The 124227-nt window shown below is 37.3% G+C and overlaps 2 protein-coding genes and 2 long non-coding RNA genes across 15 annotated transcripts; 2 read left to right on the top strand and 2 right to left on the bottom strand.

Moving 5' to 3' along the window:
- Positions 1–27382: 27382 nt before the first annotated feature.
- On the top strand, positions 27383–74004 carry LOC113098301 (contactin-4-like). The gene is made up of 22 exons (XM_026263323.1): positions 27383–27519; positions 36583–36715; positions 39866–40041; positions 44953–45048; positions 48277–48480; positions 48580–48682; positions 48833–49017; positions 50490–50629; positions 58154–58283; positions 59994–60144; positions 64684–64811; positions 67256–67431; positions 67542–67659; positions 67760–67918; positions 68927–69076; positions 69736–69806; positions 70027–70261; positions 70772–70887; positions 71042–71228; positions 71699–71811; positions 72006–72174; positions 72970–74004. The coding sequence occupies exons 1-22, from the start codon at positions 27465–27467 to the stop codon at positions 73059–73061; spliced, it is 3087 nt and encodes a 1028-aa protein (XP_026119108.1). The 5' UTR covers positions 27383–27464; the 3' UTR covers positions 73062–74004.
- Positions 28158–38444, bottom strand: LOC113098302 (uncharacterized). 2 transcript variants are annotated; one of them, XR_003288984.1, is made up of 3 exons: positions 38367–38444; positions 36577–36709; positions 28158–28366 (listed from the first exon to the last, which is right to left on the bottom strand). It is a non-coding gene; the product is annotated as an uncharacterized LOC113098302 (long non-coding RNA). The 2 variants fall into 2 exon arrangements; XR_003288983.1 differs by lacking the exon at positions 38367–38444 and adding an exon at positions 37932–37980.
- Positions 74005–75211: 1207 nt separating the features above from the next.
- On the bottom strand, positions 75212–122447 carry LOC113098306 (band 4.1-like protein 1). Of its 11 annotated transcripts, none has more exons than XM_026263325.1 (24): positions 122126–122443; positions 103276–103343; positions 102953–103117; positions 97983–98087; positions 96166–96208; positions 96004–96079; positions 93892–94110; positions 93270–93357; positions 91953–92117; positions 90842–90939; positions 90244–90419; positions 88429–88625; positions 87906–87944; positions 86301–86336; positions 85526–85678; positions 83612–84895; positions 82359–82409; positions 80830–81219; positions 80184–80429; positions 79931–79990; positions 79645–79731; positions 79478–79558; positions 77648–77764; positions 75212–77304 (listed from the first exon to the last, which is right to left on the bottom strand). In XM_026263325.1, exons 2-24 carry the CDS (start codon positions 103324–103326, stop codon positions 77299–77301), a joined length of 3933 nt encoding a protein of 1310 aa, XP_026119110.1. In that variant the 5' UTR covers positions 103327–103343; positions 122126–122443; the 3' UTR covers positions 75212–77298. The 11 variants fall into 11 exon arrangements, with proteins under 11 accessions (XP_026119110.1, XP_026119111.1, XP_026119112.1 ...); XM_026263326.1 differs by having other exon boundaries at positions 85526–85675; XM_026263327.1 differs by having other exon boundaries at positions 91965–92117.
- On the top strand, positions 99815–102945 carry LOC113098308 (uncharacterized). The gene is made up of 3 exons (XR_003288988.1): positions 99815–99942; positions 101810–101891; positions 102151–102945. It is a non-coding gene; the product is annotated as an uncharacterized LOC113098308 (long non-coding RNA).
- Positions 122448–124227: the final 1780 nt, after the last annotated feature.

Raw genomic sequence — 124227 nt, 5'->3', positions numbered from 1 at the left:
CCTAGGGGAGGGGTACTGTCACGGTTCATGAATTCGCTGTTTCTCTCTTGGCTTGTTTAGTGTGCAGGTGTGTGTCTGTGGGCGTGGTCCTTGATCATGTCTGATTACAGCACCACCTGCGTCCCATTGTGTGTTTCTAAGTTCAGTAACTGGTGTCTCATGTTTTCAGATCATTGTGGTTCTTCCCTGTGTTCCGTTCTGTCCCCTGGCTTTGTTGGATCGTGGATTCCCCCTGTTGTTCTTCGTCATGTCTTCTTGTTCCCTGAAGTTTGATCTTGTCTCCTGATAGAAATCATATTTTCAACAATTCCAGTGTGGGAATGCACATTTTGTTTTACCTAATACAGTAAAGGGCAAGTTATGTATCACATGTAAAACAACTCACTTTTGTAAAGGGAAATTATTGGCATTACAATTATCCCTCATTGATTAATTTTCTATTTTTTTCCATGAATAAGTGTGTTGTTGCTTTTCTCTCCTCATGAGCCACTAAAGAAACGTTGTTTTTAATATTTTGCACTTTTGTCACTTTTTCAATTTTGTTTATGGATAATAAAAACTACATTTTTGAAAGAAATTTTCTGGTCTGATTTGATTTAAATTTTGTATTTTTTTTCAGTGTGCACCTGAGAACTCATTTTCTTTGTGAGCACACACAATTGTTTGATCAAATTGGTCCTCCATTCATAGAATTGCTTTCTCTAGTGAAAAAGTTGTCCGAATCAGGAGAGAAATATACTCAGATCAAGCACCGTTTACAAGCAAATTCTAAGCAGTTCTAAGCAAACATGTTGTTTGAATTTGATATATGAGAGGACAACAGGGGATGCATTTTTTACAGTAGAGGAAATGATTATTGATTTAAATTTTGGCCAGAAGCAACAGTTTACTTTAAATGCCATAATGATGTGCAGCCCCACACTGCTGATGGTTTTGAATGTGAAAATGCCAGAGTCAGAATTATCCATCTTATTTAAAAAGAAATGATCCACTCGTTTGGAAAAACGCTGAAATATTTAAAAGTTCTGAAAATGCACCCGAGTAGTTTGCTTTATTACTAACTTTTAAAGAAAGATGTGAGATTTGAGATCCCACTTGACCCTGTAATGTGCCTATATGACATCAGCAGGGATGTAATCACTTATATAAAGGCACTGTAGAGAGATGTCATATTCAAGATTAATGTCAATCAAACATTATTTTAGCTCATGAAACAGGTTTACCACCCATTTGGTGTCTGGTTATGTAACATACTATTTCAATAGGAGTTGAAATGTGCAATTTTGAAGCTTCTGTACATTTGCTTAAGTGAAGGTAAACTTGCATGGGCGTCTGAGAAAATTGATTTGAAAAGATGCTGAAAATATTTCAGCACCTTTTCATGTCACATACAAAGATTGATCTGTTAACCCTTACAAAAGGAAAATATATTTATCAATATATTGTAATATATAATTTTCCATTTTTATTTTCTAATATTTTATATTTTTGAATACATTTAATAATATATTGATGATACATATATTATATAATACATTGCAAAATATACAAATGATTGACGCTTTCAATATATTGCACTATATTGGAAAAAACAAATATATATAAGAATATATGCCTAATATATTACATGATATTTTCCAATATACTGCAATATATTTTTGTTTTGTATGGGAAATATCATTTAACATGGATTCACAAAGCGACTTTCAAAGCTGCTCCCACAATTTATCTGTTTTCTTCATTCCTTTTTTTCTTATAGTGATTTTTTATTTCCATCTCTATATGTTGAAGTGACTTGCAATAGAGAACAAAAACCTTATAAATGTGCAAAGCACAGGAGCAGAATGAGTTTTCTAACGCTAAAAAGAGAAAGCACACAATACACCTATATAAACCTAAATTGATAGTCCTGGTTGATTTGAATGCTGTACCAAGACAAAATGTGTTTTTTACCCAATAACATACTGTACATTGCCTCACAAATAAATGGAAAAGCTATTATTCAAATCATCCAATTACTGGTATACAATATTCTGATCCACTAAATGGCTCTTTGCTGTAAGAAATGTCTGGCCTTCAGACGTCAAAGAATTTGGCCAATAATAAAGTTTTTCAACCACTTCTTCAAATGTACTGTTAAGCTTTATTTAGCATTGCACTATAGTGTAAGAAGATGTGAGTGTTGCAAATTCATGATAAGAATTACAAATGTTTAATGAAAATGAATCACAAGGGTAATGTAAAACCTGGGGTGAAATGGGAGCGGAGAACACTTATGGAACGTTATAGAACACTTTGAAACTGCAGTCAATTCACTCACAGACTCTGCTGGATGTGTGAGTCCATCTTTACTGGCAATAGTGATTACCTGTTCTTAAGTGAAAGATAATGAAAACCTCTGAGCCAAAAACTCTGAAGACACTGAAACAGCCCCAAAAATTTAAATGAGCCATTACTTTATTGATATTATTCACCCATGTGCACAAAACAGGTAACACTCTTATGCCAGTACACTTCTTTCTAATGATTCATCATTAGCAGAATCTAGAAACAAATTAGCACATTATTATTTATCACAAGCTCCAGATGGAGTGCCCATGAACTCCATCAAAGGGCACTCTATCCCTGACTCTTGCCACTCTCACAGACTACATTTCTTATAATCATTTGTCAGACTCAGCATCTCTGACTGCATTCACCTGTGTCTTGTTATCTCATCAGTTTCACCCTATGTTTAGCCTGGTTACCTATTCATTCACTGCTCAGTATTGTCTAGTCTGTTCCAGTGTTTTTCCTTGTTCCTTGTTACTATGCTGTGCCTTGCCTAGTTTTTGACCATGGACTTTTATTTGGTTTTGTGATTGTTTGCTGACTTCCCTGACCATTGCTTGTTTATTGGAATCCTCTTTTGGATTCCAATTGGATTGTACCTGTATGCTGCTGTTTGACCCGCCTGTTTTGTCCCATCTTCAACAAAAAAAAAGACAAAAAAAAAGCTTGCACTTGAATCCTCAACTATGTTTTTCACGTCTCCCCAATGTTACATTATTTCTGTCATTGATAAAAATATAAGAAAGGTTACTGAAGTTTATGTCTCACAATTATATCTCACAGTTTTTCATCTTGGAATTATGACTTCATATATATATATGTTTCCAGATCATCCTACATTCATTTTTCTCCAATTCTTTTTGTTGTTTTTTCCTTTGTTATCTTGTCCTACTCTTGGCTTTGCTTCAGGACATTTTGCTTTTTGTGTATTTTTATTTCTGTTACAGAACCTCTGCCTCATTGAGCGTCACAAGCATTTTCATACATTTGCTGGGCTGGGACTGACAGAGCTCTGTTCATTTGAAGCGTTTTCCTTTAGCGCCCATGGCCTCAGGCTAAGCCCTTCCTCAGGAGATTCTTTGCACAGCTATGACCTATAAAGACATTTACTTGACCCACATCTCCTTTGAACTCTTTAAAGAGCTCTTTTTTGACAAAGTGACCCTGTCAAACCTCATTTGATACGGGTTTGATGCACATGCATAATAGCTAAGTTTATTCGGTTTTTTTTTTCTCTCAGGACTTTGACCTTGTCCAGGGGTGTCCAAACTCGGTCCTGGAGGGTCACTGTCCTGCAGAGTTCAGCACCAACCCAAATTAAACACACCTATACCAGCTTTTTAAGGTCTTTTTAGGCATACTGCAAACTTCCAGGCAAGTTGAGGCTGAACTCTGCAGGACACTGACACTCCAGGACTAACCTAAAGGATGACACCACATAGAACACTGTTTGTTTAATTACATTAATAAGTTCATACAGTATATTTATATCCAACTGAGTTCTTCATTTATTGTAATTCCTTTAATATACTGTATAGGTTAGAATGTGAATGTGGACATTTCTACATTGGTCAAACCAAAATTAACATTAATATAAAGTACTATTCATACAAAAAAAAAAAAAAAAAAAAAAAAAAACACCTGTTGTATCCTATGGCGAGGCATTATAATGAAGTTATAAAGTGATATTAAAGGGGGTGAAATAAACATAAATGGCTTTTACAATGAGAAACTTTCTGGAGTTATTTATAGACTTTTTACCTTGATGATGATTTGATGATCAATTAACATTTCTTATTTACTGTATACTAATGTTGAAATCAATTACGCTGCTTAATATATTTCTTAAACATTTTTTTATTATTATTTAAAGAACAATATTTATTTGTAACAATGTAAAAGTCTTTACTGGCATTAATTTAATGCATCTTTACTGAAAACAAGTATTAATTTATTTCCTTTTCATCTGTCACCCTACCATAGAACACAATTTAAATATTTAATTGTTTAGGGGAAGTTGTGGCCTAATGGTTAGAGAGTTGGACTCCCAATCGAAGGGTTGTGGGTTCTAGTCTCGGGCCGGACGGAATTGTGGGTGGGGATAGTGCATGAATAGCTCTCTCTCCACCTTCAATACCACGACTTAGGTGCCCTTGAGCAAGGCATCGAACCCCCAACTGCTCCCCGGGCGCCGCAGCATAAATGGCTGCCCACTGCTCCGGGTGTGTGTTCAGTGTGTGTTCATTCATCCCACTGTTATTAGAACATGTGGTTCAGTGTGTGTGTTCACTGCTCTGTGTGTGTGCATTTTGGATGGGTTAAATGCAGAGCACAAATTCTGAGTATGGGTCACCATACTTGGCTGAATGTCACTTCACTTAATTAAATGTATTTATTTATTCTATTAAATGTATGTATTCATTTGCATTTTTTTTCTTCTTGTTCTGGAAGTGTTTAGTCTCATTATTTTAATATTTTATTTCATTATAATATTATTTTGCATTATCTGGTATTTTGTAAAGATTTGTAGGTCTGGAATTATCCTAAACAATTAAAATGATTTACAATGGAAACAATATCTAAGACATTGGAGACATGATATATGCACTCAGCTCTGCATCTTTAAGTCTTCTTCTCCAGTCTGAAGTACTTCAGTCTGTCACATTCATAAATTATTCATCCCACTGTTATTAGAACGTGTGGTCAGTTTGTCTACAAGACCCCAGCTATTAATATAATAAAAGGGAGTTATTAGGGGACAGCAGATCACGAAGTTCCCAATTGACTATGGGATGATAATATTCTGAGGATGGAGATAATGTCATAAAATCCATGTGATGTTATCTTCCAACTCACTAAACTCACACTGAAATTTTCATTAACATAAAATTGTTGTCTAGCCTTCATTGTTACGCATTTCCAAAAACCTGCATGTCAGTTATTTCAGTATGCCATTTGCTCCTCTCGATTAAATGGTTTAGAAATCCCACACAACGTTCCACGAGACATGTTTCCTCACATATTGCAGTCCTGACCTTTTCTTCCTTTAGTCTGACAGCATGCCTCTGCCAGGACTTACTGTGATCCAAGCTGCCAACATCCCCTTTCAGCCATACAAAGCCAACAGTCTATTCAATCCATCTGGAAATCAACAAAGTTAGAATTTGCGGGGGTTAAGAAACACAATTTTACCAAAAATAGCTGACATAATTTAATCGGTCCACCAAAAATTTGGATTTAGCTCAAACTAACCCACTCACTCAACCTAACACACACACAATATGCAACTTATCATATAAGATTTTTCAACATTTTTTTGTTTCTATTGTTTCTATCGGTTTCCCTGGTTATGCAGCTCCCGAAGATCATTGACATTTCATTGTTTGGCTGTTGCATGTCCACATTGCATTTGAATAATTTGCTGAGATCTTGAACATTTTAATAGCAGGTCATGCGTTTATCCGTTGGTTATAACAACATAAAGGCAATCGCTCAAAGGACACTGAATTCAGAAACTCATTGCACCGGAAGCAGTGTATCGCTGAGCCATGCTTAAGATGTGGTAGCTGCCAGTGGAGTATCCTGCAGTGTAGCCTCCATTAGCTTACAGAGAGCCTATTACCCTGACTCTGTTATCACACAGGGGACACATCAGGAGACAGCAGAATGAGAGAAAAGCATTAGAAAAGGAATTATTCTGTCTTCTGTAGTAAGCATGTTGACATACCAGTCATAGCTCTGGTGAATATTTTCCCACTCCCTCACTGAAGTTTTTTTTTTTTTTTGCATGCAGACCTTGGCCATTATACACATATTATACATTCTGCAGCTAAGAGGGAGCCGAATATTTGCAGTCACTGTATAATATTTTCCTCTTTGGAACTATTTTGCTCTGTCACTGCACATTTGAATGTGGTTTTGACGCTTTGATGACAGTGAAAGTAAATATATTGTATTGTGAAGTCTACACAATCTTGCTTTGATTAAATATTGATTTTTCTTCTTCGTTCGAGAGCCGAGATGAAAAATGCTGTCATATTACTGTCGTTAGGCTGGGTGTCCTTCTCTGACTCGCAGAGAGAAAAACATAAAAGACGCAAACACTATGATGGGTAGAGATGCACAAGTCGAGTATCTCATTAGGAAGAGAAGCAAAATGAGTCAAACATTTCAAGCATGCCTCTACCTACAGTAACTACTTTATATTATTTTATGTTAATTAAATTCAGGCTTACTATACATACAATTCACTGATTAAATAAGCAGTAAAACGCCAACCAATTATATACATTTTCACACAAATTAAAGTGTGAACCGGTAGATAAAGGGTAGTAAAATGTTTGGTAGCTCACCTGGTACAGTTCAGCATTGTGCTTGCAATGTTGAATAAAATCAATATTAATATCAATGCAACAGGTCTGCTTGTAGAATGTCTTGAATATCTTGAATAAGCAGAATTGTACATGAGGGCCCCTCAGTGCCACCAATATATAAATAATGTTAAGCTGTTATCAGCCTCAAGTTTATGAAACAGAAGCTTGTTTTTATTATATACCCTTGAAAGTACTTTTTCACACAAAAGAGAAAACCTTTAATCACAAACTAGCTAAATAAAATATTATAATGTATTAAGATGTAAAGGCTATTTACAGATGAACTTCCCTAATTGACTAATCAGTCAGGCCCAGGCCCAGCACTTGTTATAGATAAACAAACATGGTCATTAAAGGTAAACTCTTAAATTTAAGATAGTGGTGATGAAAACCAGGAGGCTTGTGACTGTCCCTTTCACTGCCAAGTAAGTTACACTGTCAAAGTCCAGAAAAGTAGGAAAGATGTCGTCAATATCCAGTCTACTACCAGCAAAAAGATTGATGGTGACAGCAAACAGCCCCATCTCACTCCTGTCCGCACTTCAAAAGGTAAGTTTTCCTTGGAAACATGACCTGGGATGTAGAGTAGCTGTACAACTGCTAATGGAGACAAACTTTGGTGGAATCCCATAGTATGCCATTAGCTTCCAGACAGCTTCCATGCCCAAACTGTCGAAGGCATTTTCAAAGTAAACAAAGACTGTGTAGAGTGGACACTACCATTCCAAGACCTGTTTGATGATAATGCGCAGGGTGGCAATGTGGTCTGTGCAAGACTTATCTTGTCTGAACCCTGCCTGTTTATCTCTCAATAGTTTATCTCTGCGTGTCAGGATCTTGCTGGGGATGGATAAAAGCATGATGAAGCTTTCTTAAGGAGTTTTACTAGACGTCATTGCCTCCATTCTATGGCTAGCAGAGGAAAAAGCATGTTGTTAAAACTTCTGCTTTTAAGGCCTCTGGTGGTATGCCGCCTGGACTTATGTCCATCGAAATAATATATAAAAATAATATATTTCACAAAATAATATATTTCATGTAATCTTGGGCTCACTAAGGAGCCGGTTAGTTCACTTATGCCTTGGGCCGGTGTCCTGACATTTTATCCTACCCGTCAGATTTTCCTACCAGGGTTTACTATCAATATTGCATACTTTTTCTCATGCTGAACAACAATATTTAATGTATCTGCATTACTGTAAAGGTAGCTTTAGTGTTGTGGTAGTAATTAATAAAACACAATCTAAAAGGGAGAAAGAAAATATTTATTGTTGGTTTCCTATAGCTGTATCCCATCTAGCTACAACCGCGAATATAACACATAACTAATGTATTTGCATTACTGTAAGGGTAGGTTTAATAATTTTACAGTAGCATTTTTCGTTGTTGAATTTTTAGTAGCTTTATTCAGCTGCGAATAGGGAAAAGGGATTCTCTTTAATTCAATCTGAAATTGCCAAATAAGTGGCAGATGGTGGCTTCAGTTAGAGAGAAGGTCGAAAATTAAATTTCTGTTCCATCTATAATCCCTTTCCCTTCAGTTGCCTCTGCAGCCCTCCACTCTAACCCCTTCCAACTCCATTAAGTTGTGAAGCCACCTAATTCAGCCACACAGAACACAACATAAAAAATCAAGGGCAAAGCCTTGGTGCGTCTTATACTGTCAACCCCTTACATAAGCCACCGACTTTTTATGTAATGGCATAATGCTAGGATGATACTAGATTTCTTTTCTTGAATCAAAATAGCTTTGGGCATTACAGTGAATTATCTGATTTAAGATTGAACATTTCCTTGAAACATTTCCTTGAAGACTACAAGGTGAGCAATGCATTTTCAAAAGAAGTTATACAAGCTGTAGTACAGTAGCTTAGTTTCCACTTCCACCAGACCCATTATATCCTAATAGACTTATTTTAGTCCCAATATAATCATGCAGCTCATGCATAAGTCAGTATTGCATTTTTTATGACCAACAAGGGGAACATTTGCAAAATGTATTCTTCTTATTTTCAAGCATTTAGTGAAATCAACCTTTTTTTTTGTGAAAGAAAGGTGAAAGTATTTTGATACGCGTTTTTCTGCTTGTTTTTGAAGTGCTGACTCATGACGATTGATAGTCATACTGTATACCTATAGGGAACCTTATTGTTGTTGAGTGCAGGTGGTTTTAAAATTTCATCTTTTTGCAACCCACATGCTCTTATTAAAATAGATGTTCCATGTAATGTTTCCCCAGGGGTAATTGATGTTCTTCACTCTAATGAATAAGTGTTTACACAGGTGCGTAATGTAAGATGTAATAATCTTTCTGTGAGCCTCACCGGCAGAGGTTATTAATAGTGCATCAGAGAATATCAATCGAGATGAATAGGTTTTAGAAGTATATTGTTGTTATAATCATGTTCCATGACAGCGACGGCAAGTTTTGAATATTTTATTTTGTTTTACAAGAATAGAATGATTGACAACATTGTGTTTGATTTGACTTTCTTTGTTTTGATTCCTGATGACTAATGACTAACTAGTAAATGATTTTCTGTTTGTTATTTTCCAACAATACTTTTACGATATGGCTTAGTGTTATGTGTGTGTGCACACGCACAATACATGAGTATAAATACATTATACACATGCAAATTAATTTAATATTTTTACTGTCATTCATACAGGTACATATACAGTTTGGAAGTTTATTTATAAATGCTTCTCAGATGCCTAACCCTCGGAGACCAAGCACTGATATTGAGGATGTATTTTCTTTATTTCCCCTTAGATGTTTTTAGAAACTGGTTATAAAAAAAACATGTTTATGCACATTTTTGAGGGAAAACATTGCACCAATGCAATCTCAAGGTTGTAATGAAGTACAGGCATCAGCTTTTAATTTCTTGTGAGTCTCTGTGCAAGCCAGGAGCCTGAAATATTAATATATTCATGTCAGAAGAGTCATCTGACACTCTCTGAAGTTTCACGATCCTGTTCTTTTCCTAAACATCACTGAGCCCCTGCAGAGTATTTGAAATGTATATTTATATTGGCCTACACTACAGGTGCTTTGACCATTATAAAACCCTGCACTAAAATTCCTCTGAGACTCTTTAAAATTTCATTAGACTTTATTGAATATAATTTGGAATATTTATGTGTGATTTACTGAATGCTATGAATGGCATGACAATTGATGGCAAAGCTCCACCACTGCATTTTTGCAACATTCAGTGTGTATTTATGAGCTTTATATATATATATATATATATATATATATATAATTTTTATTTATTTATTTATTTATCTATCACTTTATGTCAGTGTTAGAAGCTTAGTGGTGTCACTAAGCAGTAACTGCTTAGTGGTGTCACTAAGCAGTAACATTTTTTTTTTTACTTCGGCATGCAGGCAGATTCAATTTGTAAATGAGTTCCTGCCAAACCTTCTTTTGGCGTTCAGAAACTTCAGTTTTCTAATTTATAAATTTTATATAAATATATATATATATTTTTTTTATGTGTATATCTCTGCAGCACCAGAAAGATAGACGAGGGAGGAAATCAACACTGTTGAACAAGGGTTTTATCAGCAGGAGTTGAGGGTCTCTCTGAGTGAATTATTCAAAGGCAGCTACAGACGTGCACTCTGAAGGAGGGGTCAGCGCTGTGAAATGCCTGCCTTATCACCCAGCTTCTCAAACACCACTCCAGCCCTCTGATACCTGGATTTAGACCTGGTGGAAAAAGAGGCCAAGGTACATATCATGACAGCCTCAAAGACTGAAACAGAGATGTAGAACACACATCGGTGGGAGATAAACTACTGTGAGAGGAAGAGAGGGGCAAAGCATAGGCAGCAACAGTAAAACCTCTCATTCTTTTGCAAAGGTGCAATGTGATGCAATGTTAAGTGTGTGTGTTTTTGATATGGATCACCAGAAATATTTCTTATGATACTTAATTCAATTCATGACAAATTCATTAAGATCATTATTTTAAATTGAACTGAACTCATTGTCTTCCAGTGCACTCCTCACTGCTATCTATTCATCATTACCTTTAGGAATCTCATAATCTCATAAAAGCCCATTTTGTTATTATTGCACAATAATGGATGATATTGATGATAGTCAGTGATTCATTTGTGTGAATGAATTGCTACTGGGCTTGTTCCAAAAATACAGTTAAACCTGAGACAAAACATAAGAAATGACAAAATTAACCAAAAATTGCTTTCAAATCTGGTTCATAACAAAGAGGCTAAATCAGACTTATGCCAGAGCTGCACATTGCCTCTTCATATTGAACTTCTTCAATACAGCTTGGTGTGGTTACATAATAAACACAGTGGTTGAGAACCACTGTATTCGCTTGCAAGTACTTGTCAGTCCATTCTATTCAGAGCTGATGGTTTTCACAGTCTGTTTGCGTTTTGGACCTTTTTCTGTTTTGGAGAATGAAAAGCTAATGTAAAAAAGCACCACAGTGATTTTTAAACTGAATAATAGACATTTGAAACGCTCCACAGTAGGCTTAGTGTTTGAGTTGTCAGCAATGCATATATAATACTGACTATTTGGAATATTCTCTCACTGTAAACACTTGTTTTAGCACGATGCTTCCCTCACACTGCTGCCAGTATATTCCCACATTCATAAAATACTGATTTCAACAAGTGTCAGATAATTTCAGGGTTCCTCACAGCCTTATGGAACCTCCCCAACACATGATCTTTAGTACAATACAACAAATTACAACTATATAGATCTAAATGTTGATACTAATAGTTAAATAAACTGAAAGAAAGAAAGAAAGAACTTCTTCCTAGTCTTTTGAAAGCTACCATCTCTGACAAAATGAAAAAGAAATTGCAATCACACTGTGAGAACATTTTGTTGCAGTGACATAAAAATGATGTATTCTCCCTGTCAAAAAGAACAAATAAAATCCTTATTCAATGTAATGAATGCATTAAAGTGGTGCGAGATTATGTCATGTTGTAAAGTGCTTTAACCTTGTGCTGTGTGCTGACATGACATATAAAATTGTTGTGTCATCCTCAGGGAAGTTCTCTTATTTACTTTTGAAAAAAGATATTGCGATACACTTTGATCTTTAACTACTGTTTCAACTGACTGATAAACATTGAGAAACATTGCAGAAGCTGCTGTTTATAGAAATTCAAGCTTTCAGACTTTTCGAATGCATAATGCAAAATCTATAACAGTTTATACAAACGTAAATATTTCTAGTGATGCTACATGATTTAAAAACCATGAGCTATATTTCCCCTTTTCAAAGACACAGCTCCGATGTTCATTAGCAGGCCCATGTGGAATCTGTACAAACAGAAATCTATAGAAGATTCCTCAGATTTCCAAAGATTCAGTATAGTTCAAAATGTTCTAAACATTTCTTGCCCTTATTTTGCCATAACTACTATACTAATAAATGTATAGTAGTCAGTTTAACACATTTTAACTTTTGAATTCAATTAATAATTCAAATTATCACAGAAAATACTTTAAAAAAAACTTTTATTCGTAATTGACAAACAGTGTTTGTGGTGTGGTTTTTGACTTTAATGTCTGAAGTAAATAATATAATAAAGACCTCCAGCACTTGTTCATCTCAACAGAGCCATCTTGGAATGTTTTTGAAACTTTTGCCAAAATGTGACATTCCATTTCTCTGTAATGAAACATGACGCGCTGATTAAGCAGGTCTAAATGAGAATGGGAAGGCGTAAAGTCCAGGAACAGCTGCTAAAAGGCTGAGGCAGCCACTGATTTTGATCTCTGATGGCTTGCTGAATATCAGTTTATTCCTGAAATTGAAGTGAGGATGCATTAAGGAAGCAGAACTGTATTTTGAAAGTAGATTTAAAATGGAATGAAATTAAAAGCATAGTTTACCCCCACATAACACACTGCTGAGTGACTTTCATAATACAGCACAGCCTTGAGGGCTTATTGCTTATATAAAATTATTATTATCATATAATACAATAATTAAGGATTGAATAAGGCTCAATAAGTAGCTAAGTTACAGAGTCAGTGGTTTATGAATAGAAGTGTGAATGGAAACAGATTTCTATTCAGTGTTTATAGCTAAATAAACAGCTGTGAAAATTGTTTTAAAGGACAGAGCTTAGTTAATCAGCATATCAGGAAATAAATAGGCATAAAATAGATATAGATATAATTATTTAAGCCATATTGCACAACCTTCCAAAAATCCTCAATTCAATTCACATGTAGCTACACTCATGGATTGAAAAGGAGCCAATTCTTCAGTTGTGGATTTTGCCTAACGCTGAGGGATATTTTATTTTCTCATTAATTCATGAGATGCTTTAAAAAGAATAGGTTTTCTAAATGTTTCTTATTATTTTTATTTTAAAGGAGAATAATACTGCTCTTAGTAGGCACTTTCCCGAGTTTTACCGAATAAGGAATGCGCATATTAGCACAGGTCTCAAGTGCTGAGGACATTTTAAACCTGATATCATGTTTTTAATCCATTATTGATAGAGCTTCTAACACTTTTTACTGCTCAAAAAGTCTTTTTATATCCCTCCCACTCTCTTTCCACGTGTCTTCTTTCATCTGTGCCGATGAACTGATCAAGTGATGTGAAGTTTGTGTTGCGTCACAGCGGGGATGTGAGCGCGAGCGGCTCCACACACGTTGACGCGTGGCGCAGTGTGGAGTGGATCCGTGAGGCTGAACTGAGGATACTCCATGCGTGACGCGTTTGCTTTACTTCTCATTTGCCGCACAGTAATCCAGCGGGGTATCACCAGCGCGTTTCACCGTCTCTCAAGGAGTATCTTGGATTTCCGGAGGCAGAAAAAAAAGCAGAAACAATTCCTCTGTGGCAGCTGCACCTGTGAAGAGCGCTCGATCGTCTTTGGCATTTTGGAATGGATAGAGAGATGCTGCTGTTACACTGGCAGACGCGAAGAGGCTGAAAACTGTGGGAAGTCAAGAAAGGTAAACGAGTTTGAGAAGGAAACAACATTAATAGTTTAGGGCTATTTAAAAGAAGAAGAAGAGATACATGACGCTTTATATTTAAGTGAGATATTATTCTGCAGCTTGGTGTTTTAAGGGCTGTGAGAAATGTTTTGGCATTTTTATACTTACAAGAGCTATATTTTGGTACACCGTTCAAATAAGCAGATTATAAAACAGATAAATGTTATTAGAATTTGTGGTTATAGTGAAAGGTTTTTTTATTTTTTTTATTTTTTCATGTTAGTGAACATTTTTCTGGATGACTCTAGTCTTAAAAATAAAGGTTGCAATTAGAACCAGAAAGGTTTTTACAGTCTAATGCCATATGCACTCATAAAAGGATTCCAAGCTCCATAAAGTAGTTTTATATTCTATATTCTTTAGAAAACCATCTATATATAGAGCCTATGACCAAAATTGCTCTGAAGAGCTGTTTGGTTATGTGGGTTTTTTTTTGTCTTCAAAAAACCACATAACCAACACAAGAACCTTTGAGAAACCTTTATTTTTGCTGTTGCAAACTCATCATTCAAGATTAATAATTACTTCTACATTCCTTGTTTAATTTCATCAATATTGCACAATTCAGTGGTTGTCACTTCCAGTCATTCCACCGCTCTGCACATTATGTCTCTCTTATCATTTCAAATGCTAGTTCTATTTGACCGAATAAGTGGACCTCACAGGATATTGCATCATTATTCCAGTTCGAAGGGAGTGTATATGTTCCATTCAAATGGCATTTAAGTGTGCGAGACATGAATTTAAATTGTATTTTTTTACAGTGGTAATTCAAAATTCCCATTTCTCTAGTAAGTTTCATTGGTGTGTGAAGATGCTGCAGGCCATGGCGTATTGAAAATCCATGAATGGATGTTCCAAATTAAAGAAAACTTCAATGGATTTCCCGTACTCAGAGAGTAGGGAGCAAAGAACACTGTGTAGGGACCATGTCAAGCGGAGCACAGTTCATGCATGGAGCTCTCTTCTAATGAGCTGGAAATCTGAATCAGGTGTGTTAAATAGAGAGTCATGCAAAATATGCACGAGGACTGGACCACTGGCATAATATGTCCAAATTCTTAGCTTTCTATTCTCCCTTTTTTACAACCATTTTCGGTCAGTGAACACTGCTGCAGCTTCTGGACCTCTCTCTGTTATCCATCTGTGAATGAATGATAAAATATAGTACTTGGAATAACTGGTTGGAATCAGTTCCAGTCTATCTAACCACTAAAACACTGAAATATATTTATGGAATATTATTAAAAATGTATCCTGTCTGCCAAATTACTATTCCACTTGTGTTTATGATGCCACCAGAGATTTGGGTTGAGAGGAATCATTCTTTTAATGATGTGAGTAATTGCAATAAAATAACTTCACAACCCTCTTTGAAGCAATACGGATTGGATGGATTACTTATTGTTTGATTCTTTGTTTCTTTGTTTGAATAGTCTACAAAAGGACTTCCTTCATGCACAAACATGCTGCATTTTGATTCAATGTTTTTGAAACAGATTGATTTATTTCACAAGATGATTCTCTTCTATCAAATTCATATTTTTCTTGACAATGGGCTTGATTTAAGTCTTTTGCTATGCCTCTTCCAGCCTATGCACCTCTGTCCCATATTAATTCTGAACATTAGGGAAGCAGTGACATAAGACATCTTATTTATTTAAAAAATAATAATTATTATAAATAAATCAATCATTTGACATGCTGTGCTTTAAGTCTTAAATCTGCATTTTGATCTTTATGCAATTAGAATCTCTAATAAAAGTATTTATGTTTTAATGTTTGGTTTTATTTTCTTGAGTATGTTTAAGTCAGTCATTGTTTTAAAGAAATAATAAAATTCCAGACTAAAATTAAGTACTCATTCATACATAGCAATAATTTGCACTAGAGGTAAAGTTTTTGCTGCACTCTGCTGGCTTGTCAGAGAATAATAATAATAATAATAATAATAATAATAATAATAATAATAGAAACACTGGATGATTTCTCAAGGCATCATTAGGGAAGCCAGATTGTTTGCACACACCTCTGTGTTGATGCAAGTCAAAGTGGAAGAGACAAGGAGAAAGGCTTGTCTTCTGTGACATATTACATTTCCCTTTTCTCCCAGCATTGCTGGTTGAGTCATAGAGAGCTGATGTTTATATGCAGCAGGTCGAGGCTGATTTGTGAGATGTGCTGTACCTGCTGGATGCATGCTTCAAATCTCTGCACCACCAATTTTTACAGCCAAGTAATATTTGTCAGAAACTTCATGAATCGTTTCAGTCTGTGCACGCACCTCTGTCATTACAGAGAGAGAATAAACAAATATTCAGGGTCCCGTGCCACAGATGCTGCCGAATACTACAGAAAAATACTTTCAGTTCATCCCTACTTTGATAACAACAAGCAAAAAAATCTGCTGATGCAAATAAACTAACAAGGGAAGTCTATGGGGCAAGTTTACTTGCATATAAAAGTTTATAACTATGAGTGACAGTGGTATAATATGAATAGAAGTGTGAATGCAAACCAGTAGATTCTCTGAAGTGCTTCATTCAAAATTCAGTCATATCCAGCTAGATAAATCTGGTAGCTGTGGTTTCTTGGCTCTTTTGGATACTGAACATGAATTTTTCATTCACACCCTCCAGATTAAAGTTCAGTCAGAGTGCACAATACCAGCTGGAAAATTTTACACACCGCTCGACCGTGTTGTCAACCGCTTCTCTCAAATGTTCATGTCAGTTGAGGTTTTAACAACACCACAGTTCATTTTGCACTCTTAAGGGGCCAGTCGCCTATAGGTGAAATCATGCTTGGGTTTGCAGAGAAACTCTTCTCAAAGATGGTGTTTGTGGATCAAGTGAAGTCCAGGGAACCAGATAAAAGATTTAGAGTGTTACTTTCTAACCGAGATCTTGCCAGATCTGGGAAGAGTGGGTGTCTGTCTCATTTTTGTTTAAAAAGTAGAGAGCATGCATATTGTACATTTTGTGTGACTCTCACCGTCTGCAGTTTCTATAATGTCAGCCATTGCATGCTTTCCGGAGTCTTGCTCTTAGGTGTGTTTTTGTGGTGTACAAACGTGAGTTCTGTGCCTTATTCTTGCTCTCGTTTGTCATATTGCAGTGCAAATGTGAATGTCTGCAAATATTCCAGACAGATCCCCTTTTAAAGCATAAAACATGCCACATTTTGCCTTTTATTATGGCATCAAGCAGAGTTATGGCATCAAGCAGAATTTAAAGGAAAGATACATTTTCTGTGGGCTCATTTTCAGCTCAGATTGTTGGCTGTGAGCACTCGGTCTGCAGCGAGACATAAATTGTATGTCATGTTCACAGCTTTGAAATGCATCCACAAGCCGTAATGGATGAACTGCCAATCACACAAACAAAGCAAACATTTAAAAGGCCAATAGCATGCATAGATCCTGGTAGTAAAGACATGTTTTTACAAAGGCGTGTGATAGTTATGCTGTCATTTTCTAGGTTTATGTTAGAGCCATTTATTGATTTCATGTGAACACACAATAGATGGTTAATGATGCTTTTCTTGTTTTTTGTGTGAACAGATTTGTAATGTGTCAAAGTGTTATTTAATTTCTACAGCAGCTCAGAATTTGGTCTGATCAATTTCCCCCTGCTGTTAGGAAATGGCATTTGGCAACCTTATGTGTGTCCACAGCTACTGAAAATAGGCAAGTATTTTAGCAAAATAAGATTTTGGCAACATATGATTTGCAACAGTCTGAGATCAATAGCGATGCTAATGGCTAACTCTCTCGAGGAATTGAATGCTTGTTTGGATGTGATCGATGAAGGATGTTTTATTTATGTCCTCCCAAAAGACTTCTTTGGGTTGGGTAATGTTGTGTGGATATCATGACACTTGTTGGCTGAAAACTAGTTTTAATATATCCTTCATTTCAGTCTCTGCTAATAAGTTTGCACTTGGTGAGCATTCAAGTATTTGATATTTGTATGGGTGATAAATTCACTTTTGTTGTGCTGCATAAAGCACCTGCTTATTGGATGACCATTGTGAGGTGAAGCCCCATTAACCACAGTCATTTTCAAGAAAATCCTTTTAGAAATTATATCATGGATACAACAACCTATTAAAATATCACATAAAATTAGAGACAGTTTCCAAAACAGTGTTCAGTTGGTTAATAAAGTTAACAGGTTTGCAGTGATGAATCGGACAAAGGCTTGTTGGAGATGTAGTGCCTGCAGTGGGGACTCTATGGCGAAGTGAGACCAGTAGTGGACACCCAAGGATACACAGACCAGACACTGTGACACATGTGCATTATTTTGGGAGATTTTCAGAGAGTCTCTCGGCAGGTTACGTTGTTGCACCAGCAGATGGTGATGATAAGTGACTTTGTCAAGTGTCTTTATGAGCGAGTCATTGAATTGTTCACTTAAACAATTCGTTCAAAACACCTATACCCTCATTCCCTATTGCCTACATTACTTCACTGGTATAGTCGACTGAATGAGTGAACATAAACTTGCACCAGTTTAGACACTGAGTGTGCTAAAAGTGCTGTGGATGCCATACTCTAGCAAGACTTCATAAATCATTCAGCGTGACACACAGTACATGAATTCTCCAGTGACTGAGTGTAAATTGGTTATACACTCGTTATCGCAGTGCAGTGTAGGAGTAAAGCCTAAAAAAGGAGTTATTAACTTATACATTAACTTCTTGTTTATTGAACTAATACAAGCAACATCTCTATTGGAATGGATCACTGAAACTCTCCATGAGTCTGTATTCTATTTTTTCCTGCTTTTGGAACTATTTCACAAAATGAAAGAAAACAGATAGTAATATTATCATAGGTACTTGATGTAGAGTACTGCAGGGATTGTGTATTTTTTTTGGCAAGAAACTGATATGGTTAGCATTTTAACGCTTTCGGTTCCATCATCCTAAAGTCAATGTCTTTTTTGAACAGGCTTTTGGTTAAATGCCTGAAATTAGATTTATGGTTAACTCTTACTCAATATATGTTATGTTTTATTTGTACATTTTTATTTGTCTTGAAAACAGCTATTGCTAAAAAAAAAGGTTAAATGGGACTACATAGGTTGCCAGGTTGAACAGGTAAAGGCATCTAGGTTGTGTTAATTTGTGAAGATTGTCATGATAAACAAAATGTTTAAAAAATGTTTTAAAATCACAGAGCTTATCGTCTGCAGGTTTTCCTCAAGGGAACCAGTGTGATGCCAACTTTCCGTATAAAAATACTGTACATCATCACTGGAGCACTCTTCTGGTTTGCAGAGCTGTTTAATATCACACTTGCAATTTTGCTGTTGTACTTACAAAATCTGATTTTAATTTCACCTTCAAAGAATATAGCCTACTGTACAAAAAAAAAAAAAAAAAAAAAAAAAAAAAAAGGAAATACTTGTGAATTCACTGAGTGTGTGTTCTGGAGCGCTTGAGTAATCTTGTGTTAGAGCAGATGTGTGAGAGCTAGTTGCCTGAAGTGTCCCCTCTAGATGATTAGAGCTGTGGAGGCCAGATAATGGCATAAGGGGATCTGTACCTTGGGCCAAGTTCTTAACTCTCCTAAAAGCCTTGTGTGATGTTGGCAGAGAGGGTTGATTTAAGTAAAGGCTCTAATTATAGCCATGAGTAATAAAATTGTAGATATGCCATATTCTCTGTCAGCTTTAATTTTTTATAATCAAAGATTAACAAGATTATTCACAGTACTGGCGATAAAGTATGTCTAAGACATTGCTTAGACTTTTCAAGGTCCGTTTGAAAGGTATTGATCTAAACACTAAAACATTTTATTTATTTATTTTATTTATGTTACTTTAAAGTAATAGTTCAACCAAAAATGATAATTTGTGGGAAATTTTGTGGGTTATCCAAGGTGGAGTCTGTTTCTTCATCAGAACGGGACATTCCAACTCTTAACGTGAAAAATGCTTAACGTGACTTAATGTAATAAGACAGGGATATTAACAGACCAAACTCACTAAACATCATACTAATAAAGTATACTATCTACAAAAAATCAGATGAGCCATGAATATGAATGCGTTTTCTTATAATGGTTTTCTATGAGAGGTAAAGGCTTAACGTGTTATTAAACGCATTGCTTTCATATTCAGGGCTCATCTGATTTTTTTTTATAGATATTATACTTTATTAGTATGATGTTTAGTGAGTTTGGTTTTATAAAATCACTGTCTAAGTACATTAAGCCACGTTAAGCGATTTCTTCTAATGGTTTTCTATGGGAGGAAAAGGCTTAACGTGTTATTAAATGCATTGCTTTCATATTCAGGGCTCATCTGATTTTTTGTAGATAGCATACTTTATTAGTATGATGTTTAGTGAATTTGGTCTTTTAATGTCACTGTCTTAGTACATTAAACCATGTTTATGTTAGAGCCATTTATTATGCGTTTTTCACGTTAAGCGTTTTAAAATGTCCCATCAGAACAGATTTGGAGAAATAGCATTCCATCACTTGTTCACCAATGGTTCCTCTGCAGTGAATGGGTGCCATCAGACTGAGAGTCCAAACAACTGATAAAAACATCACAATAATCCACAAGTAATCCACTCCATCAGTTAATGTCTTCTGAAGGCAAAAGTCGCATGTTTATTAGAAATAAATGAATTATTTTTAAGATGTTCTTAACTTCAAACTCTTGCTTCCTCCATTAGAGTTGTAACGGTTCACTCAACTCATGATTCAATTTGATTCATCATACTGATTTCACAATATGATTTTCTCACGATTCTTTTTCAACAAAATTACATTTAAGACAAATTATAAATGAAAAGGTGTCCTTTTATTATTTCTTGGACAAATTGATGCACATTTCTTTGTGAAACAGAAATATGTCAAATAATCAAATCAAATAAGACAAAAAAAAATCTCTACATATAAACAAAGGCCACCTATGCTTTTTCCCTTCAAAATAAGAGACAGCCACTGCATTTGAATCACAACCCAAACAAAGATGCTGAATACATGCAGCATGAGCAGTTTTTAAAATCTAACTGAAATTGTATAATTGGACATTTTTAAACAAAAACAGAATTCTCTGACCTTAGTTTTGTGAAACTATACTAGATAAAACATTTGCACGAAACAAAGAGCTCTGAACGAGACGCAGACTCACTCGCTGACAGCAGGAGATGCTTATGGAACAAAAGCGATACAATGTTTCCTTGGTTATTGCGGTAAACAAAGAAGCGCAGAGCATCTGAACGTTGCTTTAATATCAAAGTCCCTTTATGGCAAGTCATTTCACTTGGCGGCCATCTTTGAAATGCCTCTCCGGTAATGCAAGTATAACTCTTATGTTTCTAAATAGGGAAACATCAAATTCTCCAAAACTGTTCATCCAGCTTACGATTTAATTTCAAATTTGAAATCACCAATTAATTCTGACAACAGTTGTGTAATAAATGTTGTTTCTTATGCCACAATATAATTTTCCTTTTTTCTTTTTTTTTTAAAGTGTATTATACGGGTAGACCAGCCAGCGTGCATTAACAATCTCAGAACACTGACTCCCTTACGAAAATTAACCATGGTTTTACTACAAATAAAACAAAAACCATGGTTACTATAGTTAAACCATGGTAACCACAAGTTAACCATGGTTCCTTTTTGGGAACTCGAGCTGCGTCGACAACGCTTTGGGGAACGTCCCTGACGAGACAGACTCTGAATATCGTGTGCAATCTGTCCAATGGATGGGCGTGACGTCACGGAGCGGGGTGACGTAGTGACCACGAAGCTATATAAGCACGTGCCGTGCAGCTGGCTTCAGCTTCGCTCTGTCAGCAAGCGCTCTGTGTGTGCATGTCAAAAGTCTGTCCCGTTGGTCCTATTTATTGTTGTCTGTCCCTAGCCATTAAAAGATCGCTAAACAGCTCAATATGCCAAAAGCTAAGCAAAAGACCAAACATATGAAGGGCGATTCCAAGCCACGTTACAGATTGTGTGTTCCTCCCTGCCCTCGCTACATTACGAGCGGGGATACACACAGTCTGTGCGTGTCTTGCCTGGGATCGAAGCACGCTGAGTCGGCTCTCGAGGGGGCCGACTGTCCGCATTGCGAGCGATTGCCAATGCGGACGCTTCGATCCCGGAGGGCTCTCTTCGAGGAGGGAGCCTTCACCAGCGTTCCTTGCGGTGCTGGCCCCGCTTCTGCCGAGGCAGAGCGGCTGCTGCACTCGTGGGGTTCGCAGGTGGATCTGTCAGAGGGAATGGAGACGGGCCAGTCCTTATCTCCTTCCTCATCTGCCAGATCAGGCGCCCAAACCCTGGGTTCGGAAGCACGCTCGTCGGTTTCTTCCCCCCAGGCTGAGGGATCAGCTCTTCGCCTCTCTTCCTCCGAGGAGGTTGATGTGGAGACTGTTGCTGGGGATTCGCCACACCTGTCGCCCCAGTATGAGGAGCTTTTGGAGGTGGTTACACGCGCAGTAGATAAATAAAAAATCAAATGGCCTGCAGAAAAACATACTGAGCCACAGAAAAGCAAGCTAGATGAACGCTTTCTGCGGCCGAGGCAACCACCTCCACGCCGGAGTCTACCATTTTTTCCCGATCTCCATGATGAGTCATCGAGATCATGGAAGCACCCGTATTCGACCCGCCTCTTTGGCCCCGATTCACTATATTACGGCAACGTGATGGGGCTGGGAGAGCGGGGTTATAGAACGATGCCACGGGTTGAACAGACGCTTGCGGGCTATCTGTCACCCGGCTCGGCATTGTCCCTAAAGGCTCCGGCGTTGCCCACTAAGCCGCTGCGAGTTACATCATCGCTTGTGGGCAAGGGTTATGTGGCAGCAGGTCAGGCTGGGGCTTGCCTTCATACTATGGCAGTCCTTCAAGCTTATCAGGCCGACCTGCTGGGAGATATCGATGAGGGAGAGGGGATTAAGTCTGAAGATATCGAAGAACTTAGAAAGACCGCTGATCTCTCCCTCCGCGCCACTAAAGAGACCGCTCGCGCGATTGGGCGGTCTATGGCAGCCTTAGTGGCCGCAGAGAGGCATTTGTGGCTGACCCGGTCGGAGATAAAAGAAAGAGACAGGGTCTGCCTTCTGGACGCCCCACTTCAAGCCTCGGGCCTGTTTGGCGACACAGTCAACACTGTCGTCGACAAGTTCCAGGAGGCACGCAAACAGGCGGCGGCGTTCCAGAATTTCCTCCCTCGTCGCTCTCGTGGTGCATCTGGGCGGGAGATCACCACGCCACATACCGGCTCCTCATACCGGGAAGCGCAAAAACAGAGTGTCGCCGCTCGTGTTCCCCCACGTCGGGACCGAGGGCCTCAGCGACGCCCTGAGTCGGGGACTTCCAAAGTTAAAAGGCCAGATTTAAGAACAGTTATCGAGGCCCGGAAGTCCTCGACAAAAAGACCCTGACGCCAGGGTCCAGAGGGTAGCCCCTACTGGGGTAGAGCGCGGTCCACCTCAGTATACGGTGCCCGCCTCACCTCAGTGCCCTCAGGAGGTCGGTCTGCCAACCCTGCCAGAGCTTCAGGGCGCAGCGGCCTCCAGCGAGCGCTGCTCCCAGTTATTTCCGCCCGTGAGCGCAGCGGAGCTGGGATGCTCGCCGCCCCTTCGGGGGCCTCTTACACCAGAGGTCAGTCTCGAGAGACTGATTCCCTTAGTAGATTATTTAGCAGCGTGGAAGCTACTGCCAAATGTATCTCATTGGGTCCTGCGTACAATAGAAAAAGGCTATTGCATTCAGTTCGGTCATCCACCACCGAAGTTCAACGGGGTTACACCGACTGTGGTCGGCCCCCGGCAGGCTCTGGTTATGGAACAAGAAGTGAATACCCTATTAAGGAAGGAGGCCATCGAGGTGGTCCCTCCTCTAGACAGGGAATCCGGATTTTACAGCCAGTATTTCATAGTTCCAAAGAAGGATGGGGGGTTGCGTCCGATCATAGACTTACGTCACCTGAACCGCTCAGTTATGTCACTGAAGTTCAAAATGCTCACTGTCAAGCAGGTTGTAGCTCAAATCAGATCCGAGGACTGGTTTGTCACCATAGATCTCAAAGACGCATACTTCCACATATCCATCCTTCCACAACACAGGAAGTTTCTGAGGTTCGCTTTCGGGGGCAAAGCTTATCAATATCGAGTACTTCCCTTCGGCCTTGCACTCTCACCCCGCACGTTCACGAAATGTGTAGATGCGGCTCTGGTATGCCTCCGTATGCAGGGCATCCGCATTCTAAATTATATCAACGATTGGTTGATCCTAGCTCAATCAGAGCAGATGGCGGTTCGACATCGAGATGTCGTTCTCGCACACATGGGGGAGCTGGGTTTGAGACTAAATGCCAAGAAGAGTGTACTTTCTCCAGTTCAGAGAACCACCTATCTAGGCGTAGTGTGGGATTCGACCACGATGCAGGCACGTATGTCTCCTGCTCGGATCGAGTCGATCCTCACATCAGTCGAGAGAGTCAAAGAAGGCCAGTCACTCACTGTCAAACAATTCCAGAGATTGTTAGGGCTGATGGCAGCTGCGTCCAACGTGATACCTTTTGGCCTGCTGCACATGAGACCCCTACAGTGGTGGCTCAAGTCCAAGGGCTTTTCCCCGAGGGGAAATCCACTTCGAGTTATCAAGGTCACGCGGCGATGCCTTCGTGCCTTAGACATATGGAAGAAACATTGGTTCTTGAATCAGGGCCCGGTGCTGGGAGCTCTTCGTCGCCGTGTAACGCTAGCGACAGATGCGTCCCTCACCGGTTGGGGTGCGGTCATGAGTGGCCACCCTGCCCGCGGTCTGTGGAGTGGTCGCCATCTGACATGGCACATCAATTGCCTAGAGATGTTAGCAGTCTATCGAGCATTAAAATATTTCCTCCTAGACCTGAGAGGTCACCATGTGTTGGTGCGCACCGACAACACATCAGTGGTCTCTTATATCAATCACCAGGGGGGTCTGCGCTCACGCCCCTTGTACAAGCTGGCATACCAGATCCTTCTCTGGTCCCAGGGCAAACTCCTCTCGATCAGAGCAGTGTATATTCCTGGGAGATTGAATGTGGGAGCAGACATACTGTCGAGGCAGGGGCCGAGGCCCGGGGAATGGATGCTTCACCCCGAGGTGGTGAAGCAGATATGGAGAGTGTTTGGCAAAGCTCAGGTGGACCTCTTTGCGACTCAAGAGACATCGCAATGTCCCCTCCGGTTCTCTCTAGTTCATCCAGCTCCTCTGGGACTGGACGCTATGGTACAGACCTGGCCGAGGCTTCGTCTGTACGCATTTCCCCCTATCGCTCTGCTCCCGGGAGTTCTGGCGAGAGTACGCCGGGACGGGGTCCGTCTTCTATTAGTAGCCCCATTCTGGCCGGGCCAAGTATGGTTCTCAGATCTAGTCTCGCTCCTCGACGGCTCTCCGTGGGAGATACCGATCAGGACAGACCTACTCTCACAGGCGCAGGGCACGATAATTCACCCTCGCCCGGAGTCGTTCAAGCTGTGGGTGTGGCCCCTGAGGGGGCACAACTGTTAGCAGCTGGTCTCTCAACTGAGGTTGTTGAGACCCTACTCCAATCCAGAGCTCCCTCTACGAGGAAACTGTATGCCCTGAAGTGGTCATTCTTTACTTCATGGTGCAGAGATCACCACCTTGACCCTGTTAACTGCCCAGTTGGTACAGTTCTGGAGTTCTTACAAGCTAGGCTCTCTGCGGGGTTATCCCACTCCACCTTAAAGGTGTACGTGGCGGCCATAGCTGCTTTCCATGTCCCTTTCAATGATAAGTCAGTGGGTAGGCACCCCCTAGTTACACGTTTCCTCCGAGGTGCACTGAGGCTGAGACCTCCAGTACGGTCCCGTATTCCCCTCTGGGATTTGGTTGTGGTTCTAGAGGCTCTTTGTAAAGCTCCATTCGAGCCAATACAAGATATCTCAGATAGACATCTGACACTTAAAACAGCCCTGCTACTGGCAATCACCTCACTAAAAAGAGTTGGAGATCTCCAGGCCCTTTCGGTGGCCCCTACTTATCTAGACTTTGCCCCTGGTATGGCCAAAGCATTCTTATACCCTCGAGCGGGTTATGTTCCAAAGGTTCCCTCTGTTACACCACAACCTATTGTACTGCAGGCCTTTTGTCCTCCTCCCTTTCGGGAGCCAGACCAAGAGAAGCTAAACTGTATGTGTCCAGTGCGAGCACTGAACGCATACGTCCACAGAGCTGCCCTGTGGAGAAAGTCCGACCAATTGCTTGTTTGCTACGGTCCTACTAACAAGGGTTCTCCTGCCACCAAGCAGATCCTTAGTCGTTGGATAGTCAAGGCTATCAACATCTCCTATGAGTCCTCTGGTCTTCCCCCTCCTTTGGGGGCCAAGGCTCAGTCTACTCGGGGTATGGCGGCCTCCAAGGCCTTCTCAGCAGGTGTGTCCCTCTTGGACATCTGCAACGCTGCGGGGTGGTCCACGCCCTCTACATTTGTCAGATTCTACGATCTTGATATGCGAGCCACTCCGGGCTCTTCTGTTCTCTCGTCCTAAGCTGTGCTCTTCGGATACAAACTAGGCAGGGCCTTGGTAGTCTGGCAGCGTTGGCATATCATTCCCCAAAGCGTTGTCGACGCAGCTCGAGTTCCCGAAAAGGAACGCCTCAAGGTTACGCATGTAACCCTAGTTCCTTGAGGGAACGAGACGCTGCGTCGCAGAGCCATACTCCCGGCACACCTGCCGGCGCTTGCTTCCCTACTCGAAGCTGAAGCCAGCTGCACGGCACGTGCTTATATAGCTTCCTGGTCGCTACGTCACCCCGCTCCGTGACGTCACGCCCGTCCATTGGACAGATTGCACACGATATTCAGAGTCGGTCTCGTCAGGGACGTTCCCCAAAGCGTTGACGACGCAGCGTCTCATTCCCTCAAGGAACTAGGGTTACATGCGTAACATTGAGGCGTTTTGCTATATTAACCATAGTTTAACTGGGATACATTTATATAAACTCCTGCCCCCAAACGTATCTCCATTCGTTTAACATCTCAACTGATTTGAATCATCACGTATTTGTATTGATTTTCAACCGGCTCGTGGTGCATCGTTACATCCCTACTATCAATGTTATTGCTTTCTCCAGTGAAAAAGTTATCTCGTCTGAATCAGGAGAGAAATATGCAGAGATCAAGCACTCTTTACAAGCGATAACAGTCTAAAACAGTTCTTAAGAATAAGTCAGTGAATTTTAAAATGAGAACAGAGGATGGACTTTTTCAAAGGAGGAAGTGTTATTATGGATTATGGACTCCTGTTTTGGCAATTAATACACCTTACAGTTACACAATACAGTTAAAACGTCTTAATAAAGGATTTGTTTCTTACAAACATGCAGATTTTGGCTTCAAAAGATGTTAATTGATGTACAGGAGTGGTGTGAATTACTTGTGGATTGTGATGTTTTTATCCACTGTTTGGTCTCTCATTCTGATGGCACCCATTTAACTGGTAAGCAAGTGACGTAATGCAAAATTTTCTCCAAATCTGGTTTCATGAAGAAACAAACTAATTTACCTGACACACAGCTAGGAAATGTTGCTGAACATGGCTGCTTTAGTCTGGCTAACTCTTTCTAACTCTTCTCATCTTGTCTTTTGATTTCAGGGCACAGAGGATCAAGTCTGGACAAAGACGGCATTCTGTTTATCCTCAATTGAATGTGAGCTCTCGCTGACCTCCAAATATTTAAAATGGGGTTGTCATGGAAACTGCTGGTGCTGCAATTATTCATAGGATGCCTTTCAGGTAGGCATCCTAATAACCTCCTCAATAGACTTTCCTGTCTGTTTCTTTGGCATACATTTGTCCTTGTCATTTACTATTATGGGCAGACCTCTCATTCAGGGATGTCTCTTATCTTCTGGAACCAATTAAAGGTTTCAATTTGTTTGTGAAAGCTAAAGCCATCCAACTCTTACGGATGGGCGCAGTGGTGAGATGAGCAAAAACACAATATGTGTGACAGTCATGCCATGGGGTGGCGGTTTTATATTAAGTAATATATATTGCATCATATAAAGAATAGGTGCTTTTGCATTTATGGCAGCGGTAAGAAGGTGTCATTATGTTCTCCGTGGCAACACTTTACTCCTTTCTGGAATTATGGGATTCGATGCTTAGGCTTTATACTCATCCATCTTGGGTAGAATATACATTAGACATATTTCCATCGTCACTGGACTATACCTCTTATACTCAGAGCATTATACCATGGCAGCAGACTTCTTGATTTAAAGGCCACGCTGCTTTGTGTCAAAGTTGGAGAAAATAGGTGATAATTTAACCAGACCTTTGAAATACACGAAAAGGTTAATGTGCAAATGAATCTACCAGCCATTATTTTATTGGAGAGCACAATTTATGTTCTCATTTAGCCTAGTGGAAGCACAAAAGCCCCTTTATTGATCTCTTTTTGATGAAGCAGTTACATTGTCTTTCAGTCACTGGGAGGGTAAGACTTAATCCTCTCACTTTTAAGTCTTTGATTTAAAAAGGCTGTTTGCTCTTTTGCATGATCTTCACTCCTGCTGCGAGGGATTTTTGAAAGCACTCTTTTCTCCGCCACCAGGTTGTGTCATGTTGTGGAATTATTCTGAAAAAGAGGTTCAGTTCATTATAACATAGTAGCCAGGTGTGTTCACCCAATAGCGGGGCATGTTGTCACACTATTATGTTTAGGTTAAGACATCAGAATGCATTTTATAGTTGACTCTTGTTTGAATGTATGCAAACTAGGTTTGAAAAACATACATCTCACTGCTAGAGAAAACACATGTTTGACATTTGATTGAAAACCTTTTAGTTACTGAGCTATAGCCCTTGTGACAACTAGCCCCACTCCTCTTTATTTAAACAATGCTAAGTAGTACATACTGTAGAGAAAGGAATCGCTCTATGAATACTGAAATATGTTTCATTAAATATCAGTTTTATATTTTTCAGTCTGTTCAAAGACACTTCTGCCAGTGGTGTTCATGATTTCAAAATAACAGTTAATTGTCAATAATTGATACTGCTAAAAGAAGATCTCGCAGGATTATGAAATGGTAATGTTATTCATCCACTCCAAACTAATACTAATTACATTAACAGCAAACCCACTAGAAATGATTATGTGTGATTTAATTGCCAGCACTCGATACACTCTTGAAAGTAAAAAAAATAATAATAATAATACAAATGTATTCTATAGATGTACATGTTTAAATAACTGCATTCATTTGCTTTGTCTTTTTGAAAGTTGACTAAAAACCAGTGAACAGTTACACCAGTTAAACAGTTTGTTTAATTTCTGTCTTTTGAGCACATGGCGGCAAGTAATTGCAACTGCAGTAGAATATAATAGGCGCAGGATATAATTGTGCTTGATTAAATGTGCTTTGATTGGGGAGTAGAGACACAAAACACAAACCACACAATCAAGGGAAAGCACTAACACATCCAAATGTTGGTTAATTCAGCTTCAATTCAAAACAGGCACAAGTTTTGTTTCTCAAAAGCTGCAAACTGAATTAGATGGTTTATGATTTTTACTAAATTTTGGGAAGCTAATTGCCTTTTAATTTTTATCTGGGATCAGATATAATAAAGAGTGTCAGGAAGATAATGATGCAAGTGAAGGGAAATCTCGACTCTGCAGCTCTACATTACATAAAAACAAAGCTCTTACAAATTAAAATCATAGTGAAACCATATAACAAAATATTAGACAACAGAGGATCCGAAGAAGTACATTCCAGGATTCATTTGAAAAGTGTACTTAATAAAAATAAATAAAAAATGGCTTTGAAAAAATACAGAAAAAATTAAGTGCTTTCACTTAAGTACATTGTAAATAGGCTACAGTATATTATCTTTACATGTATTTTTGAATATCACTATTATTAATTAAATCAAGTACTTTACATGTGTTTTAGTATTTTAGTCAACAACAACGATTAAAATTTTTCTTTACTGTTTAACTTAATTTGAGATTATAAAAAAAAAAAAACATTTTTAAAAGTGTACTTAAGTGTGTTAAGAAAGTCATGAAAGTGAACTCTCTTTAAGTACACCTAAGAGGCATTTTATTTAATTAATATCTCATCTGCAAGTACATTTTTTAAAGGGTACTTGATATGATAGTTAGGTATGATCCACGATGGTACAGTACAATGTTGCCTAAGAGCAACAGCTGGATATGAAATGTTACTTTTTATTAAATAGGAGATGTGTAATACATTATAAACTAGATATATTTTTAGATGTAAAAACATCACACATTTTTTTTTTCCTCATTGATATCATATTCCGTATCATCAAGGGTTAAGATTTGATGTACACTACAACTGCACATTGAATAAAGTTTAGTTCACTTCTTTTTGACAAGGGTATGCAATTAAACAATCATTAAATTGTATATTTGACTGTTTTTGACACATAATTGATACATTATTTTTCTTTCAGGGACAGCATTGAAGAAAAACGTTTTGAATTTGAAAAAGACCAAATTCATAAATACACTTTTAAATACATATAAATAGGAAGAAGGTCAGCCATACGAAAGTGAGTGAAAGTGACGTGACATTCAGCCAAGTATGGTGACCCATACTCAGATTTTGTGCTCTGCATTTAACCCATCCGAAGTGCACACACACAGAGCAGTGAACACACACACAGAGCAGTGAACACACATACACACACACACAGTTGGGGGTTCGATGCCTTGCTCAATGGCACCTAAGTCGTGGTATTGAAGGTGGAGAGAGAACTGTACATGCACTCCCCCCACCCACAATTAGTCCGACTCTTTAACCATTAGGCCACGACTTCCCTGGAAATATGCAGCATAATTGATCCATTGTGGTATATTTCATTAACTTCCTTCAAGTCTGTTACAGTTAGCAGCAAAGTTAACCAAATTAGCTGTATCTAATTCCTTAAATTCATGGTTCCCTACACTTCACGGCTCGTGGCTTGTGCACGTATGAGTGTGTGTGTATTTGTTTGCATGGGTGAGTGCAGGTGTGTATTTTAACTTACCAAGATTGGCTTTTTCATTTGATGAATAAAACCCTTGATTCAGAATCAAACGAATTGGAGGGCACACGGACATCTAAACCCTTTCCCTCCCTCCCTCCCTGTGCGCCCTGTCTGTTCCTGGATATTCATGCTGAGGTAAGCTGGTCGAATTCATCGGCTTGTCAGATGGTATTGAATTTGAGATTAGTTTTTATTTGGGCCTCCAAATTGCTCTTTGGCTTTTCCCTCCAGCTCTGGTGCTGCTGCAGGGGGCAACACCGCCATATAAATTTCCCCCCTCAGGTAGGAAGATAGAGAGAGAGAGAGACCTGCTTTCTCCAACTTCCTTCATAATGACCTCCCTTTTCACAAAGGTGGGCTTTTGTGTTGTAGTGTTCTGCGCTGAAAAAGGGATAGATAATTTCTCAGCGACTGTGTGTCTCTCTGGACAGCTGTGGTCTGTTGACAGAAATCACAGCACCAGTAAAGCCCTAAAGCAAAGTCTTCGCAACGTAATATCAAACCGTAGGCGACAGCATGGTTTCAGATTACTCCCCATCAATATTTTAATAACATATTGTAATATTTGCAGCATCACCAAAGCTTGTAATTACATGGTGTTTCTGAAATAGACAGTTCCGTCCTCGTGTCCTCTGGCAAATATGAACTGTGATTGCAGCATTAATTCCTCGCATGATAGAAATTCACTCTCGGCTGCATTTCTCAGGTTTGCATCAGCTCCAAGCTTAACCTGACATTTTGAAATCTTTCTCACCCCTGTCTTTATTTACATACGCCTTATGTCTTTTGGTTCCAGATTTTTGGTATGGATATCTCATTTAGCTGTTGTGTGGAAAATTGCTCATGTTGATTTTGAACAGCTTGATCGGATACAGACAGATGCTTTAGTGCAGTGTTAATACTGACGCCCACACTTGACGTGTTCCAGAGCCTTGATTATGAGAGCGCTCTTTGTTTAGCGTGAGTGAGTCACTTGATAATTAATGCGTTTTAGCCTTTGATAGCATCTCAGCGGGCTGACTTTCATGTCCATGTGCATCAGAAGATTGCATAAGAAGTTTTTGGCAGGTACATGTGGAACACACTATATCTACTAATCCCATGGGCGTCACTTTAGTTTAAAAAGTAGTGGGGTGGTGGGAGGTTATGAAGTCATGAATTTTTTAATTACAAATTAAAGGTAAATTCTAAGAAGTTCACAAATATTTTCTTAAGAAAATCTTGGGGGTTAAAACTTCCCGCTGTTGACTCTCTCACTGATCAATGAAAAAGGGTGTTTTTGTGCTACTTGCAGATTAAAGGGATAGTTCACCCATAAATGAAAATTACCCCATGATTTACTTACTCTTAAGACATCCTAGGTGTATAAGACTTGCTTCTTTCAGACGAATACAATCAGAGTTGTATTAAAATAATGTCCTGCACCTTCCAAGCTTTATAATGGCAGTGAGTCCAGATTTTGAAGCCCATAAAAGTGCATCCGTCCATCATAAAAATGTACTTCGCACACCTCTAGGGGCTTAATAAAGGCCTCCTGAAGCAAATCAATGAATTTGTCTAAGAAAATATCCATCTTAACAAATGAGATAAGGACATTATTAAGGTTTTTTTTTTTCAGTAGTATTTCCTCATCTTCAAGTCAAAAACCATTGAAACTATTGGGTGACCACCTGGTTATTGCTCTGTTGCAGAACAGCAAATATGATTATGTGGGAGAATGTGGGACACGTGTGAGAGAGATAAAATTACTACTAGACTATGTCGAGTCTAGTCAAGTCACCTTTATCAATATATCAATTTATACAATACTGATTGTGTCAAAGCAGCTTTACAGTGTCAAACAGGAAAATAATTTGTCAATAATGCAAGAAGACAACAACAAAGTCATTTTTCCAGCTAAAGTCAGTTCACTGATGATTCAGTGAAGTCATCATCCAGTTCAGCACTCTTCCAGTAGTGTCTGTGCAGCCAGTCAAGCGTAAAAAAACTAAGCAAGCCAAAGGGAATATTGGCAAGGAACCAAAACTCTATCGTTGACAGAATGGGAGAAAAAACCTTGGGAGAAACCAGGCTCACTCGGGGGTGGGGGGCGGTGGGGGTAAGGGCAGTTCTCCTCTGACCAGATGAAAGAGACTTAGGTCTCTGCAGAACAAAATAGAGCGTTTATCACCATGAGGGTGTTTTCAAACTGCTGGGTGTTTCTAAATCATGCAATCTAAATGATCCCCCTTACCCAACCCCACCCCTAAACCTAACGTCACTATTACGTCAACCAATCAGGTATCATGGTGTAAAAACACCCTGATCTGGTAACTCCCATTACTTTCCTGCAGGGACCTATACTTGAGATGAAACAAGCACAACGTATTTGGAAAGCAACAACAATAAATTCTAGTTTAAGTGATACAGTACAATGAACTGATTAACAGTAGGTGACTAGTAGGTGAAATAAAATTTTTAATCCTTTGTTAGACTATATATAACCCCTCACCCCCACGGCCCTATCAGCTCAGAGTGTGACTCGAACCCAGATCGCCAGCATGTGGGTGCACTTACAAGGAGGATAAAGACCGCAGCCCTTTGCATAATTCGTTAGTGTGCCTTTTGAGATCAGGGGAGTGAGGTTTGCCTGCACAGAATCTGCCAGCTGGTCTCCGTTACAGATACTGTACAAACATATTTACCAGATTCACCGCATATTAATCTTTTGTTGCATCTAACAACTTTTAGCATGATGTCCTTATCCAGTCTGTGTGTATAATAATCCTGGCTGCTGTAGCTGTACAGCCTTCACCTGGAGTTCACTTTTTTAGGTCTACACTGATTCCTTTGCACTGTGGTCATTGGCTGGAAGAACCTCAATACAGATTCAATGGTTGACAGCTGTGCAAACTGATTTCTTCATGTCCATTACAGTATATACTGTATATATGTGTATTTTTTTTTCTTTTTTTTTTGTGGTTTTGTAATTTAAGGGTAGAAAAAAATATACAGACATAATTGAAATGCAGGGCACAGTTTTTGTTCTGCAGTATGCAGGAGTTTAATTAACTTAAGTTAACTTTGAAAGCCCTAAAAATACATTTTGTAAAATAAATAAATAAATAAAACATTCCCGTGGACCCCTGGGGGTTCTTGTACCCTTGTTTTAACAGCACAATTTGCTATTTTATTTATTTATTTATTTAGTCAACATTTTACGCTAACTATATTGATCTGAAGGCAACAATCAGAACTTGGGCATATCATTAGAAAACCTCCTTCCCTATCTTTTTTTGGTCCTTTTGAACTTTTAAATGTACTTAACTGATAACATGTAACATGTTTGCTGCTTATTATCACAGAACTGGATATGTCTCCTCTGTATTAGCTTCGGAAAAACATGTGAATTACACCTTTACTGAATTCTAGTAATGGGGATGAGTGTATAATTTAGTTTTTAAGTAAAAAATATCACTGCATGCATATCAGTAATTTTAGAAAGTGCTACAGATGTTTTGTTCAGCTGCACTCTTTTTTCTTTTTTGTAATAGCATCAGCATAGTCTGCACATTTTAATCTAAAAATAAAATCATACCAGAACTGACAATGGCAGGAGGCCGGGCTTTTGGAAATACGGATCAGCTAAACAGTGGAAAGCACTGTGGTAGCAAATGGGAAATCTGAGTCAATATTATGGTTGTGAAGTATCAATTTATCATTTGCTCTCACTCACGTCTTTTCATCTTCTCATGTTTCCTGTTGCATTTAAGAGTTAAAGCCCTTGTTGACAGTGAGATTGAAATTAGCCCTGGTGCAGTGTATTCCCCATTCAATAGATTTCAGACACCTCCGCTGAGAGCTCTTCTGTGCTCTATTATCACCCAGAATCACAATGAACCCCACCTCTCCTGCATTAGTGAGATGCTAATTGAACACTAGGTAGACCAATTTAGTGTTTCTGGCATGGAAAAAAAAACCTGTTAGTTCCGAATTTTCAGATGCATTAATTCAGTTTGCACCCCTCTGGAACTTGATATCTGCACAAAGTAAATAAACAACCAGCAGTATGTGCTTAACATGAACTAATTTCTCAAGAGGATGCTTTCCTCTAAAAAGTTAAAAAAAGTACTTGGGGAGCCGTGACTGCTGCCTTAGATTCTATTGAAGAAAGAGATTTTTGTAGTACGTCTGAATGCATTGGTGTCAGAAATGAACTTTTCGATATTAGGAATAGAACAGATTTGAAGAAATGTAGCATTACATCACTTGGTCACCAATGGATCATCTGCAGTGAATGGGTGTCCAAACAGCTGATAGCTGATAGAAACAGTATCTCAGATATATGTATTTCAAATACATATTTGAAATACACAACATTCCAGTCCAAAAAGTCACTTTTGGACAAAACACAAGTACATAGCCAATAAAGGCAATGACCTCCAGTGAAAAAGTCCATCAAAATCCATTTGTTTAAACCCTTTTGGACTAGTTTTGCTTCTAAACGGTGCTTGTTCTGTGCATGTTTCTCTCCTGATTCAGATGAACTGACTTTTTCACTGTATGTTAGAAGTAACAGTTTGAAGTTAAAAATTCCTCAGTGGATTTTTTTTATTATTATTTATTTTTTATTTTTGTATTGTTATTACAAACACAGCTTTTTTGCTTCACAAGGTGTTAATTGATGTACTGGAGATGTCTAAGGGTGGGTAAATGTTCATTTTTGGGTGGACTATTGGTATTCCCCATTGGTATTGATTTAAATATTTACTTTTTTTTTGTTATATGTGTTGTCTTTTATGCAAAATTCTTAAATTTAACCAATTACTTTAATCAGTCAGATTATTTTATTAACATCCACAAAAGCCATCTTCACACTACAGATGTGGAACAAAACATTTGACAAAAATCATTATTGTTAATTATGGATCTTGATAAAATTATTAATGTTGATTAATAAAATATATTTAAAAAATTGTTTGGGGAAATTGCATGTCATATTTAGGTTACACAGACAAAGATTAAGAACTGTATATAAATTAGTTTACTCGCTAGAAAATCAAGATGTGACACTGGTTACTTTAGTAGAATGAAAAAACAAAACATGGAGATGTTTTTTTGTTTTTTTGACACACTGCGTAACATTAGGCTCTATGTTGTGTAAATCTGCACACAATGAGTTTTAGATTATGCAAATTGTCTTCACCCTTGCATTAAAAACTCTCTATCCTGCTCATTGTTGGGTGGATGTCTCATCTTGCTGAAGGCCATTTGTGCTTAATAAAACAGGACAAGTGGTTTGCACTAACCATCAACATGTAATTACGAAGAATAATAAACCATAAAATTTCTAGGCTTTTAAGTGTTTACACGATACACACAATTAAGCTACTTTACAGCAAGTTAGTGTCTTTGGTATGACGAAATCACATTAGCGAGTGGGTCACCATGTGTTTCTTGGAAACTGAATAAGCTCTTATTTCCTCTAACTTGATTAGTAAAGATAAGTACTAGATGGTACTAGATAAGCAGTACACAGTAAGCTATTTAAAGAAATGTACTGTCTCAAATCAATATTTAAGCTCAAAAGTTTTGTATTTTAACTTATGTGTTGCTCTTTTGGTGTGTAAGATTACTTTGATCACGCCAAATTTACTCTACCCACTTGACAGCTACTGAATGACAGCTAGGCTTTCATCCAATGAACAGATGGATACCTTTCACAACAGCTTTGCTCTAAAAGGCAAGCGATGCTAATTTTAGCATTGACTAACAGCGTATTTCTGTTCTTTTCCTCCTCACCTTTAGAAGGCAGTGGTCCTCTGAGGCCAGTATTCACCAAACAGCCAGGAAGTATTGTATTCCCTCTCCATCTTAATGAGCCCAGCAGGGAGGTCACCTTCAGCTGTGAAGCCCAGGGACATCCACCCCCGTCCTACAGGTGAGATCCCAGTGTAACAGTGGCAAGCTTTGTTTGAACATATTTTGTCCGTGGCAAAGACAAATAGACAATCCAAAATACCTGATTAACCTGTTCAGTCTAGGCTCGAGTTTGAGTGTAAGAATCTCGGAAGTTTTCCTGAGCTCTCAGCACATGTTGGGTATTTCTAACATGAAGGGAACTCTTTTTCAAGCCGCCAAGGACACATTAATTTATCACAGAGGGAAGCTCTCCATTGCTGCCATTACAGCAAGCCCTTTATATTGTTGCTACAGTCCTTGATTTGACTCATCTTGAGTCAAAACCAATCTGAATAGTATCAGCTGGTTTGGCCTTTCTGTTTTATTTTTTATTTTTTATTTTTATTTTTTTTATTTTTTTTATGGGAGTCCCATTCTGAGTCTAATTGGATTTAATTTATCTTTGAAAAACTGTTCTCTTCAGCCACTTATTTTCTGTGGCTGAGCTCTTTTTTTTGACTCCCTCCTGTTTTTGTTTGATCTCTGTGAGTTTAATTGAATTTAATATTATTTTAACTGCAGTATATGTATCAAACAAAATATTGGATGTTAAACAAGGTGCCAAAGTAATTTTAAGGCTTATATTGTATTTTTTCACAATGACCATAAAAGTAACCTATATAAATATATATATAAACAGGCGGACAGAGTACACAGCTTCATTATTTGAGTAAAAGTACAGATACCCTTTGCTAAATTTTATTCAAGTACAAGTAAAAGTTCTACAGTCAGATGTCTACTTAAGTAAAAGTACTTGAGTACAAGCGTACATACTGCCACAGTGCTTACATTTATGTACAGAAACGTCCTACACGGAGTTATTAAAAATGTTAATACCTTAAATGTAATGAGAATGTAAAAGGAATTGAAAGTAAAATCAAGTAATTTTCATCTTTTTACTATGTTGCTTTATTTAACTTTTCTCACTTGCTCACAAGGCAATAGTACAATGGCAACGCTCTGACACATCTTTGAAACTGACCGTGTTATACACGCAGCATAGAAAAGAAAATAATAATGATAGAAAGCAGTTCTTTTAAATGTTAGTAATTACACAATATTATTGTTTTTTGCTGTATTGTCAATGAAATAAATGAAAATTAAATTGCAATGCGTGTCACATATTGCATGTAAACATTACATGTACGTTCTTGCCTTTGACCACAATGAATTTGAAGTAGTGCTTATATCTTCACCTTGAAAATGCCAACTTTTCATCTGATTGCTCCTGACTCGCCATCTCGCCATCTCTGCTGCGAATCTCTGTGTAGCTGTTGCGTGTGTGTGTGTGTGTGTTTGGCGCTGCTGGCGCAACCGCGTGTGCCGGCATGTGTGTAAAAACACTGGCTCTGATTGGCGACCATGAAACACATGACTCTGCCTTAGCCAATCACAACCGCTTATCTCATTAAACCGCCTGCTCACTCGCTGTGTGAGCCAGGGGTCTGTTCGGATTGCATAGTTTATTAAATCAATGCATAGGAACGCACCGCATTTAACGTTTATTAACGTTAACGGCGTTGTAACGACGGGAAAGGTAATTAGTTAGATTACCGCGTTACTGAAAAAATAACGTCGTTACCTAACGCCTTTCTTTTAAAACTAACATTTTTTTCAGAACATTGTCTTACCTACAAACGACGCGCGATCATCATCCCGCTGTCTCTTCTTTTTTCTTTTTTCCGCCCCCGACTCTTGGTGCCTTTTCGAGGCCATGTCTGTGGTCGGTGTCTGCCAAATTTGACATTGAATGAAGCATAATCGGACAGACCACTGGGAGGTGGGGGAGGGGGGGGGGGCACCAGAAGGAGACTGGCACAGAGATTCACCTTTTTCTCGACTAATTTGGTCTAGGCCTATATTACTTTTGAATTGCTTTTGTATATTTACATGCTTTTAGAAATATTTTATTTGTTATTTATACTAGTAGACTATTGTGATGATTTTTTCACGACCCAGATTTTTTTTCTGCAATGGAAGTTGCCACCTTGAAGGGAACAGGGGCGAACTCTTGGACAGTTTCAAACGTAGTTTACAGGACTGGAGTGAACTCTGGGGCAAACTCTGCAACTAAAGTCATCTTTGTACTGTTCTCAGGGGCTAAAGGCCTCAATAGACTAAGGTCAAAATTGTGTCATTCTGTTCAGATGATAGTTTTGTAAAACTGAAATTCTTTCAGCATTTGAATGTGAAAAGAGTGGAAGGTTCTAACTGCATTGTTGCTTTTCTCTGGAGATGGAAAAAATACTCAGTGTATTCAGATTTAACACTGTATGTCTACAACATATAGTCCCTGGAAGAATTTTGATCTAGTAAGACAGTTTATTTATTTATTTATTTATTATAAGTGCATCGTTGAGTTTGTGTGACAGGCAGAGCTAACAGTGGACTATGCATGCAAATATAGTATCTCTCCCAAGTACCATGCATTAACTTATGCAGCAAGATACAGATTTCTATCAATATGGAATATGGTCATAGACGTGGCCTTTAGTGTATTGCGGGGAAACGTGGCATCATAGTATCTTCGTTTTTTGTGTGCATTATATTGATTTCCATTGTGCATATAATCAGACAGGTAATTGATGTGGATCATGTCTTTGTCCACATTAAAACCAGATGGCCACTATTGTGCCCTTCTCTGTTTTCTCCAGTCCGTCAATTAAAATGGTCCTTATTTGCTGAGGGATTCAAACAGCAGACTCATTTGTTCTCATTTGTATGCCACATTGACAGAGAGGTCTGTTTTTTTCAGTGATTACGATTTAATAATGAGATAAGACAGTGATTACGTTTCCTGACTGTATTGATTAATTGTGTGATGACGTAAAGACGAGACTTTTCTATGTGCGTCTCTGGGGTTCTGTGGTTTCTGATATCATGGGGTGACTGTTATGGGCCATTGATCTGTTGTTAAAGTCCTGTCTTTCTACTTAATGGCTTTCTACTTTGTTGTTACTGGTGTTTTTGTCATGTGGCACTGTATGTCCATGCTCAGAACTATAGTATTATTTTTGCAAATAACAAACAAATGTATTTCACTATGTTTCACTTTGAATGAAGATAAAAATATCTTCTAGTACTCCAGACTCTCCTTTCACTCTCTGCTAACTATGCATGTATTTTATAGGTGGAAAATGAATGACAGCTTCATTCCCCCTCAACCTGGCTCTCGATACAGCATCTCAGGAGGAACCCTTCGAATCAGCCAGCTCAATAAGGAAGAGGATGCTGGTATCTACCAGTGTCTGGCCTCCAACTCTTTCGGGACTATTCTCAGCAGAGAAGCAAGTCTTCACATTGCTTGTGAGTCTCTGTTAAGTCATTTCTCAACTGAAAAACTGAGATCAGTGATGCTTGGTTAGTCTTTTCCACATCATTTGAGGTGGTTTTAGTTGTTTTTCATGACACCTTTGTGAACTTGTACTTCAAAGTGGATACATATGCAGTGCATTGGCTCAGAATGTATTCTGAGTTAATATTGCGGACTGCACTGCATACAGCAGATGATCCATATTGCATAAAAATGACTCATTAATGATGACTCAAATTAACCAATAAACTAAAGGGTTTGTATTTCTTGAATTAAAAAGCATTTGCTCTGTATCTTATGGTAAAAAGCTTAAATCATGATGAATCACATTTGTCTTTATCTTCTTAGTTAAAATAACCATTTATGGAAGTTAAACATATTTTTCTGAACTTCTACCACTTTCTAAACAGTTTCAAAACATTTTGTGATCAGATAAATCAAACCCCATTTAGAAGTAGTCAAAATGCCTGTAACCACACTGGAGTATAATAATATAATATAATATAATATAATATAATATAATATAATATAATATAATATAATATAATATAATATAATATAATATAATATAATATAATAATAAACCACACTGGATATGTCTATCTTACATTTCAGATAGATAGATAGATAGATGTGCAGATTTTGGCTTCCTTTTGCTGGATTACTTTGCACATGCTCCAAATGCAGTATTTGTGCTAACCTAGATTGTTCTAATAGCCATTATTATTATCTTAATTAGATATTTTAAGCGCTCTTAGACACTTGGTGCAGTGTAGCCATTCTTATTTCGCCTAATCGTGTTGATCTTTTGTGTTTTCTGCTTCATTTGATTTGACATCTGTATCTACTGTATGGTTGCTAGCAAGCTTCACAAGCTGATGATTCCCTGGTGAATCTGCTTAATAATTTGAGACACAAATGTGTGCATCTGCATATCTTATCATGGTACACTAGTACTCTTATAATTCATTTTGTCATGATCATTCGTGCACAACCTGAGAATGGATTACGGAAAAACTCAAGGCAAGAGAGGGAGGTTTTATGGTACAGTAGAAAATGGTTTTATGGACCATTTTTAAATCATTATAAGTTTATGGTGGAAATGCAAGGCTATGGCGTTTGAGCCACAGCGATCCATGCTTTGTACATTACAACTACTCTCTGATAAATCTAAATCTAAAGTGTTAAGTCATTTAAGATGCATTGCATTTCCACAGCTACTACTCTAGAGACAATATTCTTTATGGGCCACCAAAGCTCATTGATTCAATATATATATATATTGGTGTCTGGGAACAGCAGAGGACAATCTGTGAAGGGCTAAAGCTTCTTCAGGGTGCAGATATAAATTCTGGTGGTTTCAAACTATTGTTTGCAAGCCTAATCTTCAATTTAATTTGGAAATGGTGTCAACTTGAGTGACATACATTGAAACATATTTAGTGTAAGATTTAATTCATATTATATTACTTAATAGTTTACTTAATATTTATTTTCAATTTACTAACTTTGACGAGTGGGCGGGGCCGGGATGCTGGAGGCGGTGGGCTGGAGTAGGTGTCGCTCATTTCCAATCATTCCACTCCACCGCCCGCCCCACTCGTCACACTTACATTTCACAAAATTTACAAAGTAACACTGTGAAATACTGAATAGTATTTTCTGTATTTATTTATTTACTTATTCACACTGGAAGAAAAAAAAAAACGGAAACTGGTAATAAACTTATTAATTACAAATAATTGCAAATAAACTGCCAGTAGCACACTGAAATTTTGAAGTACAAAGACTGAAATAGTATATTCTCTTGTAAAACATACATTGATAATCTTTGTTTTAATTACTTATTATTTATTTATTTTTCATAATGTTCAAGTAATGTGGTGATCCATAAGATAAGTGATTTAAGATTATTGGCTTACTGTTATTGGCCAGAATTTTTATATCAGTACATCTTCAGTTACCTCAGATGTTTCATATGTCAGTGCACTGGAACCTTAGAGACAACTTTGAAACATTTCCAATGAATGTTTTAGAGTTCCTGTGAAATCACATTCTCTACTTTGAAACCGATTTAGTCATAGTCTATTTATAGTAAAGATTTGGATTTTTTTTTTTTTTAGAGTAGTGCATTGAATGAGAGGCCTGAATAATAATCAAAAGAGATACTTCTCCTGCTGCATATTTTTCAATCTGAAGATTATGGCTCTTATAAATGACTATGAATGTTTAAACCAAAAAATGGCTTCCAGTGGCCAAGAACTATGTTCCCAAATTTGCTTATTTTATTGCGGTATAAGTAGATTTTTTTTTTTTTTTTTATGCATTAGAACGCTTTTAGATCATTTTGTAAGGTTTTAAAATAGATATAACCTCAAAGTTAACTAATCTTACTTGTAACTGCTCACATGCACATTTATTAGAAGATTTCTTTATACTATCCAAAAATAATTTCTTATCCTGATAACTGTAACAGAAACATCCCATCAGCAGCACTGGCCTTTGTCTGTGTACTGTTGATTTAATGCATTTCCAGAAGCATGCAAAGATAATCTTAAAGGGTAAGTTCACCTAAGAATGAAAATTCATCAATCTTCTACTGACCCTCAAAGCATCCCAGGTGTATGTGACTTTCTTCTTTCAGAATAATCCAATCAAAGTTACATAAAAAAATTGGCCTTGCTCTTCCAAGTCTTTCAATGCGGGTAAACGGGTGTTTGGTGTCAACAGTTCAGAAGACGTGAAATAAAGTGCACGCATCTGTAATAAAACATCCCTCACATGACTCCGGGGGGTTAATAAAGGCCCCCTGTAATGAATCCATGTGTTTTTGTAAGATAAATATCCAGATTTCAAACGTAATAAACACTTTTTTTTCACTTCTGTTGACTGTTTGGAACCGGAAGATGTGCAGGCGGAACATGGAAGACGTATGCATCACTCGCGCGCCTCTGGGAAATGTAGGAGAAAAAGGAAACAAAGTCTCCTCTTGGCTTATTTCGAAATTCTATGACTTTTTTTCTTTACAAATTCTTGTTTTGTGCTTCTAATTCGTGACCGGCATTTTATTTTGTTCTCTCTCCGCGCTAGTCACCCACGAAGAGCTAACGAACTATGACATCTGCCTGCATGTCTTCCGGTTCTTAACAGTCAGCAGAAGTGAGAAAAAAGTGTTTATTACATTTGAAATTTGGATTTTTATATTACAAAATCGCATGGATTTGCTACAGAGGGCCTTTGTTCACACCCCAGAGTCGTGTGAGGGATGTTTTATTACAAATGCACGCACTTTATTTCACGTCTTCTGAACTGTTGACACCAAACACCCGCTTAACCCCATTGAAAGACTTGGAAGAGCAAGGCCAATTTTTTACGTAACTTCGCTTCGATTATTCTGAAAGAAAAAAGTCACATACACCTGGGATGCTTCGAGGATGAGTAGAACGGATTTTCATTCTCGGGTGAACTAACCCTTTAAGATTTAACTTTACTTAAATATGTTTTTAATTTGTGCTGAATTGTTTTCTATTAAACCTATTTGAAATGTTGAAGGAATATTGTGGCACCTCTACCTCTTGGCTTTCTCAAATTCATTGTTAACATATAACCATGGGGATGCTAGAAAAAGCATTTCCCTTCAACCTATCTTTTACAGGTCACAAATTCATTACTTTCAATACAATACGGTATTCAATCTCAGCAGCTTCACAAGGGCTTACGGTGTTTACTTTGCTGAGAGCATTGAACAAAACACAACGTACAGTTGATAACCGAGAAGCCAATTAGAGGCAGTGGAGTGTGTCTTTCTCTTGATGAATGCTTTATATGTACAGTATCGAAGAGCAGATGATTGTTTTGCATATGTGTAGCAGAGAGTTGTCAGTTTATTTATTTTGGCCTCATAGAAATGTCTTGTAAGGACTCTGTAATGAGATATTATGTGAACTGAAAAATGTGTCTACGGAACATTCTGGAAGAAAACTTTTCCTGATGTGGGTAGTTCTGAGGAACTTACGTGCAGAGCACAAAAAGTACCCCTCTCACAGACACATGCTTTAAAGCCTGATCAAACCCCTGCTTTGTGGATGGTGTCGAAATAGTTTGTATCACGGAGGCGTGTGGGGATTGTCGTGTTTTGAGTGAGTGTGTTGTTCATGCATATTCTGTTTGAATTTGCCATTCTCTAGACACAACGCTCTCACTGAATTCAGTGCAGGTGAGGTAAACGCAACCTCCATCAATTTCAATTCTCTGTTTGTTCCTGTCACAGAATAAGGTTAATGATTCACAAATGAAAGTATGCAATTTATTTTATTTGTTGGTTTATTTCTCGTTATTTTATATCCTCATGGTTTTTAAAAACGGAGTTTAGCTTTTTATTCTGAATTTAATAGTTTACGCAAAATTAAAAATTGAAAAGTGAAAGTGAAATGAAGGTGACCATGGGACTGCCAAAACACACACACACACACACACAATGACAAAACAGCATCAGAAAAGTATTTCATCTGGGTCTTCCAAGTCTTCCAAAAACCATATTTCTTCAGTTGAATGGGCCAATTATATAGTGCTTTTTGGGCATTTATGAAACTCCTGAGCAACATGTAACTTTATTGGAATGTATGGAAAAGGGCAGCATGAACATTCTGCTAAACATTTCCTTTAGTTTTCCGCAGAAGAAAGAAAGTCTGAAACATCATGAAGACAAGCAAACAATGAAATCTTTTTTGTGTGAACTATTTTTGTCGGGTCTAGACTCCATGATATATTATTCTCTTTTTGTTTAAAACAGTACACAATGTCATTCAATGTAACTGTTATTAAAGAGTACTCAAGATTAAATTATGTATTACCAAGATTGCTAATTTCTGTCTTTCTTTCTGATATTTGACATTTTTCAACAGATCTGGAGGAGTTTAGAACCCAGAGGAGAAGTCCAGTGAGTGTCAGAGAGGGGCAAGGTGTGGTTCTTCTCTGTGGCCCTCCAGCGCATATGGGAGGTGAGGCATTTTATTGTCTATTTTCTGGCTGACTAATGAGTTTTTCAGGGGTCAATGGCAATCCTGAGAGAGAAACTAAAAGTTGGACATGGCAAATGAACTGACAAAATATATTACATGGCTCTTCGGAATACCTGATTCTTATTTGTAAGGTGTGAGATATTTCAGCCTAAACCAGGGGCGATTCTAGGATTTCCATTTTAGGGGGGCTCAGCCTCCAATAAGGGTATGATTAAAAAAATATGATTTGACCATTAGGGTAGGGTTGTATACTACTAACCTTATTGCAATCCACTATTCCATTGTATTACCTGTATTTCATGGGAGTAGGAGTACTGAGCCATATACATTTTTTTTTTTTTTTTAAATGTAGATGTGACCACTGACCAGTCACTACAAAATAGGGAATGTAGATTTTATTTAATTTTTTTATAATGAATACTTCCTGATTCATTATTAGGGCATTCATGTTTATCCTTTGACAAAACCACTTTTTCTTATATGTGGACATTGGCAGACAATTAAATCAACATAAGGGTTAAATGAATGCAATGAATCTTGGGAACACAGTGGTATTGTATATATCTGTTCTATATTTATTTATATTTATTAAAAATAACAACATGAATTATCAGTTTGTCACTTCTATAAATCAACTACTTAAAAAAAAAAAAAAAATCACAAATCCTTTTACTCTTACTCTAGCATATGTATCATGATACACTAATGATTCATTATCACTTAATACAAACAAAATAACTCCACATGATGTTTCTCTGTCTGTGCCATTTAGTGCTTTCAGACAATGTGTGTCTTTATTCATTTCCGTGCATGGCTGCATAATGTAATGCCGAAATACACAATAATATGTTTTAAATCTTAAAAAGTAAATTAAAATAAATCATGATCGTTTTCTAAAGTATGTCTTCATGGGTATTAATTGCTTCATTTTTGTTGGATGAAAAAACTGCTATCACACTGTGATAAGGGCTGAAGGTGAACGCAGCGAAGATGTACAGTGTTGATATTGGATGAGAAACCGAACCGTATATTGGTCCAGTAACATTATGCAAACTGCAATTACAAGAACTGCACCGATGCAGATGTAATATCATAGCAATCTATCAATAAATGCACACACAGACCCTGTGCTCTCTGATGTTCACAGAAGATGAAGCTCCCCTAAAAAAGGCCTAGTGACGCCCCTAGTCTAAACTTCATTCTTTCTTGAATGACCGCTAAACTTCAACAGGCAACCTGTTTTCATCGTCTGTGTGCTACTGTTATACAGTTGTCATTCGGTTGTCTAATTATTTTCACACAATAAATAATTTCAAAACAAATAAATATGTCCATTCATTTATTTATTTAGCAAGTAGCCATGTAATAGCAGGATAATGAACATCCAGCCAGTAATTATTGCTAAATCTTATATACCGTAACCTTTCATGGTTATATAAGGTCTGGTGATAATAACTGCCTGACTGTACATTACCCTTCATGTCTATGATATGATGGATGAATTGCATTCCATAGTCTTTATTAGAGTGGCAAAGTAAAAATTAAGATCAATTACAATTCAGTATGTTTATTAATAATCTTATTCCTAAACTTAATGTTGCGCCTTATGAGAGTCTCATTCAACGTTATCATATGTGCAGATGTTACCTGTTCAGAGAGATTTTGCTCTAGGCAGTTTCTGCTGTTTGTTCCTATTAACCGCCTCTCAACCAGCAATTATGGTTCACTGTAATTAGCTTAAAGCATAAAGGCTTTTCAACCTCACTGCCCATATAACAGCATAAATACATATTACCTCCTTTTTGCACTGTTGTTAGTTCCCTTAAGTGGATTACTACAGAGCACAAGTTAAATGTTATGTGAACCAAACTTTTTGTATTTGCTCTTTGCTGTAATTCAATGAGTGGCCACACTTAAGAAACCCTGAATAGACTGATTACTAGACCTTTTTTTGTCATCACTTAGATTGTTGACACTTTCAGAACAGAAAATGTTGAACTTGGAAAAAAACAGGGCATTTTTAAAAAGGGCCACAGGAAAGGTTATTACATTGATGTGCATTGTGATTTTTTCCCCCATACTAAGTCAATGGGGACCAGCAGTTCCTTTAAGTATAAAAGTGGTTTATTCTCAGCTGCTCTGTCATTTCTCATCAGTAAGCGTTGCCTGAGATGAGTAGTATAGCACAGCTGTGCTACATTAGTGTTGTTCTCGTCTGTCCCCTGCAGTCTTGATTACTGTTTTTAGTGTTGGGCTGACAAACACATCAGACCTTATTGCTTTAATGGAGCCAAACCTTTTAAAACTTACCGAAGGCTAAAATCACTTGTTTTTTTCTGAATCAATCAGAAAAAAAAGAAGAAAAAAAAAACAGGACTTATACCTGGATTCTATAAAGATCAGTTACTTTTTTACTTAAGCACTCAAGTTTTATTTTTCCTGTCTCTTTATTGGTTTAAAGATGCTCACACCTCATAACATAGACAGCCAGTGTTTTCCTGAGTTTCTTGTGTAAATGAATTACAAAGGTAGATTTGAGTTAAAAGACCATGCCATAACATGTATTATAATATATTAACACAGTTCTGATAAAAGTTAACTTTTGATTAACTGGATGGATGAGTGGATGGATTGACGGACTGATTGACAGATGATGGATGAAAAATGGAAGGATAGATCTGAGTTAAAAGACCATGCAAGAACATGAAAAACTGTAATATATTATTACAGTTATGATAAAAGGTTCACTTTTGATTAACTGGATGGATGGATGGATGGATGGAAAATTAGGGTGGCTATGCGTTCCATTTTTACTGGACACATCCTGGCCAGGATCCATATATGTAAGATGGATGAAAGATCCAATGGATGGGTAGATGTAAATTGGAAGGTTAGATTGATGGATGGATGGATGGATGGATAGGGGGATGGACAGATACAACTTTTTGTTTTAATAATGTACTTCTAAGTATTGAACTTAACATTAACTACTGAGATTAATTAATCATTTAAAAGTTAATGTTAACTAAAGTAGTTAACAAGTATTAATAAATTGTAAAGAGTTACCAATTTTTCACGTACAATGAAAGCCATGCTTAAGATTGTGTGATTGTTTATTCAAATCTGAAATGGAATAGTATTATTTTCACTTCAAAGTGCACTTCAAAGTGCAGTAGAGGCAAGTCTCATCTCTCGACTTTCCTGCAGAGTTGACCTTTTCCTGGATCTTCAATGAATACCCCTCATTCGTGAAGCAAGACACGCGGCGCTTCGTGTCACAGAAAACAGGCAACCTGTACATCGCTAAAGTAGAGCCGTCAGACGTGGGAAACTACACCTGTGTCGTGACTAACACTGTGACCCAAAGCAGGGTTCAGGGACCTCCCACGCCACTTGTACTCCGCAGTGATGGTGATGGTCTTACCATATGTATTCAGCTCATAAAAATGACTCCTATGTTGTTTTTAAACATGTTTTAATAGGAAATAATCACCCTTTTTTGTGTTAAAGGCATTATGGGAGAATATGAGCCAAAAATTGAGATCCAGTTTCCAGAAGTTTTGGCTGTTGCCAAAGGGTTGACAGTCAAACTGGAGTGCTTTGCTTTGGGAAAGTAAATATTAAAGTTAATATTTTCTGTAATAGTCTGCTTACACAATATACTAAAAGCAGCTCACTGATATAGAAACTGGGTTTCTTTTGCAGTTATTATTTAAAGAGAAATATAGCTCATTAAACAATCAACTTTACCTTTTGCTTACAGTCCAGTACCTGCTATCACTTGGAGAAGACCAGATGGAGTTCCTTTTCCCAGAAAAGTGGATGTAAACAAATCCAGTGGTGTGTTGGAGATCCCTTATTTCCAACAGGAAGACGCAGGGCCATTCGAATGCATGGCTGAGAACTCCAGAGGCAAAAACACAGTGAAGGGGCGACTCTCCTTCTATGGTAGGGCAGAAAAGAGAAATAAATGTACTTTTCTTTTGAAGGAACAGTTTAGCCAGTTTGAAAATCTTCAAAACCTGAATGTTTTAAATTAGTTTTATTTTGTGTGCTTTGTATGAAAGCTTATTTCTGCCACAGATAAAAAAAACAACACTTAACAACAAAAAAAACTTTTTTTCCCTCACATTTTAGCTTTTTCAGAATCAGAATTGTGATTTTTTTAAATTGCAAAACAAAAATTTGAAGTGCAAGACTCAGAATTGCAAGATGAGAATTTATTTTTTGCAATTCTGAGAAGGAAAGTTAATGTAATGTTTTTATATATATTTTATTACGTGGCGGACAAAAAGTGAACTCAGAATTGTTTGGGGGGGAAGAAAGTCAGAATTGTGAGACAAAAATGACATTTTTTATCCCATGTTTTTGTAAGTTTTACAAACTTAAAAAAATATTACAAATAAGAAAATAAATAAAAACATGAATACATAAAAATGCCACAAACACAAAATAATTACTATATATATATATATATATATATATATATATATATATACACACACATACACACACACACACACAATGTATATTCAATGATATAGAATGGTGAACGCTTTTAGATTCTACGCACTTTCCATAATCAGACACATACACAATCAATATGCTTTTAGGGATGCTTATATATTTGAGTTTATCACTGATCAATGCTGTATGTTTAATTTATATCCCCATCATGTTTTATAACCGGTGTGTCAGATTTTCATGAGTATCCCTGTATGTTGTAATTATTTGTCATTACAATTATTTGGCAGGTAAAGATCTATAACCTCCCATGGACTGTACTGTCCATCTATCACTGCTGCTGGAGCTATAGAATAATCAATGTGGGTCACTCTTGTTTATAACATAATGGCCGAAGTCAAAACTTGGAGCTCCAGCAGTGTGACTGATACATATAAAGCATGCTATTTTGTCCACGTTTGCACTATATGATGTGATTTATTCTCCTTTCTCTCTCATTTTAAAAGACAAGTTAAGCCTTGGCAAGTCACACTGAATAAGTCACATTGAGTAATTTGTGCATGTTTGGGAAGGGTGTGTGATGTTCCTCAAAGCAGTATTCAAATGAAAGCAATATACCAAATACAGGATAAAGATCCATCAAATCTGACCCTCATTTAACAAAAGCCATGTGCTCAGTGTGACTGCGGTTTACTAAATGTCTTTGTAAATAATTCATACAGTATTGTGCGTCTTCTCATTCTAATGCCATGTTGATTGATGAATAACTGGATTTGTTCCTTAATTGGCTCATAAACTACTTGGTTGGTTTACTGATTCCTACCAGTGGCTAATCAATAACCAACTCTAAGTGTGTCTGGGATTGTGGGAGCTGTTGAAAACTCATTTTTATCAGCAGCTCTTTGTGAGGTTATGATATCTCACTGTGTGTGATTGTGTTTATTGATGGATCTCAGCGCCCCCTCATCTGGTGGAGAAGCCTCAGGACGTGCAGAAAGCCATTGATGAAGCTCTACTGTGGGAGTGTAAGGCGAGCGCCAAACCCAAACCTTCCTACAGGTGGCTGAAGAACGGAGAGCCGCTTGAGTCCTTTGAGGTGGGTGATGCAGTTTGCTTTATCTTTAGTGCAGCTTAAAAGCAAGTTAGCAGATTCGGGAAGCTTAGAAGGAAATCCCAACAGAACAGAATATATTTCTTAAAAAAATATATACTTAATTTCTGAATTTTTCTCATGTCTCATGCAAGTCTCATGCAAGGCATGCTGATAATTACAGTTTCAATTATTTCAACGTCACAAATAATTTTAGAGTTCTTGATTGGATCACGTAATCGAAAGCAAATAAATCAAGTTAAGCAGACAAACATAATATTGTTTAGATCAGTGGTTCCCAAACTGACCACCGGGGGTGCGCCAGAGAATGTTTGTAATGGCGGGGAAAAAGATGGTCTCTTTATTATTTTTACGTATTTAACTGTGGTAAACTTTACATGCGAAAGTTTTATTAAGAAATAAAATTTCACATTACAAGCTATAAATTACTCATGATTTAATTTCATTTTACAAGCACGTCTGTCACAATAGCTCCGCCCTGTTCATATTAGGCGCTAACTGATAATTCGTTCATTTATTTTTTTCACTTACTACATTCATCAAAATGGACACCTGGTTAAAAACGGGCACTTTAAAGAACTCAAGGGACAGGAATGAGCCTCTTGTGTGGAGATGTGCACCGACCATGGCGCTGAATATATTGAAAAACCCGATCAAACAGACTCAGATGATAATGAACGGAGTGAAGAGGCGGGAACAGAGAAACCTAACAGAGATGTATTTGTCAAGAGAAATAGGCCTGCATGCCAAAGGGAGAAAATGTCAAGTAAGAAACGCAAATACAGTGACAGTTACATTGCTTTCGGGTTTACATGGATTGGTGATGCAGAAAGTCCAAACCCGCAATGTGTAGACTGTGGTGAAGTTTTAGCTAATAGCAGTCTCAAGCCCTCATATATGGTCCGGCACTTACAAACAAGACATAGTCAATTACAAGACATGCCTGCAAGTTTTTTCCAAGGAAAATTGGCAGAACTGCAGAAGAAGAAAAAAATTATCCACTCCCATTCAGGCTTAGGGACTTCCAAAAATGCACAGAAAGCTTCATATCTGGCGAGCTACCACATAGCTAAAAAAGGTATGCCCCACACAATTGGAGAAAATCTCTGCTTACCTGTTGCCAAAGACATGGTAAACTGTATGCTCGGGGAGAAAGCAGCAAAGACGCTGGACAAAATCCCTCTCTCTGACAATACTGTTTCTCGTCGCATTGATTCGATATCTACTGACATCTTCAACCAGCTAATAAGCAGAATAAAAAACAGTGAATTCTTCTCACTTCAAATCGATGAGTCTACTGACGTAGCGAATCTAGCTAATCTTCTTGTGTATGTCCGTTATTTATTTGAAAACACAGTTCATGAAGATTTTTTGTTTTGCCGTCCCCTTGTCACACATTCAACAGGGGAAGATATTTTTAATTTGATGGATAGCTTTTTCCGAGTACACGAAGTTGACTGGGCGCGCTGCGTTGGAATTTGTACAGACGGTGCGAAAGCAATGACGGGGAGGCACAAAGGAGCAGTGGCTCTCATCCGAAAAAATTGCACCAGCAGTTTCCTGGGTCCACTGCAGCATCCACCGGGAAGCCCTAGCGACGAAAAACATGCCAGGTGAACTTTTGACTGTACTTCATGACGTCGTGAAAATTGTCAACTTCATCAAGGCTTGTCCGTTATATTCGCGTATTTTTCGCACTATATGCAACGAAATGGGCAGCGAGCATGAAACACTTCTACTGCACACAGAAGTTCGCTGGTTATCGCGTGGAAAGGTTTTAGCAAGGATTTTTGAGCTCAGATGTGAAGTTGAGGAATTTTTTGTTCACAACCCGTTTCACTTGTCTTCATGCTTGCAAGACGACATCTGGCTTCAGAGGCTGGCATACCTGGCAGACATATTTTCTACTCTAAATGAACTTAATTTAAGTCTGCAGGGTCTTAGTACCACCGTTTTCAACACCCAGGACAAAGTTGAAGCACTTATTAAAAAGCTTGTTTTCTGGGCCAACTGGATAAATACAAACTCCACCGAGTGCTTTCCTCTTTTATCTGAAATTTTTCAATCCCGGGAATCTGTGCTAAGTGATTGTGTCAAAGGCCTCATAATTGAACATCTCAACCAGCTATATTTAAAATCACAATAATATCGTATTATGACACAAAAGTATTGTGATAATATCGTACCATGAGGCCTCTGGTGATTCCCACCCCTAATAATTAGTATATTTTCTTTGGACACAAGCCAAAATGTTACACAATATAGGTCAATATAGAACTTAAAAAAGAAAAAAAAACTTTTTACAACTTTATTTCACCATAAAAAAAGGCGAAGTACAATTTTCACTTTAGGTAACACTGAAAACAGTAATTATATATTTAATTTAGTTTACGGTAAATAAAAACAGGTATATTTTGAAAGACCTTAATGTTTACTGTTATATATTTTCTGCTAAATACTACTATTGCAGACTTATTTAAAGTAAATAATAATAATAATATAACAACAATAACAGCACTTCATCAACCTGACTGTTGAGGTACATTACGGCAACATCATATGTTTACAACAATTCTAAATACAAGACATGAATAAAAATAAAAAGTGACATTCTATTTCTTTTCTCAGGATTATGTTGTGATTCTGCATGTGTATTTCCAGAGCTCTGGTTTAGGTTTGTCTCAGAGCAGCTCTGTGCTGTGTTAGTGTCAGGGGCGGACTGGCCATCTGGAGGTTCTGGAGAAGTCCATCCGACAGCCGTTGGCCTGGCTGGTTCATCATCAAAGAAAAAGTGTCAGATTAAGTGACATTGACAGCCAGCAAAAGCGGTGCTAATGTAATCTATTTTTGCTTATGAGAAACCGAAACTGACGTGAAGGAGAGTGGGCTGATGGCAAGCAAAAGACATGAAGATAATGGCGGTTGGAAGAAGCTAAAAGGAAAAAATAAGCAAACAAATAGACCAGGTTACCTCTTACTATACAGAGCATGAAGCCTATAGCAATATAGTAAAATCCCAGGTCCGATTATCCACTGCTATTTATCATTCCACATCATCTGGCATGAATATCCATTAATTCATAAAGAGACAGCAGTGATTCTACAAAGGGTTACATTTGAGAGCCATTGAGTTAGAAAATAGAGTAAATGAAGTAGCCTAAGGTGATTCGTCTGATTAACATGACACATACAGAGAAAGAGACAGAGAGACACATGAATACTCAAATAGAAGACTTCTGTTGTTTCAGGTTTCTAGATTCTAGGTTTATATTTGTCATTGTGTTTTGCATTCTGCTCTTTTTAAGTAGATTTCAAGTATTTTAGTTAATAAAATTATATATTTATTTAAATCCTCTGTTTTAAAAAAAAGGAAACCATCAATTTGTAATGGTTTTTACTGGTTGTAATGAAAATGATTGGAGTAAAGTATTGGTTTTAATGAAAACTGTAATGGCGCCTGTTGGGCTCTACTGGTAATTGGTCACCTTCCATTGGTGGCTTTTGTTAAAGCCACTAAATCATAATATAATGTATAGTGTCCCAAAACTAACTACAGGAAACCATTATTTTAAATTTTTTAAGGGTTAAGTTGATGGTTTGTAATGGTATTTGTAGTGGAAATCATTCACACTTCTGTGATGGTTCTATTGTTTTTTGTCAGCAGAGTCAACATGGGTTTTGTGATGTTATTTGCCATAAATACAATAGTGTTAATTTGCTCAATAATGTGAGATATTAGCGACTGTTTGTAGTTGTGGTGGGCCAATCTGGGAGAAAAGCCAGTGTTGTTTTTTACTCCCAGTCTGTCCCTGGTGTCATGTATAACAGCGCTTGTTTCATCACTCGGAGAGATAGTGAACACAATCTCAGCGTGTGAGGCTGCACTCTTAATGAGCTGAGGTGTTACCATTTTGTAAATGTCACCATTGGCTACCTCAGCATTTGATCAATCTCCAGACCAAAGGTCATCCATGTAGTCAGAGGGCGAGAAGAAGAGTGTCGTTTGTTATTTGATGAAGCTCCATATATCATCACTGTTAGAGAGTAACCCTAAGCAGTAGAGCTTAGTAATTTAATAATAGTTTTCAGTATTTCTATTCTTCAAAATACAGTAATACGTTATTTTTTCTCAGTGGTGTAGAATGACAGAATTATGTCACATTGTGTTCCACATAAGGGAGCTGCAGCAGAAATCAAATATGCCCTTCTAGGTTTAAATATCTGTCCCTAAAGCAGCACTGAGAAGTCTGATTCATTGTAGTAAAACAGTTTGTGAAAATGAAATGAAATCTGGTCAGAGAGGTGACCAAGAGGCCTACAGCAACTCTGAAGCAGCTGAAGGAATTTATGAAAAAGATGGTCATTGTGTGCATGTGACAACAATATATTTTTATGTATTTATTTATTTTTGGTATGGGAGGGTTGCAAGAAAAAAAGCAACTCTTCAAGAAAGGCCATATGCATCACCAAAACACCTTGCTTTGCCAAAACACATTGAAGATTTTGAGGCAGATGAGACTAAAATTGAAAAAAATTGTCAGGCAGAAATCGAATCCAGGTCACCATCCAAATAACAGCATTCCTCCAGTAAAGCATGGGGGTGGTAATGTACTGTTATGGGGTGTTTCTCTGCAGGAGGGACTGGAGCTCTTGTTAGGATAGAAGGAGAAAGATTTAGCAAATTCTATGCCGTTTTAGTATTAGCATTTTACTAGGAGTAAAATGTTATGTATACTGTATGTAAAATTAATTATTAATTGAACCCACATTTAAATCATTAACTGCTTTAGAATGCATGCAGTTAACAAAATCATTGAAAAAATTGCTGTTAGCCTACAGTATGAATAAAAACATAAAATTACATAAACAGTAAGTAACTGTACATGGCAAATTAAGGTATATCTGTATACAAAGCATACATTTTTATTCAGATTACAGAATGAGTACTTTGTCATTTGTTACACATATGTTGAGCGTTCGAGGTTTATAATATTAATCTGATGTTCACTACTGTAATGTATATGAATGTAGCCTAACTTTTTAATATGCAGGGCAAATTCGCCACATTAAGCAAATAACCGCTTTCATACAAAGGACATTTCATTGTAAGAATGTAACAGGGATACTTCAGATATTAAAACACTGACTTGTTAGGTAATGTTTTAGCATACAAATTTTATGATTTCATGTCAATTCAATATAATTTATGGGAAAACCAATATGGCAGTGCGGTGGCTTCACTTTTATGACGTCATGAGTAATCCCGTTCTCTATTATAGATCAGGGGGGTTACCAGAATTGCCATTGAGTGAAATAACTTGTCTTAAAGGCACTTTAGTTGTTCTGGACATGAGGCCAAATAGACATTTCAGACAAAATATAGGCAGGTATTATATTTTCAAGTTTCGCTCCACCAACAAAATAGTTCAGTCACAATAGTGCAAAAGACAGAAGTGAAAGTGTATGTATCAAACTGACAAAGTGACACAAACAGTGAAATGTTCAGTACTACTATACGAAATATCATCAATGTCATTCTTATTCAATCAGATGAGTACACTAACGGTTGTATAATCTATATTTATTTTATGTACTTTTAAATTATCTATTTAAAAGATTAAAGCTCTCCTACGTTTTGTTTAGATTTTCTTCCTTGGTCCACACCAAATATTCATCTGCTTGTGTAAATGTTTAGCTCAGCAACAATATCACACATGTCAAGCCAATACCCATAATGGCGGGGCAATCTTTGCGATGTCTATTCAGGTGGGCAACTTAATCAGTCTGGTGCAGCACAGCCCACTCAAACGGCGCTCTCCCGTCGAGGGGGAAAGTGCTGATTTCAGTAGAATGTCACCCCTAATTAATTACCCCCATAAAGCTGATGTATGCCACCATTTGTCTTTGCTGCTAGTGGCTGTCCTGATTTCTCTAGTGTACCCCAGTCAACACGGCACACATGAAGCGGTCTGGTAATGATATCAGTTAGACTGTGATGCTCCATGTCAGGGCGGGTCATGTGGCCAGAGGGTTACACCGTTTTTCTGCTGTATTGGAACAATGAAATTCAAGTGGCAAAAAGCTAATGCCACCAGACTCTGAAGAGCCCGCATACAGAGAGCGGGTGCAGATATCTGACCCCTTTAAATCTCATGTTCATTCAACCTGAATGCACCATTCAAATTTTTCACACTCAAGTGAGTGCAATGGCAGCATAACAGGGGCTTTACGAGTAAGTATTTGGCCAGGATAAAAAAAAAAGAATTATAGACCGCCCATCAGCAGCAATCCACTGCTACTGTGGGATTAGATTCATCCTCCGTTCTGCTCCCTTCACATCTGTCATTTTATTATTTTATAGCTGGCACTTTCCGTGAATATGGTAGGCCTAATACTTTAGCGGTGTCCCCTTGCTTTCACAAATCCCATGTTCTGTTTTTGTGATAGTTTTATCTAAAATAAAATATAACCTAATGTTATCTAACAGGTAGCACTGAGAAGTATGCGTATTTTTTTGTAAATCACTTTGTATGGATGGTTCATATCCATTTGAGTGAGTTATCACTCTTGCCAGAAATCCATGCAATTCATCATAGTTTTGTTGTTGTTATTGTTTTATTTTTTTAGTTTTGTGGAATTTAAGTTAAAGAAGCAAATCTTAAGATACCATTGCTGTCAGATTTTATTGTTCATTTAATTATTGAAACAATCTTGAAAAATGGTTTTAGAGATTTCTGTATTTGCCACTAGCAATAAATGTAAATTCTATGTCATTTTAACACATGAAATGTGTGTGACAACTGTTCATGATGATGATGACATAATATAATTAATATAAAGCTGCGCTCAAGGGCACATATAAAGCAAAAGTAACTTTGAATGTGTCTGGAAAAAATATCATGGAGACATTTTTATAATTTAGTCAGTCTGCTGTAAAGATACTGACTCGCCATCTCCACATGGACGTGCCTTTAGAGCAATGCTTTCATACGGATTACATAATCAGAGAGTATTTGTTTTTGATTTGAATTGGTTTTGAATTGATTTCTCATACATGTGAGACAAGAAGCCTGTAAACTGAGATTCATTCCTCTTGGTGAAGCGTTCTAGTTCACGGAGACTGAGACGGCAGAAAGTGCACTCCATTTGTTTTCTTTTTGTGATAGCTAAGCCCAAGCCTCTTTTTTTATCAGCTAGAGTTTAATTGACAATTAAGAGGGCAGCCCTTCTTTTTTCATTGACTCTTTGTTGAAAAAGACCAGAAAAAAGTCTTATTCACCGAAAGTTTCAGTAGCTTTCTCATTTCCACTGATCAAAGCTATCAAAACAGTATGAGTATGATTTTGCTATTTTTTGGACAAATTGCATATTTAATGCTTAAATATGTGTAACCCTTATGCAAGGACAGAAAAGAGGAAAACATTACATTACATGGATTTGACATGGTTTTCTATGGAGAATGTGTTTAATATGTAAAATAATACTGTGGGATTATTGTTATGTTTCCAGGACAGAATCCAGGTGGTAAACGGGGCGTTATCCATCAGCAGTCTGACCCTGTCAGATACTGGGATGTACCAGTGTATCGCTGAGAACCGGCACGGCCGAGTGTTTGCCAACGCTGAACTCAGAGTCATTGGTAAGGAATCCTTCAATTCACAGTTACTAAAGATAAGGTTAGAGTTAGGGTGCAGTTATAAGATGCAGTTCATGTTTACAAATTTGTCTAAGATATGAATTCTGTTGTGTTTTGGTGCAGCAGTGCTATTTAGCAGCACTTAGCTTTTGTTTTCCTCATAAGCTCATTCTAACCACATTGTCAGCAAACGCTAGCACTCATCAGTCTTACTATACCCCTTTACGCTGCATTTAAAAACAGTTGACCTGCTATTATGAGGAGGAGAATAACTTTCGACGGGATCAGTGATCAAACTCATCTCACGCTGAAGATTAAAGGAGTTGACGTTCAAGGCCATTTTATCATGCGACAGATGAGAAAAGTGCTCTGTTCCCCAGTCCTGTCATTTGTCAGCACAATGGGTGCTTTGATGCTGTCAGTGCTGAGTGCAGATGGATGCCAAACAGGCAGGGAAGTCTAGTATGCTGAAATTGCTGCCTGGGGGAGATGTGAGGTAGACAGTCTTCGCACTTTAGAGCCTTTAGATTTGTGCTGGCTGGCTTGACTCGGTTTGACTTAGTTTTGTGCGGGGGATAGCATGAGCTCTTGAGTGTGCTCTTAAGTGAGGATATCGCATTAAAAACATCCTCCTCACATGCCTCTGGAAAACGACACAGTGAAGTGATTTAGCGAAGAGGGGACCAGATAAATATGTAGCAGGTTGACAGGTTGTGTGGAAGAAAATGGATTTAACACTGATTGTTCAGTCTTATCCATTAATTTATTAAAATTAATTTCATATGATAATATTTGAATTTTTTTATTTAGCATCTTGGGGTCTTTTTCTTCGCTCAAAAGTGACAGTAAAGACATACATTGTTACAAAACAATTCTATTTAAAATTTCTATGAATAAAAGAATCCTGAAAGTGTATTTAATCATAGTTAGCACACAAAAATAAATATATATATATAATCAGCCCAACTATTCTCAACATTGCTAATAATAAGAAATATTTCAAATGATCGTATTAGAATGATTTCTGAAGGATCATGTGACACTGAAGACTGGAGTAATGATGCTGAAAATTCAACTTTGCATCACATGAATAAACTACATTTTAAAATATATTCAAATAGAAATCATAATCTCATAACATGCACATAATCTCACAATATTAATGTTGGAATTGTATTTCTGATCAAATGCATGCAGCCTAGGTGAGCGTAAGATACTTTTTTTCTAAAACATTAACTAATTAACTAATTTTTGGAATGGTATTGTATATGAAAAATGCAATTCATACATCAGTTACTTGAATAAACCTCTTCAAAGAAGAACGTTTTACTTTTCTGAATTAAAATGTTATATTATTTGGGGCATGAAAGCTCAAATGTCAATGTGAATGCAAATGTCCTGATGTTAGAAGGACAGAGTTTTTGATAAGTAAATCTCATTAAATCATTAGCTGTAATCTTTTATTTATGTTTTATTGTTTACATTTACATTTGTATTTATTCCACATTTTGTATTATATGCCTATTGTGTAGAAAGCATAAAATGATTTGTAAAATGTCCTTTTTCTTCAAAACAATTGACACTTTTTGATACACTGCTATCTAAAGCAATGACATTTGTTTGTGTTTTAAGGACTTCTCAGATACTTTTAAGAGTCAGTCGGTCTATTCTTCTGTCAGTTTTGTAAGATGCTTGTTTTTCTCTTCACATCAGCAGTGGCACCTGATTTCTCCAACAGTGTGCTAAAGGCACAGACACTGGCTCGGCAGGGTGGTGATGTTTTGATTGAGTGCAGGCCCCGTATGTCCCCGCGCGGGATGATCTCCTGGAGGAAGGGCAAAGAAGCCCTGCGAGAGAGCCACAGGTATTTTTACCAACCCATTTCCCTTTGTCTGCCAAGAACCTGTTTGTTATACAGACAGAGCAATATGGTTCAGGTCAGGCAGAGGGTTTTTACTGATCAAAGGCTTGATTATTCACATCAAAACGTCTCAACAACAACAGCCGCTGCATTTGCATTTACTGGATCTAGAAAAATAAAAACTCTTCCAGGTCACAGAATAGCATCAGCAGCACTTGAACAATCAGCCAATCACTGATTACTGAATCTGTAGTTCCATAAACGATTTTTATTTTGTAATAATGTAAAATCTAGCATTGTAAAAGTTTGTCTTTGTTGACTAGCACATTCATTTTCATATTTATGTATACAGTACATCTAGGTGGTTGGTTTAAATGTGTTTGATACAAAATGATCAAATCACAAATAGATGAATGTATTTTACAGAAAATAAGTATATAAGCATTCAAATTTATTTATTTATTTTAAAATATTCTGTCCACTACTGTGTTTAGGCTCATAATATAAATCAGTCTTCCAAGATGTACATGTCTTTCTGTGTTCAGTCACAAAGAAATGTAGGTATTTGAAGAAAACACTTCATGATTTTTTTCCATATAATGGACTTTAATGGTGGCCAATGGGCTGAAGGTCAATATTGCAATTTCAGTGCAGCTTTAAAGGGCTCTACATGATCCCAGCTGTGGAATAAGGGTCTTATCTAGCGTCATTTTTTTTAAATAAATAAAATTATATGCTTTTTACCACAAATGCACATCTTGGACGAGCTTGTTGAAAAGCTCAGGGATGAAGTAGGTCGAAGTAATCTAATCCTTTAAGTCATTATCCTATAATAAATTTAATAAAATAACAGAAATAATGTTGATCTCTCACTACAAAGATCATAATTTTAGAACGGACATTATTCGTTTATAATACTCAATTTTACTTTTAAGGTTGCATGTTGAAAAATTCTTAAAATTGTCTTAAAATTCTGAATAACAATTATTATTTAAAATGTAGAAACTGCATCTTTATTTTAAATATTCTTAGAAATATTTTCGTCAGTCATGTATGTATGAATTTATATATACTGTATAAACAAAAGACTAGAATTAGATAGATTTTTTTAAAGAAATGAACACTGTTATCTAGCAATGATGAAATAGATCAAAAATGACAATAAATAAAATACATGTTTCAAATAAACATTGTTCTTTTAAACTTTCTGTTCATCAAAGAATCAAAAGACAGTAACTGTTATGGTGCTAACAATTCTGCTTTGCCATTACAGGAATAAATTACATTTTATACAACAGTATATTCAAATAGAAAATAGTTAATTTCAATTCTAAGAATATTTTTATTTAACATTATTGCAGTTATTTACTGTACTTATAATCAAATAAATGAAGCATTGGTGATCATAAGAAACTTCTTTATAAAACAACAAAACAATCTTACAACCCCAAACTTTTGATTGATATTATATTAAGCAGACCATCATATATAGTTCTGGATATACCATCTGAATGATTAAAATGGCTTAAAGGTCACCTCCCCTGACATGGACAGCATCCATCGGAGAATTAAGTATGACTTAGTACAGAATAAGAAAGAAAATTAACATCAAAGAAATCCAGTCACATTAGATTTAAGGATTATGCATAAAAATGCATTCAGATTGACTATAATTAATATTTGCATATAGAATTTCTAGCTTGTCTAAATTCAGCAAGCATCTAAGTGATTCAAAATCAGGTCTGTTTGTAAGCCTGAACCTGAAGACAGCTCTTAACCAGCCTCCAGACCAAGGACTCATGTTTGAATAGGTTTTTATAGTGCATATAAGGCAGTGCATCACAGATTTCTCATTAGCTTACACTTTAGATAAATCCATGGAGGAATTAAGCAGAATGGCACTGTGCCTCTAAGGAGAGAGTACCACTGAACTCTCCAGTCTGAAGCTGCTGTAAGAAAATCATTAGTAGCCATCACTGTCTATCAACCTTGTGCTAACATCCACCCACAACCTCGAGCTGGAGGTTTGGAGAGGGAGAGGGTCTCTCATTAAACACTGCTGCACTGCTGGGAATGTGTTTATGAGAGCCAGAGAAGAAGAAAACCAAAGACCAGCTTTTCAGACTTCTATAATGATCATGTGGGAAGGGAAAAGGTTGCTTTCACTTCTTTATGTCCAATTTTGCATTAACAATGTAGTGCTTGTTGGAAATGTGCTGACTGTACTATGCGAATAAAGTTTCCAGCTTTTCCATGTTTGTGCACAAATAAGTAAAAGTTGCACAGATGTATTCATGCATAATTATACAGCTGACAGATTTTGTAAAATGTGTTCAAGACATAGGGAAGTTGCTGGTAACGTATTACAATAGAGACAATCAACAACAATTATTACCGCATTTTATAAATGTTCATTCATAATTCATAACACGAAAAGGTATTATTTATTGTTATTTCATGTAAGCTATCGCATATTGCAAATGGTGATAGAATATATACCGTATTTTCCGGACGATAAGTCACACTTTTTTTCATAGTTTGGCTGGTGCTGCGACTTATTTTCAGGTGCGACTTATTTATCAAAATTAATTTGACATGAACCAAGAGAAATGAACCGAGAGAAATGAACCAAGAGAAAACATTACCGTCTCCAGCCGAGAGAGGGCGCTCTGTGCTGCTCAGTGCTTCTGTAGCATACACTGAAGACATAGAGCGCCCTCTCGTGGCTGTAGACGGTAATGTTTTCTCTTTGTTCTTGGTTCTAAATAAATGCGACTTATAGTCCAGTTCGACTTATATATGTTTTTTTTTTTCCTCATCATGACTTATTTTTGGATTGATGCAACTTATACTCAGGTGCGACTTATAGTCCGAAAAATACGGTAGAAGCTTAATGTAATGTGTTACAAAAATAGCTTGACCAGCTCAGTTTTCCTCCCTGTGTGAAGTATTTGCTTTAAATGTTGGGCATAGCATTCAATATTTTTTTTCCAGAAGAGTTAGAATGTAAATCTCCTAAATATATATATATATATATATATATATATATATATATATATATATATATATATATATATATATATATATATATATATATATATATATATATGTAAAAATAAAAAAGTATTGGCAAATGTATGCTAACAGAAGTAAACGAAAATCCACAAAACTCAACTCAACGCACTAGGCAAAGTGAGTTATACTGAATGTGTTCTCTTTGACTTATTCCCCCACTCACTATCATCCACCCGATGGAAGTGTAGTTTTGGCCTCAGCTAGAGTAGAACCATTGACGATAATTCCACAAGACTTGAGGATGACATGCCTGCTGAAAGCTCTCATATCAGCATCCCTTCATTTCTTAAAATCCCACTTACTAAATTCTTGCAAACATTGGCATATCTATAAAAAAAAGGGCTGTTTGCCTTGGTGGTGGGAGCAGATCTTTTTCTCTTCTCAGTGCTGTGATGAAGACCACTGCATACTGAAAGGTCACGGTGTAAATGAAGCACATCCTGCGCACTGCTCTTCAACGTTTTTCATTGCTGGGGCCCCTGCACTACAATTAATAAAAGCAGCATGCGACTAATTTCCTCTTTTTCTTCTGCACTTGTAGTGGAACATGAAAATGTATTTTTTTGTTTAAGCTTAAAATGTAATTTCAGAGACAAAACGCTGGTTAAGTGATTTTAAACCATCTGTATTACTTAAAACAGCATGTGTAATTGAAAATTGTTTCTTAAGTCTATAAAAAGTGCAACTTTAAAAGTGTAAAACATTAACCTTGAATTGTTGCTTCACCTAATTTACCCCATGCCATCACAATCTCTCTCCAAAATCTCAAAGCAGGTATTATCTTTCTTCTTCTCCCTCAACTCTCAGTTTTATTATTCTTTTATGGTGCTTTCTGTCATTTTGGAGCTTGACAGTTCCAGTTCCCGTTTATTTTACAAGACAAAGAAAATCAGCTTTTGTGTTTCACAGAATAAAGAAAGCCTTACGGGTTTAGAAGACAAGAAGGTTATTAAATAATGACAGAACATTTTATTTTCAGATGAACTGTTGAAAACCAGAAACCATGGCCAAAATGTTGTTGTTTTGTGATGTGGAAAGTCTTCCTAGTAATAGTTGCAGAAGACTACTACTTTTTAAAAAAAAGGATAAAAAGAAAAAAGAAACTTTAAATAGAGAGCTTATATCATCTATTGAAAGTGAATATATAAGAGCTGGTTTAACAGCAAGGAAAAGTTCAAAGAAGACACCAAATATGTATATAAAAGACACCAAATATGCAATAATCTGAAATACAATAATGAAAAACAGTGTTTAACTGTAGATTATGTTATCATATAAAAATGTGATCTGATTTTGTTCTTTATAATTGCTTATTGATGTCTTATTATTTTAGTCCCTTTGCCTATCGATCTCTGTGGCCAGACTGAAGTTCATTGATCTTCAGTGTAATGTAATAACTCGTTTTCAAGCTTGTTTATCTGGATGAATGGTGTTGCAAGGCTTTCATCATTTCACTTTGTTGTCTAGAGTCTCTGTTCTGGATAATGGCAGTCTCCGAATATCCAATATCTCCAAACTAGACGCAGGTCTTTACACCTGTGTCGCCAGAAACCAGTTCGGAGTGGCCAGCAGTGCAGGCACACTAGTGGTGAAAGGTATGCTGGGACATTTTTGTATTTAGTACATGAATTATACTCTTGGACACTTCTGTACATGCATGCATGTAACATGATGATGACAATATGTTTTCATTTATAATCACTAAATGCGTTAAATATATTAATAAAATTAGATTTGTAAAGAAAATTCTACTTCTGTCTAGTCGATGATAAATAAAATAAATCAAAAGTGATAGTAAAGACATTTATAATGTTACAAAACAGAATTGATAAGAATATGAAATGTTACATTCTAATGATTTTGAAGCATAATGTGACACTAAAGATTGTAATGATACTGAAAATTAAGCTTAAATCACAGGAATGAATTTCATTTTTGATATGTATTCAAATAGAAAAGTTGTTTAAAGAAAATTTCTCAATATTCCTGTCTTTACTGTGTTTTTGATCAATGAAATTCAGCCTTGGTGAGACTAAAAGAAATAGTACAGATCACAAATGTTTTAAAAATGTGTACTGTATGTAACATAATGTGTTGCAAAACAATATTTTGTATGATATAAATAACTATTTACTATCAACCTACAGTCTTTGCCAGTGTAATAGTAAAGCACAAGCTCCTTATCTCCACACTCTCTAGAATAACTGTGCTTGTGGTTCATGGAGAATTGATTTATTTCCTAAGCATTAGCGATGCATGATATGTGTGGAAATAACCATGCTGTGTTTCATTAGGGCTTAAATTAATCTAAAACAACCTTTTTTGCAACTCTGTGAATTCTTCACCTGTTTGACAAGGCGACATGGACAATACCAGCGCTCTGTTACAACAGATGGTCTTTAGATAGTTCGGTGGTCCTTGTTTTTAAAACTGGTTTCTATAGAAACTCTCTGGTTTCTTCTCCTGTTCTCATTTTCACATGAAAGCCTGGATCCTGAATACATGTTCATTTGACATGTTCATTTGCAAAAAGTTTAAATAAAATTGCTCCAGCAAAACTGACGTGTTTGCTGTATTAAAGAGACATCTCTGCAAGAAGTGAGTGATAAAGCATGAATAATTCAGCACAAGGGAATCCAGAGATTACTAATCAGTAATGATTCATCCCGTAAATTAAAGCTGAACCAGCTGTTTAATTAATATGAAATATAGCAAGGGTTTTTTTTTTCATCTTGACCCTATTCTCTGACACCCCCTATTTCAACCTCATCTAAGGAATATCAAATAGATGTGATTATTTTGCAATTATTTTATTGTGTCGTTTTTATTTATTTATTTTTGTCAAGAAACAACGAAAAAGAGGTGGCTGATAATTACATTATATTTTGATAGATAGATAGATAGATAGATAGATAGATAGATAGATAGATAGATAGATAGATAGATAGATAGATAGATAGATAGATAGATAGATAGATAGATAGATAGATAGATGTTTTACGTGCTTACTGACTCGTTGAAATGAAGACATTTAGAAAGGATTGAATATAACGGAGATTTTTAGGAGAAATAGAGAATTTATTTCTGCAAGACTTGTTTCAGATGAAAATCTAACAGCATATTGACATCTAGTGGTGATAGAAGTGTAATGCTCAAACCACTCATGCCTCAGCTCAAATGTAATATTGTTAATAATAATATAATAGATTATTCTGTGTAGGGCCTTTAACAAATGTTTTCTTAAAGAATAAAAAAAAAAAAAAAAAACAAGGACAATGTAAAAGAATGCATTTTAAAAACAAGAAAAACTACAATGACTGCTAGGAATATTAACACATAATTATTAAATAATCACATATAGAACAGATAGTCAAGTAAAAGCAATCTTGTTCAGCCAAATACTGTGGAGCCAAATAATGCAAAGCCTTATACATTAGCAAAAGTATTTTTTAAATACCTGTACCTTACAGGGAGCAAAGACTCCAACATAGGGGTTATATGATCACCAACCCTGCCCACATATAGGATTCTAGATGCCAAATTTTGCACACATTGTGGTTTGTTAGGAGGACTCACAAACTCCAACAAGGAGAGCATTACAGTGGTCAATACACAAGAAAACAAAAGAGTAAATCAGCTTTTCAGTAAAAGATTAAAGAAGGAGGTCTTGACAGTGTCCTGTAAAAAAGGCTTGAATGACAGGTTGGCTTTAAAGATGACTCCAACACAACACCATCAAATGACAAAGTTAGAGCCAGTATTACACAGTTAATGGGGAGAGGTGAGGGGCATGACTTCACAACTATTTAAACAGAAAATGATTAGAGTTGGAAAAGTTACATTCTGGTTTTGAATTAATATAAATCAAAAATGTACCAGGCTAACTAAAGATCAACATGTCTTATCTTAAGCTACTGGCAGATCCTGGTCATAATGTGCACACGTATATCCAAGTGCTGTTTTATGCACCAAGCTACTGATGACTAGTAATGTGCAGTTATAAAAGTATTTGCTACTGACAACCTCATTCTTATTTCAGAGCCAACCATCATCACATCTAAAGCCACCCAGCTGGATGTTACAGTGGGAGAGAGCGTTGTGATTCCATGCCAGGTATCTCGTGACCCTACCCTGGACGTGAGGTTCACCTGGTTTTTCAACGAGCAGCTGATCAATTTTGGAAGCCATGGGGGATATTTTGAAAAAGTTGGTGGGGTACGTGTCGTTCTTTTAGCACTGCTTCCTGATATTCATGTTTGTTGATTTGAAAATCTAACAGAATCTGTACATGAATCTGTAAATATCATTGGTGTTTTTGCTCACAGACATCTGCTGGTGACATTATGATTCGTAACATCCAGCTAAGGCATGCGGGAAGATACACATGTGCCGTCCAGACTAAAGTGGACAGTGCATCTATAGCGACAGATGTTGTGGTACGAGGTAATGTTTTTCCAAACACAAAACCCCACTAGGTTGAAACCTAAAAATATGTTCAAACATATATATTTCTTGATAAAGTTGTATCATTATTTCCTCACAGGTCCCCCTGACCCACCACTAGACATCAAAGTTGATGAAGTGACAGAGACAACGTCCTTTGTGTCCTGGAGTCCAGGCCCTGATAACCACAGTCCCGTCTTTGCTTACAACATTCAGATCCGAAGCCCTTTCTCCCTCGGATGGCAGGCAGCCAAAACAGGTGTGCATTGCTTTTATGATACCAGTATTTCATAAACAGATCTTTATCCTATGTGCAGACCTCTCATGTCAGGAAACTGAACACCAACTATCAGTTCACTGAAACAGTTGTTGAAGTTTGCCAGCTGGTCTAATCAAGTTTCAGAAATACTCAGTTTTAGTAGTCTACTTTGTTTTCTGGCCACAGTGTATAAACACATTTTCTGCTCATTTATTGCGAAATTTCTGTACAATCTTAAGGAGATAAGCATTTCATGTCCATGCATGATTTCCACACTGTATAATTTAAGAATCATTGTTGTCAGATTTACCCAGGTGTAATGTTTTCTAATAGTTAGCTGCTTGTTAATTGCAATGAAATGAAAATGTATTACTTGAACTGATGCTTAATTTAGTTAATGTTTATATTAAATGCAATTAGCTGAACTTTTTGGCCCATTTAAGTAAGACTCCAGTACTTTATATGTCAACTCATAATTGTGTTGTCTTTTAATCATTAAAATAAGTTTGAAAATTATGAATGTAAAACAAATTAATTTAAAATTAAAATCAAGTACTTTGTACGTTTAAGTATGTCAGTCAACACATCAAAATATTTGTTCCTTTTTAAGCACACACAAAAAAAGATTAAACAATGATTTAAATAACTTTAAAACTTTTAATTTGATATTATTACAAAGTGCAAGAAAATATACTCTCTTTACGTACACTGGATTGGTCTTTTATTTCATTAATAGTTAACAACAGTTAAATATGCATTTCAGATTAGAAGTTCACTAAAAGTTTGCGTTCATTCTTTTTCACAAGGGTACAAGCAGGTAAAAACAAAAGGTTTTGGTTGCCTTTAATGCCAATCACTTGGTCACATCCTGACTGTCCATGTGTGGTTCCGAAAAAGCTGCATACTGGACCAGACCAGACCCTGTCTCTCCAGTCTCTAGCTCATTTTCCAAGTGATTGTTTTGTTTCTGGAAATAGATATTTATTGAAATATCTCTTCTTGTCTCAGTGCCAGCGTCTCTGGGAGGGCAGCAGTTGACAGCCCGTGTGGTTGAGTTGAGTCCATGGGTTGAATATGAGTTCAGAGTGCTGGCCACTAACTCTGTAGGCACTGGGGAACCCAGCAAACCCTCACAAAAAATCAGGACCAAGGACACATGTATGTATATAGTTATATGTTTACTGTGATTACCAACCATAAAAGGCAAATCCTAAACACTAATTACACATTAAATACAACACCTCAAGGTCAGACGCAAGTAACATTCAACTGGAAAGCTGCTTTATAGAAAAATTTGAAGTTGGTTAGTTTTTCATGTTTAATATTATAAGCTGCTTGCTTTAAAGCAATCTATTTTATTAAGTGTTATAAATAAATGTGACGTGACTGGAGTGCTGAATTGCAAAGCTCATGCAAACATCCACACAGCAATGATCAGATGCATGGTCAGATAACTGCTTTCTATATTTTGTTATTGAGAGGAAAGTTTGCAGAACATATTAACATATTCATTGAAATGATATTTGATAACAGTATACCTCTGCAAAGATATTTCCAAAAAAAAATAGCTTTGCTGTGAGCATACTGGAGACTTCATAAGTTTTGGGAAAGTTAACAGAATTGTTCAAATAAAACAAGGCACTTCTACAAGATTTGATTAGAGTTCTCTTCCAACCATACTGTTTATTAAACCCTTTCGCTCAGAACCAGGAAGCCGTCTCTGTGGTATCGTGCTCAACAAATGGAGGTGAAAAATGCCCTGTCTGCACTTCTGGGGTTTCTCTTCTTGTAAAAGTATTTTTCTTTTAATGCTGCAGTGCCAAGGACGACCCCAGCCAGAGTCAGTGGAGGAGGTGGCAGTCGCTCGGAGCTTGTCATCACCTGGGAGGTAACAAAGCTCTCACTTGCACATTTAAGTGCACAAAATGTAGCGGTCAGTGGTGGACCGACCACTGGCCTGTTTCAAAAAACAGTATATATATTGTATATATTTATATATATACAAAAAGGCAGATACTGCTGTGATATAAAGATAAATCAGTCTTTCCCTTGCTCACTCTCTCACCCTTTTTCATCTTGTGTCTGTGGATACTTGTGGGGCTTTCCAGCCAGTCCCAGAAGAGCTCCAGTGCGGTCCAGGGTTCGGCTATGTGGTTGCTTTTCGCCCTCTTGGTGGTCAAAGCTGGATGCAGGCGGCCGTGACGTCTCCTGATGCATCCCGATACATCTTCAAAAACGAGAGCATCCCTCCATTCTCTCCGTTTCATGTGAAAGTGGGAGTTTACAACAACAAAGGGGAAGGTCCTTTTGGATCTGCGACCACTATATACTCAGCAGAAGAGGGTAAGCCTCTTAATTTAATATGCACAGACATTTTTAAATAAGCCATTCACAAGTCCAGTTCCTCAAAATGTTTAAAGGGGACTCCAGATAAAATTTTAACTTTTTTGTGTGGCTTTTTTTGCATTAAGTTGGGTTTTTGGCATATCTGCCAGCTCAGGAAAGATGAACCAATCATTACAGTAGACTCTACTGAACACACTGTACTTCTGTCCCTCACAGCCTTGTTTTTATCCCTTTCAAAAATTTAATTTTTGGTGCTACCATGAGGTCTACCACTACCCTAAGGTCTACTGGCTCAATCAGTGACATTCGTTTGTTTGTACAATCGAAGATAGTGCAAGTGGAGCAGAAATTACCTTTAGGTAAAAACATGCTCAGAATGTTATGTTGCTGCAGAGTTGCTTTGTTTGGTTAGGGTAAATTGAATGTGCTAAATATTTGCTAGTGCATCACTGCTATAATCATGAGGCTAAAGATGCCGAAACATTACAGTAATGATTCTGACCACAGAGCCCAGTCGTGCCCCCAGTCGCGTCCGTGCCAAGAGCCTGTCAGCCTCAGAAGTGGAGGTCAGCTGGAAGCTTTTACCTTGGAGCACCAGTAGGACACGCATAATGGGCTATGAGGTGAGGACTTAAATACTGTATATTCACACAATGACTCACACATGAGCACCTGAGCTCAGTGTGCTGACTACTGCACCACAGCTCCAATAAAGTTTAATCAATGAATGACACCTTGTGATGCTGATTATGACTGCTAGTTGACTGTGAATTTCAGCTGAGGTACTGGAGTACAAGGGACAGACCGGACACAGCCAGTGTGATTAGGACTGTGGGAAACAGGACATTTGCGGTCATTCGTGGACTGGACCCCAGCAGTACATACTACATCAAACTCAAAGCCTACAACAGTGCCGGGGTTGGACCTGATAGTGTTGTGGTGAATGTCACCACTAAAAGGCCCCGTAAGTGTAACATGGCCCCTGGCATTTGTGTGTTATTGTATATAACCATAACCATGTTATTGTTTCCATTTTATTATTAGTTTAAAATTTAGACAGAGTATCTGCAAAAGATTTTGCATTTGTTTTTGACAGTTTATAGTCTTATTAAGGAAAGTAGAGGGGTTAGTTCACACAACATGAATTCCTGTTCACCAAAAACATTCAAAAAGCATATAATAGTTTTTTTAAGTAATCAATATGATTACCAAGTTTATTAAGTGATTATCAAGTTGTTTAATCCAGTCTAACTGCTAGATTCAAATGAATTTATTTAGCAATTACCACATACGCACATTTGAGAAATTATTGTATGTCAAACGTAGGATGGTATCTACGCAACATTTTATAAATGTAGCCTCAGCTCTTAACAGCAAAGTGGTTTTAAACTGCTCTGAAATGTGACGTTTAGCTCTTTAAATGTATTTTATCAGCACCGAGTCAGTCTCCAGTGAAAGTCATATGGAATGCTACAGACTCTAAACTCATCCTCAAGTGGGATCACGTCAAGGCTCTGGAAAATGAGTCCGAAGTTATGGGCTACAAGGTATGAACACACAACCATCACTGCCTCTGGTATAAACACATCTGATGTCTATATCGCAACATTGTTGAATGTTTGATTCTGATTCTGGTTGACAGATTACAGTTCTGTATATTGAATAATGCACACCATGAATTGAACGGCTAATGGTCTGTTTCATATAAATTGAGATTTAAAGCAGCTGTCTTGTTTTCAAGGTAATGTACAAGCAAAGCAGACAGAGTCGGCCCAGTGTGGTGGAGACTAACAGCACATCTCTTGAGCTCTCTCTGCCTGTTGATGAAGATTACATCATCCAGATTAAACCAGTCAGTGAAGGTGGAGAAGGGAGCAGCAGCAAACAGATCACCATCCCCAGGATAGCAGGTCTGAACTTATAGCCCTTATGGAATTTATAACTGTTAGGGCCGTTTCATAGTCAACGCATGTGTACACATACGCGTCCCCGAGGCTACGCATCGTTACGCTTCGGTCGCCATTATGCGTCGGTGCATAGCCAAATGTGTCGTCCCAGTTTTTGATACGCGACGTGCCGATGCACGCAATACTATGCGTTGTCGGTGGGGGGCGACATTTCAAGTATTGTACATTAATTCAAGTATATTGTGTTTACAGAAGAAGAAGGTTTGAATACAATGGCGGGCGAAGAGGAAAAATTATGCGAACTTATACGTATTCATCCACATTTATCTCTGCGTTGCCTTTGTTGCCGGCGATGTAAAATCAGCAACAGAATGCCATTGTGATCTGAATATCACGCGACCCGACTCTACTAATATCCCCCCGACTCTACTACCCCCCGTTGCGTGAGCGGTGTATTGCATACACGCATAGCCCGTGACGCTTGCGTCCACTGTTTAGACTATGAAAGGGAGCATGTCGCTCGCGTCACTCTCGTTGCTTGCTCACGTTTCTCGCGTTGACTATGTAAGGGCCCTTACCCTTCAGTATGCTGAACACGTGCTTGTTGTTTTCTTAGGCTATCACATCAATAATGTCATTTTTGGTAATTATATAAATAACATAAAATGAGTTAAAATCTCTTTGGCTTATATTGAAGGAGAACCAGAATAAAAATCTTGTTTGTTGTTATTGTTTTAAGTTGTTTGTTGGCTATCTGAAATGTGATATTTTTACATTTTTCCTACTTATATTTTGCAGTTGCACATGTGGTTGGATTTGCCCCAGAGAGGAAAGCACTATCAGTGCTCGTAACACTATCACTCTACTGTACAGTCAGGACTTTCTTATGACAGATGAACTGAACTCTACAGCGGAGAGAACAGTACAAACATCTACAAGTGGAACCACTTGTCTTTTTCCAGTGTGTTTTACAAATGAGACTCTTCAGAAGGAAAGTTTTCCTCTCGCTTTTTAAAGGAGGAAGTTTGCTAATCTGGTTTTGATCACTGACACCAAAGCTGTCGAGACAGTGGAGTAGGATCTATCGCATTTTTTGGGGGATAAACGTGTCGACAGATGTTACCCACATGGTTTCCAACCAGGAATGGGATATTCAAGGGCATAAAATGACATACTGTTCACATACAAGGACATCTGTTTGAATAAGATGACTCCATATTCATCCATTAGACAGTTGGCAGTGGAGAAACACACATATGCCTTTTCCATAGGAAGGTGGGAATACTTCTTTGAAGATAATCTCTACTGCCATACCAAACAGACACATTGATTATAAGTCCATCAACCCATTTAATCCGCTGTCCTCAAATTAAACAGTTTACAGTCCCCCGGTGTTGACATGCCCACCCGTCTGTTTGAAAGACAAAGCTAATGCTGCTGGCCTTACTTATACAGTGAAAGAGCTCGAGCTGGTTGTTCCTTCAGTCATGCACTGAGATCTTTGTTTTGCTAGTGTGTGTGACTCTTTAATGAGAAACAGTATGTTAAATATCCTCAGGACCAGAACAGCCTTAAACAGTTGTCTTGCTATCTTTTCTGGCTTAGTATGTTCATTTACAATTCCGTTATTTGATGATGTACAATAGATATTTTGATTGTAAAAGACCAGCTTTTTGTTTTTTTCCGTTAAGGTGTTTTCTATAGGTTATAGCTGTGATCATTGAAGTACCTAGAACACAATGCCTATGTTCCATTTTCAAGCTGTTTAGCATGAACTGGCTCTGTAGTGGCTTGAAATACAGTATTTGAATGGACTGTCTGCTTTTAATAAATGAAGGAACACAAGTAATGTTCTTTAAGATATTTGTGAGTTAGTCGTAATCATTTATACTGTCATAGAATGCAAAATGTATACCTTCAGGGATGCAAATTCGCGAGTTGTGGAAAAGGTGAGAAGGTCAGAGGGTCTCCTGACGAGTTTGACATGCTTAAAGGTGCTGTAGGGAACTTTTGTAAAAAAAATATTTTTTACATATTTATTTAACCTGTCATTATGTCTTACATATACATATATATATATATATATATATATATATATATATATATATATATATATATATATATATATATATATATATATATATATAGTCTGCTTAAACTTTTTTGTTTACTTTTATATAATCTGTTTCACTTAGATCATCACATACTGTACATCACAATATTGTACAAGATCTGCTGCTACTTCCCTTTCATCACAACTTTTATATTACCAACACATTGTCTTTTATATTATATTTTATTGTTGCATAAACTGACTGAGAAAGTTTTGAGTCTATTAGCCTTTAAATTAATATTCCAAGTTATTTGGAACTTTTAGAGACGTAATTTATGGCATGCTTTCAGTTAAAACAGAAAGTGGTTCCGACCTAGATGTAGGCTATGTATCCTTTTGGTTAGGCTAATGATATTTCGTTATGTAAGTTTAAAAAGCGCGAATCGAAAGCGGGGGAAAAAGCCGCGAATCTGCAAGCATTTTTAGTTGATAGCATTCCACGAAAATGTATATTAACCCTAACGTGAAACTGGAAAACTATCCCCCAGAAGAACTCATCGATCACATTATTCACGTAAGTTGAGTAGAATTTGTTCGGTGTCCATTTTGTTTAGCTGTTTCTTGCACCTTAAAAACTACTTTTGCTTCGTTTTTGCTAGTCAATTCTTATAAGTGATATACTGTTAAGCTTAATGGTGTTGATGAATCAAGATAAATAATAATATAAGTGTTAATTTGAGGATCAATTATACTCTCCCTTGTGCTTAAAGTCAGAAGTGTTCTCTTGTGTATGTAATTACAGAGATATGATACTGTACATGGAGACCTATTCACGATTTGATGTAGGCTATATTCTTCAGTAAAGCACAAGAGGGCAGTGCAACAGAACTATTGCAACCATTTCGTGAACAAAATGGGAAATATTTGTAACTAAACCTTATACAGAATTTACAATTATCTGTTTTTATTTAACTCAGATGCAGCAAATAGCAAACTTGACCACATGGATGGATCTGATTTATTTCGAACACTGTACAGCAAACACACAAAACCAAGCAGTAGAAAGTAGAGGATAGCATTGTAAACATAAGTGTCTGCAGGTGGAATCTCAGGGGAATTGATGCTAAGAGTACTTTTCTAAGCTTATCTTGTTTTCCTCCAAATCTTAAATGCAACATACAGCGTTTAAACAAGAGCATTGCCTTCTAAAGAGACAAAACTTTGTCATTGGCTTAGCAAATGGGCTGGCGTAAGAATGCTGCGGTTGATTAGGAATCCAACTATCAACCTTTGCATGGCACTTCTTTATATTCAAAAAGAGCTCACATATCCTCAAAAATCAGTGACTGATCATGTTGGAAGTATGACGTATACAGATTCCCCTTCTGATATCTGCAGGTTGTGTAAAGTGTTATTATTTTCACATAGTGCACAGTCCTGAACAAATGCATTAGTTACACAAGAACAAGCCTTCACCGTGTTAGCAAAGGTTGTTAAGAGCTGTCCTGATCTTCTTTCATCCTGTAAAGTTTTAAATTTGGCAATACACACAATTCGAAGCTCATTCGTCCGTTCAATACTAGAACACATATATGTCCTGTGTCATCCAGGATTTCTACTGCTTTTACAGAGGAACGTTTGTAAAGAGAATCATGGCTCAAGGGTCACGCTTCACTGAAAACCACAGGCTCATGACATTTACACATAAAAACGTCTCATATCTAACAAATCAGAACCATTTCAACAGCGTTTAAAAATCATTAGTTCATTGGCACAGCATTGTGTGGGAAGTAACAGTTTTTTTTTTTTTTATCACAAAAGTTTCAAACATATAGAGCAGGAATTTGTTAAATATTGGCTTGGAAAATAATTCTAGTTTCTGAATAGAATTTTCTTCAAATGCTTAAATTTTAAATATACATGCACATAACACATTGATTGATTATGCAAGTGTGTCAGCATGTACTGAACTCAAATTAGGTTTGGTTTCTTTGGACGTTTTCACAGTTTAACAATATGTTTAGGACATGAAATAGAGCATTCAACAAGCGAACGTTTGACTTTTTGTGTCGTGCATTTTTTAATTTATGTCACACTTGGGGATATTTCGAATCTAAAATCTAAAGTTTGATTACAATTGGTTCCCTGAAAAGTTTGTACTGTAAATTGGCGCTTTTCATTTGCCTCTTTTCTTGAAATCTAATGAGCATATGTAAGGGCTCCTTAAATAAAACAAACACAACTTTCTAGAATAATTAAAATAATAATAATAAAATCAGGGGGGAAAAGCCCACTATCTCCATATTATTTATAATATGGAAATTAATACTTTTAAGGGGACTGTCAAAAGGTTTGACAATCATACAGTAATACAGTCTCTCATTTTCCTCTCTGGTTTGTAACGACACTGAACCAGTTGTTGTATATGAAAACATTTGAAACCCTGCTTTGCCACATGCAGATGAGATTCAGAATTTAACATTCAGCAACATAACATTTGTTGATCAGAGAAGCACGACATACTGTATGTACGCTAGCTAGGCTTTTCCCTACAGTTCAGTATTTGCAAAAAGATCTGTGTTATATCTCAATGAACCCTAGAAAAACTACTCAATAGATACTACTGTCACTCCACTACGCTAAATCTTCAGCAATGTTCATCCAAAAGCCCCATGCCTCATGCTTGATGTTAGCATCGGGCTGTCGATAGTACGCTTGGTTAGTTTTCACATTCGTGAAGAAAAAGCAAGAGACTACAATGGCGGCTAAATCGTCTGATTGATGTGATGAGTCTGTCCTTCCTTAGCAGTCCTCCGCCAAGGAGACCGTGTGCCTCCTCAACCAGTATGTCCATGTTACCACAGCGAATGTAGACACAAAATAGAAATTACATGAGAAGGAATAGGTTCCGACATCTGGGAGGCAGCATGTGTTTGTGTGCATGTGTAAGTGTTAGTGTGGTGTATGTAAGTGGAAGCTAGAAGCTTAGAATAAGAGGTCTGTAGATGTTGGCGACCCACTGGCAGTCGTTGAGGAACACTTGCTTCCTGTTGAAATCCTGAGAACTGAGGAGATCAGGACTAATGGAGAGAAAAACAAATAGATCACGTGACACAACTATTTATTAAAGAACATTTAGAAGATCCACTTCATTGCCAATAAGTTATTGCTGTTGTAAGATGAAAAACTTAAGGCTTGCAATAGATTTTTAATAACTGCATGGTTTGCAGTGGAATGAAAGCATGTGTTTAGAGTTAACACACGGCGCTGACTGAACTGGTTTTGACATGTCATTACACCCTTGTCTAACTGCTGTACACCAGCAGGCTCAATATGACAGATAAACACTGAAGTGAAACCATAATATGCATTTTCGAAATGGATGGATTAATTGGGCATGCAGAGGCTAGCGGTGACAAATACCTTCGATTCCTCATGTGGATCTTGAGTGGAAGATTCTGTTTCCCTGACAACCACCGCCTTGGTAACCAACATGTCAGGGTGCTGTTGCTTGGCTTCTTTTATTGCCATGGCAAGCGCCTGTGAAAAAGTCATTTATTTCTCAAGCTTAATGAGAGGAACATGCAGCTAATGAATTAGTAATATGCTTTCTAATTAATTTGTGCTCTAAAGTCATCATGAAAGAGAAATAGCTTTTTTCTTTCCTAATGTGATGTTGTGAAATGGCTCCTTTTAGGAAGAAAATTGTTGATTTTGTCCATCAAGAATTGGTTGAATGTTTGCTAGTTGCTGACGTCTCATTTGAGTGACAAATTTCTGGATGGGAGGAATCAATGCCCAGCCCTCACACGGTCATCAGAGATTTGCAAGAGATTTTGTTGCAATGGTAGGTAAAGGTAATGATTTTGATTAAAGATTAAAAGGGCATTATGAGGGTATTTTTATTAAAAACATGATGTGAATAGATTAATAAATTATAATAATTACAATAACTGCAATATTCCATAAAATATAACAACTGTCAATTTTCACTTCATGGTGAGTTTAAAAATTAAAATTCTGTCATCAGTTACCGAGAGCCTAATGTCATTCCAAACCTGTAAGACCAATTGTCTATTAAAGGGATACTCATCCCCAAAATGAAAATTTTGTGATTAATCACTTACCCCCATGTCGTTTCAAACCCTTAAAAGATTTGTTTGTCTTCGGAACACAATTTTAGATATTTTGGATGAAAACCGGTAGGCTTGAGACTGTCCCATAGACTGCCAAGTTAATAACAGTGTCAAGGTCCAGAAAAGTTATGAAAAGCATCGTCAGGATAGTCCATCTGCCAGCAGTGGTTCAACCGTAACGTTATGAAGCGATGAGAATATTACTATTCTGGCTATGCATTTCATACTTTACTGGACCTTGACACTGTTATTTACTCGGCAGTCTATGGGACAGTCTCAAGCCTCCAGGTTTTCATCCAAGATATCTAAAATTGTGTTCCGAAGACAAACAAAGCTTTTACAGGTTGGGAACAAAATGGAGGTAAGTGATTAATGACAAAATTGTAATTTTGTGGTGAGTATACCTTTAACAGTTCTCTACATGCATATTGGCTGATTATCAGTATAAAGCACATATCAATGTCTTATTCTGCATTACCATATTTTAGATGATTCCTACCCTATACCTAAACATAACAACTACCTTAACCATTAATAAGCAATAAATTAGGAGTTTATTGATGCAAAAGTTGTATTTGATAGTTAGTTAGTTAATGATAATAGTCACCAAACTGAAGTGTGACCGAGATTTCTGTCCATCTATGCAATTAGTGTAAGTAATTTAAAAATTTCAAGCTCTAAAATGTGTCATCAAGAAATCCATGTGACTCCAGAGGGTTAATCCTGATTTGATGATGCAATGTGATTGCTTTTAGCTTTTTAAATGAATTAACCCATTAGTTATTTATTCACAAAATATTTTATCACAGGAGAATCTCACTGCATGGCTGTTCACACAAGAGCAGACTATCTCGCAATGCAACTGGTCACGGAAGCACTGGAAGAGGTTATTCCACTTTCAGAGGATGGACAGAAATATATCAGGGGGGTTTTTTATGTATTTTTATTTGTGTCCTAAAAATAAATGAAAGTTTTATGGGTTTGGAATTATCTGAATGTGAGTAAATGGTGACAAGATATTAATTATTTATTGAATTATTCCTTCTAGAGCTGACATAAATCATAGTTCACTAAGATGCTTTACAAAATAGCCAGCCCTAATTCCTTCTGCACCTACCTGATCTTGATCAACATCATCATCACCAGTAATGATGATCCTCTTTTCAATTCTTGTCTCCGAGTAGCCTCCCTTCACCGTCTAAAAAACATATATGTACATTTTCAATCCTCCAAAAAAACTTTTTCTAAAAAGAGGCTACCAGGAGATACTTTTTTTTCAGATACCTTAGTAACATGAGTTGTAGTGGCTGACGTTACGTTCTCGGTTACCATTAGAGGAGAGCCATCTCTAGCTAATGATCCCAGGTTCACCTGTTCAAGAATATAATGAATAAACACTTGTCAAAGCCAGAAAGCTATAAGGTAGTGTTATACCTCACAAATAAGGCAAGCCATCTGAAGCAAACTCTAGAACTAAAGTTGGAAATAAAAACAACAGACAAAATGACAAAGCAGAAGCAAAGACACAAGGAGGTTTGGACAGTCAAGCTCAACAGATGAAAATACTCACAGGAGAGATTCTCTCCGTCATAGAGTATGTGGCCTCTCGCAAACTGCTGATACCATGGTCCTAAGACAGCAAACACAGAACTTACAATCTATATGAGATCCACCACGGTGCATGTAAGTATTAAAAGAACATAATAACACTTACTTATGTAATTGATGATAATTGACATAATTACAGTCTTCAGACCATGTTCCTCTATGGTACAGTGACATATCACCAGTAAAGTACATATGATGAGCTAAAAGGTCTTTACCGGGTCTGCAATCTCCATTATGGTTGTGGTGACCTCAGAGCCATTGGGCTGCGTCTCGATCTTGACCTCGGTCTTCCTAAGAGCTTGGGAGGCAATGATTTCACTGCTCTCTCTGCTGAGAGGATGGAATGGGGGTGACTCCAAGCTCTCCCGTCTCATCAACTGGGTATTAGCTTGTTCTGTAGAGTCTTTCCTCAGGGCTTGGGCAGCTTTCACCGACCGCGGAGCTTTCTTAGGTACAAAAGGCTTGGGAAAGAAATGAAACAGATTGAGTTCAAACCTGGAAGTAATCATGAGATTTAAGAAACACAGTGCCAATCAAATGATCTTGGCAGCATACGTTGAGTTATGGTTAAAAAGAAAAGAATAAGAAGCAATGAAAAACATAACAAAATTCTGAAATCAAAGAAACCAAACCTGAACTGAATGACTGAACTATGGAGGGCAGCATCAAATGGAATGGAATTAGCATCAATCATGAACTCAATTTCCAATGTAATTTTATGCTTTGCTCTGATGCCCTGTAGAATGTGAGAAAAAAATGGGATGTGACTGCATCCATCAGCACATTTACACATTTGCTCTGACCAGTGATTGGGCAAGCCAACCACTTTGCTGAAAGAGAAACTGTAGGACACTTGTCTACCTCCGGTTTACGTTCCTCCTGTGCCTTGTGTTCTACAACAGGCTTTGGTTTCTCTATGGGCCTCTGTACTTCTTCGGGTCTCTCCTCTGGAAAGTAGATAGGATCTGCTCCCAGTATAAAGGCTGGATGGGTGGTACGGTCAGAGAGGCCAAACTCAGGTGAGAAGTCTTTCTCCCCCAGCTCAGTCATGCCTCTAGAAAATTCCTCGATACCCGTTTGGAAGTCCATGAGCACAGTGAAGTCCACCTCAGCCTCCAGACTGGACGTTGAGCTAACAGTGATACTCGAGCATTTGCGCTCAATGCCCAGGTGGGTCTCCTTCAGGTACAGAGTGTCAGGATCAGGATCATCTTCCGACAACGATCCCAAGTGCCTCTCCCAGAGATCTCTCTGAAGAAGCAGAAAAATAGGTCTTGGTGCAAGGAACCAGCTATGCTACAAGAGCAAATGTTGATTGACAAACAGGTAAAACAAGGCAGTGTAATGGATGTTACATCATCTTCACAAGACAAGAATGAGACAACATTGTGGTGACTGATGGTTAAAGAGTCTAGTAGGGATGCAGGAGTAGTTCAAAAAAGACTAACTGAAATGTCAGAAGTGTTACATGTTTCTGAGGAACAACTGAGACAATAATATACTGATATAACATTTTCACCCTAGGGTAGAGTACTGCAAATCTATACGTTTATTCCTCCACAGCAATTTCAGAGTTTCTAGACATTGTTATAACTTCATGTTTAAGGTACACTCCACTTTAAAAAAAAAAAATAGGCTAATTTTCCAACTCCCCTAGAGTTGCAGCAGGCGCAGTGATATTACTCAGTGCCTGAAAATAGTCTCCAGCTAGTTTGTATAGTTGGCGCAATAGCAGAGTTGCTGGGGACTATTTTCAGGTGTTGCGTAACATCATTGCGCCTGCACGCACCCATAATATGGAATTAAAGTTCCTTGATTATTAAGCCGGAAAAAGAGTATAGTTCCTAACTATATCAGCCTAGAAAATCACAACTTTTCATTTTCCGTCAGTCTTGTATACAAGTACGATGTAACTACAGTACGATGTAACTACAGAGGAGTCAAGTTTTAAATAGGAAAAATATAGAAACTCTTTGCTCATTTTTGAGCGAGATGCTAACGGTCTAATCAGATTCAATTATTTGTGCTACCACCGGAGATCAGCTGAATGGATTCAAAAGGGTGAAACTTAACTGTTTACGGGAGTTGGAAAATGAGCCTATTTTGAAAAAAAGTGTAGTGTTCCTTTAAATTTATGCTAAGTGTGGCAAGTCTATTACTTCTTAAGCAGTGCCAAGGAATCAATGCATGTGGTGGATGCATTCGATGGCATTTCTGTGTAGGACTGTTGAGTAGGATGGTTTTGATCATGCAATTAATTCATGCTGTGATATGAGAGCAGAAGACAGAAGACACATTCTAGTGCTTATGTGTATCAAAATGTGAAAGTCAAAGCATTTGGATTAGCAAGAAGGCAGCGGTAGCTAAGATGAGTGGAAAAAATGAGGCACCTGGGCTTCCTCCTGAGGCTCCGCATGAATTGCTGGAGTGGGAAGGGACTCCTGGAATATGAGATGAAATAATAGGAAGAGCAATGCAAAGTTAGTGCACTGAAATTTGAGATAACAGGGAAGGAGCCCAGACTAGGCTCTGAACCAAAAACCAGACATTTATATAACTGACCGGATACACTGACACAGATACAAATGTATAGACAACAAGTCTTAAACAGTTTAAACTAGAGCGTACAACATATTGCACCACAACAATTAAAAGTTTAAATATATTATGGCAGCTGGTGCAATTTTGCACTAAGTGCAAACTTTTAATCAATCAGAACATTATATCTATTTTAAACATCATTTTGCATGGTTATTCATCAGGCTCTTCTGGTCCAAAATCGTTCTGTTGACAATAGATTTTGTCAGTTTTTTATTTTTTATTTCTTTTTATTTCTTTCAAGTCTCAATGTTGAGTGAAAAAATGAAGCATTGACTTTGAAAACAACTGCTATATACTGAAATTGCAGCTCAGTGGGCTTTAACATAAAAAAGAGAAAGCCCTCAAGGTTCCCTGCAGTTTGTTGCAAAATAAATTATTGACCAAGTTTTTTTTTTTTTTTTTTTTGCCGAATCAAAGAGCAAATTCAAAATCCTTAATCATGAAGCTGGGCATATTATCTTCTAAATGACAGATAAAACCGTTCCTTGTTAAATCAACTTTCAGAACCCTCCTTGTAAACAACAAAATGGCCATTTTTGTCTTGCCGAAGCCCTTTTGTTTGCAAAAATGGCATTTTAGCATTACAATATGGTGCACAGGCCTTTGATTCCTTGCAACAACCATTCCCTTCATGCCTGGTAAGAGGGAATCAGAGAAAGAATGTTGGAAGGAAAGACCGCACATCAGGTGAAAAGTTAGTGGAACGGAAGCCTGGAGATTAAGCAATGGAGATTATGTGGAGGATCCTAAGTGTTTCTCAAATGCGCAAGCAAATGTTGAGCTGTGCAGAGGAAGGAGAGGAAAAGGAAGTGGCACGTTCTCAACCAATCAGACAGCGGATACAGTACCTCATTCTTCTATTAGCCAATGCTACGATTACACAAAAACTGACTATTCTACTCATTCTCTCCTCAGAAACAGGTTGGTAATGTATACTGGCATGTGCATTATGTGCATGTGCAAAACTATAGATATGGAAGTGCCGTTTCATGCGATGCCTTAGTTCCTGTGAGTGACAAGCAGATTATCAAGCAGTTGTTACCACTGGTTTCCTCTTGGAAGATTCCATTGTGGAGCTCTTGTGAAGACTGTTGCCAGAATCGCTTTTGGTGATCGGTTTGGTACGTGTATCTCTTGCCCACTGGGATTTTACAGGTGGGTATAAAGGGGGAATCTGGTCAAAAGCTGGAAATGCTGAATTGGTTGGAAAGTCAAACATAAACAGTGGATCTTCAAAAAGAAACTGATCTTGTTCTATACTAAGTCTGTGGTCTGCATTGTTCTTGAGATCCCTTAATTGGGGCCTGTCTTGAAGAGACTGACGGCTATATTCTCGGACTTCCCTATTGTGACAATTACTTGCCCAGTCGTGCTTGGCAAAAGTTCCAGTGCCTTCTACAACTGCAGAGTTTTTGAGCTGTGACAAGCTGTCCAGGGCATTCTCAAACCCAACTTGCTCTACCTTAGACTTGGTATCTTCACTTTGATCAAATGATCCTGAAATGCTTTTTTCATTTGGTTGTCCTTGCAGCTTGGCTCCTTTACTGCCTTTCAACTTCTTTGACCTCTCAGGCTTCAGTGGAACAATTCGTTTCACCTCAGACTGTGATGAGTCGCTTGCAGTAGAATCATGTCTCTGGATTATTGAGCTTTTACTCTTGGAATCCGGATTAGATGTTTGCTTCTGTAAGGTAGCTCTGGTGTATTTTGCTTCTGTTTCACAGGATTGTCTCTCCCACCGGTTTTCATTATATTGATCTCTCATATATATACCACACCGGTTTTCATTATATTGATCTCTCATATATTTATCTATGGCTGCATTGGGAGAAGCCTCTCTGAAGCTTCTCACTACATACCTTGGCAAGTCTTGATTTGTGGTGTTGTCTTCTCTATTGGTTACTCCCATGTACTTTTTATTGCACCAAATTCTCTCTGTTTCATATTCATTGCATCCGTTTGTATGAATGACATTCTCTGACAAGGATCTGTCCCGAGGGTGCCCATTATCAAATGGTTTCTCCTCCAAAGAACTGGCACCCTGGAAATGGTTGTACCTTAAACCAGGGCTTTTAGCGCGATTTCTCAGGGGCTTCTCTGGTGATAGGATGGTTTCTGTTGAGTTCCTTTTTGCTACACTTTGTTTTATTCTTATGTCACTGTGTGTGGCGATGGTTTTCTCTCTCGTTTCGCCTTCTGTCTCTTTGTCGAATCCAGTGGCTAATGAAGCTACCCTAGGACTCCTGCTCTTTTCATCGTTTTTAGTGAGGGGCAGGTTTCTTTGACAACCTTCTTGCTTCTCAATCAATACGGAATCCTCTGAGGCCTATATATCAATAGAGTGAACAGTTTCAATGGCCTGTCAATGCCAACAACACCCTCTTCTGTAATTTGTATAGCGCAAATATTTGCAAAATGAATAATAAAAAGAAAATCTTATGATGCAAGATAAAAATTCATTGATCTGAGGAGGAAAAAATAATGTAATCAAGTTACATTTTATGTAAAATGTTGGATGGATGTTTTGAAGTTAAACACAAAAGGGAGACATTGGTCTACATAAGTACATAAAATGCCATTTGCTGTTTTTATTGATCAATATCATTGTCTTAATAACACTAATTAAAGAAAATGCGTTCATGCTGTGTTCAAATGAACCACTCCAGCCAAATTCTATTACAGTTCAAAATTGCTGCTAGCACTTGACCAGGGGCATGACATGAAATGGTTCAATAGCATCCACTTAAAGAGAGATTAGTTACATAAAAAAAGAGTGCATGAATAACGAATCAAGCATTAGGCACACTAAATCCGAGACCGATACTGACATAAATCTGAATAATCCTCAACAGTAATCTTAAACTAGTATCAGACCAAAATAACACTAATTATATAGCATCTTGCTTTTTAAAAAGTCACCACGCCATACAATCCCTTGCAGGTACCAATTACTCACAGATTTTTTCTCCGGAGTGCTACCAGATGAGGCTCCAGAGAGACGTTTCTCTCTGTGGACCAGTTTGCTGTTGGGCTCTCTCAGCGCTCTTTTCAGTTCATTGATGCTGGCTTGATGTTTCTGCAACACATCCTCTGGTTTATCCAGGAACTGCTATAAAACAAACAGGTCAATCGGTAGAACCACTTACCTTCAGCAATTACTTAAGTGAGGGCTTTCTGGAAACCAGCACAGCTGTTTACAAATGTTTATCTAACTGGGGTAAGTGCATAATAAGTACGCAAATGCAAACATCAGGCACATGTTCTATTCTTGTAACAGATGCATAAGCATCCCAGTTAGAAATGCACATTGAAATAATAGAAGACTCCAATAGATCAATACAAATGCAACTGAAGTGCACAAGTGTGAATAAAATGATCTGTTCTATCACTTAGACACTCCATTTTAGACGCAACATAATTTTAGTCAACACTCTAACATGCTGTGTACAGTAAATATCGGAATGCCTACAGATCATAGCAAAAATCTGTCTAAATGATTTGAGCCCACTTCTTTATGAATCACTACAGTACATCTTCAACATTTAAGACAACAAAGCAGCACATAAAACATGGAACATGCTGGTGTTGGTAACAGATGTCAAATGGACTGCCATCTCAGCTCAGTGTTGTGCTACTTCCACTAGAAAGAAATTACAAAAAGAAAGAGAAACTAAAACACGTGTAGTTACAGAGAGTGACATCTAAGGCAGTTGAGCGATGTGAAATAGTACCTCCTGTTTAGGACGTAGGGGCAAGTCCTGGTCCAACTGGGATAAAGGGGTGGTGGGGGGAGGGGGATGGTGGTGCAAGCCAAGGAACGGAGGCAGAGAAAAAGTGCGGTAGTGAAGACAGAGAGGCAGAGCATGGTTGAATTCATAAAGCGGGCAGCCAAACAGAGAGAGGAAATTTCATACAAATTTTGATATCAGCCATGGAAGTACAGAGAGTGAAAGAGGTTGTGTCACTGCCTCAGATACACAGGTTTAGAGTTGTCTTAGACACACAAACATTGAGAAACATACTGTATCAAATTCAATGACACAAATCTCCTGAGCTTTCTTTTCATCACACATGTCTTATGAGTTGCAGACTGGCATATCTGTGGGCATAGATAAACTATACACCAATGACATCCTTAATCTCCTCAAAACCTTTCCAGAACAAATCAATACATGGACTGTTCTGCAAGTATTTGAAGTCAACATGGTGCTAAGACCAGACTAATCGGGCAGTAGTATGGCAAAACATCAGCTCTGTTGCTGACAGTGCGAAAAATTCAGCCAAATTCACAACAGGTACAAGCATGCATAAATACCTTCAACTCTAGTGTTCGATTCTAAAACACAAACCATTTTACAGTATACAGTATACTATACACATGCACTGTATGCAGTTTTAATACTTAATACAATAAATAGTACTTAGTACAATCACTTAATCCATTTCTAATATTATGCATAATACCTTTTTTTCCCTGTGTTTACAGTTAGTGAACAAGACCCAATATATTTCTAAAAGTCAACATGAAATGGCAATCACACCCGTTTTTACTTCTGTTATGTTCTGTATATCTGTGAACGCAACACTATATCCAACAAGAAAAACGGTAGGGTGTGTGATTATTCATTGGATTGTGGAGAGGATGCAAATTTGTCCCAGAATTGATAGGCCATCTTTTTAAGAGTTATTTGTAAACGTAAGCATTATTTGTTACTAATTCTTACCGCTATAACCTATATTATTTTATATTAATGTTAGATGCATTACATTATTGCATTAACTACTGGTTAGATTTTAGAAAGGTTCCATTCTGCACAACAACAGCCTAAAACAATGCCTAAACAGCTATTTTCTGTGATAATACAGCGTGGGTGACAAAAGGGATAAAATAATTTTAGAGACTGATGAAGTTACATTTTACATTTTGACATAACACTGATGAAAAAAAACTGATGAATCGCACACAATAAGACCAGGAATGTGTATTAACAGTTTATAAATACAGTATCAGCAGTGATTTCATACTGATTTTAAGCGGGACAAAAAAACTAAGCCAATCAAAGCATGTTATACATCACAGTTCTCCTTTACATACGTAACAAATAACTATAATATGATCCAGCATCGAATAATGGTGTCATCTGGATCTCAAGAAAAGCCACGAAGGCTGGAAAATTATATGATCTGCCATGTGGCTAACAACACAGCAATCACGTTGCTATTTTTCGAGGTTATCTAAAGCCATGCTAGCAGTGTGTATGCAGCTTTAGAGTGCAATTGAGACAATGACAGACAGACAATTAGACACACAGATAGATAAATCACTCTAAAAATACCTCCGTCTTAGAGTCTACAGGAGAGCCTGCCTCCTCCCTCTGTCCACGAGAAGATGAAGAAAGAAGCGATAGTTAGAGGACAGCAGTGAAGGGTTAGAAGCAGGGAGAACAGTGCAGAATCTGAATTAAACTGAGGAAATTAGCAAACGGAGAGGAAGGTGAGTGTACAGCCACATTTGTAGAGAGGTTGGAAAGTTAAATTCTGAAGAGATGTCAACAAAACAGGCAGGCATTGAAATATATTTCAGATCAAGTCAGAGGAGAAGAAGAAAAGCAAAGGTAGGAAAAGGTTTTGGATTGGGAGACAGTTTTAATCAAAAGGGACTGCAAGGGGAGAGTTAGTTAAACAATGATTTGAATTCTTGCAGCTAGTTGTTTGAATCTGCTCAGAAGAACATTTACATATTGTCACATAACGCAAAGACGGTATGAACTTAAATCTGCCTCTTTCCCATTGAATACTTGAGTAACATATTAGATAAAGAAATGAAGCTGGTACTAAACACTGTTGTGTGCACCGAACCTTGAGCTCCACAGTCTTAGATGGAGTGGAGTCACTTTCAAGTTGCTGGTCTTCAGGTTGTTCGTGATCTTGGTCCAGCTCCTGATCCAGACTGGGCTCAAGGTAGTCCTGGTCCAGCTCATCTCTGGGAAGGCTATGCACAGGCTCACTGGAGGTGTGCTGGGAGAGTCGGTCCAAAGTGTCCCCTAATGCAGACTCTGAAACAGAAGAAAAACAAAGCATGTAGGGTAAGAAACCCAATCAGGGTGGACATCTCAGGTGTAGTAGCCTATTCCTTCACTGTCCACTTCAAATCTAAAAGGAGAGTCTCAAGTAGATGACCTCACATATATACAGTGGGGTCCAAAAATAAATAAAAAAAATTCACAGGCAAAAAAAGATCCAGTCTCCGCTGACAATAGTGTAGCAATGCATGAAGAACAGTGAATTTGGGTGACCAACTCGAGCATGAGCGAAATTTGAAAGGGGAACTGTTTCAATCTCACAGGAAACTCATGACGGAATCCTACTGAAATAAAGCAGTATTTTAATGTAGTAATGCTAAATGAAATAAAGTCCACAAATCTAGAATTTAGGGCAATCTAGGAAATAAAAGTTTCTTGTCCTGTTTCTTTTCCACGTTTTTCTTTTCCTTTGAAGCACTAGATATTGTTTGAATCATTCTCAAATGTGAAAGTGAAAGTGACAGTGAAAGTGACGTGACATTCAGCCAAGTATGGAGACCCATACTCAGAATTTGTGCTCTGCATTTAACCCATCCGAAGTGCACACACACAGAGCAGTGAACACACACACACTGTGAACACACACCGAGAGCAGTGGGCAGCCATTTATGCTGCGGCGCCCACACCCACTGTGAACACACACTCGGAGCAGTGGGCAGCCATTTATGCTGCGGCGCCCGGGGAGCAGTTGGGGGTTCGATGCCTTGCTGAAGGGCACCCAAGTCGTGGTATTGAGGGTGGAGAGAGCACTGTTCATGCACTCCTCCCACCCACAATTCCTGCCAGCCAGAGACTCGAACTCACAACCCTTCGATTGTGAGTCCAATTCTCTAACCACTAGGCCACAACTTCCCTCCACTAGGCCACGACTTCCCTCCACTAGGCCTCCACTAGGCCTCCACTTCCCTCTACTAGGCCACGACTTCCCTGTGTTCAGTTCATGGAGTTTGAGTACAGCTGCTATCAAAGCAAAAGGGAGACAAATCAAATCTTGAGACGTTCTGCAATTATTGTTTATTTTTTAAATTCAGTGCTTCACCCCAACTTTTATGTTTATAATTTGTAATGAAAAGTCTGTATTAAATATAACTGCAATTGGAAATAGAAATAAAAATGCAAAATAGAAATGTACAATTAGATGGTCACCGCCATGGACTGTATAAAAACATTGACGTTGTGTCCGTGACATCACCCCTAGTTTTCTGAAGAGTGTTTTTGAAGCTGGACATCACCATCTTGGCAGCGCGTCACTCCTGGATCATCGAAAAAGGGCAAAAAGGCAGGAGCTGGTTGCTGAAGCCACGCCCATCTAGCCCGAAGGCAGTGGCAGAAGTGGCAGTCCACCTACTACTCAAGTGGCCACGCCCTTAATTATGCCAAAATGTTTTTTTACATGTTTTTTCTGCTGTAAATTTGGGCATTTTAACATGGGGAGTCTATGGGATTGACTCCCTTTTGGATCCAGCCTCCAGTGGCCAGTCAATGAATTGCAGTTTTAGTCACTTCCTTGTTGGCTTCAGGAGAGAGACTGGAAGGTTGCTGCTTAATCAAAACTAATATAGAGGTGTTAACTGAAGTAGGAAATACTTACCTCCATCTATGCTGCGGGACAGCAGGTACCTCCTACTAATTGATCGTTCAAATTGAGGAGCTGGCCTGTCAATCAAAGCACTGGCCTGGCGAGACTGGGCTTGGGTCCGCCCACTGTAGCGGAATTTTGAGCCAATCACAAGAAAGCCTTTGGGAGGAGGCTCAGGAGAGACCAACCTACAAGAGGATAAAATAAATGATGTCAGAAGAAAACATGTAGCATTATAGAATGAAAGTGTATTGAACATTAAAAAAGTCAAGTCTGTCAGCACTTTTAAATGTCATTTTTGAACTGGAGTCAAAAGACTCCAAGACAAACATTAGATCCTCTTATACCCTAAAATCAAATCCAGACTCCCTAAGAATAAAACTAGACCCTTTAAAGCATAGATCGGGACTAAGATCTGTTGGTCCAAGAAATAAGTTGTTCATTTTGATTACCTGGAACTGAACAAGAACGAAAAAAGTTTAAAAAGAATAGTCTTGTCTGAGACAATAAACCAAGGCATAAAGAAAAAAAACGAGACCAAAACACCTGCATTCTCACATTTAAAAAAGACTGTGCTCTGTGTTGTGGCACTAGGACAGTGAGCGCCTACCTGAAAAATGTGTGATGTTCAATGCAGACTTTCCACAAGCGCTTAGAGGCACGGTGGTTGGGCAGCTTGAAGCCAATGGTGCTCTCAAACTGCTCATACTGGGGGTGCAGGGGAGTGTGGGCATGTGATGGGGAGGAAGTGGGGGGTGTGAAGGGAAAGCAGAGTGGTAACGTGTTACTTGACAGGAGATTTGACAAGGTGTAAAACGTGTGCTGCTACAGCTCAAATCAACCAACAGGGCACAGTTCTGCAAGCCTTCATTTATCCAAACAAAACATAACCAGAATTTCTAAAGAATACTGCAGAGAAAAAGCATAAGAATGAGAGTAAATATTAATATCTAAAAGCTGAAAGTCCACAGAATGGAGCCTGTTGTGTTGATAAGATGCAGAACAGTGAGGCATCCCGAATAAAGCCATTGAGATATTGCTTACTGTTACATTCATATCTGACCCTTACACATAACGGGCAGAGTCAAAGAAACGTCATGCTTTTGTGCTAAACAAAGGCAAGAATCCCATTGTGAGAGGGAAATAAAAGATGATAAGCCTCTAAATGCAGACTGCAGAATCCTTAGCATTTAATAAAGACCTCTGCAACTTACTTTGCTTTCTTTCTAGCCTCTCTCCGGATTGAATTCTCTCCTCACCCCATCTCTACTCATTTTCTGCTTCTCTTTCTGTCTTTGTGCCCACCAGGCAAAAAAATTTCACAGCTCAGCCCAATGTTTTAAAACTCTCATCCTTTCCGCACCCAGCAAGCTAACAACCACTAAAGAGCGGAACCTCAAACAATATGGTGTTTCTTGAGACATAATTAAAGGCATTTTTTTAAGTGGCATAATTAGAAATGCACTTAAAATTATTTCATTTCTTTGTGCGAAACAGTGGAAGAACACCCACATCAGTCTTCAGGGAACTGGGTAATTTGCAAGCCTGAATAGTGATTTCAAACACTCAAAAAAAACGTCTCATTCTTTTCTAATAAAACCACATCATCTTGATTATCCGCCCATTTTCTCGCCCCCAGCTTAAGTCTCTGTACGGCATCCTTATCTAGCTAATGCTTCAACATGCATCTAACAAGAAAAACCTGGAAAATCTCAAAAGACCTTTTTCTCTACCTCTCCAGGTCGGATTTTGATGTAGAAGTTGCTTCTCTTGTAGGATATTTTAAGGATCTTGGGCCAGGCGAATCGGTTGATACGCAGCCGGTCTCTATAGATCAAGAGGCCACTGGCACACACCCCCAACATGATGTCAATGCCTTCAGAGTCCTTTAAAACACATACAGTACACACACAGACACATTCAGATGCTCAGGTTTTATTTCAGTTTCAGACTTTCGAACCAGGGCTGATTCCAGAATTTCATCCTAAGGGGTCTGAGGCTGTAAAATTGCACAATTGGATCAGAGGTATGTTCTAATGGGGCGGTGCACCGCAGGGAAAACACTGTTAAATCCAAATAATAAAATACAAATAACCATGTAATCCTGCACAGCTGGGGAGGCAAAATAAATAATCTACTTTCAAAAGGCAGGAGAAAATACTTTTTGACATCAGTATCTTGCAAAGGGCGTGTGTACATCTAAAGTTAAGGCATCCTGGTGCAAATTCATGTTACTTGTTAACAGAACTAATATAAATGCAATTTCTGGCCCAGTGTTTGTTTGAAGTGTTAGGCTGGTGAATCACTTTTTTCTCATTGTTTTTGTTAATACATGTATCCAGCCAATTGTCCTATTTACATTTTTTTTTAAATGTGCAAAAACTGTTACATTATCAGGGTTTCTGCAGGTTTTATGAAGATACATGTAAGACTTTTAAGATCCCACAAAAGGAACCACAGTGCGTCAATATTCTGTGTATGTTCTGTGTCAATATGTTGTATTAGCAAAACTTCAGCATTTGAAAATACAACTTCCAACCAGTATCTAATATTTTTAAATTCATTTCACAAAAATTACAAACACTAAAATAGGGGAAAAGTTTTTATACCCCACTGACAAGATACTGTATTTGTAATTGCTTTAACCATAAACTCTTAATTTGCTTAACATAACTCAACTTAATTTTGCTAAATTTCTTAATACTTCAGTGTATCCTGATTTGAGGATGTTTAGATTAGTTGTACTGATAAAATAAAACGCTAATATAGATATTCATTTTTTTTAATGCATGCAAATTTCCATGCCATGACTTTATCAATTTAAGACTTTCTGTTCAGATGTAAGACCTTTTTAAGGTAAGAAGAATGAATTAAGTCTTTTAAGGCCTGCAGATTCCCTGTATTATATTTAGGGGGACTGAGATACAGTGGGCAGAAGTCCTCCTAAACTAGAATCGCCTGTGCAACAAACATACAGTTAATACTGTTCCATATACAACGTACACTTCTTAAAAAATAAATCAATAACAGCATCATACCTTAGCGTGATGAAGATCAACGCCATACATGGAGAGTTTCTTGGCATTCTCCAGGAAGTTGATTTCAGCCTCTGCAGGACTCATGCCCCTGGTAACAGATCATCATTTGGAGAATAATTAAATAAACAGTTTGTATAAAAATATATGTTGCAATATATTTGAGATATTTTATCGTCATGCTGCTTGTTTACTAGAGCTATCAACTGAATGTGTTAATTTAGTTAAAATTATCATTTAGTGTACATTTATTATTATTAAGTGATAAAAAAATAAAATGAAGACACTAAGTAAATAACGCATCAAGGAATTTTTCTTACTGTCAGAGCAATTTAAATGTGATATTTTATGTGAGCCCAGACTTGGACAAACTGACAAACGTACTGCAAAAATGACTGAACTGTGTCAGGACATAAACAATGCATGAACATAAAGATTCTAAAATCTATTCAAAGCTGCCATAATAATAATGTAATGCATTTAGGTTATCTTCATTTGGGGGACTTGCTCAGCAAACACTGATAAATTAGGATTCACTTAATTAATCAGCATGTAATGTAATTAACAGACTAAATGTTTTAATGAATGGACAGCCCTGGTAATCGCTGCTCCCTCTGCAGGTCACCTGTAGGTGCGGTGCAGCTCCATCACCCTCTCCTCCAGCTCACGGGTCTGATTGGGGGCGAAGCGGAACTCGCTGATGTAGTCTGGCCCGTGTTCCTCTGGGTCATAGTCTCCCAGCTCAGCCTGAACAGCATACGAGCCCAGCAGAGCATGAGTGACGAACGAGCAGGGCAGACGACCTGACAGTATGTCCTCCCTCAGCTGCAGACACAGGTAATACCTGTCCACACAAACACACAATCACATCATAGCCAGAGTTAGTACATTTAAACTGCATTGTGCAATCTTTTCATAAGCACAAGTTTGATAACTTGGATTATACCTTTCATGATTTATTTAGATTACCAGGCAGTCCATATACTGTATATATAGAACGCAGGCCAGGTCTCAAGATGCAGATATATAGCTGTGACATGCATAACGGGGCGTTAAAATGTACTTTATTTGTATATAACAGAAATGCTAAGTGATTCATCTGTAGTAGTCTTGGAAGTCTAATATGCAATGCGTATAAATAATTAACCATGGAAATTAAATATTCATTTCATATTTTTAAATTCCACAAAGGACAACTTATAAATTATTCTATAATATGATCATTTCTGTAATCACATTTTTAGCTTTTATATATCTTTAATGTAAAAATCTATACAAACTGTTATTAAGATTCAAGATTCAATCTTGAATCTTTAATATAAAAATCTATACTAACTACTCAACTGTTATAAATAATAATCGCTCCGTTCTCAAAACTGCTTGCCCTGTGTAGAGTCACAGGAATAATTGTATTTAATTTATAGTTCAAATTTAGCTAAAGGATAGTTCATCCGAAAATGAACATTTCTCACGCACATGTTGTTCTAAACCTGTATGATTTTCTTTTTCTGCGGAACACAAAATCAGATATTTCAAAGAAAGTTAGTACCCAGACAGTTGAGGATAGCCATTGACTTCCGTAGTATTTTTTTTTTCATACTATGGAAGTCAAAGGCTACTGTCAGCTGTCTGGTTACTAACATTCTTCAAAAGCTACATTTTCTTGCATTCAACAGCTGAAAGAAAGTCACACAGGTTTGGAACAAGTGGAGGGTGAGAGTGAACTATTTGATCATGCCCTCTATGACAGTTTGAAATCTTTAATGATCACGTTGGTAAAGTGGTAAAGACAGCTTTTTTCCACCTACATAATAACTCTCATATCTCTCTCAGACAGCAGGACGCTGAAACTGTAATTCATGCCTTCGTCACATTTCAACTAGATTACTGTAACTCACTTCTTTATGGCCTCTCAGCTAAAAATATAAAACGATTACAGTATGCTCAAAACTCTGCAGCCCGCTCACACCAGAAAGAGCGAGCACATTACTCAAATCCTCTATCACCCTCACTGGCTTCCGGTCTCACTGCGTTTAAACTTCAACGTACTAATTCTTACAAAGCTCTCCATAGCGTTAGTCCTACATATTTATCTGACTTACTTCAGCCTTATGCACCTGTTCGCTCCTTATGATCTTCTAGTGGGGGATTGTTGGTCACTCCTAAGTTTAGTCTGGTGACTGTGGGAGCCAGATATTTCAGAGTTGTGGCTCCAAAGTTGTGGAATGGACTTCAAGACATCCATCAAGTTTCCACCCTTCTCTCCTTCAAAAACCTTTTTATAAATGTTTTTTTTTTTCTCTGAAAATGACACTGTAAATTGTACCTTGTTATGGATATGTTATTAATTTGAATCCTCTTTGTTTGTATCCCTAACCTAACTTTGTAAGCGAGTCCTGTATATTTCAGCCTTTAGTGTGTGTATTGTGCTTTGATCTTGATGTTTATATGGCTCCATTCCTTATTTGTCTCTGTAAAGCAACCTTATGTGTTGGAAAGGCGCTATATTCATAAAAAGGATTATTATTATTATTATCCCTTTAATATGCAGTTGACAGCTATAAGTTCTGGGTCCATTTCCTCAAATAGTGCTGCTATCAAAATGATATTATGACTGGCACTGTCTCAACCAATAGCATTCATTTGGAGTGGGACTGTTTTGCTGACCAATGCCAGACAGTGAGAGTGTTTCATAAACTTTATTTTTGCACAGAAATTCTGCATTTCACACACTCACCGTGTGATGTCTTCAATCAGCTGAGACGGATCTGGAGGGTAGAATTTGACAGCAAAGGAGAAATGCCACGGACCCACTAAAAACAATCAGACATACACACTTAACATCATATTCAAGCAACCAATGTTACCAAGTCGAAGTTTCTTATTTTTCTACACTTACTGCGGATTTGTTTCTTGATTTCTTTTGAAGGATCCAGCCAATTCTGAAAGAGAGAACAAAAATTCCTCTATCAGGCAGGGCACATTGATAAGCAAATGCGGCAGTTTCAGCCCCGTCTCCTCCACAGCAGGAGCAATCACCTCATACATATTCTGTAAAATGGTCAGTGCATTAATATTCTGCAGCCACAGGAGCACTAAAAGAGTAGATAAATGTCATCTCTGGCAGACCGCACTCCAGTAAGGTCACCCAAAGCCTGGGGACACACGAAAATGTTTAATGCCAGCTCAACTCAGTCCAGAGAAGATGAAAAGCACATTCTCATTCACATCTTACAGTACCAGTATTCATAAATGAACACTGATACATGTAAAAAATTAACAATGATACAAGTAGAAGCAGGGTTGAATTTTCCTTTGCTGTACAGACAAGTCAAACCCAAGATATTTCCTCTTAAAGCCTGGTTATTTTAATCTGTCCACCCTGCCTGCAGATGTCTTCATACTTTAATATTAATCTTCTCCATTAGATTTGCAAAATGGCTCATTTCTGTTTCCGGATCCATTACTGCCTTTACAAGAGTCTCTAACAAACCTTGTGCTCTCCTCAGGTCTCACTTCCCATGCTTGAATCATGTGGTTTTCAAATGGAAATCATTTACCTTTCAAACTGCAGTTTGAGCTGATTTGTTGACCCGGGAACAATCCCGCTGACCATAGCAGCAGGCACAAGAGCCTCAGCTGGGAAAAAGAGATAAGTGGAACTAGACTGGAACAGCTGAGGTGGTGCAGGCAGGGTCCTTATGGCTAAACTAGGACTGGGAAGTTCCTCAGAGCATTTCCATCAATCAAACCCTACCCCAACAGTCCCAGTCACAAGGACTCAGAGCCCTATTATCTCAACTCATTTATGTGTATTTTTATATAGAGAGGTTGTGGTAGTGGGAATAGAAGAAAAGCAAAAGGATGCTCTTGTTAAAATGAGATCACTTGTACTGGGCAACATCCCCTGTTTCCTAAGCCGCTTTTCCACCACAAATACCTGGAACAATTTGTCCTAGGAAAAATTTTTCCCCAGACCTGTTGGTGTCTTACATTGTGGCATAAAATACTGTGAAGATTAGGCAAATAGTTATCTTTATTCTGCAACATGGAAGAAAACTGTTTTCTTTGAATGATTGAGACTTGATTTATTTTTTTGCTCTATAGGTAAATAGCTAGACGAATAACAAAGTGCAGTAAACGGTAAAGCTATATGCAATTGTGTTTCTATGATTGTGATAAAATAAATCTAGAAACTAAAATTTGTAGACTTTGACTTGTAATTATGAAGTGTAGTTTAAAAAGCTTTAAGTTCAAAAATGCTAAGTAGTAGTTTTACATTCGTAAACTAAACATTTCTATAGTCGTAGCAGGTTGCTATCATGTTTTAGCACAATGATAGCATGTTTTAACATGTTGCTAACATGTTTCCACTCATTGCTACTGTAGTATGTTTAAACATTTTGTTCCCATGTATCTAGCATGTTTCTAACATTTGTTGTTGTTAACATGCTAATATGCTTTACCATTTTTCCATGTTTTAACATGGTGCTAGCATGTTTCTAGCGTGATGTTTTTCATGATTATGTTCCTAGCATTATTTAAAGTTTCTGCCTTAAGAAATGCAAGTTTGCAAGCACCATAACATCATGACAGTGGAAGACTTTCTCAAGTTACACATAGCTGGAATAATAATAATAAAGTGTCACCAATATGTGCTTTGTTAAGTTACAAGCGAAATAGTATGATGGGAGGATGTAAGAGGTGAACTCTGACCTTTTGGCTCTCCGTGTCACTGAAAGTTAGGCCAAAGTAGTCCTTCTCCAGGAGGTTGAGATGTTCACACACCATATCCAGTAACACCTGTCCTTTACAGAGCTTCTGTATAGACAGATAAGCAAGTACAGAGAAAGAGCACAAGAGAAAAGAGATTGATTTAGTGTTCGTCATTGTAGAAAATGTTGCCCCTTCCAATTTTAATCAAAGTCAGGAGTGCCTCAAGTCTCTTGACTGGGACAAATTATCCTTGATTACCCTTGAGTAAATTAGAATACCTGAGTTAAAGCAAAGATGTTTTTAAGATTGTAATGCAATAAATGCAATATTTGTAAGGTTTAGGAGGCTGAGAGTCCCCAAATACGCTGTACACAAGCAATACATTAATATTTAGGCTATAATGTAAATTATCAGTTTGATTTCTATCCATTTGCTGGGTCAATGATAACATTAGCACATAAATCAAGTCAAGTCGAGTCCATCAGCAAAGTTTTTAAAGCAGCTTTACAGGAAAATCATGATGTTGATGTTTATAATATCTTAATATGTTCATGTCTTACAGTCACGTTTAACAGATTAGAGGAGAACAATAATATAGTTTCCATTTTACAATGATACAAGATACATACATGCATATATATATATATATATATATATATATATATATATATATATATATATATATATATATATGTGTGCATCTAAACAAATTACAGTATCATGGAAAAGTTATTTATTTTGTATAATTTAATTAAAAAAAAATACTTTCTTATATTCTATATTCACTGCAAAAAAATATTTCAAGAGTTTGTTTTAATTCTGATGGTTATAATTTATAGCTTAGGAAAACTAAACTGAAATGAAAGGAAGAAAAGGAAATCAGCATCTCCATAAAGCTTGTCAGCCGATGGAAGCATAAAGTGCTCCAACATCTCCTGGTACAGTAGATGGCTGCACTGATTTTGGACTTGATAAAACACAATGGACCAACACCAGTAGACGAACCAGTAGAACAGTTTTTTGTTTTTTTTTCTGGTTCAGGAGTGGCTTGGTTCTAGGAATGTGACAGCTGTAGCTCTTTTCCTGAAGACGTCTGAGTGTGGTGACTCTTGATGTGCTAACTCTGGCTTCAGTCCACTCCTTGTAAAGCGCTACCAAGTTCTTGAATCTGCTTTTCCTGACAATCTTCCCAAGGCTGTGGTCACCCCTGTTGCTTATGCACCTTTTCCTACCACACTTTTTCCTTCCAGTCAACTTTCTATGAATATATTTTGATACAGCACTCTGTGAACAGCCAGCCATTTCAGTGATGACCTTCTGTGGCTTACCTTCCTTGTGGAGGTTGTAGATGATTGTTTAATTATCAAACTAATCAAGCTCAAAAATACAGAATTTTTTATTTTACTAAGCTGTAAGTGGTTGGGGTTTTGAATCCGAGAGAACACATGTTAGGAGAAAATTGTTAGCCTGAATGTCATGTAAGTCGCTTTGGATAAAAGCGTCTGCTAAATGCATAAATATTATTACATTTTTAATTTATATATGCAGATAAAGTTATAATTCTATTTATTCTTCAATATCCACCTTTATATAAAGAGTTTGGTGATAATATATGTACATAAAAAATATAAATACATATATAAAGATGTTTAGGTAATAGTCATGAAGATAAATAATTAAACTAAGAAAATAATCCTTTGTTACATTAAACACTTAAGAAATGAACACTTACATGCCGTTTCTACAAAAACTTCATAGAATTTTCAGTCATGGCTAAGCATCTGTGTGTCTTTTTGACCACACCCTGTCATTCTGCACAACAGAGTGGCATATGCAACATGCTTGAGACACCAGCTCTGGCTTTGCCTTTCTACAGAAACACTGAGCACTCGACGCCCAGGGAGCCCGTTTCCCGCGGCGACAGGGATACATCGCAGCTGTTTCCATGGCAACAGAATTGGTGAGCTTTTATGTGTGTGAGACTCTGCATGTGTGTGTGTGTGTGTGCGTGAATGTGTGTGTGTGTGTGTGTGTGTGTGTCGTTCCCTGGCCTCTCTTGGCTGATGCAAAAGGTTTTTTTTTAAGATGGGGAGAAAAAGAGAGAGTGGGTGTTCTACCATAAAAAGGCTTCTTAAGTTAGACAGGGAGGCCTTCAATTACACCAGCACATTATATTGTTATGTTAAGGAAATGTCATGGTTTTTTTTTTATAGTAAAATACAATGCACTTCAGGGTCTCACTTTTTATGTTTCCCAAGGTGCAAAATGTACTCTGAGCTTTGACAAACAATAGTACTGTACTTGTTGGCATTAGTGATGTTAGGCAGTACTGTATGTTCACAGTTTGCTTCCTTCAGCAAAGCTTGTAATGAGAAGTTCTCTGCTGTGTTTATCTAGGGATTTCTGAGGGCAAAGATATTTAATATTGATGATGTGACATAAAAGAATGCATGAAATGTTCACAGAGAGATCTCTCTGCATCTCTCTGTCTTTTGATCGACTCAAGAATAAGCAGTTGCTCCAGCAATGACATCAGATATTTAAAGGGACAGTTCACTCATTAAGTACTACTAAACAATTTAAAAAGAAGTAGAGCAAACAGCATATAAATAATAGAAAAAAGCTGACATAGGTAGAAAAAAAATAAGTAAACAGTAAAAAAAGATTTTTAAGCTTAATTTTGTGTTGATTTGGTATTAGATGGTTTATTATGTGATTTTCTTGAACATTTAAAAGAGACATGCACTGAAACCAGTGTTGGGAAAGTTCACTTTCTACATGAACTAGTTCAAAGTTCAATTCACAAATTTTAAAATGAACTAGTTCAGTTCATAGTTCAAACCACAAAATTTTGTTCTAAATTATTGCCACAGCCCATATAGAATCAGAGACATCAATTATTTTATCAGTTTTAACAATGAAGCTATGCGTCAGATTTCATCTTCATATCCAATTTTGAATCCTTATCCAACCAGGGTTTACATTAGCATTGAGGGGACAGCATTTCCCCATTGTTGCTTTAATGCTTTGTCTCCCATTCTCACCGACCTTGTCATAAACATAATGAAATTCTTTTAAATGACCATACGCCTTCTTGCAACATGCTGCTGTCGCCTCCATGCTTTTTTTTGTTTAGTTTTTTTGATGACGCGTTACGCATGCAGCGGACGGCGGTGCGACATGGGTGGTGTTGCCAGATTGGGTGTTTTTCTGCTACATATTAAGACCCATTTACTGTGTGTTTTAGCCGGGTTTTCGCCCGGAAGGCTCTATAGAAATCTGACACCCTATTGAACGAAGTTTACCGGATAAAGCATGCCGTTCACAGACACCAGAATGAACGAGTTCACAGTAACGTTCATCAGGCATTAATACAGCACGTTCAGTTCACGTTCACCCAAAATATGAACAAGTTCATGAACTATCGTTCAATGAACGCATTCAGGCACAACACTGACTGAAACGGATCACTGTGATCAGAGCTGTTTTTGACAAGGTAAAAAGATGTTGTTTTGCACAATCACTGAGGAATTTTAACCAAAGTAAGCTGCAGACATTTCATGAAGACCCTGAAGAATCATACCATCTTGTGGAAAATGAGCTTCCAATATCCCCTTGAAAACTGTGCTAGACAATGACATTATGATCCAATATTTTGACATTTAAGCTTAAATGCATTTGATTGTTCACATGCTCACAAAACATGACTGCAAACACGATTGTGAGCCTTCAGAATCAGCCACTTGTTATACTGCCTACTGTTACTCTGTTTTTTTGTCCTTTAGGTGTTTGGTAGTACTGATCCAATTTTTTATCCAAAAGAGCAGAGTGGACATTGTATCTCCTTTTGTGTTCTGTGGAGCAAATAAAGTCATACACGTTTGAAACTAAACCAGAGCAAAGCTGAGGGTGAGTAAATGTGTTTTGGTTTGTTTTTTTTTTTTTTTTTTTTAATCATTATGAAATTTAGCCAAGGGTGACTAACACAGAAGCCTGGTATAATCTTCTCAGAAACGCTGTAGTATTATTTACTCCATGGGAGCACTAACATGTCACCATTATAGATTTCCCACCCCCCCCCCCCCCCCCCCCCTTCAGCCAAGCGTAGAAGACTGGAAGTATTGGCGGCCTTTGACCTTTGGAATGAACAGTCTGTTTCTCTCGGTAGGTGCTGCAGCATCAGTAATGGCAAATGGAGGGGAGAAGCTACCAGAGAGCCGCGAATAAGACCCCAGTCATGTCTGAAAACTCCCAGGAAATCCATCAGCCGGCAGACCCCTGGGGCACACAGGCAGACATGGCACTGATCTCAGAACAGTATGTGGTACTCCCTGGAGAGCTACTAGTGTGGGAGGGCTTTTCACCTATCAATGAACACCCCCACCCCATCAGCCCACACTAGCAGTCATATCTCATGTGCTGTAATTCCCAGAAGCACTGCTGTAGGCAACATGGAGCTGCAGAGCAGGGCTGTGAAATTCCAATGAGGGTCTGAAATGTGAGGTCCAGGGATCACAAGAACATCACTGTAATTTTTTGTTCTAGACATACTGACACTATTGTAGTATCTATGCTATTGTGATGTTAAAGCTGAATTTTCAGCATGTCTTCAGTGTCACACGATCCTTCAGAAATCAGTCTAATATGTTGATTTTCTGCAAGAAAATTTTCTTGTTATCATCAGTGTTGAAAACAAGTCATTCCTTTCCAATATGCATTCAAATGATCGTTTCTTGTGATTGAAAATAAACACAATGACAAATACATAAAATCAGGATATCATTTTTTTTTTTCAGCAAAACTGCCTGGCTCTACTGGAAGAATCTCAGCTAATCTATCTGTCTATGCAGGGGGGAATACAGCACTACTGGAGAACAGTATGTGAAATAGCTGAGAGCCCTAGAGGTCTGGCACCATGTTTCTACAGAACAACACAAATTAGTTTTAGCGCACGCAAGCAACTTCTGTACCTCCACCCCAGTCTCATAGGCAGATCCATCAAGCAGTGTGACTTTCACAGGTGCAGTCTTTGGTCTTTTGGAGGATTTCTGCGGGGATCTGGACATCCTACTAGGCGTTTTTTCCGACGAGTCATCCGTGTCTCTGTGCTCATCCGACATCTTTGAATCGTGATCCTGGATAGAAGTGATCAAAGAGTATCGTTTAAAAAATGGTTAAGTGTTCAATAGCAATGAAAAGATGTTTCTTGAATTCCCAATTATATAAAGTTGCATGGCATAGTCAAACATATTATAAGGAACAATATTTAATAAATGATAGATCTTAGGCTTACCGTATAACCTCCGTCTGCTGTATTCTTTGCGGCTGAACTTTTCTCTGACATAGCAATCACTTGCAGTCCTAAAGCAATAAAAACAGATTAAAACAAATTTGTTAAACAGATTAAACTTTCCTCTTGCCCGACCATATTCATTTTGTATTAATTTCTTTATAGGCCTAACAGGTCTAATGAACATATAAATGCTGTATATTTGACTGCTGGCAACACAACAGTGCTACTTTCTTTCAAGTCTCTTAATCACTTTGATTGCAATGAGGAGTTATTTATTCTTAAAAAATATTTTGCATTCCATAAAATAAGCCATACGGGTTTGGAACAACATGAGGTTATTAAATAATTTGACATTTAAATTTTTAGGTGAACTAGGCTACGCCTTTAATATGATTCGATAGATGAAGAACCAAGAAAAACATCTGCTGGTTTATCTAAAGAGCTGTAATGCGACATGTTTATGTGATCTGCAGACCAAATGTTTCATAGTTAGTCACCAAATGACCAGGATGGGGTCTGTTTGACTGTTTCTTCAAGCTACTGAAGCTCCTGGAAGAGGACATTTGGTGAATTACAGTGCAGGGAATGTGTTCATTGGCACATGGTCATGAGAAACAACGAAAACATTACGTGTCTGCACCATAAGTATAATTAGCTAGCGATGATCTCGTATTAATAAATCAACAAGCTGTGATACAGTTTGTGTAAACAGATTTACTATCTTAAAATGAAGCACTTAATGAAATGAGTACAATGAAAGCATTTTATTTATTAACTAAGCTATTTTTCTTTCTCCAGAATAGAGATCTTTGCGATCTCCGTTAAAGTGAGAAAGATGGATATAGAAAGTAAAAAAGTTTTCGGTGTTTAATGGTGTTTAGGTGTCGTAGCCTGACAGTTTGATACCACTGTGAATATGCTAATTGCCTTCATTTCCATCTCATTCATTTGCACCACGCTGTGCTACTAAAAGCCCCAAATATCTCCCCCGTAGAAATTCTCCAAATATCACTCAATATAAGGATCACAGTTCAAACAAACAAACCTCGCCATTTGGCCATGCAAATGTTCATAATTCTCTCTTTAAGTGCTATCCAAAGATGCACACGTGATTCAGTCAGAAGACAAACAGCCAGTCCATTAAACGGCTAATCTATACATTTATCTCTGGTCGCTGACTTATCTCTTTTACCAATTATCCGGTTTTAACTGAAGCTCTGCATTTTGCCGTAATGGAGGACTTAATGCTTTAATTATTTTAGCTGAACTGTTACGGTCTTGAGGGTCTGAGCTTTCTTGATGATTTTATTCATGGAACAGAGGACAAGAAATGATGGGGACAAGATCAGGATCGGGAAACATCACATGTCAGATCTAAACAACCGGCGTTCACATCTGGACAAAAAATGGATTAAAAATATTGATGACTCATCCTGCACTGCACAGAATTTTGTCCAATCAAATGCTCTCTAGAACAAGCAGGCCCCTCCCCCTAAAACTATTTGTTGCCAGCTACTAAAGTAACATGAGTCATAGTTATGATATAAATAAAGCCTATTGGTATTTAAAAAACACTGGGACAAGCCTTTTGATATGCCCCACCCACACTTCCTGTTTCAACAGGAAACATGGGTTAACACAAAATACAAAACTTTACTCGTCAAGCCACTTCAAAAGGGCCATTAAAACTCAAGTTATGATGAAAATTACCACAAAATGATCACAGAGTAGCAGTGACATATGGGAGCTTGTTTTGTTAAAAATGCTAATTGCAATGTTTTATCTCGCAATTCTGAAATTCAGTCATAATTTGAATTGCGAGATAAAACATTACAATTAAAATTAAAATAAACTTCACCTACACTGCATTTAAAGGGACAATAAGTAACTTTTTAGGTATTTTATTATCTAAAATCAATATTTTTATTCATAAATATGCCCTCAATGGTGTACAAATACCTGTGCCAATGTTTAAACTAATCCTTGTAAATGAAGAATTTATTATCTTTATATACATGGGACGGGTAGGTAGGTCGACGGATGCTTCCATGTAGTTCCGCCATCTTGCAAAACTATAATAGCAGAGAGGGACAAAAAGTACTAAGCCAACGCGTTACCACAGCGCATTTTCGGTCAGAGCCAGAAACGCAGGTGCAGAGCAGTGAGAGGCGCTTGAAACTGCACCGGCAAGTTTAAAAGTCTGGATTGCATTCTTATTATGGACCATACATATGCCGCGCCACAGGAGAAGAAAACATTGTCGCCAAAACAGTCAAAAATAGAACGTAAAAGGAAATGTGACCGTAGATTACAGAAAACAAGAGTTAATGTCGGGGAAGCTTTTTCTAGGTGGAAAGAGCTAATGCTGGATAAAGATTTCAAAAGAGACGCTGAAGTGGCCAGTTTTCTTCTCGACAGGTAAGTCAGTGTTTGATGATGACATCTAACAATGCACATAATTCAGAAAATATAACGAATAAATTAGACATAACTACTAATTACAATATTTCATGTTTTCCACAGTCAGTAATTCATACTGTAACATTCGTTTGTTAGTTGTCATGTTGCAGTTTGTTTGAAATAACACACCTGTTCACCTGAAGGAAAACTCGACGAAGTGCTATTAGAAGACATCCTGTCAAAGCTTTTTGGTACATATCGCCTACCGTAGATGCAACGCGCATTTGAAAAAGCGAGGCGCTGGAGAGCAAAGTTAGTTTGAATGCAAAATACAATTTCACCACTAGATGGGAGTAATTCCTACTTACTGTCCCTTTAATGAAACAAGCCCATCTCTGCTGAAATCTCAGTCAACCTTGCCAAAGCTAAAAAGAAAAAAACATTTCACTGTGTCCATAGCACAACAGCCTGAAGAAAACCACTATGAATAAATGACACAACAAAACACACTACAACGAAATCCAACTAAATTAAATGGAGAACATAATTAATAGACACAATTCACCCAGAGCTAATGTAATGAAATGTGAGCCTTTTTGAGTCTAAAGGAATTGATTTCTTTTTTGTTGCAGAAATACTGAGACATACTAGTAGAAGGACATCATCATTTCAACCTATGAATACTAATAAACTTCATGGTTAAAGTATTTTCTCCGATAAAGCATTTTCCAAATCTTAGATAGATAAGCAGACGAAATAACTGACTGGCATGTTATTTTAACTTTTTTCATTTAGATTAGAATTTTGCAAAAGTGTAATAAGAATTTAACAGTCTCGGTTCTCTTTAACATAGTTTTGTATGTTTACATCCATTCTTTAGATTGCAACCCAAAATTTTGTTAGTTTATTTGTACTTTTTGTACATATAAATGTTTATTTTACCAAAAGATGCCATAGATTTGTTACACTTGCCACAGGTCTGCACTTTGCTTAAAATAATGTAAAAAAATTATTCTCTGATTCTGATGATGCATTCATTAAAAAGACATAGATCATGTATTCCCCTTCTAACATATGGGAAGCTTCTGAATAAATACTAGACAGGTGGAGAGGAGACAGAGGTGCAGTTCAAAGAGACAAGGAGAGAACACTTGCTTAAAAATGCCAACCAAATTATTGCTACCTGATAACTGACACTTTAATTCCTCTGTATAATTACATCTTTCTTGTAAACAGATGACGGATAATGTGGCATTAGTAACCGTAGTATTGAAAAGCCGAGATTAACATTTTACATCCAGATGCTTGTATTGGGATTTAATGCTGTCGTGTTTCAAACCACACACATACCAATGTGCACTACAAGAAACGTATCTGAGGAGATTAAAAAGACCAACAACTAAGCACTTCAGAAAATGACAGTGTGTGGATCTATATGAGCATTAAAAACTCCCAGAGATAAATATTCAGGAAACTGCGGCTCTTGGAAAGAGCACAAGATGAATTGCAGAACATCTGGCCCACCGTCCCTTGTTCCTAACATTCATAGAGCTACTGATCCTCCTCAGCTCAAATGCTATGCAAATGCCGACACATCTCGACTGTAATAGGTCTCTTTTGAGTTCATACACCTGGAAGAGTTCTGGGAAAAAACCGACTCACTGTAAAGCGCCGTCTGAGATCTTTATACACTTCAGTTCAAAGAATGACACACAATTGTGATATGCAGCCTTTTTGATAATGGGGTTAGCAAATTATACTGATTGAACTACCATTATTCTGAGATAAAGATGTACTTTAAGGCAAAGGTATGAGACTCAGTTATTAACATTTTAATAAAGGTTCCTGTGGCTCTGTGGTAGACCATTGCATTAGTAGTGAAAAAGGTTGTGTGTTCAATTTCCAGGGAACACACATACTGATTAAAAAAAAAGTATAGTCTGAATGCACGTTACGTCACTTTGGATAAAAGCGTCTGATAAATGTAAGTTTTATAAAGAAATGGCAATTGTGCTTTTTTCCAATTAAGTGTTCTTTAACACTTAGTCATTTAACTTTAACCTTTTCCAAACTATAACCTACCCCTATCATCAAAATAAATAATTAATAATGGTTAATAAGAAATCTGAGTCTTAAAGTGAAGTTCACACAAAAAGCCTATCACGATTTCGCCTATACAATGCAAGTCAGTGAGGTCTAATGTTGTTGTCCAACATAAAATGATGAGAAACCATTCAATTTAGAGTGAACTATCCTTACCCCAGGACAGGGCCTGAAGCAACCTTTATGAAGCAGGACTTAGACATGAATAGGCTGTCTGACTGAGATAAGAAGAAAACAATCACAGTTTCTTTTGTTTTAATGTGCCGTTTAAGATTTCGAGTTCTTATAAAACTGCCAATAGCACATTAGTAGACTGGTGTGGAAAAGCTCATCAAAATAATTGCACAGCAGTGTATATATATATATATATATATATATATATATATATATATATATATATATATATATATATATATATATATATAATATATATATATATATATTAACAGATATATATATATATATATATATATATATATATATATATATATATATATATATTAACAGATAACTCAAAATATACAATTCTACTTAGTTTACTTCCCCACCTAAAAAATATAATAATAATAATATCTTTCCATTATTTGATGCCCCTAACCTTCATCATATAGCATATTATACTGATTGTACTACTATTATTCTGAGGAAAAAAAAAAACGGCTCATATAAATGCCTCATTTATTCATTCATTCAAATATGGGGTTTACTTTTGGTGTCATTACTAAGGAAAAAGTATGATATCAAGCCAGAAATATCATAAGCAAGGTTCAATAAAGAAATGGCAATCATGATTTTTCCAAGTATGTGTTCCTTAACATCTGGAACCGAAATTAACCATAACCTTCTGTATCACTAACCTGGCAAACTTGAGCAAATCCGGTTACCTTCAACAGAATATGGAAAAAATCGTGCCATGTCATTGTACTGTAGGTTTATGGAGAATCCTTCCTTCATGATCTTGTAAACATGGGCAGTCAAATACAAAGTCAAAGTGAGGGCTTTTCACTGAAGAATAATGAGTAAAGGATTAAAAGGCGAGATAAAATGCATTGCTTTGTCAGAGATCGGGCCTCTCAGTTAATGAAACAGCATGCATGAGATTCGTTTCTCTAATGTCATCTGTTTCACCCCCTGATCATTATACATGAAGGACTGTTCTGGTCAATACACACCTAATCAGCAGGCCGGGAGAGATAATAAGGAATTCAACATGAGGTGGTTCTGCTCCTCTCTTTTTTTTCTGTCTAGTTGTTTATCCTCAAGGGGTTTTATTCATATCCTTGTTGATGCTAAACATGTTCAAATTTTGCACGATTTCAGATGCTGTAAAGATAAATGGCATTTTAGATTTGTGTTAAATGTTAAAATGCTTTTTTGACAAGTATTGCAAGATAATGATTTAGTCAGTACTTGGCAGAGTAATGGCAGTGGAGATTTGTTTACGCTTAAAGATGCTTACATAATTTCTCTCATCTTTTGAATTAAATGATTGTAAGTGTCTAATTGACAACATTGTTGGAAATATATTACACTTTTCTCATCCAGTACAGAAAAATGTCAGAGCCTTTATCTTAGCATAAACAATAACTTTACCAAACCGTAAGTTGGGACATGCTACAAAGTAATTTCTACATTTCTGCATGTCTAGTGGCACCAAATGGAACTGCAATAGTGCTTGTTTTCAAAAATGGTTTCCAATTCCTTTTGTTAAAATATGAGACTATGAATTTTGAGTAAATTGTTCTAAGCTGTTTTAAGCACACAATTTACATCATATGGTCGTATCTGTAAAAGATTTCAGTTCACGTTTTTCCATTTTTCAACATGCAAAATGAATCTCTGTTAAAAGACGTGACTTGAAATCAGCACCAGCATGTGAATACATGTCAAACACATGGAGCACAATAAAATGATGTACAATAGTTCTTACCAAAATATAACATTTTACTAAAATATTTTGCATCCAAAAGCAAAAGCACTCCAAATTCCTCCAACCATTTACAACAAAATCATGAACTGTAAAGAGTGTTTTTCAGCTGATTGCAATGATTATTGACAGACTTAATGAAATAATCATATTGGTAACTTTACAATAAGGTTCATTAGTTAGCATTAGTTAACTGCTTTAGTTCACGTGAACTAAGCATGAACAACACTACAGTATTTAGTCTTCTTAGTCCATGTTAATTTCAACATTTACTAATGCATTGTTAAAATCAAAAGATGTGCTTGTTAACATTAGTTAATGCACTGTGAATTAACAAGAATTAATACAGTAGCTATCATTAACTAATGGAACCTTATTGTAAAGTGTTACTGTTTGTTCAGTAAAGTACTATTTAATTAGAAAGAAAAAGAGAAGCTAATTTATGTTTTTCCCCTGCTCTATCAAAAACATACCGAACTGTGACCGTGGTACATAGAGAACTGTCATTTTTGTGAACCATTACATCTCTAATATGCATATTTATTTATTACACAGTTGAACCCAAATAAGATTTGAGAGCTGCAGGTGAAATTTTGTATGCCTTCTTGAAATACATTGCATATGGACTGATTATGATGATTGGCACCCTGCCTTTTCATTCTCATGGCGTTGAAAAGAGCAGAGTTAACCTTCTGCTAAATATCTTCTTCGGTGCCCATTAAAACAAGTTGCATTTTGAAAACATCAACTCTGAAATTAAAAGTTAAATAATTAATTGCTTGAGGCTCTTAATAAACAGCAGTGATTAGATGCATCATGCACACTTTGACCTTTGTGCAGTAGCTTTCAAGTGAAGTGGTTCCTGTGACTAAAGCGCTCACCATGATCAAAACTGCATTTGATACAGGCGATGATGGATAATAAAAATGCCCAAACAGAGATCAAGCAGCTTTATCGTGTTGCACTTGAATTAAAGCTGTACATATGTTTATAATCAAGTCAGGGGTCAAGTTTGATCAGTGATAATCCGAATGGCTAAGTGATGCTGTAGACTTGGACTCATACAGTATATTAGCAGTTAATGAGAGTGTGTGTTTATGTGTGTTTGCTCAGATGTAGTAAAAACCTCTGCAGTTATCATGAGATTATTGAGCACCGAAATTATGGAATATGACTGTCGTCTCATTGGCTAAATTTCCCAGTTCTGCCATGATGCACACTGGGAGCGCAGTAGAGAGCTGGCACTGCCCCAGGCCATATGGACATATGGAGAAGTGAACCTGATCTAACCAGTGACAAGCCGTACACTTGCTATCAGAAAAGTAACCTCCTTGAGCTGTAAACATAACAAACAACTCAGGAATATGTTGATGAATACATATAAATTGGATAGACCTTTGTAATGATCTGTAATGATTTGGGGGAAATATGAAGAACTCTGTGGAAAGAATCATAACCCTATGAAGCCTACTGTATCAGGCCGCAGAACCTGATTTTACCAAGTAAGACATGTTCCTGGGACAACATCGTTGTTGACCCTGGAACAACATTGTGATTAACCAATCAGATTTGAAGAACCAGTTTTTAGATTTTGTGAAGTTTACGCTTAAAATCAGTGTTTGGTGCTTGTACATCAGTGTCATTCATCTATCATTTCCTCTGATTTTAGGGATTACTCATGGTTAAGGTTAGGTTTAGGAGTAGGGATATGGTTAAGAATATATTTATGGAGTAAAATGTTGTTCCAGGGTCAACAAAATATGTTGACCTAGGAACACATCGAACTTGGCAAAATCAGGACGTGCGTATCAGGCCTGCTGTAAATGATCAACATGATTAAAACCTGTTGTACACAAACTAATATATCCATTCTTTATAATCTATCTATCTATCTATCTATCTGTCATTTTATCTATATGTTTTTTCAAAAGATTCAATAAACATTTTTTTTTTTTTAAAAGATCCGATTTTGGATATATATTTTTTTTCATGTCAAGGTTTTGCAGGGTTAAAATGGAAATGTGAATTGAACTACACTCATATTGCTAGCTGAAAGCAATCTAAAATATATATTTAACACACAAATAACAGGAGATAACTTATTTCATAAATGAACATGGATTCTACAGATCTCAGTATCTTCTGATGGGTAAACAAAAAGGTGGACAGCGTAGTAAAAGCAATCGTACATTAACACTTTATTTTAGGGTCTCTTAACTTGTTGCTTATTAGCATGCATATTACTAGACTTTTAACCATTTATTAGTAGTAATTAAGCACATATTAACGGCTTATTTTAAATCCCTAATCCTACCCAATTCCTATATTTAACAACTAACATGTGCAGTATTAATAAACAGCAAATTTGGAATTTCTTGAGGGAAAAGTTGTACAGTAGTTTATAGTGAATAAGTGTTCACTATTCTAAAGCGTTACCAAAGCAGTTGCTATTGATAGCTGTGTAATTATGCTCAAGGACAACCAGATAATCCTGAAGCATGTACTGTACTGTAAACCCAAAATGTATTATATTATACATTGACCTTGGCTGTAAAAGCAGACAAGCCTTTGACGAGAGGATTTTTGAGGTAGAAAAGGAGTTTTTGAGTCTGAATGTCTTATATGGGGATATCATATATTCCTGGCAGTGGGGTCTCTTGTTCTGGACCAATAAGTAACCATCTACGCCCTAGCAATCACTTAAAAGGTTTTATTTTCTTTTTTTCTTTTCTTTTTAATGTCAAGAACCCCCAGCTATACATTTTCATTTGTAAAATGTTTGCAGTATAGTTCAGCGCACCGGCCTGTTTAAATAAATGCTCCCAAAGCCAGCAAAATGATGGGAAATAATTTCCTGCAAAATGACGGCTGTACTATGCCATTTGTCATCGAGTATCTTCCCCTTCGTTCACTCCTTGTAGCCTTGCTGTTGGAAAATGGATCTACACTTGGCAACCAGTTCTCCGTAGCTCCAAGCACAATCACTCATCTGTAGTGCAATCTGTTAAAGGAATCCATCATTCATGGCATAACGCATGCTAGCAGAAGAAAGGCACGGGGCAGAGGCTCTAGTAACTCAAGACAAACATGTCAACAGTTCACACAAAACGATTTCAGGGAGATGACAAAATGTGCATGAGGAAAAAGCAATGAGGGAAAGCCTCTCTATATTTTCTCATGCACGAAGATAGAAGCTATGGTCCATAACCTGGCAAGCTGCCTGCTGCCTACATACAGAGTATCCTGGGTTGCATCCTAACAACAATGAAACCTCATTAGGGACTGATTCAGAATGCTCTACATTTGCAGGAACTCTTTGTCATTGATTAATTTTAGTATAGGAGAAACCTTTTTGACTCATAGGCTTACCATTGTCCAACACAAAAGATATTTCTTCTGGTATTTCTACTGTTTATGACAATGCTCTTTGTTTTGAAACCTTTTTGATTACAGAATCTGGGAGTGCTGATTGTAGAATGTCCACAATGAATGTGAATGTGAATGGTGACCACAACTGTCCCTAGTTCCCATCCACTTTCATTTACTTTTATCACGTGTCGCAATGGAGAAACTAATACAATTCTGAAATAACATGAGAGTAAGTGAATTATGATTGACTGTTCATTTTTGGGTGAATTACTCCTTTAACTTGCAGAAATATTCACTATTGAATGAATTATATTCATAATCAACATTTCTCTCAACTTATCCCATTATCTATCTCTCGAAAAGCTTGTGGCATTGCATTGCATTATCTCTACTAAAGACACATATGATGCTTTATTTGAATTTGGCCAAGAGTCGGCAGCATCATTAAGTTGACTACTGTTTGGAACAGCCTTTGCATCAGAAGCGTATTTAATGGCAAAAATGTAGAGGCAGCTGACTACATTTTGGAGCAGAGCTACAATGATGGCAGGACTTCTTTTTGAGGGAGCTGTGGTGCCCTTTCTGAAGACACAAAACCCCCCTTGTTCAACGCATGAAAGCGCTCCACTGTAAAAACAACCAAACGCCAGCTGAGTCTTATATCAACCGAGTAAGTTCATGATAAAACTGACAGCTCAGTTTTGCAAGATATACTTACCATCTTGGAACAAATCTTTTCAAACGGCACTGCCATAATATTGTGAGGCATAGAACAACCTTCAAATAAACAAATACAATAACACGGGTGCTCATGTGCTACAAAACAAATCAAGCCAAGATTCATTTGTACCCCCAAGCCAATGCGTCTTCAAATGGTGGCATACAGAAGGAAGTCATGACATCACTGGTGCAATCAGTCTGCGAGAGCGGCGTACAGGCAGAGAGGAGGAGCGTGATGAAGAAAGGCAAGCAGGTTTTCTTCAGGGCAACTAGTTAGCATGCACATCATACACGGCCCCTCTCAAATTAATTGTAGCATTCATATTAATGCTGTTTACCTCCAATCCATCAACCTGTCCTGGGTGAAATTTGGCTGATGCAATGGAGCGGAGTTCAGTTCAGCACGGAAACATCCTTTTCTCAAGAATGACACTTATATGTCCACAGTTTAAAGCTAAAATCCATTCAAATTGACTTGGAGGATGTTGTCCGAGTTTCTGAAAGGCATCCTATGAAGCATCAGGAGTTCAATTGAAAGGTGGCCAAGCATGTACGGTTCTCAGTGAGAGTGTAAAACCTCAAACCAGAGAGGCCTTTAACTGCTCGGTTGCGATAAAAACACAGTACAGTGAAACTGCGAACAAACATCTCTAGCCACAGGAGCATCACAGCAAGTTGATGATAGGCCGTGCCTTAAAAATCCTGTGAAACAGCCTTTGTTGTGTTACAACATCTGCCTTTAGCCGTAACGTAGATAAATATGTTAACACAAGAAGGAATGTGGGCATTTCCTATTAGAGAAATCCACAGGGGAAAAGTAAGGGTCCACAGATGCAGACATCATCCTTTAAGAACGTGCCATCTCGCATCACTGAGCAGTTCAAGGGCATGCAGATAACTGCATATTGAATTAGACATAGATTCTCTTTCAAGGACATGCCATAAATTTCTAATGAAATGCGGCTCTTTATGGCACTCGCAAACAGATAAGGAGACAAATAATCAGAAGGTGAGAATTATTTTGTATTATTTAGCCTTGTTACAAATTACTGGCACTCAAATCGGTATTGCCATGTGAACTTATATTTATTATAATCTGCACGTAAAATGAGCGCTCACTTTATCATCTCTGAAGCTGACGATCACTTCAGTTCAGCACGACTATGTTCTGAAGATTTGAAAAATTTTAAATTTGGAAAATTCGTTTTTAAAGTGCCCCTATTATGCCATTTTGAAAATTGCCTTTCATGCAGTGCGTAATGTAGCTGTATGTGAATGTAAACGATCTGCAAAGTTGTAAAGCTGAAAGTGCACGATAAATAATAAATAAAGTTATTGTCTCCCAAAACAAAAGAATCAACGCCGATGGCCTCGTGGGCAGCGTGTTGACATATAGCACTATTGCGCTTCAGGCATCCCAAGTTTGAGTCTTGTGGACCTTTCCTGATCCCACCCCCCTCTCTCTCACCCACTTTGCTTCCTGTCAACCTACTGTCCTCTTTAAATAAAAGGCATAAAATGCCAAAACAAATCTTAATAAAGAAAAAAAGAAAGAGTCAACTGTGACCAGTCTAAACGAGTCGTCAGAAATTTGAATTTCACTTCCGCGACGGACAGCTACACATTGAAGGGTAACTCATTTGCATAATGCCCGCCTATATTCTATGTTGACCGGCCGTGAACACAGTGACTAGTTTGTCTGGTTAACATCATGTAAAGAAGACACTACACTCTGAAAGTAATTTAGTTTTTTTTTTTTTTTAAGATGTACAACCTGTAAGTATGATAAATAATAGATATTCATATTTTCTATTTTATAAGCATTTAAAATCCAGAACTAGTTTATGTGTACATTGATCAATGTTGCAAAACCACTATGTAATAAAAAAACTTTGACGTTCCTCAGAGCTCAAACACAAATACAAGTGAATTGGTACTTGCCATAATTTAAGCATAAGCGTAAGCGAATTTGACTACTACCAAATTATAAAATTCACAAAAATTGTAAAATTGTGGGTTGAATGTGGCTCTTTTAGTCACCAGTTGAGTACATCTGGGCTACGAATTCATTTTGCGTATGCCTTCACTCCGATGTAGTCCAAATGTGTTTACTACCTCCACAACTGTCACTGTCATAAAGCTCCTTTAGAACATCCACTGCGACACAATGACAAACTCTCAGTCTGATAAACTGATTGATGCCTGTTTTATAAACCCTTCTCTAAAGTCAGGAAAATGACAGCAAAAAGCTATGCAACGTTGAAGTAAAGAGATCTTCTACTAAAACTGATGCACTTTATAAAGTTCTGTTGCCACGGTGATACAAACACATCATGTCTATACAGAAAAAGTGACCACCATAGAAAGTGACCACCGAATAAAAAATGAAATGTGAGTTCAGCCAGAGGGTATCCTCTTGATGACTGATATTAAACGTTAATCAGTTGAATCATTTTTTTAATTCTCGCAGTAATCTGAAACTTCAGATATTAGCATTGCTGGTGACAAGGGAATCATATATAAGCTATGCAGGCCTAAATGTAAAGACCTAACCCACTGTGTGGCACTGCAGCTTTTAAACCACAGAAGATGGCTAACAAAGAGGAACTTGAAATAGACGTGTGGGGGTGAATTTCAAAGCACTTAATACATCTAACTCTGGAATTTTACAGATAAGTCTATGATTTTCAAAGCAGGAAGGGTTTGAAGTTAATAAGCCGTATCTAGAATGACGTCTGCTTAGAGCGAATAGCAACTGTATGATTTGTTAAATGAAAGCTCATAGATTAGCCCTTGTCAGTCCCTGCTAGACGCATTGGCAGAAAGCCTGGAGTAGGGAAATACTCATTTACTGATTAAACTAATTTCTTAAAATGGCAGTCAATGTAGCCAACTTAATTCACAAATGATTGAGCCTTTCTTTTGGCCAGCCGCATTCACTTATCAATACATCCTTCCCTCTTACCTCACCGATCCAGCGGTCTCAGCAATGGCTGAGATGTATTGCTGGACTGGGAGATCAAATGGACTTTGTAATGAGCGTATAGGCAGACAGACTCATTAGGGTTATGCAAATTAGTTTGTTCGGTTTCAAACAAACACACCTGTCCACACTGACAGTGACACAGAGAGAGACAGATTTTCTATCTGTCTGAGAAAAATGTAGCTTTGTTCATCTTTACATTTACACCAAAACGTTAGTTTAAATTTAACAAAGCTCCTAAATCTTTTCAGAACGAATGTCAGAGGTGCTCGCAAACTCACAGTCATGCCACTGATGTGCAAATGCTAATGTGTTTTGTGTGGTTAGGTGACTGCATTAATCAGAGTTATTTTAGCATTTTGTTACTGTATTGAATTAGCCCTTATTTTTATATTTTGTGTATCATTTTATTTTAAGTTTAAATTGTAATTTTCTTCATTTCTTTTGTCATTTTTGAAAAAATATATATATTTAGCTATCATTTATTTTTATTTTTATTTTGTTTAAATCATTTTACTACTTCAACTTATTTTGTTTTGGTAAGGTGCCAAAGGCAACATTTCACTTTTTTAAGTAAACTTTTTCCTCTTGTAATAAATATTTAATATAATATTTTGAATTAACTTTCATTTTAATTTTAATTTTTTATTTATCATAATAACTGTATTTATTTTTTATAAAAACATTCTTCCCATTTTAATTTATTAGCATTTTTATTTTAGCTTTAGCAATTTTAGTACTATTTTAGACAACATTTCGAATTGTTTTTTATTTTCTCTTTATTATTAAAAATTTATTTCAGCATTATTTAAATGAAAAAAAATGATATTCAATAGTGTTAGTTTAACAATAACAGCACTGCACCAAATCTTGATAATCTGTTTTCTAGATATTGCTTGGCTTCCAATGGAAGACCATTTGTGCCAGAAAATTAAACAAAGGTAGGCTAATTGTGACAAAGGTTAAAATAATACATAAAATTACAAAATCATGTGATTTGTGGTATGTAGCACAAACAGCATGTGTTACGTCCCAAAGTGTATTACTTACAGCTTAGAACAAAGTATAAGCAATAATAACAGTGATTGCTTTAGCAAGAACTGCTAATTATAGTTAAGAAGAGGATTAGAACAATACAACAACAGCAATGACCCTTTTTTGAGAGGTCTATGACTCCACAATAAAACACCACAATAGAAAAAAATATAAAACAGTCTCCTAGGAAATAAGCAAAGGCAAAGCCAGATTCAATACTGAGGGAAGCAAAACAGCTTTCAGCTTCATGGTATCAGTGCCTCCTGGAAGGCATCACCACCTACCCCTTCATTTTTCGCCTCGCGTCCATTTAAAAGATGTCAGTGAATCCAATGAATGTGAAAAGGGGGTCTGATGAAGCGGCAAGAGAAAATTGCGCTGACTCACAGCAATCAGACCGAGTCATGCTGTCACCCACAAGACCACAAAGCTTAACTGCCTTCTGAATAATTTACATTCTTCTGTACGATCAGGGCAGAACTTCATACAACTGACTCATATACAGACAAATAAGCTCCTGTGGGAGGCTGCTCTCCTTCTGTGAGCATCAAAACCTTCCCAACCCTGACTCTAAGGCACGCAGACTCTCTTTTGGACACACACAGAAAAACTGGAAATGTACAATATATATATATATACTACCTTTGTTTTATTTCAGCTAGTTGCAAAGGCAATAATTGCATAAAGGTTTGTGAAAACATCAACTTAGTCACATTCTTACAGAACTGCCAAATCCTGCACAGAGCACAGTGCATGTCCATATACTGTTATGAGGGGAACTCACGGGACGTTATATAGGAACGCTGAGAGCATGTTGGAGGCGTGTGTAGGACGGGACAGTTGCAGTTTGCCATTAATAGCACACTGTGCTCAATTAGTCCAAAAACAACGTGCTACAGGAATAGCTTGCAGAATCTTTGCCACTTGGTGTTGGTACAGCCTTGACATGAATCAAACAGTTAGTTTTCAGGCTAATTAACAGTGCCTACTTTTACTATTGCTCAGTCTATTTTTTTTTTTTTCAGACTTTAACAAACCTAGAACTGAAGTATTACACTTCGACGCATTACTCATCCACAGATTCTGCTAAAAAAGACACCTCTCAAGCAATGTGGCTTGTTGAAGAGGTGTGCTATTACCTATTTACCCTTTAACATGTAAGTTTCAAATATTCAAGCAGAGCTTTTATTTTAAAATGCATCACCATATTGTTTCTTTGGTGCCACTCCAAGCTTGTCACATGACACACTAGAGCTATATGACAAATGTATTGGTTACATGGCTTTGTTCCTTTTAATTCAGAATATTTAATAGCTTTATACTGTGCAATATCCCGCATTCTTGTTCTCAAAGATGTTTAGGTAAGTGTGCGAAGAATACACTCTGTTGTTACCTACACAAGGTGTTTCTGATGTGAGAAAAAAAAGATTCCCATAGACATCACTAGGTATTTCACAAACATTAAATGCTTTTTTCCCCTAGTACTTATGTGTATTAAATGTCTGAAATGTGAAATAAATATTATGTGGTTGAAAAGACTGAACATCTGTGATATATGACAAGCGATGAGCTCTCCCTGGGCTCTCTATGGTTCATCGCCAATGCATGAAAGCAGATTGGAATAGATCTGTTGATCATGTGATGCACTGAACGTTGTAATAAAACCAGTGTGAATGTGCGCACAAGGGTTGAGTGATAAGACTGACTATTTTTGCCTGGCGGACAATAAAATCCCACTAACTTACATTAAAAGAGGGACCAGAGACTTGTGGGTGGGATTTTGGAAAACCCCAGCAACCACATACCTGTATAGTAACAAAGCTCTAAAACCTATGAGGAGCTTGTAGCATTATAGCACTCACATTTTCTTCAGAATATGCTAAAATTTAGGAAATTCGAAAGCAGTAAGACGCCCAATTGAAATTGTTCAAAAAGGTTCAAAACAAAGGTATTTTTAATCTATTAATAACTCTAATCGTGCAGGAACAATGCCAAAATTCACATGTGATAAATGAAATGGTCATCCAGACCAATGCACTTCTGTGGTCCGGCAACAGATCCACTATACTGACAGGAATGATTGGTTATTGTTTGGTTGTTTGGTTGTATTGGTTATAAAATTTATTTTTATGGTTTTCTAGTCATCCCCTTTGATTTCTAACCCTTTTTCCATTTGCAATTACTGAATAAGAAATTTTAAGTAATGATTCAAATCAGAAATCACTAAGCAAGTCTGATTTTCCCAAAGCAGTATTTAGCCGCTGAAATGTTTAAATATGAGCTAAATTTAAGAGAATGTGCACAATGATTATAGAAATTCCCATGACTTCCCAGTAAGCATGCAATACTGTACATCTCCAAGAGCTCTGAACATCTGGAAAACATCTAATTATTGAGTACAACATCTAATAGGCATCTTTAAAAGAGTAGCGGCTCACATACTAAATTATAAATGTCTCTAATACATGCATCTACGTGTCTTTTTTAACATTTGGCAGGGGATGTTTTAGAAATGTTTTACAGATGTGCAAATTCTCTAAAAACACATTTTGCAGATGAAAAGTACTCTTGAAATAGACATACACTCTTAATAATAAAGGTTCTGGTGGGGTGGGGGGGGGGGGTACAGTTATTGCTATAGAAGAACCACTATGGGTTACCCAAAGTACCTTTGAGTGGACATTTCTTAAAAGAACCATTTCATTTAGTCTGAAGAACATTTTAACAATCTAAAGAACCTTTGTGCAGTGGAAAGATTCCATGGATGTTAAAGGTTCTTTATGGAACCAACAATTCCAATAAAGAACCTTTAGTGTTTTGTGCAACTGAATGTTCCGCAAGGTTGTAGTTTTTTTTTTTTTTTTTTGCAGGATGCCATTAGGAGAACAATATTTTTTAGTTCCCCATTTTTGGTCATCAATTTCTTTTTTTTCTTTTTTTTTTTCATTGTGTGAAGAACATTTTAATAATCACACAAACAATATTTCAATACAAATAACTTTTGTGGTTCGATGGATGTTAAAGGTTCTTTGTAGATCTACAGATACCAATTATAAACCATTATTGTTAAAAGTGCATGGATGGATGTTAAAGGTTCTTCATGGAACCACCAATTCTAACAATAAAATGTTTATTTTTAAGAGAGTTTTATTAAAAGGTTCCATGGATGTTAAAGATTCTCAAAGAAACCACAGATGCCAATAAAGAACCTTTATTGTGTAGGTGTGTAGGAGTGTAGGTGATGTTTGTCCTAGAGTATATTCATTTCCATTACTTTTCCAGGTCTAAAAACACAAAATTTTAAATCTCCCCAATATTTCATGGCTTAAAAAGCAACATGACTTTGCAATCCAATTGCTGGAGACTTTTGTAATGGGTTCTCATCTGAGCCTATTCAAACAAAACACAGCAGAAAAATATGGCATGAACCACATGGGTGCTGTAGTATAAACAAGCCACACAATACAAATAGTCAAACAAACACATAACACGTCCAGTTGTTTTCTGAAACGCGTTGGCAAATGTTCATTTTTCTCCCAGCATGCTCCTTCAGCTCTATTATAGCAAACTAACATGGTGCGTAAATACTCGCGCTCTCTCAATAAATCTCAACCGCTCTCAGCTAATTGGCTGCTCCAGCCACAAGATGCGCGCGCGACTGCCCCCGGTGCCACACCCTCTTTTCATTAAACAGCCTTGACACCCCACTTACATCCGAGTCAACAATGAGCCACATTTAAATTACAGTGGAGCTCCCGGTAGCCTATTCGGACGGCGAAACGTTATTCTGCACGTGATACAATGCACACCACGGGAAGAAACACAGCGCCCGAAAGCCTGATAGTTCACTTTATGCTATATATATATATATATAGATAGATAGATAGATAGATATATATATATATATATATATATATATATATATATATATATATATATATATATATATGTATGTATAAGGGTTCAGTTTCAGCGCTATTCTCCTCTTGTGAGTCAAATAGATTCCTGCACTGACAGGCAAGAGCAGCTCTTTTACACAAATTGTTCAGTATAACAACGGCTTCCTTTCACTGTCCTCTTTATTAAACCCATTTTTTATGCTAAATGAGCACATGACCAAAAGCGGTAGCAAAGCCTTGTTAATAGACCGGCCTGCCGAGCAAAATGTCAAATGCCAGAATAACGCAAAATGTTAGGCTCATCACAAGGGCACATAGGCTGATTCGTTCAAATAGGCACATTCAGCCTGTTTATAGTGCACACTTCACGGATAGTGAGCGTACACGGGATGACATCGCAACAAAGAGCCCTACCTGTCTCTCCAGGTTTGACGCGCGGATTTCCGTCCAAATGCCGAGCATTGAGGGCTTGCGATTGCCACCGCCCTGCTGCTTCTGCTCCCCGTCAAAGGATGGAGCCTGTCCGAGAGGATGAATGAGCGGAGGGGGGAGAGCAGCTCTCTCGGGTGGATGAGAGGAGAGGAGAGGAGAAGAGAAGAAGAGGAGGAGGAGGAGGAGGAGGAGAGGAGGGTAGGGGGCGTATGCGTGCTGGAATACACCAAACTCCTTCCTCACCGCTGAGAGAGCCGCGCTCAACTGAACACGCACAGATTTCATCATCACGAATGCGCTTCGAGCCTTTATACCCGTCCATTAGGCTCCTCTACCGCATTCCTAAGTCAGTCAACAAATGAAATGTTAAGGTAAATTGTACCGTAAGGATATATATATATATATATATATATATATATATATATATATATATATATATATATATATATATATATATATATATATAGCCTACCTATTGCGTTAGAGCGCGAGTAACCATAATAAAAAATACACCAGTATAGAACTGAATAATTTTTTTGTTTATATACAGACAAATACAATTTACCAATGCGAGGTAAAAAAAAAAAAAAAAATTGTCAGGTAGCTAAAAATATGCTCCATGTGGTAATATTTTTTTAAATTACTGATTTTATATAAGTGTATTAACTCTCTGTTGGATGCATTATGTTGTTATTTATTTATTATTATTATTATTATTATTTAATTATACACTTAGAGGTCTCTTAGGTACCTCATTAATAAAATTAAACAAATGTAAAAAATAAAGAAATAAAGAAATAAATAAAAATAATAATATTTTGCATCATTAAAAAACAGTGAAAAGCCAACAAACAAATAGATAAATTATATTTTTAGAACATACATACAATACAATATTTTGAACATGATCAGTAACCAAACAGTTTTGGTGACCATTGACTTTCTTTGTATGGACAAAAACACAACACTTTTCTTAAAATATATTTTTGTTCCACAGAACAAAGTTATTTCTTTCCTTCCTCCCTTCATTCATTTATTTATTATTATGCATTGTATTGAATATTATTATTCATGTATTTATGTATTTATTTGATAGTTTATTTGTATTGATTTATTTAATGCATTTATTTGCTTTATTTGAACATAAAAGAGGATATGATGAAGAATGTTGGTTCCCAAACAGTTTTAGTTGCCATCTACTTCCACAGGTTTGGGACAACATGAGGGTGAGTAAATGATGAAAGATTTTTTCATTTCTGAAATTAATGAGCTAAATTTGAGATAAGTTAGTCTCAAACGAATACTACAATAAACCTCAAAATTAATAACTCAAAACTAAATGTAAAAATCAATCAATAAATAAAGTTAAATAAAAATACAAATCTATAATAATGTATGTGAATCAAAAAACGAGGACAAAGAGGACAGCTTTAACCTTAGTTCAGCACTTCAGCACTTGGAATCTATATCCTCCTCCAGAAATTGAAATACAGTGTCTCATGGTGTAGAAAGAATCCCGACCATCATCACCATCATGCTTATTTCTATTTATTTATTTTTATTAATTGTTTATGGTCCATTATTGCGTATTCAGCCCTATTAAATAGTGAGGTTGTTGCCTGATAGGAAATGTGCTCTGTAGTGGGAGTGAATTTGTAATTACAGTGCAGGAAATAAGTGTGCATGCTGAGAAAATTACAGCAGAGTGTACAGATGACAGTCCTTATATACACAAGTGTGTAAATGGTCATGTGTGAGGCTATTAAAGAGCATAACATTTATGGAATAATAAACCTATCGAGTGGAATAATAAAAAACTGTTTGGTGTTTGGTACAGCTGGAACTGTTGCTATTAATATTTCAACCAGAGGATGGCAGCATTATTTTTTTCTGAGCATGTAATGGTCCATTCACAGGCCTTTGTGTTGTGTACACAGTCAGTGTGGCCTGGTGTGAAACTCGCTGCTCCCATATGAACAGAATATGTGGGAAAATCATTGTCGGCGATGAGGGCGATCTTTCGAGTAATTACCATCATTATGCATATTTTACTAGGAAACAACACCCTTGTTTTCAGTCCTTTG

Source organism: Carassius auratus, unplaced genomic scaffold (genome assembly GCF_003368295.1).
Source record: "Carassius auratus strain Wakin unplaced genomic scaffold, ASM336829v1 scaf_tig00216504, whole genome shotgun sequence".
Lineage (NCBI taxonomy): Eukaryota > Metazoa > Chordata > Actinopteri > Cypriniformes > Cyprinidae > Carassius > Carassius auratus.
Note: the sequence above shows the minus strand (reverse complement) of the source record. Positions and strands in the feature narration are given on the sequence as shown.

Bases quoted from the DNA above. Each gene is read 5' to 3' on its own strand.
- LOC113098301 (XM_026263323.1), top strand. From the start codon at position 27,465: ATGGGGTTGTCATGGAAACTGCTGGTGCTGCAATTATTCATAGGATGC. The intron at 45,049-48,276 runs GTGAGGCATTTT...ACTTTCCTGCAG, and splicing joins CCCTCCAGCGCATATGGGAG to AGTTGACCTTTTCCTGGATC. The intron at 48,683-48,832 runs GTAAATATTAAA...TTTTGCTTACAG, and splicing joins GAGTGCTTTGCTTTGGGAAA to TCCAGTACCTGCTATCACTT.
- LOC113098306 (XM_026263325.1), bottom strand. From the start codon at position 103,326: ATGTCAGAGAAAAGTTCAGCCGCAAAGAATACAGCAGACGGAGGTTAT. The intron at 96,209-97,982 runs GTCAGAGTTCAC...TCTCTCTTTCAG, and splicing joins GTGACACGGAGAGCCAAAAG to AATTGGCTGGATCCTTCAAA. The intron at 79,732-79,930 runs GTGAGTATTTTC...ATTCTTGAACAG, and splicing joins TGACGGAGAGAATCTCTCCT to GTGAACCTGGGATCATTAGC.